Here is a 144179-nt window from a genome sequence, read left to right on the forward strand (position 1 = left end):
CAGACTGGATGGGGCCTTGGCCAACCTGATCTAGTTGGTGGCATCCCTGCCTATGGTAGAGGCGTTAGAGTTACATGATCTTTAAGGTCCCTTCCAACCCAAGCCATTATATGTTTCTATTACTTTCCTGTAATCCAACACCTGGATGCTTCAATGTAATGGCTTGAAAAAAGTTGTATGTTATACTTTAAAGAACTGCATATTGTACAAGACCTACAGGATAAATTGCTATTCAATTACATAGTAAAATATATTTAGAATATGTATGTATTACACATGAAGTGTGTACTATGCAACTTTGTTGCAAACTGATTTATCTCTTAATTTCAAACCAGCTGCTTCGAAACTCCACTCTTTTGTCTCCATGTGTGGTCCTGTATTACAAAATTCGGGCAGCGTGTTGCCCTAGTGGATGAAAAGTGAGGTAAGAAGATTGTTCTTGATGATCCTGATGATCCATTCTTCCATTCTCTCATAAACTGACTTATGGACATAATTTAAAAGTGAGTTGAAATGAGAAAAGTACTAACTGCCAGATCTCCCTAAATGTAGTTATAGGGCATGTCAGCACGTATACATTATGAAAGTTGCCTTACAAAAATACTCAATATTTGCAATTTATAAGTGAGAACTTCTATTAAACTATTTAAAAGTAATTTTCCATTTGGACTTAAAAAGCTTATACTACATGGTGGCACTGGAGATTTTCTAGTCTTTCATGGTCCTAATGAAGGCATCCATAAACCCAAAACACATGTAAATTGTGTCAGATTACATAAATTTTTCATGCATCTGTTAGTATTAATGATGCAACACACTATTTATTTCATTTTTAAATGAATTTTCAGAAAGCCAAGATAAAGAAGGCCACTAATATGAGGGTTTTGTTTCCTCTAATAAATCATAGCGTTTGATTTGTCATGGTGCTGTGCAATGATTTTCATGTTGGGAAGTATACCATCAAGTCATAGACTGGAAGAAAAATGCAGTGGGTGAAATCTGTCCCTCACTGGTAGCGTAGTGCTGTGCAAAAAAATTGTCTGTAAAACACAGCAGGGCTGGCCATGCACCAGTGACAACAGATACTATCAGACAGTATGCCTGAAATCTTTCAGCCCTGGCACAGAGGAAAGGACACTGCCATTGCTTTGGAAAAGATCAAACTTCACCATTGGTCAGAAAGTTGAAGATGGCAGCATATGTGTTAGCAAGTGGGGAAGATCTTAACTCCATTTGGCTCTTGATCCAGATTCTTTGTATGGTGCTGTGCTGCCTGGTGTCCATTCTGTATCCTAATTTGAGCATTAGCTGAAGCAGACAGAGCCCTTCACTTGCACAGGGGATTGTGCTGAAGAGCCGTTTCACGCCTTGCTTTCTCTCTGCATCACTGCTGAGTGTTGGACAGGTTTTTTCCTAAAGATTTGTCATTAAATTACCAACCTGACACTTCTGGGGGAAAAGCAATTTTTTTATTTTAATTTTTTAGCAATCAAAATATAACTTCTCATCAACAGATCAAATGGAAAGGCATGGATGGAGTCCTTTATAACAAACAAAAAAAAAACTCTGAAGGAGTGGCAGCCAGCTGATGTTGGGTACTACAACCTCATATTTTTCCACTATCTGCCCCTTCTGTCCTACTGTCATCTGTTTTAAATTAAAGATTAACTTTTGGGTTAAAACTACTTCTTTGCCAAATCTGGATATGTTGCTGTAGTTTTTAGGGAATGTCTCCTTTTCCCTTTGTACCTGGAATTAATGGCCTCTTTAATTCTCCTTCCTTCAATAAACAATCTCTTAAAAGCACCTCAACTGCTCTTACAGCTAGCTTGGACATCACTCAGAAACACATGCTTGTCCAAAGCACAACCTTAATTTAGAAAGAATGCACAACTCTAAGTATCCCATGGAACACCATCTTCTTTTAAGATGTCTGAAGTTCTTGGAGCAGTAAAATCTCTATTAAAAGCAAAATTTCTCATCAGTTTAAGCAGTGAGAGAACATAAACTAAAGCCTCCTAAATGGCAACCTATTCTTCTCAAGGCAGTGTGGCATGTGAAGAGAAGAGCAGGCTTCTGCTCCTGTCTCCACTACTGTCCTGCTGGGTGTCCTTGGGGAAACTGGTGCACAAATAAGTGCTTTTCCTACTTGTAAAATGGTGATAATGATACTGACCTTCTTTGTAAAAAGCTTTAAAAACTAGGGATGAAAAGCATTATATAAGAAGTAAGTATTATTATCGTTGCTCCTAGCAACTAACAGCCTGCTTCCTGACAACCATAAGAGCAATTCTCAAGTGCCAATAATGCCAGCCCTAATTCCCTTCTCCCTGTTTTTACTCATGAAACTCTAGCTTTCACCTCTTCTTCCAGTAGTAAGTGCCAGATATATACTTATGTGGTACAGTGTCTGGGATGGTCCTTCTACCTCTTGATGCTGGAAGGGAGGGAGGGCTGCAAGGACCGTGGACTGTGTTTTTAAAATAATTTGTTTGCTTGTTTTGATTCTGTACTGCTCCAAAAATATCTTTGCACTACTCTAAAAGATAATAAACTGTTGCTAATGTGGTCTAAATGTCTGTCAGTAACTCAAAAAGTAAATTGAAGGACAGAACTACAAACAGTAAATAGTGTTACAATCAAATTACTTCCACCAAAAAAAAAAAAAAATCAAAATCTGTTTGTGCAGGCTTCCTTTGTATAGCTTGTCATTCCCCTGTGAGAAGTGAAGGAAGAAATGCTTGGCACACTGACTGTAAAAGGAAATGCTTTTTAAAATTATAGAGTTCATTCCAAACTTGATGAAGGTATATTAATATGTGTTGTGACAGAAGCTGTGTCAAGTTCCATAGTAAAATGAGCAAAATCAGGAATATGCTCATATTTTAAATCACGGAACTGCAATGAACATATATTTCTTGCTAAACACTGCACACTAGCAAGAGGAGTAAAACCACTGAAGTTGTGACAAGACACTATCACTTCTTGGGCTTTTAGCGGTGATCTGAAATTTTTTAAAAGGTATTCTAATGAATTTTTCTGGAGTGGGTGAAGGTGTTGCAGAGTGCTTTGCTTTGAATGGGGATGGCAGGGGGCGGGGGATAAAAGCAAAGAATGTTCCTGGATCTCCTCTCTTTCAGGGTGCCCTGTGACAGCCAGTGGGCTGATTACACATTCACTTTCTTTGCAGAAATAACATCAACATGATTTCTTTGGAAGGCAAGAGGAATGATATTCACAGCCCTCTTTCTGCATTTCTCTTTATGTGAGGTCTTAACAAAAATGCAAAATCACAAATTTGGAAGTGTTTTTTGAGTAAAGTTCAGGCCAGATCCCTTCAAGTTTGAATTATGATTCATGACCTGGAGTTGAACTGAAGTGTAAAATACACCTTCTAAGAGCAGGCTACTCTAAAATCAGATTATTTTATGTATTTTGGTGTGAAAATAGATTAATGTGTCTTGTATTCTGCCATGAGTTTATTCTCTCTGATGAGCACAGTTTGAGTAGAAATGGCATTTACTGTCTATTGGCTAACCCTACAAATAATAGATTCACTTTTATACATGTGTATATATTATACACCTACACATATAGATATACACAGACAGTCATGTATACGAAGAAACATCCATGTTACATTCTCTGAATCCATTTCTTCTCCATACATCTTCCAACAGCAGAGGCAAAAATGTTTGACTTCCCCATTCTTCTTTCTCTCTCTCTTTCTCTCTCTTTCTTTCTTTCTCTCTTTCTCTCTTTCTTTCTCTCTTTTCTTCCTTCCTTCCTTCCTTCCTTCCTTCCTTCCTTCCTTCCTTCCTTCCTTCCTTCCTTCCTTCCTTCCTTCCTTCCTTCCTTCCTTCCTTCCTTCCTTCCTTCCTTCCTTCCTTCCTTCCTTCCTTCCTTCCTTCCTTCCCTTTTCTTCCTTCTTTTCTGTCTTTCTTCCTTGAACTACTTGAGTTCATCAACAAATTACATTCTAAAGCTTTAATAATGTAATAATTCTCCAATATGGAATGACCCAAATGCTTGCCTGTTCTTTCTGTCTGCTTAGGACAAGTGAGGAGTAAACTGTTCAATGTGACTTTAAAATACAAGTTTAATTGTGAATTACACCATTAGCTTTTGAAACAACTTCAGTAGAATAGATTGTGTTAATGCCTTATGCACCAATGCATAAGAAAACTACTGAATATAGTACTAAAGACAGGTTTTAAATATATTTTATATGTGACTATTCTATTCTGAAAACAGCCATAGCATGTAACAATTAGAAATTTTAAGCATGTTTATGTATGGTGATAGTTACTGTTAGGTTGCTTAACCTGACATAATGAGGAGTTTGTCTATATATTTTGCTGGAAGGTGTAACCCTCTGTGGAAAATCATCAAATCATCTCCACCATCTCCACCATTTTTTTTTTTTTTTAATACATTTCACTGATAAGGGAGTTTATCAGGATATTTTCAGAACTTGAAGAGGATGTTACAAAATTCAAAGTGAAAAGAAAACATCTACAAAACAAGACCTTCATTGCATGTTCATCTTTTTACATCTTTCAAGATGAAAAAAATAGTTTTGTTTTTTTTTTCTTGAAACATTCTTTCAATTGGACTCATACTGTTGAATATGGCTGTCACTCTGGTTCTGCTTTACATCATGTAATCAAGAAGGCCAATAAATAAAATAAAATAAAATAAAATAAAATAAAATAAAATAAAATAAAATAAAATAAAATAAAATAAAATAAAATACTCAGTGGATGTAAACAGATAAAAATGGTACATAGCAAAATGGAAATATTACAGTACTTTCCACTGTGAATTCAAATGCCTCTTTTGTGACATGCTGAGTATTTACTATGTTGTTTCAGATGTAAGAGGAAGAGAAGATCCATTTAAAAAAAAAAAAAAAAAAAACATAGAAGAAAAAATAGTTTTTGCAGCACATTTGAATAAGCCAAGACCACATAACGACCAGTTAGGCACATCAAGTGATAAACTAGCCAGTTAGTCTTAGTCATTTTAAGAATGCTTTAAATTTTTAGTAATTTTGAGAAATGGCTTGTTTTGCTACATCAACTATGAAATTTTGTCATCTGTAGATCTATGTAAGTCATACTTTAAACATATAATGCTTTAAGTGGTACAGGGTTCTTGTGCTCACTCCTGAAATAATGGGAAAACATTGGAAAGTACAAGTATTATTCCATTGCTGAAAACAAAGGCTAAAAAATCTCTCTCTTTGCAAGGAAATTCAGGAATGAGAGAAGGAGGTGCTAGGTTTTATTGTTGTTGTTGTTTGTTTGTTTGTTTGTTTTTTAATAGATGTTTAATAGAATCATAGAATCATAGAAACACAAGGTTGGAAAGGATCTAAAGGACCTACAAGATCATCTAGTCCAACCATCCATGATCTTAGGTAATTTGTGCTTTTCTCAAAGTACCACAGTAGAACAACAAAATAATGACATTGTGGACATGCCTCTACAAGTGGCATTTTTAATTCTCAATCATAGAATTATAGAATATTCTGAGTTGGAAGGAATCCACAGGAATCATTGTGTTCAACTCTTTGCTTCACATATCATCACCCAAAAAAACAAACCATATGTCTGAGAGCTTCTTTATATATGTCCAAATGCTTCTTTAACTCTGGTAGGCTTGGTTCCTTGACTACTTCCCACTTCCCTAGGCAACCTGTTCCAGAGCTCAACCACCTTCTCAGTGAAGAACCTTTTCCTAACATCCAGCCTGAACCTCCCCCGTCATAGCTCCATACCATTTCTTGAGGTCCTTTTGCTGTCACCAGCAAACAAAGCTCAGAGCCTGCCCCTCTGCTCCCCTCGTGAGGAAGCTGTAAGTCACCATAAGGTCTACCCTCAGCCTCCTCTTTAGGCTGAACAAACCAAGCAACTTCAGCCACTTCATATATCTTGCCCTCTAGACCCTTCATCATTTTAATAGACCTCCTTTGGGTACTCCCTAATTTTATGTCCTTTTTATACTGTGGTTCCCAGAACTGCACACAGTTCTCAAGGTGACGCTGCACCGACGCAGAGCTGGTGCATCTGGGCAGAGATTCATTTTTGTTTTCCTCTCTCCTGACATTCTACCTCACTATGTAATATTCACATTTCTGATGAAAACTTACAAAATTACTACTAGATTTCTGTTTAATCCAATCTACTGTATCACTGTAATCACTGGAGTTGAAGTTTGAGTTTACAACTTCTTTAAATCAAGGAAGTATTTCCTAAATTCTTGTTTTGATTTGATTTTTTTTCTAGTCATTTCTCTTCAGGGAAATCGTTGCTTTATTATACACCACCATCCTTCAATCCTATGTTAAGGCAGTGCTTTAAATTTATTTAAACAACACTGATAGACTAACGCATTTCTGTGTACCTCTTTGCCAGCAACATTAAACATATATTCTAAAGTCTTTTTTTTTTCATCTCCAAAAGACACAAAAAAGACAAAAGACACACACAAAAAAAAAATAAAATGCATTATTATATCATCAAGCTTTAAACTGTCTTGTTACTACATCACATCCATGTACATGGCTGCCACACAGCTTAAGGTTATTTTGACTTTTTTTTTTTTTTGTCATTAACATTATGTGCATTCAACTTAGCACTGCAGACTTGACATGCAGCTCACAATGAGCCATCCAAGTGCTAGCTTGGATCCCCTTGTCCCTATGATCTTAGCCACCATAATGTGCTATGCACATTATGCATCCTGTATTCTTAATTTCTTTGATTATTTTTCATATTTTTTTAACATAAACTTCACAACTCTCAGTTTGATCACAGGTGATCCAGATAAATTCCTCCTATCCTCCTAAAGAAAAATGTAAAGAAAATTCCTCCTATTCTCCTAAAGAAAAATGTTCATAACATGAAAGCTGAGACAGGAAATAGATTTGAAACATAAATGCCTACTAGATTACTGTAATTAACATTTTAAAATATATGCAAATGCAAATACTTCATTAAAGGAAAAGAACACTATTAAATTTAATAAAATATTAGATTTTGTTTTTATTGCATGGCTTGCTTTGATTTAGAAAGAAGCTATTAATGACAGAAGTCTGATTTGCCTAATTGCCTCAAAACCCCCAAATAATTTTGGAATACAATAGACTTCCTCTGAGTATTGATGTTTGGTTAATTATTCAAAAATTTTAAAAGATTTCTTTTAAAATGGTTTTCATTTCTACCAGAATAAACCTTCATGGTTCCTTAAATCCTCAAGTCTATATCAGCTAAATCCAGTCATGGATCACCCATTCAAACAAGGTAGGTGTGGAGCAGTTTAACAACAACACCATATTCTTATGCCATATAGTAATACACATTACAAGTCAGATGGCATTTATTTATAATCACATTTTCAAAATCATTTCTCTTTTTTTTTTCTTTTTTTTTTCTTTTTTTTTTTTTTCTACACTGCATTCCCATTACAGAGCACTCTCTCCATATTGTTCTTTCATGGTACATTTCAAGCACTAATCCATTATAAGAAGATTCATCCAAAAATCAAATATTACACAAAAATTTCCTATTGTTCAGAAAGATTGGACAACTTGTGATTAACAAAGTACATAAGTAAATAGTATTTTTATAAATACTAATTTATTTAATAAAAATACAAAAATATAAATATACATATATAAAAATATGATGAGTCAACGCACAGACATTCTTTAACTCAATAAATATGGCAGTAATATTAATCTTTTCTGAAGTATAATTTTGAGATTATATTACAATGTGAGTGCACAATGTCCCAGATAGTCAGAAAGGTAAAGCAAAGCACTTAAAATAATAATTAAAAAAAAAAAATCTATCTTATTATTAAAGGCACAAAAAGCCTTTTATTGTGTTTTCATTGTAAATGAAAACCTTTCCTCAGAGGTTTCTAGGCAGAAAGGGTGAATTATAGATTTTTTTAAAAATCTAAATCACTCATATTCGTGTATGTTGACTTACTAATTAAGCAAACCCTTACTAAGACAACACCTATTTTTTGTAAAAAAAAAAAAAAAAAAAAAAAAAATCCAAGTAAGAGAGAGTAGGCCACTTTATCTAGTAACATAGACATGAATTTCACTAACACTTAGGTCACAGATTACTTTCTCAGTCTCAGTCACTGTCCTCTCCACCATACATGTCTGCTAGTTTTTTAAACCGAGGTCCCCAGTCACTGAGGTAATCATAGTCTTGGTTGCCATCTGTGGTAAGTGATTCCAGGCTGCTGAGTGAATTTGCTATAGAATCATTTCCTTCATAAGCGTATGTTGCTAGTGAATCATAAGGAGGAGCAGCTGGATCTGAATCATTTTCCTTTAACCTTCGATGAATAAAATCTTGCACATCAATGTTTTCCCAAAGAGGCGTAGTCCGTCTTATCTGAAATATAGTTTCTGGGATGACATCTCTTCTCATCTTACTTTCCTCCCTTGCTTCTGGATTTCTGAGTGTGCCAATGTCAAAAGCTTGGGTGTCTTCTTCCCCACCCCCTTCATCATTGTAGGTCACAATGTTGTCCCGAACATCATCCTTTGAGATGATCAAAGGTTCTTTCTTCCTCTGTCTCTTGAGGGCTGCAAACAAGACAACTAACACTGAAAAGAAACAAAGGAGGATAGAAGAAATACAGAGTTAGAAATGAAATAAATGAGCTATATTTTGCATTGTCTGTTGTTCTTAGAATGCTTCAAGACTGGTATTTTTAGTAAATAGGTACAAAAGACATCTATCTCTAAGTTGAAATTAATAAGAAAAACTATTAATGTTTTATAGCAGCCAAAACTATTTGCTTTTTTAAACTTACGGAAGCAATGACTAAAATATTCTATGTTTGATAAAGATATAAATGTTATTACTACGCTGAAATTGAGAAGCAGAGAATGTCTTAAAATGTGTCATCCTACAAGTATTTGACTTCAATTTTACTTTTGTGAAGTATTGCCTTCCTGGCAGTCACTAAGGGTAATTTTATCAAAAGTAGCTGAGTCTCCTAAGCAAAAGTAATTCACCCTCTTGAAAGCTGGTGATTTAGGTATTCCTAAGAGTCTAATTCACTATTGAAAATGGAATCTACAGGTTCTTCTGAAAATAAGAACCTGAAAACCTTCAGCTATCAATATTATTGACAAAACCGTTTTTGGCTTCAGTGACTGCAGGAATTGAAATCCAGTCTCTGTTACTAACTGTTTCTTCTTAAAAGCATGATCCCCCTAGTTTAAGAAATGATAGTTGAATAACTCTTCCTTTTGGAGAGGTAAAGATTGACACTAAGCTGGACCTTTACAGAAGGAGATGAAAAACTAAAGTTAAGCTTTGCAAATACATTCTGCTGCTTAAATGCTATTGATTTCAGTAGGAATTCAATGCTTAAATGCATTTAAAAATTTGACCCTTGCTCCAGTATCTGGAGTAAATAGGAGAGGCCAACAAGATCATCTGTCAATGAGGCATAACGCTGGATGCCAAGCCACACTTAAAGGCATTAGAGCAGTGTTGAGCACTTGTGTTGAGCCTTAGGAGCAGTTTTTTATTCCAAATGATTTGAGTTCTGGTGAATAAAAAGAATGGACATAGTGAGGGTAGAGAGGGGAACAAAGATCTTCTACGTGTCCTGATACAATGCTGTGAAGGTAAAGGCTGTTCTGTTTGTGATTTTGTATGTGTACAAGAGCCATTCTTTTCAAGTTTTTCTAGTGCTAGACAAATAATAGTCCACTTGTAAATTTAGTAACTTCATATGAAAGAGAAGGGCAGCTGTGAGGGCAGATCACTAAAATGTTATTATGAAGAAATGTCTTTCACAGCTGGGTACTTAATGTCTCTCTGCTGTTCTGGACATGGTGACGCTGGTATACTCTCCTCGAATATATCTTGCTGAACAGCAATTAAAGAAAACACCAAGAACCACACAAATTTTAAACTAAAAATTTCGTTTAGCCACATTTCACTTACGTTACTCTGGCTTCAGCTATATGTTTAAGTAGAGCAGGATCTTTGACCCTGGGGCCAAAGTATGGGGCCAAAGACACAAAGTATTCACACTTGTTCTTCACAGCACTGCTCCATGAGGCTGTTCTGAGTCTCATGTGGTATTCGTATGGTCCTAAGGAAAAACTACGATTTTTTTGTTTGTTTTTAGTTGAATGTTACTTTACTAAAGCACTGCAGCCCATCAGACTGATGTTTTCATAGTGAGAGAGCAAGAGTATGTGTTTCATTGTACATATTTCATACTCTGTGTTTTGGCATGGGAAGAGGCTTTGAAGATTCAGAGCCCACTGACAAGAGCTGTGCAAAGTGGACAGCCAGATCTGGCAGAGTTCAAATCATACTGCCTCCTGGGAGTGGTGGCCTGCAAGTTGTCCTGTTCACACTATGCTTGGGCAATGTCCTGGGGAACCAAAGCTGGCTTAGGCTGAAACCAGGACAGCCGTGGTGCTCGAACCTCAGCAGTATGGACAATCAGCTTGTCAGGTACTCTCCCTTCCATATAGCCACAGCCCCTGTGGCTCTCTGAATATTTGCTGGAGGTAGCCTGAATCCAGTTGATCTTGTTAGCAATCTATCTGATAGAAAATATATGTTCCTTAGAGTTATATAAACTGTCAGCTGTACAAGTGTCACTTTCCCCTTAGCGAGCTGTGTTGGCCAAGATGGGTGGGAAGAAAAAGAGGTTTATCACAGTTTGACTGGAAAGTGGAGAAGATAGCCCTTTTAAGGAGGAACTTCTCTGGTAAGCAAAACATACAAGTTGCAGATGTTATGGTTATGAGCTAGCATTTATTCTAGTTCCTTCATATTCATTTTCCTAATGTTTCAGCTCTGCAACCACCCATCTAACTTATGTGCTTGAACTTTATTTAATCATCTGTACTCATTACCACTTGCAAGCAATAGAATGGTTCTCTTCTATTATTTTGAGTATAAAAGTTACAAATCATTCATGATATAATAGTTTTTGTTTGTTTGTTTGTTTGTTTGTTTTTAAATCATGGAGAAAAATATCACTCAGTTTCAGGAATATGACTTTAAAAGTCCTGGGTTTAAATGAAGATGTGTTTAAAATGTAAAACATTAGTATCTAAAATTAAACCTAAATTTTCAAGTTTATTTCACCATTTCACCTAAATAACACTGATAGCCTCCCCCCTCCCCCTTTTTTGCACACTCTTATGAATAGAAATGATAACAGCCCACAGTAATCTCTTTCCACTCTCCCACCTCCTCACCCATCTTAGAAAACTGTTCTTACAAAAGAAAAAAAAATATTGTATTAGGTATGAAATATTACTCTACAGGGTCATGTGAATAAGAGGTGAAGAATGCAGAGGTCTAGAATCAACAACCCCTTTGCCTCATCAGTCAAACAGCTCATGACAGTTACATACCCAGCAGGATGATGATGCAGAGGAGAATGGCAACCAGTGCCCCTGTGCTGAGGCCAGCAGGGAGGAGCAGGGCCTCTGCATTACAGGACTGCATGTTTCCTCGACTGTCACAGGCACATACACGTATGGTCAGCGTGCCAGTGCTGCTCTGGATTGGGTAGTCATTGTCAAATATTATGACTGGCAAGAGATAGGTACTTGTCTTACTACGGCTATATCCATTTCTTCTAGTCATAATTCCTGCTGTGTTATCTAGAATGGAAATGCAGAATAAATGTTACAGGATGAATCTTTATGTGGTATTGGGGTGGGGGACTGGCACTGGTTAACAGTTACCTTTGTTGTCTACAATGGAGAAGTTTGGATGAACAGCGAATTCTGGCACCAACTCGAAAAAAAATTTGTGTCCTCGAGGAGGCTCATCTTTGTCAACTGCACTTACAGTCTGTATCAGCTATAAAGAAAACAGCATTTCATGGTATGTTTTGTTGTTGTTGTTGTTGTTTGTTTGCTTGTTTTAGAGATCTTGCTTATTTTACATAAACTCTCTGCTTTACACGTCCAGTGAAAATCTGACAAATCTCTATAAGAAGACAAAAAGTGATGTCCTAAGCCAAACGTTCCCCACATAAACACAGGAGATGTTCCAGTAAACAAATTGTAGTTTTTTTGTTTAAACACATAACAGAAAATGAAAAAAGGGACAGTCTTCACTGCAAGACAGCCGTCTGCTTTGATTTTTACTCGGTACCTTGCAGTGATACAGAAACAATTGCCCTTCAGAATAAGCCATAAACCTCCTGTGGCCTCATATAGCAATGACACAGAGTAGTGCGTAAACCAGTTGTTAAGTGGGTCTAATTCCCAGTCCACCTCATCTGCTCCTGGCGATAAATTGGAGTACTGCACTGGCAGGATGCTCAGTTCTCCTGAGGTAATAAAGAGAGATGTTTTACTCCCTCCTAAATTGAAACCTGTCTGTGGAGCTTTACAGCTGTAAACAAGAGCACTCAAGCCCTGTTGGGAGGGAGTGGAAATAGCCTAAGCACAGGATCAGAGTAAAAAGGACTTAAAAATAGGTCCTCAGCTGTTACTTCTGATAGCATATGCTTTTCTGTTGTATAAAATTATGTATACGTATGTACATATGCATGTATATGTGTATATACACTAGCAATTTGACTTTTTTTTTTTTTTTTTTTTCCTATCTAGCTGCTGCTGGAGGCTAGGGAACACAGCTGCAGAACCGGAGAAGGAAAAGCTACCTGGGAAAGTGACTGGTTGTGAAATAACTTGCAGCATTTAGAACTATGTGGGGCTGTGTGAGCAGTAGTAATCCAGTGAGCCATAAGAGTGGCTGCTGTACCCCTGGTACTCACCAGTGGGTATGGCATTGGTGAGGGACCCATACTCCACCTTGGCTTTTGAGGATATGTTTCATTTCAGAAGATGTCATCAGAAGATGACGAAGCTTGGTGGTGTGAAAATGATAATATGCTTCATCTATGTTGCAACTCAGTATGGCTGAGTTTCTACAGGACCTAAATTTAGAGACAGAAGGAGCTTAGCAGTCAGACTTGTTTCTTTTAAAACTGTGAGGGAGCCAATGCCTGCCTCGAGGTTTTCAAGTGTTTCAAGCGTGTAGAGTGTCCTAAAATCCCACAGACATCAAAGCCACTTGTTATCAAAGACTTACTTCATGGCTTGTTTTCCTGATATTTCTAGGAAGAATACAGCATGAGCTCTTCAAGAAATACAGTAATTGACAAATAACACTGATACAATTTTTAAGTCTTGTGGCAATCAAGTAAGGAATAGCTTTTTCTCACGTACAGCTCTGAACATCAGCTTGAGTGGGACTTAAGGATACAATGAAATTTTGGGGAGTATTTAACATCTCTCAGGATGGAACACTATTAGACTAATAATTACAGGGCTACTAAAAATACTAATGTGACATTCAGAAACCAGAAATCTGCTGCTGTTAATGCTGTACCATGCAATGATTATTTATCCTATTTTTCTAGATAACCTTGGGGTACTTTTATTTTTTTACATGTAATAGCGTTAAGCTGTTATTTAAAATTAACAATAGTTGAGAAGACCGGTTTGGCTCATTCTCTTTCAAGGTTGTTCTAAAACAATCACAATGGGTGTTTTTTGTTTCTTTGTTTGTTTGCCTTGTGATTTTTTTTGGGTTGGTTGGTTGGTTGGTTTGTTCACTTGATTATTTTGGGGGGGGGGGGGGGGGGGGGGAGGGTATTATTTTATTTTTATGGTATATTCCTGAATATCCTATCATCAGAAAAGAACTGGAAAGGGAATTTGCAAACATCAGCCTTGTATAAGAAGAGCCTATGCTGAAGGCAGAATTATGCAGTTTCTCTATGCATGATTAAAATAATTATTACATATTCAGGTCTCTTCACTTTTAAAATATTTGAAGACCATTACACTTTACTTTAGTTTTTTGGTTTAGTTTTTAATTTTCACTGTTTCTCAAGATTAGCCAAACCCCAGTTTATGGCAATTCTCTGATTTTTTTAACTTTTCAAAATCCTGTTTTTCTTCTCTTTGTCACAATCTACTTCTGAGAGTGACCATATAGTGTAAGACCAAGATGGTACTTAATTTTAGTTATGGTTTGCTTTAGTGTAAATGTAGCATTAGCACAACAAAACATCCTTCTGATAGAAGTAAAATACCGAATTGAAATGAGAATTTTTCTCTCACATTTTTGCAAGTTTTAAAAGACAGAAGTAAAAGTGCCAGAGAGTAGAGTGAGAATTAGAATATGTGGCTATATTTGTGCAATTACTTGCACAGCCACTTGGAGCCACTTGCCAAGGCAATTGTCTCCGGGGCAAACATGTTCTGCAGTGGAGCGGGAGATCAGAAGGCAGGGCTATTTTTCCGGCATCGAGCCCACTTGAGGGAGCCGCCAGGACCTGGCAGCCCTCACGAGAGAGGTGAATGAGGTGTAGGCAGAGCCAGCAGCGCTCTCTCACTGGCTGTTCAGAAGTTGCCCCTAAGGAGCGCGAGTGACCAGGAGCATGGTGAACAGGGTGGGCAAACAGGGTGTGGCGTGTCAGTAGGGGGTGGTGCGGCAGTTCGCACAGGCACTAGGCAAGCAGGAAGGGCAGAGCATTCCCCCCCACCCATAGGAACATCTCCTCTAATGGCGGTCTACCGCTAGCTCAGCTGCAATGGTGTACACCAGGCACAGTGCGCTCTCTAGGAAGTCTGTACACACACAGACTGCGTGCCTGCCCGCTCAAAAATGCGGCAGTTCCCGTCTCTGGATGCAGGGAGTGCCTGAGCCTGTTGCTACCACCTGCGGGGGGCAGAGAGACTGTGTGCGTGAGGTGCAAGCAGGTGGATGACCTGGTCCGCCTCGTGGCAGAACTCAAGGAGGAGGTCGAGAGGTTGAGGGATATCAGGGAGTGTGAGTGGGAGATAGACTGGTGGAACAACTCCCTAGCTTAGGAGAAAAAAGAGGGTTTATAATCTTTGGAAAAGAGGGCGGGCCACTCAGGAGGACTATAAGGTTGTTGCGAGGCACTGCACGGACAAAATTAAAAAGGCCAAAGCTCATCTGGAGCTCTATCTGGCTACTGCCATTAAAGACAACAAAAAATCTTTTTACAAATATATCAATGCAAAACGGAGGACTAAGGAGAATCTCCATCCTTTACTGGATGCAGGGGGGGGAACCTGGTTACAAAAGATGAGGAAAAGGCAGAGGTGTTTAATGCCTTCTTTGCCTCAGTCTTTAGCAGCAAAACCAGTTGCTGTCTAGATACCCAGTACCCTGAGCTGGTGGAAGGGGATAGGGAACAGAATGTGGCCCTCACTATCCATGAGGAAACGGTTGGCAACCTGCTATGGCACTTGGGTGAACACAAGTCAATGGGGCCGGATGGGATCCACCTGAGGGTACTGAGAGAATTGGTGGAGGAGCTGGCCAAACCGCTTACCATCATTTATCAACAGTCCTGGCTTTCGGGGGAGGTCCCAGTCAACTGGCGGCTAGCAAATGTGTCACCCACCTGAAAGAAGGGCCAGAGGGCAGACCCAGGGAACTATAGGCCTGTCAGTTTGACCTCAGTGCCAGGGAAGCTCATGGAGCAGATTACCTTGAGTGTCATCATGCGGCACTTACAGGGCAACCAGGCAATCAGGCCCAGTCAGCATGGGTTTATGAAAGGCAGGTCCTGCTTGATGAACCTGATCTCCTTTTATGACAAAGTGACGCGCTTGGTGGATGAGGGAAAGGCTGTGAATGTGGTCTACCTTGACTTCAGTAAGGCTTTTGACACCGTTTCCCACAGCAATCTCCTCAAGAAACTGGCTGCTTATGGCTTGGACTGGCGCACGCTTTGTTGGGTTAGAAACTGGCTGGATAGCCGGGCCCAAAGAGTTGCGGTGAATGGAGTCAAATCCAGTTGGAGGCCGGTCACTAGTGGCGTTCCCCAGGGCTCGGTGCTGGGGCCAGTCCTCTTTAATATCCCTCTTTAATATCTTCATCAGTGATCTGGACGAGGGGATTGAGTGCACCCTCAGTAAGTTTGCAGATGACACCAAGTTAGGTGCGTGTGTTGATCTGCTCGAGGGTAGGAAGGCTCTGCAGGAGGATCTGGATAGGCTGCACCGATGGGCTGAGGCCAACTGTATGAAGTTCAACAAGGCCATGTGCCAGGTCCTGCATCTGGGGTGCAATAACCCCAAGCAGAGCTACAGACTGGGAGATGAGTGGTTGGGAAGTTGCCAGGCAGAGAAGGACCTGGGAGTATTGGTTGATAGTCGGCTGAATAGGAGCCAGCAGTGTGCTCAGGTGGCCAAGAAGGCCAACAGCATCCTGGCTTGTATAAGAAGCAGTGTGACCAGCAGGTCTAAGGAAGTGATTGTCCCCTTGTACTCGGCTCTGGTGAGGCCGCACCTCGAGTACTGTGTTCAGTTTTGGGCCCCTCGCTACAAGAAGGACATCGAGGTGCTTGAGCGGGTCCAGAGAAGGGCGACAAAGCTGGTGAGGGGTTTGGAGAACAAGTCCTGTGAGGAGTGGCTGAGGGAGCTGGGTTTGTTCAGCCTGGAGAAAAGGAGGCTCAGGGGCGACCTTATCACTCTTTATAAGTACATTAAAGGAGGCTGTAGCAAGGTGGGGGTTGGTCTATTCTCCCACATGCCTGGCGACAGGACGAGGGGGAATGGGCTAAAATTGCACCAGGGGAGGTTTAGGTTTGGTATTAGGAAGAACTTCTTCACTGAGAAGGTTGTGAGGCATTAGAATGGGCTGCCCAGGAAGTAGTGAAGTCACCATCCCTGGAGGTCTTTTAAAACACGTTTAGATGTTGAACTTAGTGACATGGTTTAGTGGAGGACTTGTTAGTGTTAGGTCAGAGGTTGGACTCGATGATCCTGAGGTCTCTTCCAACCTAGACAATTCTGTGATTCTGTGATACTTGCTGAAAAACTCAAGGAGAAAATATCCTGATATTACAGCAAACAGAAATTGCAGTTGAGTATCTTGGGGTTTTTTGAGCTGTAATCAGTGCAATGTTTGTAGGATCTGGATTTGATTCCCTTCATGTGCAAATTACATGGAGGAGGACAATTGTGCCAGGCATAGAGGATGATTGCAGGTGAATTTGTGATTTTTTCCAAATGATTAATAGGTGAAAGGATATTAGAAATGTTATCTAATTAAGTTTTTGCTTTTTTTTTTTTTCAGCTATACAACTGTAAATAAAATAGATTGATGTTAATGATAATCACTGCAGAAATGAATGAGATATGACTATTACTATTTTGCATTAAAACAATTTTTTTGGGGAAAAAAGTACTGTTTTGTGTGCATTTTGCAATTTCATATTGGAAATGTATTCTTCTTCCATTTTGAAGCATTTGTGGACATTGAACTATACTACTCTTCTCCAAGAGTTCAGGGAAAGATCTCTGACATAGTAAGATTTATAAGGAAAGTGTTATTTCAAGAAAATCATTTTAATTCAAATATGAATTAAGCACATCAGGCTTAGGGGATAAAAAAGCATTCCCATTTCCTTTTTTCTTCCATAGTTTCCCTTGAGAATGATTACAATTCAGAAAATATAACATTACTGCTATTTAGAGGCTGTGTGTGCATGTGCACTTTTATGCACTTAAAGAAGCAGTATTATACTCAATGAATCCTTGTGGGTAAATTTGTTAGTGGTCACTTGTCTTTGAGCGTACTGAAATTTTAAACTTAGTTATTGACACAAAGTATTCTCTGAACAAAGTGGTTTTGGTAGCTCAGCAACATACATGTATAATGAGTTGTGAGGTATTCCAACTGGAAGAAATTTTTGGGAATTTCTTTCATCATGAGGCCAGAGATTTTTAGAGGATATGGGTCTATCTCCCATTAAAAATGTTTTTTCAAATGTGGAAATTGTTTGGTTACACTACTGCATTTATTTATTTATTTATTTTTTCCTCCAGAATACTGTTTCTAAGGCCATGACTTACACAACAGTCAAAACTGTTATTGCAGTTTATGTTCAGGCTATTTTATCTCTAATCATATTAATCTCTGGAAAAAAAAAAAAAAAAGTTCAGAAATAAATAGACTCCCTTATAACACTATATAATATAGTTACTACATCCATAGAAATAGCTTACTCTATCATTTTTCGTGTTTTTTAAAAACACAGTGGGTAAAACCTAGGTGGGGGCATTCTATAAGAGTTCAGGTGTTCCTGATGCTGCATTATTGGACACAGAGAGCTGCACAAGTAGGAGTTCTGGGTCATGGATTCAGCCTTGGGACTGTCTCTAAAAGGAATGCAGGAACCATTAAAGCAAACGTTAAGCTAGCAGTGCATCTTTAATGATATAGAGCACCAGCTAGTCACCTTTTAGGTGAGGTTCTCAGCATTTGCTGGCTTGGCATGTCATCCATATGAAACGCAGTCACATCTTGGCTCCAGGGTGCACCTTTTAACAATGCATCATCAGTCTTCAGACATTATTAAAAGGTTCATTGAAGAATGTTGAACAAGGTGAGGTGGACAGGAAAATACTTTCAGGTTAAAAATTTCTACCTGTATAAGAATATTTGAAACAATTTGAATGTCTACAATATAATCTGCTACTTCTTTTCAAAACAGCAACATATTGGTGATAGCTGTTTAATTTTTAAACTTTTTTTTTTCAAAATTCCTTCTTCTAAAATTCAGTTTAAATAAAACAGTGAAAAATAATATCCCTTTCAGAGGATTTTAAATATGCTCTCCTTTTTAAAAAGTGCTTTTCTGAAGTTTAAAACAATCCAATTTTCAAATAGCATGGAATTCATACCTCCAGTGTCAGAGAAGCAAGACCACTGGAGACTGACAGTGAGAGAGAGACTTCACAGCAGTGGCTGCAGATAATTTTTTTTTTCTATTTTTTGTATGGGATTACAGACCTGCAGATGAACAGGCCTTGAATGTTTGGGCATTTGCTCATTACATTATGTTCTTAGTTAAAACTGCATATTGAACAATACAGAGAAATTCTTCAAGTGCCATTTCAAATGCCATTTTTCTACTTTCAGCTGTTTCTAAAATATGACTTGAAAATATCACTAGACACTTGAAGCAGGAATGTTTGAGACATTTTGCTTTTTTTTTTTTTTTTTTTTTTTTTTTTTTTTTGTGAAGTGGTTTAGGAGAGAACAGAACAAATCCTGGATCTTGGAGCACTGTCTTTGTCATTTCTTGAAATGTATTAAAATTATTTTGTGCAACAAATATTTCTCTATGTTTGATCTGACCACATTATCTTCAATAAACTGTGAAAAAAGCATATGGTAAAAGACACTGATTTTGATAGTAATCAGAAAGTAATAGTTCACACTGCAGGGAAATGAGGGTTGAACAACTCGGTGTTTCTCTTGTCCTTTCCTTCTCTTGCCCCTTTTCCTGCCAGTGCAATCTAGTAGGGCCAATCAAACTAGCTAACTAACTAGCACAACACAGTGATGAGTGGGTGGGATAAAGATTTTGTAGAAGATTTGGAAGCAGCTACTTTTCTCTAGGAGTGAAGTAATAATTGTGCTGTTCAAGTATCCCCAAAGGAAGTGTTTCAAAATCAGTGCAGTTGTAAATGGATGTCCATCTTTTCATTGTTGTGTTTGAGCAATCTCATGTGTTCAGGCAGGGTTCAGGCCTGTGCATGCCTGGGTGTTGGCTACAGAGAGAAGCCTCAGGAACATGTGGGTAAGCTTGAATAGACTTTTGATCCTGATCCTTTATGTCTTCAGAAATTTTTTAAAATACCTGCTACTTGACAAAGCTTTGTGTTTGGTAATGTAAAAGATTTTGGTTTTCAGGCCTTGGCTCTGGGCCACAAACGTGTTGACAGTTTTAAAGCGGGACTGAATTCTTGTCAGAAATCAGAAAATTCTCCCTTGAACTAGAATTCTTATTTTAAAGCAAGACAGACTGTTGGGTCTCACTAGATCAAGCCAATAAGTGCTTACCTGGAGAAGTCAGGTAGAATGTACAAACTAGTGACCACTAATTAGCAGCAGCATCCACATTAAAAATGTTATTTCTGTCTGCCCTGTCTGAAAAAGGGAGGATGGCATAGAGGGTAATGAAATGAAAAATCTGCCACCTTTCCTAAAGAGAAAACAAACTCTGTGTTCTGATGCTTGAGAGCCCCTGTATGGTAGGAAAGAATATAACATCAATGCAAAATAGCAACCCAGGTTGTTTTCTTAAATATTATTGGTGGATGTTGAATTGTTGTTACTAAAATGTTCAGCTGAATCAGTCTCCTTTTCAAGTAAATCTTCCTGGTTTCCATGGAGAGGATTCATCCTCTAATCCAGCTAAAAAGACCCAATTAATTCCTGTGACAAGGGCATGAGAGAACTTGTACCAGAGCCTTTCTCACAGCAGTCCCTGGGGCTCTAGCACACCATCAGAGGATTAGGGATTTCTAAATTTTTCAAGGGAAAAGCTGCATCATACTCTTCTTCACCCTGTGCATCAGCCATTGGGACTCAGTAGCAAATCTGTTACAGACTAATGGATGCAATTGTTTATGCATCTCTAGTGACAAAGTTTCTCTCTATTTGTTGTTTGGAGACAAAACAGTGTCAGGAAAGGAGGAAAGACTCTGTAGGATTTTCTTTCCTCTGACCCTCCTCAGGCTATCTGAAAACACAACAAATGGAGCCTATAATATCTGCTGATGTAGAGAATGAGTAATACCAATAGATGGTAGTGAGCAATATTTGATTGTTGTCCTTGCTTTGTGATGCAAATGGGATTTAAAGACCACTGTAATTAATAGTTGGGCTAGATTAAAAAAAAAAATCTTTTAAAAATGAACTAAATATATTTGTCTTCTCAATCTGTCTCTTCTGTTACTGACATCAGATGAAATACTGCTGTGATGTGTCAAGAAGCAATAATGTTTCTAATAAGACAGCTGCTTTAGATGATCTTTTAAATACAGTGGAGTAGTACTAAATGAATACAACAAACTTCAATATTTTTATTGTATTATAGAGGGGGCTGTTAAACATGAGCAATTTAGGCTACCTCAAACAGCATCCATAGCTAAAATGTTCAAGTTTGCATCTCTGTATTCATTGTTATTTTAGGCACCAAAATAAAAGTAGTGTTATTTAATTTTCCTTTTTTTTTTTTCTTTTTTTTTCTTTTTTTTTTTTTCCTGAAACACTGTCAGCTACATCCAAATGTCCAAATATGAACTCAGATGCTTGTCTTGAGGAATCTAATTGTTAAGAAATAGAAGAAAGATCTAGATAGAATCACAGAATATCCCAGGTTGGAAGGGACCCATAAGGATCATCGAGTCCAACTCCTGGCTCTCTCATTCTAGATTTCTCATTCCTCTGTGGCTACACCTCATGTCTTTCTAGCATATGCAGATTTTTCCAGTTAAGGAAAATAACTTATGTAATTGTATTAATACTCTAGATGGAAGGGAAAGCTAAACAATAAAATAAACAAAGTTTACCTAAAGCTTTGTCATTTATGTCTTTAGAAAGGCATGGAATTCACCAGAAAGGTAAATGAAGCTTTATACATAAAAGGGTATTTCATCAAGTATGCTGGACTCTTTGGGGTAAGAAAACTGACAAGAGATATGCCTGGATTGAGCTTGGTTCAAATATGACTAAATCTGTGTTTATTGAATGAAAATATTAATTATTAATTTCATTGAAATATTAATTTTTAAACTCTGTAAGATTTCTTTGTATTGTGCAATTAAAGAACAACTCTCACTTTTCTATTAGTCATTATACAGAGATGGTAAGTTTCAATTTCATCTTGTGCAAAGAGATTTTGTTGCACACAAAATTTAGGTCATGTGCCAGCTATTCAAAACCAATGGCTTGACTTATGTGAGGCTTGAGCTGTATTCTTATATGACAATTTATGTCATTGGTTAAGACACCGTGTTCTGATCATAAGCCTCAGTTGTTTTTGAAAGATGCACCTTGTTCATTTTTCTGATATTATAATTCCCTCCACTGTTTTAATTCATCACTGCCTTTGATATGGATATTTTTCCATATACATAATTTGCATCAAAAATAGTAGGACTTTCCTGAAAAAGAATTAAATAATGGTCAGTTACTTCAAAATCTATTGATTAACGATTCTATTACACTCAAACTATCCTCTGTCTTTATAACCCACTTACCTAACTTACAGTATTAGGTGCAATGAATGGAAAACTAGTACATTGAATGCACATTCCAGTAATTCACACTGGTAATTCACACTGTCCCCTCTCTCTCTCTTTTTTTTTTTCTATTTTTTTTTTCTTCCCCATATGTTAAACCTGTAGTAAAACATCATTTGCATTGCAACAGGTAAACTGCATATGCTTGCCTCTCCTAGAGTTCTGCAAGACCCAAGATTCCAGACCAATGCTAGGTACCTTTATGCTACTTTCATGTAGCCATTGTGGCTATGTTAAATGCAACACTGAAGAGAGACCAAAGTCTCTGCATCAGCATGTTTTGTGATATATATCTATATCTCTGGGCCCTATAAAGCCTTTGAGTGGTCACTGTGCTCTAAAAACACAAGGACAGACCTAGGCTGAGCTTAGAGTTCTGTCCTGGCCTCTCTGATACATCAGGAACAGACTCAGGTGTGTGCTAGGGAAAGTAATGCTATCAAATGTTTTCCTCCTTTCAAAAATGAAGAAGAGTTAAACTTAGGCCCATGCTAGAAAAGCAATTTTGTGGTATACAATCAACTCTTAAATCCAGTTCCTTGGTAAGTACTTTCAGAATTAAAAATAAGCCAAACACATGTCCTTCTTCACAGATAAACTGAAAAGATGACAGGCATTAACATAAGTATATGTTGGTTTTAGTGGCAGCAATAATAAAAGATTCCTGTTTCTGTTAATTCTGCTAGTCAGTCTCCTAATAATAAAAAATAATAACCTTTCCCAGTTATTATTTAATTTTTTTCTTAAGTCTCATTATCGTTTTAGATTATTACAGGATTGCTGAGATAGTTTAGAAAATGATATACATGATTTTTGCTCAAATTCAATTCAATTCCAAACTTACAATGGAAACAGATGAATTATCCTTTATTTTTGTGAATAACTTTTTCTTCTACATGTCCTTTACTGGAACATAATAAAACATTTTCCTGTGTTTTTGTACTTGAAGGTGTGGCTACATCAACTAAGGCTTTGAAAAAAAAATCCAGAAGGAAATGAAATTATCAGACAGTATAAAGTTTTTTGGTGCATTATGCATAAGGGGGTCTGAAAAGTTCTCTAAATGGTCTCTAGTATTAGAGATGAAAACACACGCTAAATAAATTTATTTTATGTTGGATTATATTTATTATCATATTATTTTTGGCTAAAATTCTGCACCTTTTATCTTCTAAAACCTTTTCTGAATCAATTAGTATTTTCTGTGGAATCAGGGAATAAAGATGGTGAGTTGTTTTGCAATTATTGAAATAAAGAAACTCTGAAGTCTTCATGATGGTATTCCAGGACAGTTTGATTAAAATTCTCAGTTAACATATATATGTATTTACCTGTCCTGCTTTTGCATTTTCACAGACGAATGTTTCATAGTATTTGGCAAATTCTGGTGCATGATCATTTATGTCTAAAATCCGGATGAAGACAGGTATCTGGCTACTTTGTTTAGGATTATCTGAAACAAGAAAATGATTTATAGTACAATGCAAAGTTTTCCACAACACACATTTTATGAAAAGACCTGAAAATATCATATATTTTTCAAATAGACATTAGAAATAATTTATCTCGATAATATTAAAACAATTACGTTTAACTTTCTAATGATGTATATTTTGTATGTTTAAAAGTCATATCTATATTTGAAACACTTTGTTTTAGTATAGTACATTAATTTGAGATAATACAAACTCTCCTTAAATTGATTTGCACTAAAAACAGACCACAAGGTTATTACTGGTGTTTGACTTGTACTCCATACATAGTAGAGTAAATGATTCCTTTAAAGAGCTTTTTCCTGAGGCAGAGCTGTCAAGAGCATTTACTTGGTTGAACCAGTAAAGCGGTTTAAATAAATAAATAAATAAATAAATAAATAAATAAATAAATAAATAAATAAAAGTGGTGGTGTCATTCCTTCTTAAAATGTGGAGACAAAATTTGGATCTATCAGTTAGTATTTTCAAACTTTACCTCTGAGGTCAGTCTATAGCTGTAGATGACTCATGCATTACATATATTGAAAATGGAGACCATATTTGACCAAACAATTAAAGAGCCCTGTATGAGCAAAAGGTCTTTCTGATGGAATATGATTTATTACCCTACTATATTACCCTACTATATATTACCCTACTCCCAGACTGTTAAGCATGTAGGCTCCTAAGAAGACTCCTGTAGGGAGACTGAACAGAGTAGGAGAGAAATTGTCTCCTAAATTTGTTGTTTCTTCTCTGATGCCCATTTTTAGTTAACTGGAAGAAGGCGACAGACAAGACATCCAGATCTGACAGGGTCCAAGAGAACAGTAAAGAATCCCAGTGAAAAACGTTGGGCCAGGGTTTGCTTCAGACCCAGAGTAGAAAGAATTTTATTCTAGTCATCTTCAAATCAAACTATCTCCTCTGATAAAGAAGTTGAGATAAAACATACTTTCTTCCCCTGATTACAGTGGTTATTCTAAAAGTGTGTTATTTGTCCACCATGGACATTTTTTTTCCCCCCCAAGGATTTTTCTTGCTCTAATGACTGAGGTGAAATCTTTGGCACATTGCTCCTGCACCAAATTATTTGTTGGGAATTATCAGGGAACAAGGTAATTCTTCTAATATCTACTGTTCATGATTGAGTCCGAGAATTCCAAATTATCTTTTCACAAATGAGCAAAGATAATTCTAAAGTAGTAAGCTGTACTTTTAAAAGTGCATTTAAGGATAACCTGTCTGTTGAAAATATTTGACAAAGGACAAATCTAAATCAAAGATACTGTAAAATTCCAGTCTTATATCAGTTCTAATGTTCTATATAGATAAATGATCTCCAACTTACTGATTTCGGTTGCTATGACAGTGATGTTGTGCCAGGGAGTTTCTTCACGGTCAAGTGGCTTTGAGATGAATAAGGATCCATTTCCTGAATAGATGTTGAATATTCTATCGAGGTCAGTATGTCGATCCACAGAATATCTGTCAAGACACAATACAACTAAGCATCTCTATCTATTGCTACAGTCTCCAGTTTAGCTTACAGCCAACTATAAACATTTTCTAAGTCTAACTGTGGTTAATCAACAATATTTTCTTAACAAGTAAACTTAAGCTTTCCTGTCACTGAGGAGTGCAGTATGTTACAGAGAAACTGTTTTTTAAGTCTAGTGGGCAAGAAGAAGGGCAAACTAATTACTACATTGGTAAATTGTTAGGTTGGTATTCAAAATTATGTTTGAGCTTAGGATGTGAATGTTGAAATAACAATTGAAAATGAACATTCATAGATATGAATTTTGCAAATTAACTCTTGGAGAACTCAACTATCAAAGGACACACATTTCAGATATAACTATCACTTTATGATGAGATACTTTTAATATGGCACAGGGACGATCAGAATGATCAGAAAAATCTTTGGATTTTCTTGTTAAGATTGAATTTCTTTAAAATCATATTTTGTAACACTTTCTTTTGCTCAATTCTTTCCTATCAATGAAAAAGCTGTCTATAGATGTTTTTAAATTAGACTAATATTGGTCAACCACAATCAGGTTAAAATAAGATTTTATACTTAAATAATTTATAAATATTTCCTTTTATTTTTTCTTCTCTCACACCTCTTATTCCAAACTCTATTGCTGCATGTAATACCAAGCTTGTTCAGAAATGCAGAAATCATGTTTACCTAACACTTGCATGTTGAACACACAAATTTCAGTCTTATGCTTGTAACTGCAGATAATAATAGCAGATGGTTAACAGTTACAACAATTTCACAGCACTGAACAGTTACCTCTATTTGTTATGAGTTTCTCAGCATTATTTCTTATTTAATATAATATGTACATTAAGTAGTAAGCTATGAAACACAGCAGAGAGTGTTATGTCTACAGGGCTAATAGGGTACAGGAAGAGTAGAAATACACCATTTTGAGTATCTTAAATAAGTTTGCCATTGGAAACTTAATATAAAAGCATAATACTGTGAATCCATTTTGGTGAAAGTATGTGAGAGACAAATAAAGTTCTACCAATGAAGCAGAGTCAGTAGAGGTGTGTAAAGACAATGTGCCTATGAAGCTCAGGAATTGATACAGAGAGGAGAGTGACTGAACACAGTCATTGTAAAAAAGCTGACTTTATCTCAACACAAAGTGGACTTGAGAGTTGCATCTGTTTTAGATGTCAGCTGTGTCATCTGAGTGGATCAACTGACTCTATAAAGAACTGAGTGGATCAGCTGGAGTAATAAATGTCTCACACTGAGTTCATTAAGAGTGCAAATTTCTCCCCAGGTTAGCCAGACCATCAAGGGTGGTGATGGGTGGTGGTAGGAATATACGTCTCAGCCCAACGCTGGGAAGGAACTAGGAAAATAATTTTGAAAAGAGCACTGGTTTCAAGGTGGCTTCAGTCCACATATTTCTTTCCAGTAACAGGGAAGCTCAGCATTGTGACAGTGAACACATTACCAAGACTTGTGTTTTCAGTATGTTTTATGGCAGTCCGATAAATCAGAAATCCTGTGTAGCATCAAATGTCTTCAAATAAGTAAATCTGATATTAAATATTACACTCTCCATTATTGGTGTGGAATAATTAAAAGAGCCTGGTAAGAAAATGTTGGACTCTGACAAAGTACTGGAACATGATGACTGACATTTCTTTTAACATGGCACCTATAAGCTGTAGAAGCATACCTTGTACTGTTAACTTTTTGACATCACAAGCTTCCATAGATATTTCTCTGATATTTTTCAGTGGCCCCTATAAGCCTAATTACACAAATGCCTCCCTATTATATTGCAGTCTCATCACACTTTGTGTAAGATTGAATCCACATTTAAAGCATTTTATAATGTTTAATAGCTTACTTTATTGTATTCTTTGTTATATCTGGATCTTGGGCTACCACCTGCCCAATAATGCTTCCTTCCTTTGCATCTTCATCTACTTCTATTAAATATGAGGGTCTGCTGAATACTGGTGGTTCATCTATGTCTTCTACAGAAATTTTGACTAGAGCTGTATCTTTGAATGGCCCCAGCTGAAGAAAATGAGGATCCAGATGAGTGTTGGTTGCTTCCACTCTTAAGGTATATAACATTTTGTTTTCAAAATCCAGCTGCTGGGGAGCAAATAATAATAATAATAAAGAAAATTGTGTCAATTTACAGGAAAGGTGTCAGCCTTATTATGCTAAATTAAAAGAGTAAGAATTTTTCCGATAAAGCTCTAAAATGTAATGCATCTTGAAGAAGATGGAGTATATCATGTTTTGTACTATGTATAAGTAAAACTGTGAGTTTTATAGGACAGCAAGACAACTATGATTCCTTTGCCTACCAATTCTTCAGCTTCTTAGAAAACCAGGAGGAATCTATATATAGAAAAAAAAATAATAAAAAAAAATATATATATATAAAGAAACAAAGAGGATGGATTGCGTCCATGAGTAGGAGTTGCTAATGACCTTATTTTTCTCATACTTACAGCAGGAACAAAAACAGTTATCTTACTTAACACTTAAAGGCTCTCTGTTCTATTTCCACTTTCATCTCTCCTCCCATCCCCCATTACCATCTATCTTTGCGTATTCTGAATCAGAAGTAACCCAGATGCTTTTCGGTATTCCAGAATGAAAAGAAAAACTGTGATGTCTGATTTCCAATCTATGTGACCTTTATGTTATACAGAACCATATATGAATGTGTATATGTATAGATATATATACATTGATATACGCACACATACACACGTACACACAGAAATACACATGTATATAGATCTGTATTATATTTGCATATATCAATTTATTGTTACTGCTAAATTCAGTAAGAACAGAACTGAAAATGGTGTTCATAGTTTAACTGTCTGAACCATAAAAGTAACTAATAAATCTGTCAGTGTATTTTTCCCCATTTCATTGCTCTTTAGACCTCATTGTCATAACATGTAACAACTTAAGTTTCACCAAGGTTGGACTTAAACCAAGACAGATTTAAGGTACTGGATGTACCTGACTGTCAGACAGATTACGGAGTGACAGTTTGGAGGTGTAAGTTCATCAAATTTCAGGTGAGCACCCAACCCTTGTGAGCATTACTGCAACACTCAGCTGACAAACCCCACAGTGAAATGAACCCCTCCAGCTTCTCACAGCCCTAATTCAAAAGCACTGTGTGTGAGAGTATATGTATTGAACAGACAGCCACCACTGAAATATTGCTTTATGTGAAGTGACATGCCAGTAAATTTCCCTTGAGACTTGAAAATAACAGATATCTGCTGAAGAAAGAGAAGAACAAAACTAATGCAACAACTCTTTGGCAGACTTGACCCCTTGTGGGATCAACCCTCCCTTCCCCTGGAAAAAGAAAAATAACCATAACACCTGGAGAGCTAAATGTATATAACAGAGAGGGAGAAAAAATAAACCTTTTTGACAGTTATAATCCCTTCCTGAGTGTCCTTGTCAGTGATGATATCAAACATGTCTGATCCCTCCCCATTGGAGATGCTATACTCAGTCTCTGCATTTTCACCCAGATCAGGGTCATTGGCTTTAATTCTGCCAAGAGGAGTCCCAGGTGGTGCAGACTCAGGAGAGTTGAACTGGTAGGTGCCTGGAAGAATGAAATCAACTTTTATTATTTTGAGAAACTTTGTTCTACTGAATAATAAACATTTAAATTTCACCAGGATTTTTTTAAGCAACTTGAAGTTTGAAGTACTTGAAGAAAAATTCTATTAGTCATCATACGCAACTTCAAAACAGGGTTTGGAGTTGATTGATAAACTGTCAGATTCAAGTGATTTTTCAAAGCTATTTAGTACTGTCTGTTAATGCTTTCAACATTTTTTTTCCCAACTATAAAGAACAGAGAAGCTCAGTAATATGACAGCAATTTGAACATTGATTATCTAACATTATATATAATTTTTTTTTTCTCTCGATCCTCCATAAATGTTCCCAGATGTTATAATTACAAGCAGTAGAAGTTTTTTTTTTATGTTTTTTTTTTTTTTTTTCTTTCCCCCCTCGGGTTATAAGAGTTGTAAAAAACATCATGGATTGTGGCAGGAGACTAAAATAGAATAGTTTTTTGTTGTTGTTTGTTTTTAATATATTCATTTTGGGTGTACTATCTAAAAGTAATTAATTCAGCCATTATTGATAATACATACTAAAGAGTCATGGAAAAGAGCATTTGGATACATGTTCATGTTAATTGTTATAGTTAATTGAAGTGCAGATACTTTCAGATTTTCTTTAATTTACTCTGCAGATAGTTTTTGTACACTTTCTATGGTTGACTTCATTTAATGTTTTTATAATCAGGTTTTGCTAGAAAGAATTCTGATTACTTAGATATTTTAATTTTGTCTGTGTGTATGAAAAGTGAATTTATATGTATTTTCTGACAATATTTGCAATAAAATCTAATTATAAAGAAAAAAATATTAATCAGATGATTTGCTTGACCAGTTAGACAAATAGACAATGAAGACCTTTCACCACTGGTAAGATACAGATGTTTCTAAATCACTATTTTCAGTAATTTGTTGGCAAGTATGTGAACAACAAAAATCTGATATTTTCAGCATTTTACATGCAACATTCCAGAACATAATGTTGGGCGGGGAGGAGAGGGGGAGGGAGGAATTGAGCTATGTTCTTATATAAACAAAAAGTAGTAGCTTTAGAAAAATAGCATAAAAGTCTTGATATAACAAAATTAGCTGTGGTCAAAACACACAATTTGTATTTGAAGTTCGCAGTAAGAACCTGCATAAGTTGTATTGACCTATAAGACAGTACAGGCAAGCATATTTCCTGCAGTTAGCCTATTTCCTATATTAACATGTGCTTTAAAATGGTCCTGAATGTTTATTTTAAGCACAAAGACTACAGAAGACATCTGAGTGTTGAATGACTCTCCATCTCCAAATGCACAGACTAGGTACAAAAGAGTGTCACTGGAAATATACTATATTTATATAGATGTGTAACAAAATGGAAGCTAATGCTTGATGCTAAATTATATTTGTTGTTACAAATTTGATGCTGTAAGTGAAAGCTCAGCAGTAGACGCTTTGGCTGCGATCCATACAAAATAAAATGCATGTTATTCCCTTAAAACAAACAGAAAAAGGGATGAAAATTAACATTCCTGGCAGCTAACCATAAGTTTGAAGGCTAACTCGAATTTGAGGTTTGGCTGGTGAGCCAAGAATACTGTAAGAACAGATTTAATCATGTTACTTATGTATTCTTCCAGAATAAATAACTCCCTTGAGTGTTTTTGCTTCTGAAAACATTCCTTATTTTTGTGATGCTGTGTGAGTGCTACACATTTTTGGCATGTGAGATGGCTAGTTTAGTATAGAGTATAACTGAATTCCAAATATGTAAGATTTTTATTATGGTGATGTTTGATTTTGAAACATACAGGATCTGTGCACCTCTCGGGAAACTAAACAAAACAGATCAGTTCCTTCTTACTGCAGTCCAAACAACCTGTATTTCACAGTGCACTCTGCCATTTTTCATTATTCTATCTACTATAAGAAATCAGTCTTTAGTTCTTCAGTGCCTTCTCATTATCTCCTGTTGCCTCCACTTGCCATTCATCCTCTGCTTTGGGCCACATTTTTGCTTATTGGTGCCTTATGTAAGAAAAAAAAGAAAATAATTGGTTTTGAAAGAAGCAAATTTCAGAACTATATAATCATTTGAAGGTATGACCCTGTTCATAACTATCTGAGATGATATCAAAACCTCTAGATGTATATTAAATATATATATATATATTAGATTTCACTGGAAATGCTGAAACCACCCTTCTGAGAAGAAAGAAAATGAGTGGGAAGGGTAATCAGCAAAATGAAAATTACACCACTGAATAGATAATACAGCAAGACATCTATTGCCAACCTATGTCTTTCAGTGATATTCTATGTAGAAAATACACTGAATATTCTATGAAGCATCAAATTGTGTGAATTTCTCTATAATTATGTTCCAGAACCAAATTATCAGAATTCCCATAGACTTCAAGTTTCAACCAATCTTGGAAGAAGAATCTCATAAGGAATAAAAGCTAAAGAGACTGAGAACTTATTTTGTAGCTCTGTACATAATTTTATTTTTTAATTTAATTTTATTTTATTTAATTCAGCAACAAAACTTACAATATGCTACACTGCATTCTAGTTTAGGTTCAAGAATTCCTATTTGCCAAAATATTGTGGGCTGTATGATGCTAGAGGATACAGGAGTATCCTCTCCTGAAGTAAGCAGAAATTTAAGTTAAAAATCATGGTGTGAATTTCCCATGTGAAGGTGATTTTCTGAAAGTAAACTCTGAATATGAATTCAAATTCCTTATGAAGCCCATACTTTTCTTCCCCTCTCTTCTTAAAAGATGAATATGTTATGACAAATAGAGGTAAAAAAGTGATATGTAGCTTCAAGAATCCTCTCTAACCCATCTGTCATAGTTTTCTAACATTTAAAAAAATCTGTTCTAGGTTGATGTTGACCTTTTTATACTACTTTAACTGTACTTATTGCTATGGCACTGAAGTGCTTTTCAAGTTCCTGCAAGTCAAGGAAAGTGTTTTTTAAATCAGCTTTGTTTGTTCAGTCTTTGGTGAAACGGTAAAGAGAGCCAGTCAGATCTCTCTTCAGTGCCAACAAGCAATTCAAATTTTATATATACAGACATTTTTCCAACAGTCTCTGAACTGAGGCTGTAAATTTCTTATATCTGCCGCCTGTCAAGCAGTTATCAGACACTGATTATAACAACATGGGATTGTATTTAAACCAGTGGCCCAGGATGAAAGGATATGTAGTACATCATGAAGCTTTCTATATCATGCTGCTTTCTTTTGTTTGCCAAATTTATTCTACAGAGATATTTTTAAAAATCTTAATTTTGTCAAATACAGACTAGATTATCAAAAGCAGTCATCAACAAGAACTGAATGTAGATTACAAATACCTGAGCATGCCACCTGAACAACTCTGCCTGTGCAAGGTGGTACATTAGAAAATGTGGTGACATATTTGCCTAAATATGTGGAACTACAAGTGTCTCCAAAAACTGAACCCTAGATTTTGTGATTAATTTTCTCTGATGGCTTTAAAACCCTCTAGGTAGCCTAAGGTATTATTACAGTTAATGTACCTGTGAACAGAGTAAAAAGGGGAAGAAAATTTTTCTTTGCAAGAAATACTTCAACATTAAAAAAAAATGTAGGCAAAGATTCCTATTTGCCTTACCAGTGCTGCAGCATAAACAGACACAACAGTGGGCCAGTATTTGTACAAAAGTAAATAAATAAATAAACAAAGAGAGAGAGAGAGAGAAAGAAGAAAAAAAGAAAAAGAGAGAGAGGAAAAAGATCCCAGATGGCAATGGTGAAACAGCTGATTGTAGAGAGTTTCTTTGGAGAGCAACAGAACTCTTAGATGCTCCATACTCTGAGGGAATCGAGGTGGGTTGTCATTGACATCAGTCAGTGTGATGTTCACAGTGGTGGTCCCTGATAGTCCTCCCATCTGGCCTCCCATGTCTTTGGCCTGGATGACCACTTGATACTGTTCCCTGTTTTCTCTGCTCATATCCGGTAGAGCAGTCTTGATTATGCCTTGGAGAAATAAGAAAAAGGAGGTACAGGGTAAGGAGAAAAAACATGACATGAGTTAGTCTCTCCGTTTTTAAATAGATTTATGTAAGATCCTGTGCAGATGATAATCCATAAGAAGCAAAACAAAGTATACTGCAGTACACTTTTCAATCTCTGACTGATTTAAGGTGATTTTAAGAAAAATAGAAATATAACAGAGATACTATTCACTGTTTTTAATGTGCTAAATCAAGGTAATTAGGTCCAATGACAAAAATATTAATGTTTGTTGAATTAACAATTTTTTTTCAACTACTATCTCAGCTATTATTTTAATGCAATGTGAAATCTCCATCCCTGGTGAGGTTTTGATACTACACTATGAAGTTGAACTCTGTTATGTCCTGGATTCGTTATTTCAGACTGTAATAGATCCACAGATTTTAACGCCCAGTGGGGGTGATGATAGTCATTGAGGGCTATAGCTAATAAAGAATTGGACAAGATGGTAAAGCTACTGCTGGAAAGTCTTTTCTGTGTGTCTGATCTCAAGAATTTCATAAAATATATTTTAGTTGTCTCAGACTCATTCAGCACACAAAAAGCATAGGGACTCCCAAGAACATGTGTTTTAGGGATACAAAGCACAAAAGATCTTTCCATTAAAGTAGACACGTGCATGTTTTCTTTTCAAAAATAAATGAGGATTTTCTGTATTTAAAAGGGAAGTGGTTTTGCAAGGTTGAAGTGATGAGAACTTTATCTGATGAAGCAAGAGAATTTAAATACAAAGGACACTTTTACAAACTTGGCTTGATATGAAGATTGTCCTATGTTTATGACTATGTTAAAATAAATAAGTAAATAATCTGCAAAACTCCTACTCTTAGAGAAAGAGAGAAACAAACACAAACACACACACAAAACTTCTCTAGTCTAGTATCATAGTATTTATCTCTGATCTAGGAATACTGGGTTGTGATTACTATAACTTGGCCTGGTAATGTAACATGAAAAAGCAAATTGGATAAAAATTAAAGATAATTCCAGAATCAAAGATGAGCTCCCAAGTACCCCCTGCCTTGCCACCCACTGCCCTTGGTTAGTGACCTATACTTGTCCTGTTTCCCTGCTTGTGCCTGGTAAAGTTAAAAAAAAAGGCGGAGAAAAATAAATAAAGTTTAATTCAAGGCAAAAGCATTATGTTTCTTTTAAAACTCTAGCCATATGACTCTTACTATCCTGTAGGTATTATGCCCTTACTGTATTACAAAAAGAAATCTCAATGTATATCAAAAGAAATTCCAATGTACCTCAAAAGTAAATTAACTATCATCTGAGCATGCTCATTGGATTAGGAACTTCAGGGACTCTCGACATAATTGCACTTAAATTCTGTATTTTCAAACTAAATAGCTTTGATAACATGCAGAAACACTCTAATGCAATGCCTTGTAAGTGTTATGTGCACTAGGATTAGGTAACTTGTTTTTGTTGTTTTGGTGGATTTTGTTTGTTTGTTTGTTGATTTGGAGTTTTATTGGGCCATAATTTTGGATTCACAATGTTCACACAAGTTTTTCTTCTTTATGTCTGACTCTTATATGATTTTCTGTATAACAGTAAAAAGGGATTATATCCATGCTCTAAAGCTTTAATACATTATTATTATTATCATTATTATTATTAAATTCTAATAATTGTTGGGGTCAGAGTATAGTGATCTGTAACAAACATTTACAGATAATTCATTTACTTTTGGGGATTATTATTCTTTTCCTTCTTTCTTGTCTGGAATTGTCGATTTTTATCTTATTTATTTATTTAACAGACTAAACTCCCAGAAACTAGTGCACAATTAACTTTTACTACATGACTCTTTAGATCCTTTCCAATATTCTACAAACTTTCTAAACCCTTATAATGCACAGCTGTCTTACAGAAGTCTTTTTCATACCAAGCAAAGCAGTTCTGCAATAATATTCTTTTAACAGAAAAGGTATATTTTTATTGATTACAATTTCCATTTGCAAAAAACTTTATCTGCTTCATGCCAAGTTATGCAATGCCATATGCCTGTTGCAATATTTGAATATAAGTGAAAAATGTCTTAGTCCTTGCATCCTCTCTTTGTCATTGCAGAAAGCAGAACAGACACATTGCTCACCTGTTTCTGGATCCACTGAAAAATATGGCTGTCCCTGGAGGATACTGTACACCACTTTGGCACTGTTTCCATAGTTGGCATCGTCTGCATCTGTGGCTGTCACTTGAATAACAGATGTACCTAAATGGGTACCAAACAAGGAATCAGAGAATTCTAAGACACGTTTCTTAGAAATCATTCACAGTGGTTTCTGTACTGGATTCAATAAAGAAACAAACAGTATCCACTGGACAAATCCAGTGTTATATTACCCAGGCAAACAATCAAATAAAGTCACATCTTCCTTATGACTAAAACTAAAATTGTTATCACTTAAGCTCTATGCTTCATTTAAACATCATTAAATGCACAGGAAAGGGCACATGTCTTTGAAACCCATCACAGTATTCATTTCCTTTCTGCAACCAAACAGTTTTAAAGATTGTTTTTCAGTAATAACTTGACCTCAGCTGAAACAGTGTGAAAAGTACTACTATGATTTTTAAATTTGGCTTAATAAATTAGCCTCATTTTCTGATTAGAAGACAACCTCCAAATATCTGACATCAGACTGAAACAATTTTTTTTTCTCATGCTATTTTTAAAGATTTTTTTTTTAATAGTTAATTTTTTCAATAATACATGCTGTTTTATTTTTTTCTCCCTTGATCAAAATTATCCTATTACTTGGCAAATCATTTTCATTAAACCATGACTACTTTTTTTCAGCAAACTTTTATTTTGCATGAAAATGTATTACCCAGATCCTGTGATTACAATCAGGAGAACATAAGCTATATGAGATCAAGAGCACTGTGAGCAAATACACTGTTTATGGATTAGGAAAAAAAATAAAAAAATAAAAAATAAAACCCTTTTGTAAAGCTCTATATAACAATAGGTAAAAATAATAGTTAAATAATTATGGTGTTTTAACCTGAAAGGCAGCTAAGTGCTACACAGTTGCTCACTCACTCTTCCCATGTGGGATGGCAAGAGAATCAAAAAGGTAAAATTGTGAGAACTCATGGGATGAGATAAAGACAACTTACTAGGTAAAGCAAAAGCTGCACACAAACAAAGCAAAACAAGGAATTCATTCACTACTTCCCATCAGCAGGCAGGTGTTCAGCCATGTTCTGTCCAAGGAAGCAGGGCTCATCATGAATAATGGTTACTTGGGAACACAAATGCCATCATCCCAAAATTCCGCTGCTCCCCACCTCTGCTCCCCCTTTTATTTTTTAACCCAGCTTTTATTGCTCATCATGACATCACATGGTGTGGGACATCCATTTGGCCAGACTGGGGCAGCTGTCCTGGCTGTGTCCCTTCCTAGCTCCTTGTGCACCCTCAGCCTCCTTGCTGGCAGGGCAGCATGAGAAGCTGAAAAATCCTTGGCTCTGTGCAAATGCTGATCTGCAACAGCTAAAATATCAGTGTGTTATCGCCATTATTTTCATCAGAAATCCAAAATGCAACATTGTGTGAGCCTATACAAATAAAATTAACTCTTTCCCAGCCAAAATCATAACAATAATATATAAGATATACATAAAAACTGTTCTAAATATTTGTAAGCAATTTTCAAGGTGTCAGGATACATTTTGCTAACACAATCTAGATCTGAAAAATGTTTGTGTAATTTCAGGCAGTCCAACAGCTAGAATTGTTGATGGCTGACTGCTCTTTACCATATTTTGTGATGTATATTTTTGGTATATCTCACTTTCCTTATGAGAAAAATGTATAATGTAGAGTGATATCACCTTTTTTTTTTTTTTTTTTTCAATCAGGTAGTCTTCTTGACTATAAACTTGGAAGATGCTCAGTCACTTATGACTAATGGAACTGAAGTGCATTATCTCTACTGTGGCCATACCATGAATAAGAGTTACTGGGAAAAGCAGAAATACAGAGCAGCCATGTCTTGTTAGATCTATATGTTTTATTAGAATACATAAGAGTTTATATATAATTTTACCTATATATCAGTAACAGTTCCCTCTATTTTAGTTTTTCTGAACAACATGAGAAGAGGGGAGGAATACGTCTTCATAACAAATCAGCAGAATAAAGTTGTTAAAAGGCTTTGTCACAATTCATCAAACTTTGAAATTGATTTTTGCCATCAGCAATCTAGATTATTTTTGGTTAAAGAGAAGTTATCTGTGCACCAAGGTGAGCTGTAAAGATAATCCTGAAGCAGTGAATATTTAGGAACAAACTTATCACTAAAGGTCCAGCAGAACTGTTGATCTGGATGCAAAATGAAGACTATTTGAGGAATGTAAAATTCCATAAGTTCTATCTGCTTTCTTCTGACAGCTCCCCACCCCTCTCCACACACACACCCTGAAAAAAGAAAAAAAAAAAAAAAAGTTTATGCCTACTCATGTTTAACAGGGAGAAAGAGAGCCACTATCTTTGCTGGCTTCCTAAAAATGCACGGCTTATCAGTAGGATCTTATATTGTGTGTCACTGTAGTAACTAGAAGTTAAAATTATTGCTCTCACCTGGTTTTAGGCACTGTCTCAGGGCTGACACAGAAATTTTAGTAAGGTTATAAAAACTGAGTGAACATTAACTTTTTTTTCCCAGCTTCCTGTTTTGCTGAAAGACAGAATGCTGAATCCTGTTTAGAAAGTGATGTTTTCTTTCAAGGAAGGCATTCCAGAAGTCAGGGAAGTCTTTGGGAAATTTCTGTCTTTGCCTCATTATAATATATATCTGTGTTTCCAGAGGCTCAAATGCCATATAATACGGTTGCTGAGGAGAATTGATAAGCTGCAACGCTATAGAAAACTTGGAGGTCATTACAAATAGTTCAAGTAGATCTGATATAGAATATCTCATTACAGTTTGCAAAATATTGATGTTTTGCTTTATTTGTCTAATTCTGTAGAGTGGTGAAAATATAGTGTTATAACAGCTGCTGCTTCCTAGTAAACTAATAGTGCAACTGGGAGAAATGAATAACAGAAGCATATCCACAGAAAATTTAGTGTCAGCATGCAGTTTGCTCTCTTCTCTGCCAACAATATGCTGTGTCATAAAGGTGCCCAGAGACAGAAGGAGAAGCAATGGGCACAAACTAAAGCACAGGAAGTTCTGGCTGAATATAAGGGAGAATTTCTTTACTGTGAGGGTGACAGAGCACTGGAGCAGGTTGCCCAGAGAGGTTGTGGAGTCTCCTTCTCTGGAGATACTCAAAACCCTCCTGCATGCCATCCTGTTCAGTGTGCTCTAGGTGATCCTGCTTGGCAGCGGTGTTCGACTAGATGATCTCCAGAGGTCCCTTCCAACCTCGACCATTCTGTGACTGTGAAATTGATCCTAGGTGGTGGGGGAAGGTGTTTTAGCTTTTTTTTTTTTTTTTTTTTTTTTTTCCTCACCATTCCACTATATTTTAATTGTTAATAAATTAAATTACTCTTCCCCAAGTAGAGTCTGTTTTGCAAATGATGGTAATTGGTAAATGATTTCTTCATTTTGACCCCAAAATTTTCCATTTTACTTTTCCCCTATCCCATTGAAGAAGAGTGAAAGAGTAGCTGGGTAGGGTTTTGGCAGACAGGCAATGTCAGACCGACCACACTAGCAAACTAGAGTGAAAGATGCTGGAGAAAATGTGAGAATGACCAGAACAACAGTCTAAGGAATAATACAAACACTTGTCTACAAAACAAAGTGAAATTCAATCCAGTCATACCCAGTATGCCTATACTTTCTCAGGGTGGGAGATAACTCTGAGAGTTCTCAAAAGGCATGTCTTACTTTCTTTATTTTTCCTTTTTGTTTGGTTTTGTTTAGATGAATTCTCAATATTATTTTTTCCCCACACAGCTTCTATATAATTTTGCTGTCCTTGTATCTCAAAGATTCTCTGTATATTTGTGTGCAATGAACAAAGAATAACAATGTGTTGAAAGCCTTGAATTTTCCAAGCTTTATGAGCAATCTAGCATCAGTATAGGTTTGTTGTTGTTGTTGTTGTTTCTTTTATTCTTTGCTTAGATGGATGTTTTTGAGTCTAGAGGCTTAAGCACTTTGTGAAGGATGGAATCCTAATGTGAGGGTGGAAAAAAGCAGAAAGGTAATTTTGAGGGTAAGAGACAAGACAAATCTAGATTAAATCTGTGTGAGTAGTGTCATTTTGTGAGTGTGTTCTTTTGTGCATGTTTTTTTTTTTTTTTTTTTTTTTGTATGTGCATGTAAGAATACAGAGTCCGAAAAGGAAATCTGAATTAGAGAGAGCATCACTCCTTATCTAGGAATGTGTGATTCAGTGTCAGAATAGAGTTCCACTAACATAGATTTCCAGAACTCATGAGGAGTGGGACATAATGTTGAAAAAAACATTTGAAATTAAAATGATTTTCTGAATTGCACTTAAAATGCGTTGGCTCTATGTGTTCTTCAGCCCTTGAAAGAGTCCTTGGACTCTTTCAAGAGAGTCTAAGCAGGTCTCCTAACATGACACCAGAGTGTTTTGCATAGCAGATGTAAATATCCTGCAGAGTATTTCCATAGTGCAAAAGAAGTCTTCTAGTAAATGAGATGGGTACACATTTTGCTATTTTTTCATATAAAGTCTTATTTTTTCAGTACGTAGCTCATGCATGTCCCAGCTTTCAATTTTGAGGAAAAAAATATGTTTGTTTTAGACTTTGGTTTTCTAATATAAATTTTTCAAAAAGCCATTTAACATGAAAAAAAAAAAAAAAGGAAAATCTGAAACAGAATGTTTTTGACGTTATCAGACAATTTCCTTTCTATTTTTTGTCAAGTCAACTTTTATGAAAATGACAATTACTAAAAAGTTCTGACTTTTTACAGTGAATATGTATTTTTTTCCCCCCTAGCTCTGTTTAAAAGAAAGCTCTACTCAAAGCAGAAAGGCTGCTTCATTTACAGAAATAGAAGACCAGCTGGAGTAAGTAGAGAGGAAGGAAGGACTTTGTCTCCCTAAAGGAGAAGCTCTTGTGCTTGCTTCCTGTTTTCAAGCACAATGACAATCTGCTGTTCATCAAGTTTATTCATGGAGAGAAGACTTTAGAAGAGGATTATTTTCACAAGCTGAAAAGATATGGGAGAAGTCTGGGAAACCTCTGGAGGCAAAACTAGAAATTTTGTTCTGTTAAAATCTTCAAGAAAATAAGCGAATGGACAGCTTACTTAGATATCATGGATCCAGGGATTCTTTTTATCTAGACATACTGCTGAAGACATGAGTGAAATATTTAGTGAGCTACAGAAATACTGAAACATATTAAACCACTTTTATTTTGAGAGCAGGTTATTCTCTCTGAATAGATTGAGTCCGTGCATTGGCAAGGAACTGGAGAAATTATGAAATGCAAGTAGTCATCTAGGCCTACAAATTCTAGGAACCTATAAAATTCACCAACAGGATCTCCTTAGCTCTCCAGTTGGAGTACATCACATCAGACTACTTTCTATAAAAAGGGAAGGGCTAAACATCAAGACCTAAAGCTAATGTTTGGCTGGAAGACAGTTCCTATCTAGACAGTGGAAGAAGTAATGAACTGCAAGGTGGACTTCGCTTTTTTGTACATGACCCCGATTTAGGAGAGATTTTTCTAGACTGCCTTTTCTAGATTTTCTAGACTGCTTTTTCTAGATTTTACCAATCTTTCTGCCAAAAGATTGGTAGAAAAAAAGGTTTGTATGGCCAAGAGAAAAAGAGGAGTATAAACAGAAGAGGAGCAAGTGTCAACAAATAAATAGATAAATGATCTCAATTTGGAAGAGTAATAAATAGACATGACTGAGAAAAACAAACAACAACAAAAACCAGCTTAGAACAAAAAAGGTACATGTTGCACAGGTCTCAAAGGAACAGTAACATTGCATGGGAAAAAATAAGAAATAACTTAAAATGTTGTTCACCTGTATATATTGAGCAGAAATAAAGAACAGCAATGAATAATAGAGCAGGTGGAAGGGTGGCATGAAAGAGGAGATACAGTATTACATAGATTTCATTTTACCCAGTTGATGATTTTTAATCATCAATATATGTAAGTATATGTAATCAACAGTATATGTAAGGTGAAATTTCATTACACTTGAAAATATGTGGTCTCATATTTTTCTGTACAATCTCTCATAATGGTTGATTTAGAAGTCAGCTGATGTGCTAGCTCCTATAGCTGGGTACTGTATGTTTGTTTTAGCTTGATCTCCCATTCAGAAATTATAAAATTTGCACCACTGTGGTGAACACAAATGGGCACTATAATCCCTGCTAGCAAGACTAAAAGTAATTTATGAGAGATACAAAAAAGAGCAGACTATGCTGAGGAGTATACCTTTATTTCTCATAACTCTTTTCCTTTCCATTTTACTCCATTACAGTAAAAACTCATGGGCCTTACCATGCATTCCAGAAATATGAGATTCTATTTTTATGAAGCTTCCCTCTGGAAACAGTCCCTTACGTTATATAAACATAACAGGGAAATAATTCTCATCATTTCTTGTGTGTATTCTCTTCTGATGTTTCAGGGTTTTGTTCTATCTTTCATTTTTTATGATAAAATGAATTCACATTTTAGATTGTGTTATCAGGACTTGCATTAAAAAGAAGTACATGTTAATGACTGCCTCGCCACATAGGAAGAAGTAATGTGACTAAACTACTCTGTCTAATCTATTTGAAATGCTGTGTGGGGTAGATGCTTTTGACAGTGAATACAATACATACACCATTGCAAAATAATATCTGATATTGAACTGGAAAAGAATGTCTAAAGCTGAACAAAGCCTCTAGCCCTTGCCCTCCTGCTGTTCAATACCTTGGTACAGTAACTTTAGTTTCCCTTTGGTAGTAATTGTGACTGTGAAATACATCAGATGCCCTGCATGAGAATTTGAAAAGCATCATGGACACAATAAGAAATGGAAAATAGTAAAAAGAATGAGAAGTAATTTGTAGTATTGGTGGGTGAACAAGACTGTGTCTGTTTACTCTTTGAGGTATCTACTTTTTTACCTGTTACCATAAAAAAGTCACTTCTGAAACAAGAATACTGGTGCCATCAAATGGCAGACTCTTTCAAGTGTTAATGTTGACTACCTTTTACATTGTATTTCTTAGACTAATGAGGTATAGTATAAAGTGATCTCTCATCCATAATAAATGAACTGCAGCTTAGAAGTCTTTTCCATTTTGTTCAACATGCTGTACATACTTACATTTAGAAAACACTTTTCTTTTAGGCAGAACAAGTATTTGCAGTCTATGTTTAAATAATAAAAACAACAAAAAATAACCAAAGCAACAGCAACAACAACAAAATCCTATTGTTAAAATTTCTATTCAAAATAATGATGAAACTCACCAATTGCATACTCCTGGGTTCGGAGCTGCTATGCATATGGTAAGGTATAAAACTAGAATTAACTGCTAATAAAAGAAATATATTTAAAGTGCAACAAGTAATGCTATAATATGTCTTACTTACTTTCTGTCTGCGCAGAATTCTCTTACAGAGTGTGTGGAAATAGGCCAGCTTTACTGACTAACATCTTCTAGTCATGGTAATTCAAGAATAGGAACTCTACCACTTAAACAATTCTTGAAGGTCTGGTTCCTCTTTAGGGTTAAGAACTGGAGATCTTGGCCCTTTTCTCCAACCTTAATTTTATTTACTTTTTCGGCTGTTCTTATAATAAACTCAGGAAAAGTTTGCTTCTCCTTGATCCTGCTAGGAGAAGTAGTAGCTCCTAAAGGCTAAAATGTGTTATTTATTGATTAAAAATCCTGATTTCTACACAGAAGCTTCAAGAAAGTTTTCAGGTATATTCATATTTTTTAATTTACAAAATAATGAAGTAATTGGAAGGCTTCTGACTCAGAAGTAATCAGAAGAAAGTCAAAAAAATGAATTTAAAAGAAAAATGTTTCAATAATTGGCATTTTTTGGACTAAATTTTGAGTTTCTGTTTTATATTCCTGTACAGTTCTGTATTTTACCCTGTAGCATAAAGATGTTTGTGATGTTTTGGGAAAGAACAATTAAGCTTCCTGTACCTATGTTTCTTTTGTTCTTTTATATTGAGCTTGGCTTTTGTATCTCTTTAGATCTTTTTGTATCTCACTTTGGATTTCTAAGTAGGGGGCTAGACTCTCATGTGCAATGTCAAAACTCTTCTGTGATAGAAGTACATGTAAATAGCAATCCTAACAGAGTTTCTAGCTTTTGCCAGCTGCACAGACAAGTGTGATCAGAAACCAGGTGTTAATCTCTCTTATGACCATGAGAATGTGGAAAATAACAATTATAAATGTGGAAAATAACAAAATAACAATTTCCTGTGAAAATGTAGTAAATGAAGATGTTATTAAGAAACACAAATTTACATCAGTTTAATATGTGCTTCATATGGTTTTTAGATACTGTGAATGTTGTCTGTGGAAATCATAAAAAAGAATAATTTGAAAATGAAATAGAAGCTAAAGCAGAGACAATAAAATAAATTTCAAGGTTATTTTAGTCATGATATATATATATATACACACATACATATGTATATATATATGTGTGTATTTACACATATATGTGTGTATGTACACATATACATATATGTACACATATACGTATATGTATACATATGTACGTATATGTGTACATACATGTGTACATATATGTATATATATACTTTTTAAACTACATGTCAGAGTACTATTTTTAGACAAAAAAATGGAAAACAATTCTAGAACCTACATGTGTATATTTTTAGTAAATGTGTGTAAGCATGTACATATTTGTGTATGTGTGTATCAAGAAAAAAAAAAACAAACTTGAATTTTAAGTAAGGTTTTAACTTTAAGAGATTTTAACTCTCAAGACTGTTATGTTATTATGTCTATATATTTTGTTTATCTTCAAAAGAGTTCAGTTGTCTGCCAAGTGACTGACATGCACAAGTGTTCAGCTAAAGACCGCTGAGTTGTCAATTGATCATAATTGTACATTGGTCATTGATTGCAGGGATATGATCACAGTGGGTGGTTTAAAACCTCATTGATTTGAAAAAATCTTGTTGAAAAAGATTAAAGGTACTGATTCTGAACTAGTTGTTTTGGAAAGATTCATAGCCTGAGCTGGGCCTGAGCCTGAGCTCATTTCCAAACTTTTAGACTCCAGAGTGTTTAGGTCTCAGTGAAAATTATCTGGATATATGCTCTTAAATAGATGATTTATCTTCCTCAGTTACACGTGTTCCACACACATTATATCTTTTAAAATTGTATTCATGAACTCAGTAATTCATGAATTAGTTTTCTGGACCATGAAATATAAGACTTTTTTACCAGACCTCTCTCTTACTACCTTACTGCACTAAAGAGGTGGTTAATATTTAGATTTATTTTTTTTTGTACATAATTGTAATTTATTTGACTTTATGATAAAATAAGCCTTTTTTTAATTTATTTATTTCACACCTCCAATATACTGTGTACATAGTCTTACCAATTTATCAATCATTTATCATTTAACATTTGCCTTGGGGTAGAATGAAGTCACTGTTACTGCTACTGAGTTGGCTTGCTGACAGGAATCTGATAGGAAACATTCTGTTACATACAGGATATTCACACACATCTATACATACTTCTGTGGACAGCACATTAGATCTGTTGTGTTTAAAAAATAATAATAAAAAATAACAGTTGTGAGCAATATCTATTTTAAATATGAAAACACAGCTTTCATAACAAGTAAAATTGATACTTTCAGAGAGCTTACTAATGCTCATTCTCAATTTCAGTGTCAAATATATATGAGATTGTGGAAAAAAAAAAAAAAAAGTAATTCTGGAAAGTCTTTTGAGGCATGTGGTAAGATAACAGATAATTAAGTTTGAGCAGCAGGATTGCTGTCATTGTGAAAACTTGTAGATGTGTTTTTCTAGATATTAAGAAAAATATAGTAATTGAATGAGAAATGCTGCAAGCTATCTTGTTCCATGTACTCAATAAATGATAAGCATCAGTGGGAATAATACAGAGTAATTTTCAGGTAAGATTGTCCAGGATAATCTTTTTCTTACTTTCAATGTCTTAACTCTGTGAAGATTGACAGGAGATTTCCAAAATAACTACGTGATTGACAAGAAGGGAAAATGATGACATAGAATTCACGCTGAATTGTTAATTAAATGAAGAAAATCACTCACATAGTATCTGCCATTTTTATGATTTATCTTGTGTCACTAGAACCTTCTTTTCATCAACTTTCATGCCTATTTTTACAATTTATTTGAAAAAAAATTATCATATTTTATTTCTGCAATTAATATAAGCACATACATTATATGTGTGTATATATATATACATGGGCAGGTTTTAAGTGAGAAAGTACTGATTTAACAATATTTTAAATACCATGGGCAGATATTCTGAGTCCTTACATCTCTGTAGGAAACCATTTTCTGTCTTCTTTTAAGGTGAACAGTGGACTTCTTGAGGAGTTTTATTTCATTCTTGAGATTACTACAGTTAGGCTGGTGTAATGCTATAGCAAAACCATTTGTAGTAAAACTAGCCCTAATAATTCTGATTCATATTATATAAAATCTTCAATTCCTAGTTGCTCTTCTAAAATTGAGGGTCAGAGGTAGAGAGGGATATATTATGAAATGAGGTACACAAGATAAATAAAGGGAATCTGGACCTTTGCTTTGTAATGGACCAATCTGTTTGATAAGACTGTTACATCTTTGGAAGACTGAAAATCATGTTAAAACATCTTTATGTATATTGAGGATTGTGCGATGCTTTGTTACTTGGATTAATATTATAATACAAACTATTGTAATTTATCTTAGAACCAAATGCAATCCTTTGCATCTTATTTATACTTTCTGGAAACACTTAATAGTTATAGAGAAATCTGGTGGGGAAGAAAAGCCACCTGTCATTGTGTTTTACTTTCAAAATAAACATTTTACACTCAGCTGCATAACATTAGCAACTAAAAATGTATATTTAAGCATCCAAAAAGCTTCTTTTGCTTTTAAAAAGGACTTAAAGCTTCTGTGTTCAGGAGATTAGATTAAGTGAGCATCCTAGACATTTGCTCTTATGCTTTAACAGGACAAAAAATAATTAGCTACTTCTAAATCCATTTTGTAAATTCGTTTTATTGCTACATATAACTAATTCTCAGGTAGATTTAACTTAGATCTAGTCATCTTCAATTAATGACTTAGATTTGTGTCCAGCCTACTATAGATCTAACACCTGAGAAACTCCACTCTCAAAAATTTAAATGAAGATATTTCTTTTTTCAGACACCTAAGATTTCATAAGTAGCTTAATTATATGGTACTAGGAAATAAGAAAGAACCCTGTGCATTGGTGTGATATAAATGGAGACTTTCATGTTTTCACTTTAAACAGGAAAAAACCTACAGTTATACAACATATTACCTCCTCCATACTATTAAATTGTTTATATTAATATTTGCCATGTTTTCTTTTCAATAAAGGATATAGCACACCTATGTCTCTATTTGACATATTCCTTCTGATAGAGGCACAGGTGTTCCTGATATTAATCATGTCAATTAGTCTCAGCAATTCCTGTCCTTAGCACCAGTGGTTCAGTTGCTGCAGGTTCCAATATGGATATATAAATGTAAGAAAGGGCTCACTGCACCTGTTATACTGAAGCTTGTCTTGAAAGAAGCAAAATTATCTATACTTGCAACAGCCTGTATGGGAGTAGATTAGGTGCATGAAAGCTGACTTTATGCATAGAAACACAGTATTTACTGTCACTCTGTAAACAGGTTGTGCATGGTTGTGAATAGTAATCCATATTTTTATCAAAAGATTCATAAAGGGTGCATGATTGTATCAAAAGGTATGTAAACTGTCTGAAGAAACATTGTTGTTCCTTAATATTTTCAGAATATCATTGAGATTTCTATTTTTTAGATGTGAAGCCATGAAAGATGAAAGGGCCTTGGTTTAACATCCTGTCTGAAGGACAGCATCTCTAGCAATGCAGAACATATACCATTGTACTGCGCTGCAGTGTGAGCAAAAGTGCTGATGTAAGGAATTCAGAACAATTATGCTTTTCTTCAGAGATTAAAGTGTTATAGCTGAAAAACTACTGAAATAAAATGAAGTAAAAAGGAAACATCAAATTACTTTTAGTTTAAGAATGATGAGTTCTTTCAGTGCTAATTTCAAGTTCTAATCTAGGGAGGTCCAGACCCTTTTTTAAAATTATTTTTTAGGTACAAAGAAAATGGGAAATAATACAATGCTTTCAATAAGGTAGCCAGCTGAACAATATTGCACTGAATCCTTTTGGAGAGAAGTAAAGGGGAGCAACATTTAACCTATCCCAGGCATGAAAATTCCTTCACAAGAAGGCTGTCACTCCAAGGGTGCTGCAATGTAGTATAATGGGTCTGGCTGGGATGGAGTTAACTTTCCCTGCAGCAACCTATACAGTGCTGTGCTAGAACTTGTAGCCAGAAGTAGACACCAGCGTTGTGTCTACTGCTGAGCAATACTGGCACTGCATCAGGACTCCATCTACCCCAATCCCAGAGCCAGCAGGCTGAGGCAAGAGGCGAGAACGGGACATCACCAGGGCAGCTGACCTAAACCAACCAAAGGGGTATTCCATACCATATGATGCCACACTCAGCCATAAAAGGTGGAAAAACAAAGAAGAGGGGAGGGCTTTCATGAAAATGTCTGTCTTCCCGAACAACAGCTACATGTGTTGAGGCCCTGCTTCAAGGTCAAGCATCACTCGGTGGTGGGAAGTATAGGAAGTAGAGAGCAATTTCTTTCCTCTGTACTTCCACACATCCTTTGCTTGTTTTCCTTCCTTCCTTCCTACCTTCCTACCTTCCTTCTTTTTTTTTTTCCCTTTTCCTCTTTCCATTTTCCCTTTAGTTATATTATTTAATTAATAATAATTTTCCCTTAATAATTATTTTTCCTTTAATTAAATTATCCTTATCTCAACCCATGTATTGTTTCTTTCCTTTTCTTCTTCCCCTCTTCTTCAGAGGAGAGGGAGTGAGAAAGTAATTGTGGTGGAGTTCAGCTGCCTAGCAAGGTAAAACCACAGCAAATAGATGAACACAAAATCTTCCTCTGATTGGTGGGAAACTGAGACATAGAGAAATTAAAGTTTGTGCTCACTTCAAAACTACGTCTTCTAAGTTTAGGCCAGACAGTTCACAAAGCCTAAAGCCCTATACAGTGCTTTAAAATCCATCTATCCAGCTAATTGCTGTATCTGAACTGCTGTCATATTATCTCTTCCTATGAGAAAAAGCGTAGACCATGAAGGGCTAGCGGCTGCACGTTTATGGGAGTACAGAGGAGGTCACAAAATTGTCAATGAGTTTGGCAGTAGCTCAGTTCCCACAAGACAGAACTATGAAAAGTATTTACACCTTACTGCGTTTACAGCAACCACTCGGTACCTTTCTTTGCTGAAAGCAGTTCTACAAAAGCCCCACTTCTTCTAACACCAAGAGTGAGTGATTACTCACATGGAGTTAATAGATGGCTCTGGTTTTTCAGTTGAATTTGCTCAGACTTGTGGTATCATAAGGAACAAAATAAAAATAAATAAATAAATAAAAGCCTGTATGGAAGATCTAAGGATTTTGTAACTGAAGAATAATGAATAGATAAAGCAATTTTTTATCCACAGCTAGCTATGAAACTCTCCTGCCTTTTACAGCTGTACATTTCTTGCATGCTCCTGTCACTTTCTGAGCACCAGTTCTGACCTCATGTGATCTGATCCAGGGAACAAAACAAACAAAACTAGTACTGAAATTGAATAATCCTTTATTTTTTTTCCTGATGATTTAGCTCTTTACATTTTTTTTTTATTATTATTTTTTTTGACAGGTAAGGCATAAGACAACACAACTAGGAGCAGAGATAGAGTAAAAGAACTGCTCCTTTTGGCTGTAGCTCAAGATCTATCTGTTATATGAAAATATACATCTTAAGACTGTAAAATATTAGAATTCTTCAGAGGCCATAATTTGAATTTTATTTACGCTGATTTTTGTTCCTAATTTTTCTGAATGTGCAGTGCTTCTCAGTTCTGCTTCTCAGTTCTTTCAAGTGCAACTTTTCTGTATAGACTTTAAAGGAACTATGACATTTCTGATAACTTATGAGGAATTTCCTGAATTGTATAGACATAAATTATTTATTTCAGTGTCCTCTTACCTCCGTATGTTTATGCATATGTACATAATATACTGTGCTTTTCATCCTGATAGTTTATTGTAAGAAACTCTTATTTCATATTTTCATATTTATTTTGTTGAAAGGGATAATTTTTTTCTTATAAAGACATGTATGAGAAATAATAAAGAAGATAAATTTTAAATGGATAAAAATAGTGTCTTTGAAGAGAACCCTAGATAGATTCTGATGATTACAGAGGTTTTGAAATTCATTAGTTTTAGTGTTAAATGCAAACAAACATATAGAAGGTATTCTAGCTACAAGATTTCTACCATTGTGCTTAGTTTGTGTAAAGGAATTCTAATGCCATATTTTGTAAATGTAAAATGTGGACTTGTGGATAAAACATTTATTTGAAATATATCTTGTTTCTGAAGCTAACACAATGATTTGTTTTTAAATGGAGTGTATGTTAAAAATTACCATTCTGAAATCTTGCAGATTAGCAAAATAGTACCAGTAGGCTTGTGACAAAGTCAAGACAGTCATTCATAAATTTGTTTATATGCATCTAAAACCAGGGAAAATATGCAGATGAGAAAATATAATTATATCCTGCTGAAAAATGAAAGATGAGAACTGGCTCTATTTAGTTATCTATATACATCTGAAGATTAATACGTACTTCATTCAATTGTTGTTTTGTTGTTGTGTTTTGTTTTGTTTTGTTTTGTTTTTGATATACCATAAAGTCTGCTTGTTCCTGTAAGAGCTTCCAGTATGAAATGACAAACTTTTCTTTAGAAATGCATGTTTATGATTACATGATACTGAAAAAATAATGTAACAAAAGTAAATATCAGATTGTAGTCCTTTTGAAACCCATTAGTAGTTCTGGTATGTAATATTCTCAAGAGATACTACAGAAATAGTGAACAACTATTAGTGAACAACAACAGTGAACAGCAAACTTCTAACACATCATTGTGTAATTGATGTTGTAGTATGCATACCACTGTAATAAAAATGGAAGTAGGAATGCATGTGTGTTTTACTTCAATTTTATCTTGCTTTCTTTCTCTTTGCATGTATATATTATACATGTATCTTTTATTTAGTATTTCTGTTAAATACCTGGTATCTGTAATGTATATGTATGTGGTAATCCTGTAAGCCTGAGTCTAAAAAGGCCATATCTATATTTCATATATATGAATATATATACTTATATATTCCATATATATGATATATATATATATATATATCATATATATATATACATGAAAAATATGTCCCTCTGTCAAACTTAGCTATCCACCAATATACCAAAAGTTATTTCATGGGAAAATTATGAATTTTAATTTTAATCATTTAAAATCATAGGATCATAGAATGGTTTGGTTTGGAATGGACCTTTAGAGAGAGATTATTTCATTCCATGGGCAGGGAGACCTCCCAGTAGACCAAGTTGACCAAAGCTGCATCCAATCTGGCCTTGAATACTTCCAGGGATGGGTCACCCGTAGCTTCTCCATGCAACTTGTTTCAGTGCCTCACCACTCTCATTGTGAAGAATTTCTTCCTAATATCTAGACTAAACCTACCCTCTTTTAGTTCAAAACCATTATTCCTTACCCTATATACCAATACACTCCCTGATAAAGAGTACTTCTCTACCTATACATTATAAAAATCTTCTCCTGTAGAAATTCTGAATGATGAGGTGCCTTTTCTTAGATTAATAATACTCAGAAAACAGCAGTGGAGTTAACTATGAAGAAGTGAATATTAAACTAAATTAGGTATTATCCCTTGTCTTAATAGGATCAATTTAGAGATTAAAAATGTGTTATGAAATACTTATCAGGCACATTAAGGATGTTTAATAAGAAAAAAATTGTAAGCCTTACCTATTAAAATTAGCAAGGCATGTGCAGGAGGGTGTAATAATATTGACCCAGGAGCCAAAAGAAATTTAACTCCATCACATTGCTATCTTACCTCTTTAAAATTTCTTAAGAACTTCTTTATATCCTGAGAAAAGTGTGTTTCACAGTGAGGTGTGGGGTTTTTGTTTTATTTGTTTGTTTGTTTGTTTCTCTTTTGTTAGTGCTTGGATGGTTGTTTTTTTTTTTAAATAATCTCACTTCACTTTGACAAATACATGAATCAAAGCTTGCACTGTTGTAACAAATATTTGACCCTATATACATGTATATTGCCCCTGAAGAAAGCCTCAAGGTTAAAATCAGTATATTTTAAGCATGATTAGAGTACTTTTCCTTTTGCATAATAAGGGAAATAAAATATTATTCTTACAACACAGAACATGTATTTAGCTTTTCAGAAATTTTCTCCTATGGTATTTCTTAAATACAGGCAGATCAGAATAGGTCATGATTCAAATCCACCCACCCTTCCTTGTGACCAAGATTTCATCACACAGTTTTGGTATTCCATTAATTTAAAATGCTGAACATCTTGTGATCCCTTACTTATCTTATTTTGTTTTTATTACCTTTTATTGTTCTAAAATATTTATCCTAATTGTTGGGACTGTTTTTTCATTAAACCAGTTTGCCTCATCTGACACAAATCTCAGCACTCTGTAATTCTTCCAGTCAACTCTAGAACTATATAACAAATATAGTTACAGCAGTTATTATTTAGCAGTTCTTCAGCATAATAACCATTTTTAATGAGAAATACCATGTTATTGAGTTTTAGAATCTACTAAACTTTCTCATTTAATTTTTTAAGTTAATATCACTGTGAATATTTAGTGTGATCATTTCCATAAAAGCCATTGCATTCAGCTCACTTCACTATTTTTGATTGCTTCTGTAATTAAGTTTGCTACACAGCATTTTAGGTATAACCATAATGCTGCTGGGGATATGATTGGATTGCATATAGATATAGCCAGACTAATTTTTTCCATACATGTACAGCTTGACGGCTGCAGTGTAGATGCTGCAGCATAGTATTAACACAAACTAATGCACAAATAAGAATTCATGTTCCCTTCTGGGCTTGGATAGGCCATGGTGAAAATCCATGTTACACTTTCACTCTTCTTACTATCAAATGAGATAAACATGAGTGAGTTTTGCTTATTGGTACTGAAAATCACACATTTTATCAGAGGTGTTGACTTATCTTTTTCTCTTGTGTGCTCTAGATCTAGTTATTTGAAGAAACAGTCACTAACACAGCAAGAAATATGTAGTATGACATAGTATTTGAATAACAGATACACAAGAAGCTGGAAACACTGTTAGTGATGATTTCATTTAAATTTCTCAATCATAATGACATTTACATTGGCTTTCATAAATATCCTCAGTAAAATTCGTTAACTTCAGTGAAAAAGATAATAAATATAAAATATGTATCTTTAGATTTAAGTCACTAAATTGGAATTGGAAGAAAGAAGTCAACAATAGGAAGAAACTTATTTTTCCAGAAAGTTTTGGCTTGATCACTGTGAATGTATTTGTTAAATGCATTTAAAAACATTATAGTGTGCTTTTATGGTTCTTTCCAGTCAAAAAAGTTATTTGGTTAAGCATGCAAGGATCTGTGTATACATAGTTATGACAAGAAACTTTCATCATCCTAAGTATTTGTAGCATGCAATGTAGTACTACACTAACTTTTTTTATTCTATATAGACTTAGTAAAGATGATTGCCCTGTGCTAGGGGTTCTTCCTTTTATTTTGCAATTCTTATTCCCTTCCATTTGTTATAGAGGGACTTATAGAATCAAGATGCAGTTTATTCTTTTTCTAAACTCTTCAGTTCTGGACTGTATTTTTGCCAGCCCAGTCTCTCTCTCTCCCTATTTTTTTTTTTCTTTTTTTTTTTTTTCCCTTCCATTTTCACGATATTTTCTGTCCTTTTCCTTTCAGTCATACTTACCTTCACAACAGCAATAACCCTATTGATCTCTCAATAATTTCTCAGGATAGCTTTTTCTTCCTTCAGCATTTATTTTTCACAGACCTCCAACATTAAGAACCATTTTAAGTTCTACAGTCCAGAACATACTTCCTTACTAAACTCAGCTATCTGACATCCATCTAATCTACTAACAGCTGCATATGCCAAAAAAAAAACACTGAAAAGATTAAGTGCTGAAGTCTAAAGAACCTTCCTGCATAACTGACGATTGACAATTTTGTAAATTTGTGATGTTCTGCAACACTACAGAAAAAATAATTTGGGTTGCATATCTAGACAAAAAAAAAAAAAAAGTTGTTAATATATATCAAATTAATTGTAATTGCTTAAATATCATTTCCATAATGTGTTGTAGAATTTCTTAAGAAATATACTACAGTCTGTGAAAACTTTGACCCAGGAGCCATTTATGTAGCCACTGCTCCACTGTATCAGTTTTGAATCTAATTTTTGCCTCTTTCTCTTTTTCGTTCTTTTCCTTCTGTTCTATATACCACTTAGTTCTAATTTGCTGACCTACACTAATCTGCCTTTCTTTTATGTAGGTATTTCAAGAAATACACTACATATTCTGTATTTTATGTGTTCTGTTTTGTACTTCATGGGAAGGTTTACTTGAGCACCACTTATATACAATTTGTAAATTGTATTACATTTAGGGGATGAATTTCACCTTTTTACTCCCAAGTCATTTTTCTACAGTCATGGCATCTGCTTCCTCATCTGGAGGAGTGGGGCATAGGGATTCCAAGGAGGAATACCTTGTTGTATTTTTTATCTACTTATATGTACATCCAGATTATTTAATTAACATACTTATGATTGACTGGACAAATACAGAATTTTTGCTACTTAAATGGACTGATCGGAACTTGGCTTCTTCTTCACTGCTACTTTGAGTAATTAAAAAACTGCTTTCACTCATACCTATTCAAATGCTAAAAAATTACATTCTAGTGTAATTTTTATAGTCACTAATGCAAATGTATACAAAGCATAGCAGCATAGCAAAAAGTAACTAATGTCTGGTTTTTTGCCTCCACATTGCGAGGCCTTTTTTTATTTATTTTTTTTTTTTTACTGTATAAATCCTTTATCTGTGATGTTATCTTCCCAGTAAAACTCTTCTTTGCTGGAGTACATAATGTTATTTGCACTCATTTTCATTATCATTTATGGACATTTCATAGACTTAAAATTTCACAGACAATGCCAAGGCATTAGGCTTTGCATTCTATTTTTAGCATTCTATTCTCTTTTATTCATGCTTCTCCACTGATTCTAAGGAGACTGGACTAAGCAATAAGGTTAAATATGAACATCATGCTTTTTACCTTATCTATTTCAACATAGTTCCTTTCTTACAAAAAAACAAACAAACAACAACAACAACAACAACAAAGTATATATATATATAAATAAAACTAAATATGACCAGTAAAATGACAATATTTTTCCTTCATAGATTATTGGGAAAGTAAATGCTGAATTGAAAAGATTTTTCCATTTCCATGTATCTTTAAAAGAACCATTCTTTGACTTTTCACATCATACATAGTATTGTAGGAATTCCGTTTTCATGATTAAAAAATATACAGTAAGGTTCCATTATGCTTCTACTAGTCTCAGCGGTAACTATTAGCTTATTTAAAGTATTTTGCATGTATATTGGTCACAAACCTTGATTGTTATTTTCTTGTCTCTCTTTCTTGTCTCTCTCAGACATGTCATCATCCAGGGCTGATTTTGGAAGCCATTGCACTAATTCATTATAAGTAAATAACTTGAGAATTTCTCTCTCATTTTTTCACCATAGCCCAATGTATTTTATGTTTACTCATCTCATCAGAGAAACTGTCTGTACTGTAAACAAGTAAAGCACTTAGGTGATCGTGATTAGTTCTAGTGAATGCATGCTGGTGAATATTATCGATCACATCACAAAAACCCAAAGAATTATTTTACTATGGAGCTATAATTCTCACCCAAATTCTAATGGCTTTCCACATTTTTACTTTTCAATCCAGCAGTTGTGAATAGGTTTAAGCCTGTTATTTATTATGAAAAAAAATAATCTTAAAACAGTTCTTCAGGAAAGAGGTTCAGATGTTTGGTATCTTAAAAAATAATAACAATAATGTTGATAACAAAGAAAAAAACAGCAACCACATAAAAAGTAATTCTTTGGTATTTGTAGGAATATATTTTGCATCATTTTGATATATGGATTGATTTGCATACTTACATGCTTAAAGTAGTTTATATCTAAAGGTACAAAAAGGTTTGGTAAATTATACTTTGTAAATACAAAGAAGATATATTTTATGGAAGTGACATTCTCAGCTGTGGCAAAACTATATAGTAACTTTTAAGACAACTTTATGTTACATTTCATGCTGGTACCTGCTGGTAAAGAGTGAAGAGTAGCCTATAGTGTGGAAAAGGGATTGAAAAGTGGATGAAGATTAAACAAATAAATAAAAGCAGAAAACAATCATTTCTGATACATTACTGGCAACTAGTAGATACTATTCAGTGAATATTCTCAGAAGCTTGTACTAAGTGAATTTAAAAAGAAAAAAAATGAACAATAAATTACTTAAAAGTTCCAAATCAACCCAAACTTACTTGGATTTTACATAATGATAAGTTTTTACCTACCAACTCCAGACATCTCCGGAATGCTGGCGGTGTACATGTCCTTGGTGAATTTTGGTTCATTGTCATTAATATCATGGATTTTAATGATAAATTCAGACTCTGGCTCCACTTGTCTTCCAGTCTTTCTGTCTATAGCCTTGGCACGTAGCACATACAGGGACTTTTCTTCTCTGTCCAATTTCTTTGCAGCATGAATATCTCCTGTATTTTCATCTATAATGAACAGACTGCCAGCCCCATCTCCTGTTAATATGTATTTTAAATTTCCATCTCCTTTATCTTGGTCAGTGTGTAGCTTCAGGGAGGTAGAAAAGAAGAATTCTATAAATATATGTATTGTTATTACAGACCAAATCATTCAGCATATATGAATAAGTCTGTACAATCTTGACTGTAATTGGGGTCAGCAGTGGTTATCTTCTGTTTCACTGTTGAAAAAATTACAAATTTGAGACTCAATCATACACAAAAAATAGCTCTAAACAAATTTGTAAAGACATGAGGGGATATAGAAGATATAGAGTAGAAGATATGATACATATCTTCTACTATTTGAATTAGTAATCAAAAATAACTGTAAACCAAAAAATATTTCTTTCAATAACCTATCCAGAAACTGATAGAAGTCTCATGCTTGAAGATGACAAGGGGTGTAAAAAAATCCCAAGTTTCTATTTGCAAAACATAGCCTGTTTTCCCTTTTATTGACTGTTGATAATGCACCCAGATGACCTGTAACAAGGGACAAGGATTTGGATCTTAAGAATTACAGCTTTTGAACTTATATAAGTTATAAAATCACTTATAAATCATGTATAAATGTTCTGATTTAAACATCTTGCATTTTAACTTCCCCCCTCCTTTTTTTTTTTTAAATATCTCACCTCAGTTAATTACTTTCCTTCCTTATAGTCCTCTCCACATGGGAGGAATAATTCTCAAGAACACTAGGAGGTAAATTTTCAAAGCATTGAGTGGGGTTTAACAGCCTTTTTCCTAATACACTTCTCCATAAGAGTTCAAAACTATTTCTGTGAACTTACAGGCACTGATTCATTGCCATATAATGCCATTATGAAAAAGTGCTTAAAAACAGCCAAAGCAAGGCATTGAAGCTGACCCAGACAGTAGAAGTTCTTATAGAATGCTCTTTTCTTGAACTCTACTTCTATACTTTCATTTACAGGGGCACGTTTCCATTTTATCTGTGGTGTGTTTTCCTCAGATATATGTTTACTGTCACATTTGGCCACAGCTCAGTGACCTGTGTGTTTTTCAAATACCGACAGAAAGAATCTCAACTCAGCACTTCTTTTTTTTTTCTCTGAATAGAACAATATGGTATATCAACCACCTGAAAAAATATTGTTGAGTGTCAATGAAGGTTTTACTCTAGTTTGTCACAAAAGCCAGAATAGTTACTTTATGCCACTTTTTTCCTTGTTTCTCTATTTCTGTAAGTGCTTATCCCCATGTTTCATAACTGAGCCACTGCATCTTTCTATTACTCCACCTGTATGAAGGGTGATTGTGGTGGATTTTGTTAAATTCCTTCACTTTGATTTTTTTCCTCTGATTTTACACTGAAGCCTTAAAACTATTTACTATATGTGAACTGATTATTCTTATGTTAGAAATAAGACTATCAAATGACTATCTGAACAATTTTAGCACTTACTGTATTCAGTGTACGTCTATATTAAAATTCTATGAAGATTCTTAAGGATTAAATAAAGTGGGTTGAAAGAATTGAATAAAATGTGCGCACAGCACTCAAACAAACAAACAAACAAAAAAAAACAAGACCTCACTGGCAACTTGCCAACTCTACAGATAATACAGAGAAAGCAAATTTAACAACTGTACCTTGACAGAACGTGGAGCATTAAGTAATTAATTTGCAGAGTTCAACAAAAGCATTTGATTATGATACATACTTGCATTTTCAAGAACAAACAAACAAACAAAACAAAACAAAACAAAACAAAAGATTTATTTGCATATCAAGTATATGCAATACAAGTATATATAGTATATTTCTTTGGGTCAGATGACTTTGTCTTGTGCCACACAGCACACTTTTCTGTTCAATACGAAAGAGTGCACTTTCATTCTTGTTGAGATAGTCCTCACCATGTAGCATAAATATAGCTTTCACATTGAGATAGAATCTTCTTGAGGTAGAATCTTCTTAAAATATTCCAACTAAGTATCAGATCTTAGGACTGAAAAGCAACACTTGAATGTAGTTTTTCATGAAGATAAGTCACCTTCCTTCTGAGTCTTAAAAACATTCAAGTGCTTGCTACAAAGTCTTGTGTTGTTACGTGGCTCCTTAACACACTCAGCCAACTAGGGGAGCAGCCAGAAGAGCTGGGGTTGGAGTCTCAGAGAGAAATCCTATGGATCAGGAGAAGGAAAATCTCCTAGCAGTAGCATCGGATGGAGAAGGCAGCATGAGGGAGTGAGAGGAAGGATGGGAGTTGCATTAACGATGTTGAGGCCTCAGTGAAGCTAACATCCTTTCTTAATGCTACTTAGACGTTGTTAATTTCTCGTGTTAACATCAGTCAGACATGTAAGTTCTTAAAAGTTGAGTACACATTCCATTTTCATGCATTTACAAAGCTATTTTCCTTGTATTTTTGAAATAATTTCTGTCATTCTCTCCAGGGTTGTTTATTTTATTTTATTTTATTTTTTTTCCCCTATACATGTATATATTCCAACATACAGCTATTAATTTAAATTTCTATGACAAGTTTGTTGTTATGTGGATTAAACTAGACTCTGGTCCACAAGTATTATCTCCATAGTAGCCTTTGAGGCAGACTGTAAGGGCAGAGACTTAACTGTCAGGAGTCCTGGTCTTTAATTGCAAGTAGTGCTGTGCAGAGGAGGAATGTAATTTTTTCAGGAACTAGAAGTTTCCCACTTTTGAAGATGAGCAACCATTACTGAAACAAATATGGTTTAGAACTAAGAAATGAAAGAAAAAAGGAGACAGGGAGTGGAATGAGAATTTTGTATTGCTTGTTTTGATTTAGAACAGAAAACAAAATTATCCATTTAAAAAGGAATGTTTTGTTTGTGTGGAATTATATCCGAAATAATAAGTACATAATATACATTTTATTTTTATTAGAAATTATATCTGGAATATTATTTTAATATAATTTTATTTGAAATTGTAGTAATAACATAGTTCATATTTGAAGACCTGTTAAATGCTTCCCCCAGGCAGCTCTGGTACCTAAAGAATTTTTCAGGGAGTATAAAGTGTCCTTAAAGGCAGCATTTTCCTTAGCAAGTTTCCAGATTTTGCTATTTGCATGTTTTGTTTTTTTTTTTTCCTATTCCTACAGGCTCTTTCTAGACTTGGAGAGCTGGTCATCTGCTGAAAACAGATCATATATACTGAAAGACATGTGCAGATGGGTAGCAGAGATCCAGACTGTGAATATAAATGGTATTAGCTTGCAATCTCATTTTGATTGCTCAAATGAACAACTCTGCTGGTGATCTAAGATCAATGACCTCTTGCAATGGGGCAATGATGTGAGGTCAAAGTAGTGAGGTCACTGATCTTTTCTACACTAACAAGTGGTTCTGGAAAAATATCACATCTGCCCACTGCCATTCCCTTATCCTGCCTCTCAACTATGCATAGGTCCTCAGAGAATAGGTTAATTTCTTTTATCTGTCTTTTCAGACTACCTACAAAGATGGCAGGTTGCTCAAACTGTGACAGCTATTTTAACCTTCCTCTTTATGTTTCTACCAAATGATAAATAGGATTTTTAGACATGGTAAATTTGGGAATAGAATATTCCTCACAACAAAGCATTCCATATCCTACTGCCCACTTAGTAAGATCACTTCAAGTACAGTTGCAAACTATGACTTCTTCCACATGTAAAGATGTCTAATTCCTATGAATGTTATGGTTTGTATTTAGCATTTAAGGAACCTTCATTGGTCTATGATTTAAGTTTGCAACATTACAGTTTGTGGGAAAAAAAATGGATTATTTCCGTATTGGGAAAAAAAAAAAAAAAAGTGACACATTATCCAGAATCTTATAGAAATAAAATACTAGTTGTGTAAAACATAATAATCACACTACTCTCTCACTATAATAAATTTATGAAACTGCAAAATACTACTTTTTAATTTATGAAACGAAGTAGCTTCACATAAGACTGTAGAAGTTCATGCAAAATAAGAGAAGCAATACAGTAATAAAAAGATGCTGCAACTTAATTTTGACTAGTTTATATTGTGTTTCTTTGCGGCTGTGAATTTTTTAAATTATATTTATTTGTAATATAAGATAAGTTCTCAGCTTTTCAAAGTTTATTTTCCTATAGTAAGCCTACAGAAAATCACCTACAGAAAATCAAAATAAAAAATATGTTATAATGTTTACAAAATACTGAGCCTTTTATTCATTAAAATGAAGGAACAAACCAGGATACTTTTCTAAATCCTTTTGCCAGATTTAGTAAATAGCATTAAATGCAAAATACTTCTTCTTTGTGTTATTATTATTATTAAACCATTTATGTGTGTAAAGGAAGATCATTTGTCCAAACCAAATAAACAGTCTGCATGTTTTTAATTTGAAGTAATTTTTTACTGCTATGGTTTCCCTATGTTTTTCAGAGCCAGCAGGTCTGGGGAGGTCCATCAGTTACTAGGAGCAGAAAGGCATACCTGTTGAAATATTTAATGTTGTTGTTGTTGTTTTACTCTGCAAGTTTCTATTTCTCTATTTGGGGTGAGGTTCTGAAGCAAGTTCTATGTAGGCAGAAAATAAAGCTGTCAAATGTGTCCTTTCCCATATCTTAAACTGTCTACATTCTACAAAATTCTACATTCAACATTCAACATCCTTCATCAAACTGATGAAGGATGAATATTGCATGAATACTACAATCTCTGCAAGAAGCTAGCAGGTCAGAGGAGAACCATGAAATACTTTGATAAAGGAAAAAAATAATAATAACAATAACAATAAAATCCAGCAAAAACAACAACAAAACAGATATTAGATTACTCGGTATATAGTGACCACACTGATAACAATAACATATCCTTTCCATTTAATATACAGCATGGAATCGCCTGAAATATTTTGGAATGAAGATGTAAATTAGAAGATGCACTGCTGAATATCTTTATTTCTTGTTATTCTTCTGCACATATTTGTTTTTCTGTAGTGTGGCTGGCTAAATACATTATCAACACAACTTCTCCTGAGAATCATTAGAGAAAAAAACATAGGTAATGGTTATGACAATTACCTATTTCTGTAACAATGTATGTGTTATGAGTATGAGTATATTTATAAATGTTGTCTTATTTTTTTTCATTTTTATTTTTTAATAGCAAAAGTTGGTATCTCAACTGTCTATCCAGTTCTGCAAAACTGATTTTTTGTGTTATGTGATGATTAAGACCATGATGTTCCCAAAATAAATCTTGACATAAATTTACATGGGTCTATGTTACTGGGATTTGCAATAAGTAAATGAGTAAAAGAACAACAAATTATATTTAGAGGTGTGTAGCATAATTTTATTTTCCTGAATTTAAGTACCTTGCTTATGAAGGCTTACATTTCACTTTCATGCAGCATTCAGCATATGGTAGTTTTAGGCATATCAGCAAAAGGTAGTTATAACACATACCTTCCTGCTTTCAGGAAGTATTTTGTTTGATTATGCCAAACTTTTTTAATTTCAAAACAAACTTCTTTCAAATCAATGTCATTACACATAGTACAAAAGATATTGGTATGTTTTGGAGGGTAAAGCAATTTTATAACTGATCAAGTTAATTGGTATGGAATGGTAAAAGGGAAAGTACAGAGAAAAAAAAAGGATATTTGTCTTAGAAAAGAGACCAACATTTAAAAGCTCTTGCCTGTTTCTTGTTAATTCAATTTTAGTTCACTAAATTTTGTGTACTGTGTGGATGTTCTCATTTCCTTGTAATAGAAAGTAACTCTTCTCAAGCTAGGCAGACATAATCAATGTAAGACAACGGAAGAAGGGAGAATCAATAGGGACAGTTAACAAATTATATAGTGTTATGAATAAATTTACCCCATTCAGGGGAAAAACAAACAAACAAACAAACAAAACTTCTTATAACTGTTGTTGTGATAAAAAGGAGAAAAAAGAGCAAGACAAGCTACTTATGACTAGCAAGATTTTTATTAACAGAGTGCAGACATTTATTTAGTTACCTAAATTCAGAAAGAAGTTGTGATCTCTCCTGTGGAGAGGAATGAGGGGAAAGTCAAAATCGCCTCCAGAAGGAAGGCAGATCCATGCTTACATTGTGGCAGGACTGTACTAATGCTTACAATGTAGATGGTCTGCAGTGTACCTCTGTATCCTAGAACCTTAGAATCCTAGAATGTTTTTGTGGGGAATGTTTTAACAATTCCAATTCGTGTCCATAAATTCGTGTCCATAAAAAATAAGTCTGTAATAATGTAATAATTCTGTTTGAATCCTGTCTGCCTCTGGGCCCTGCACTGGCAATTTAATTCTTGAACCACAGATGCAGTGTGCCCCAGTCTCCCCCTCATTCCAGTCAGTTTATCACGTCTTCAGAAAACACTCCTTAAATTTATGAACCTGTTTGCTTTTGTTATTCCTGACTTCTAGTTCTAACAGTTACAGTTTTTCTTTTCTGTCTTCTTCGAGATTGATTTAACACTGCTATAGATGTTATGTAGATGACTGTGAATAGCTGGGAAAGAATGTTTTAATTGCTCGTGAGTCGCCAACCTGTTTGGGAGTTTCAGAACAACTGATAATAACCGGTGACTGCTGGTGACTGTTATGGGATCCTTGGTATCTGGCCAGGGGGGCCAAGAGATTAAGAGGAAGAGAAAAGAAGCTGAAGGACGGTTGGGAGACAAGACCTGCGGAGAGTGTACAGAGAGTGTTCCATAAACTTGGAATAGTGCCAAGTAAGTACAAAGGGTGAGAGGAAGACTACGAGCCTTCAGCATGAAAGACCCCTAGAGACCCCCAGAGGAGACTGATGCGCATGCTCCAGTAGGAGGAACCGGACCCCGGAAGCTAATTTTAATAATCTCTTTTTTTAGAAGGAGTAATGAATATGTATTAGTCTAGGTGCATAAAAATCAGCTGCTTGATGTAACTGGTGTGCGTCCTGGTGGAGCGGAGACTCCCGGTGCACCCAGCGCTGTTTGCTTACCTCTATTCCTTTATATTCTTTTAATAAATCCTATTTTTTTATTTAATCCTAATTTGAATCCTGAGCCATTTATAACATTTTGGACTGGAAGAGATCTTAAAGTTGGCCATCCAGTTCCAAGTCCCCTAACATGAGTGGGGCCAAATTCCACCAGATGAAGTTGCTCAAAGCCACATCCAACCTGACCTTGATCTCTTCCAGGTTTGGGGCATCCACAGCTTCTCTTTGCAACCTGTGGCCTCACTACCTTCACAGTAAAGAACTTATTCTAATATATCTAATCTAAATAGATATATTTAGTAGAGTTTAGCCTTCTAACCTCTTTTATATTAAAGCCATTACTCCTTGTCCTATCACTACACTCCCTGACAAAGTGTCCCTCTTCTTCTTTCTTATAGGCTCCCTTTAGGGGGGGAACTGGAAAGCTGCAGTGAGGTCTCCCTGGAACCTTCTCTTCTCCAGGCTGAACAACCCCAACTTCCTCAGCCTGTCTTCAAAGGAGAAGTGCTCCAGCCCTTTGATCATCCTTGTGGCCCTGCTCTGAACTCACTCTATCAGGTCCATGTCCTATTCTTGTGCTGTGTGCCCCAGAGCTGAATGCAGTACTCCAGGTAGCATCTCAGGAGAGCAAAGTAGAGAGGCAGAATCACATCCCTTGTCCTGCTGGCCATATTTCTTTTGATACATCCCAGGATACAGTTGGCTTTCTAGGCTGAAAACAAATATTGCCAGTTCATGTTGAGCTTTTCATCAACCAACATCCCCAGGTCCTTCCCCTCAAAGCTGCTCTCAATAATCCAAATCAAAATCCAAAAATGGTATACTGCAGGTTTTTTGTCTCCACTGCCTTCATCCATGCAGTTTTCTCCAGTAGAGGAACCTGATATTCCACAATATCATTATTTGTTTAGTAGAAAGTATGTTAATATATGTTACTTCCTTTCTGAAGTGAAGATACATGTTGGGTGATTACTGTCAACAATTAACACTTTTTCGTATCACTAATTTGGTAAATTTTTGTATTAGTGGGAGAAGGCCACACTGAATTCCACATTGTTGTGGAGAAACTATTACCTGAACACAAGCAAGCCTCTTCAAGGATATGTCCAACATGCAGGAATGTATGGGGATGCAATCACAAATAGAATGCAGATGTACTTGCAAGGAATGCAGGGTGAAAATACAGAATTTATGTCAGAAATCTTTTTTTTTTTTCTTTTTTTTTTTTTCTCAGATGTGTGATAAGCTGAATGCATAGTCAAGTGATTGATACCTGACCTGGAAGAAAAGTAAGACATGCCCAGGCCCAGATGATTGAATCTTCAAACTCTAATTTTCTGATTGCAGGATAGAAAGAGCTGTTTTTACTTGCTCTCTACAGACCAGGACAGGGAGGAATTGGAGGAATATGCAAACCCAAGCCTTTTCTTTGTGTGCAGAAGCAGTGTTGACTCCCACAGGTTAGATACAGTTATGGCACATTACTTTTCTTCCTGTGTTCAGTGCCAGTATCATTGCCTTGTATTTTTTTTTCTTCAATATTTTGTATATTTTATGTTCCTTCTTATTTGCTATTCACTGTTTTCTAAGTAGAAGAGGTTCTTTGAACAAAAATTCTGCAAATTTCATTAGAAAATTTTAATATCCTTACAGTATTTTTAGATTCATCCTGTAGAACTGTGAAGCCATTTTTATTAATTCTGTAAAAGTGCTACGATAATCAAAAAGACTTAACTCCATTTCACATACAATAATTGTATGAAATCATTTCAAAGGAGCTTACTCTACTGCAGTCTTTGTTACATCATTGTACCTTCACTAATAAAGTTAAATCGTATTTCAGCACAAAGTGTTAAAATTGCTTATGGTAAGTTTGTGTATGTCCAGATATGTATTTTTGATGGTTGAAGCAGTAGCATACTGCATTCTATTTGTTAATCTTGGCTGGAACTGAGTTTTGTTAAAATGTTTATTATTCAAAGGTGTTTCTTAAAGGAGGACATTAGGTGTTCTTGCTGTTTTGTTTTCTTCCAACTGCTGGAGGCATAAAAATAAAAATGTGAAGTGTAAATGTTGCTGGTTAGTTTGGTTTGAGGCTATCACAAGTCAGCAGGGGAAACTTGGAACCTATAAAAGACAAAGATTTTTTTCCCTGTGAAACTGAAAGCTGATCCAAGAGTTTTATTGATATTGTGTTTTCATAACAAATAGATTTCTGTTTAAGGTTTTGCTGAACCATAGCAGAGCTTTCTGAACACATCTCTTGTTTGTTTTATATTTCATGTACAATTTATGCCTTAGATGGAAACATTTCTTCCCCCCAAAGCATTGTATATTCAGCCTCTTACTTCCTAGTGCAAAGTTCTTTCCGCATGCCAGTCACAACTTTGTCTTTGCTACCGAGTCTTCTCCTTGAGTTTACATTTCATAACATTCTTTTCTTTATGCAAGACTCATTCCATTTATAACTTCAGTCTGAAAAAAACTTTTCCATAAAGTTAACATAATGTAGCAGTTTGTCAGCTAGGAAATACAGCATTTTGTCTGTAATATATCCAGACTGACTCTAGAAAATAAATAAGGAAACCACATTAGTCTACATATTGAATAAACGAACAAGTGGCAAAGTGTTGTATTTAATATGATTCTTTCAAATATTCTTATGTCTTCTTAAATGCAATAACCGTAAGCAATAGGGAAGGACAGGGAAGAATAAACTGTTAAGATATGTTCAAAGTGGGAAGTCTCACAATGACCCTTTCATAAAGGAAAGAAAACAAAGTTTCTGTACTTGTAAGGTTCTTCAGGCATCTTGTAAGACAATCTCTAGCCAAAGCCTCTGGGCTGAGGGAAGTAACACAAGAAAATACAGCCTCATATGTATTTAAATTTAACAGAATGTCCTGGTTTCAGTTAGCACAGAATTAATTTTCTTCCTAGTAGCTGGTGGAATGCTGTGTTTTGGCTTAGGATGAGAAGAGTGCTGATAACACCCCGATGCTTTAATTGTTGCAGAGCAGTGCTTATACTAAGCCAAGGACATCTTAGCCTTTTGCTCTGTCCTGCCAACGGGCAGGCTGGGGGTGCAGTAAGAGCTGGGAGGGGACAGACCCAGGACAGGTGACCCAAACTAGCCAAAGGGGTATTCCATACCATCTGACGTCATGCTAAACAATATATAGGGGTGGCTAGCTGGGGGGAGGGGGCCGGACTGCTCGGGGTTAGGCTGGGCATCGGTCAGCGAGTGGTGAGCAATTGCATTGTGCATCACTTGTTTGTACATATTATTATTATTGTTATTATTATTATTATTATTTTGTTATTATTATTTTCCTGTCTTATTAAACTGTCTTTATCTCAACTCACGGGCTTCACTTTCCATTTCTCTCCCCCGTCCCAGAGAGGGAGGGGGGAGGGTGAGCGAACGGCTGCGTGGTGTTTAGCTGCCGGCCGGGTTAAACCACGACAGTCCTTTTGGCGCCCAACGTGGGGCCCGAAAGGTTGAGATAACGGCAGATCTGACCAGAGTGTGTTAAACTAAAATTGGTGTAAGGATTAGACCTGCTTAATAGTCACTTGTCATAATGCTAATTGCTTTAATCTCAACTCTGCTGCGCCTGTTTTCCAAATTGAGTATTATAGTACATTATTTTCCGTATTTGCTCTCTGTCGTGTTGTTTATCCTCTCCGGGCCCTGGTTTCAGATCATTATGGTGCTGTGTGTTGTAGCAATGGCTTATGAGACGATGAAATACGTGGTCATGACTCTAACTTGTTATTTGTATTCAGTAACATCGTCGACTCTGTACTTTGGAAACTGTATCTTGGAAACTATTAGCAATTATACCTATTGTTTTTTTTCATTAGGGAGTCAATCTGTGGAGGGGAAAGGGGAGGATATTTTTCCTTACTTGCTTACTCTCCCTTTCTCCTTCACCCCCCCTGTATCCTCCTGGGTCACTCTGCCTTCCTCCTTCACCACTCTCTTATCCCCTGAGCTTGTCACAATAGCTCTCCAAGATATTGAATATTTCTGGAATACTCAGAGTACCATAGTCTTGTTGTTCTGCCTCATGAATGCACTTCAGATTCTGCTTATGGTTAAACAACTACTTATGAAGCTCATCCGGATATCTGCCCGGAGGCAGGATAGTTGTGGGTGGCAGGGAGTATGGGCGGATATGGGCAGGCATCTAGAGCAGTTGGCACCCCCAGTGTGTTGGAAATTCACCCCTGAACAATGGCAAAATCCTCAAAAACTGGCAGAATGCTTGAAAAAAAGGTGTCATGATTCTGGCAGTTCCAAAGTAACACAAATCATTGTAACGTGCTGGGGCCTGGCTCATGCCTATCGAGCTGCCATTGATACTGCTATCAACTTAGTGACAGACCCTGTGGCCACTCCAAGCCCTGTGACAGATCCAACGGCCACTGTGACCCCTACGGTGGATTCTGCTCCAGCTCCAGCCCCAGCTCCTGCAGCCACTCCAGATCCGGTTCCTGCAGCCGCTCCAGCTCCTGCAGCCGCTCCAGTCCCAGCTCCTGCAGCCGCTCCAGTCCCAGCTCCTGCAGCCGCTCCAGTCCCAGCTCCTGCAGCCGCTCCAGCTCCTGCAGCCGCTCCAGTCCCAGCTCCTGCAGCCGCTCCAGCTCCTGCAGCCGCTCCAGCTCCAGCTCCTGCAGCCGCTCCAGCCCCAGCTCCTGCAGCCGCTCCAGCTCCAGCTCCTGCAGCCGCTCCAGTCCCAGCTCCTGCAGCCGCTCCAGTCCCAGCTCCTGCAGTCGCTCCAGCTCCTGCAGCCGCTCCAGTCCCAGCTCCTGCAGCCGCTCCAGCTCCTGCAGCCGCTCCAGCTCCAGCTCCTGCAGCCGCTCCAGCCCCAGCTCCTGCAGCCGCTCCAGCTCCAGCTCCTGCAGCCGCTCCAGCTCCAGCTCCTGCAGCCGCTCCAGCTCCAGCTCCTACTGCTGCTCCAGTCCCAGCTCCTGCAACTGCTCCAGCTCCAGCTCCAGCTCCAGCTCCTGCAGCCGCTCCAGCTCCTGTGGCCGTGTCAGAGAAACGAGCTGTAGCAGTGCAAGTTGACCCTGCAGAGGGTATTCCAACCCCTGTAGCAGACTCTGTAACAAAGTCAGAGAAACGAGCAGTAGCAGTGCAAGCTGCCCCTGTAGAGAAGGTGAAAAAATGGTATAGAGATTCAGGTCGTTTAGAACGCAGAGAGTCTTCTGCCAATCCAGGCAAGGCTTCTGCCAAAACTAAGTATAGAGATGATGAAGATGATGACGACGATGCTGGGCCATCAAGGATTCAGGAGGAGGAAGACGAGGATGCCGAAAAAGCAACAGTAACTACCCGAAGCCTAAACGAACGTGAGCTACGAGATGTGCGAAAAGATTTTGGTCGCTGTATAGGTGAGCAGCTTGTCACCTGGCTGCTCCGGTGCTGGGACTCTGGAGCCAATTGTGTGGAATTAGACGGCAGGGAAGCCAAGCGGCTGGGATCCCTTGCTCGAGACGCCGGCATTGACAAAGCAATTGCAGATGGAGCACAATCCACCAGCCTCTGGAGGCGTCTCCTCTCAGCTGTGAGGGAAAGGTATCCCTTCAAGGAAGAACTTTTATGTCTACCAGGCAAGTGGACCACTATGGAGAAGGGAATCCAGTACCTGAGGGAATTAGCCGTACGGGAAGTGATTTATGAGGATCCAGACCAGAGACAAACATCCAAAGATCCAGATGAAGTCAAGTGTACACGACCCATGTGGCGGAAGTTTGTACGGAGTGCACCATCATCATATGCCAGCTCATTGGCAATAATGGCCTGGAAAGAGGATGAAGAACCCACAGTGGATGAAGCGGCTAAACAACTCCGGCAGTACGAAGAAAGTCTCTCCTCTTCCTTACAGGCCTGCGTCTCAGCTGTGGAGAAACTTTCTGAAAAGGTTCACCAACTTGAAGAGAATCTATTGTCCTCCCCACCTGAACCAACCAGTGTCCACCGACCAAAAGAGAACACCTGGGAGAAAACACTTTCTGAAAAGTTTCACCAACTTGAAGAGAGATTATTCTCCTCCGCACCTGTACAAAGCAGTGTCTCAGCTGTCAGGGGTAGGCGTTCACCCACACAAGGAAGACGATATGGTGGGTACTCACCCCGTGCCACCCTGTGGTTTTACTTACGAGACCATGGAGAGGACATGAGAAAATGGGATGGAAAATCTACCGCGACCCTAGAGGCACGGGTACGTGAGTTGCAAAAGAAAACAATCAGGAAAAAGGGATTCTCCGAAAAGTTTGCTGCTCCAACTTCCAGCAGACAGTCCTTCAAACACAGAAACGAAGAAGATTCTGACCAGGATTAGGGGGGCCCTGCCTCCAGCCAGGGGGAGGAAAGGGACAATCGAGTTTATTGGACTGTGTGGATTCGATGGCCTGGCACATCACGCGCACAGAAGTATAAGGCTTTAGTAGACACCGGTGCACAATGTACTATAATGCCATCGAGCTATAAAGGACCAGAGCCCATCTATATTTGTGGAGTGACAGGAGGATCTCAGCAGTTGACTGTATTGGAGGCTGAGGTGAGTCTGACTGGGAATGAGTGGGAAAAGCACCGCATTGTGACTGGCCCGGATGCTCCATGTATCCTTGGCATAGACTATCTTAGAAGAGGATATTGCAAGGACCCAAAAGGGTTCCGGTGGGCTTTTGGTATAGCTGCCTTAGAGACAGAGGGCATTAAACAATTATCTACCTTGCCTGGTCTCTCAGAGGACCCCTCTGTTGTGGGGTTGCTGAGGGTCGAAGAACAGCAAGTGCCAATCGCTACCACAACTGTGCACCGGCGGCAATATCGCACTAACCGAGACTCCCTGATCCCCATCCATAAGCTAATTCGTCAATTGGAGAGCCAAGGAGTGATCAGCAAGACCCATTCACCTTTCAATAGTCCCATATGGCCAGTGAGAAAGTCTAATGGCGAGTGGAGACTAACAGTGGACTATCGCGGCCTGAACGAAGTCACGCCACCACTGAGTGCTGCAGTGCCAGACATGCTGGAACTTCAGTATGAACTTGAATCGAAGGCAGCCAAGTGGTACGCCACAATTGATATCGCTAATGCATTTTTCTCCATCCCTCTAGCAGCAGAGTGCAGGCCACAATTTGCCTTCACTTGGAGGGGAGTCCAATATACTTGGAATCGGCTGCCCCAGGGGTGGAAACACAGCCCTACCATTTGCCATGGGCTGATCCAGTCTGCACTAGAGCAGGGGGAAGCTCCTGAACACCTGCAGTACATCGATGACATTATTGTGTGGGGTGACACAGCAGAGGAAGTTTTCGAGAAAGGGAAGAAAATAGTCCAAATCCTTCTGAAAGCCGGTTTTGCCATAAAACAAAATAAAGTCAAAGGACCTGCACGAGAGATCCAGTTTTTAGGAATAAAATGGCAAGATGGACGTCGTCAAATCCCAATGGATGTGATCAACAAAATAACAGCTATGTCTCCACCAACTAACAAAAAAGAAACACAGACTTTCCTAGGTGTTGTGGGGTTTTGGAGAATGCACATCCCAAATTACAGTCTGATTGTAAACCCACTCTACCAAGTAACCCGTAAGAAGAATGAGTTTGAGTGGGGCCCTGAACAACGACAAGCCTTTGAACAAATCAAGCAGGAAATAGTCCATGCAGTAGCCCTTGGGCCAGTTCGAACAGGACCAGATGTAAAGAATGTGCTCTACACTGCAGCCGGGGAGAACGGCCCCACCTGGAGCCTCTGGCAGAAAGAACCTGGGGAAACTCGAGGTCGGCCCCTGGGGTTTTGGAGTCGGGGATACAGAGGATCTGAGGCCCGCTATACTCCAACTGAAAAGGAGATATTGGCAGCATATGAAGGAGTTCGATCTGCTTCGGAGGTGGTCGGTACTGAAGCGCAGCTCCTCCTAGCACCCCGATTGCCGGTACTAGGCTGGATGTTCAAGGGAAGGGTCCCCTCTACGCATCATGCAACTGATGCTACATGGAGCAAGTGGGTTGCACTGATTACTCAGCGGGCTCGAATAGGAAACCCCAGTCGCCCAGGAATATTGGAAGTGATCATGGACTGGCCAGAAGGCAAATACTTTGGGATATCATCAGAGGAGGAGGTGGGTCGTGCTGAAGAAGCCCCACTGTACAACCAGTTGCCAGAGAATGAAAAGAAATATGCCCTGTTCACTGATGGGTCCTGTCGTATTGTGGGGAAGCATCGGAGATGGAAGGCTGCTGTATGGAGTCCTACGCGACGAGTTGCAGAAGCTGCTGAGGGAGAAGGTGAATCGAGTCAGTTTGCAGAAGTGAAAGCCATTCAGCTGGCTTTAGACATTGCTGAACGAGAAAAATGGCCAGTTCTCTATCTCTACACCGATTCATGGATGGTAGCAAATGCCCTGTGGGGATGGTTACAGCAATGGAAGCAAAACAACTGGCAGCGTAGGGGCAAACCCATCTGGGCTGCTGCATTGTGGCAAGATATTGCTGCTCGGGTAGAGAACCTGGCTGTGAAAGTACGCCACGTAGATGCTCATGTGCCCAAGAATCGGGCTACTGAAGAACATCAAAACAACCAGCAGGTGGATCAGGCTGCTAAGATTGAAGTAGCTCAGGTGGACTTGGATTGGCAGCATAAAGGTGAATTATTTATAGCCCGATGGGCCCATGACACCTCAGGCCATCAAGGTAGAGACGCAACATACAGATGGGCTCGTGATCGAGGGGTGGACCTGACCATGGACGCTATAGCACAGGTTATTCATGACTGTGAAACATGTGCTGCAATCAAGCAAGCCAAACGGTCAAAGCCTCTTTGGTATGGAGGACGATGGCTGAAATATAAATATGGAGAGGCCTGGCAGATTGATTACATCACACTCCCTCAAACTCGCAATGGCAAGCGCCACGTACTTACAATGGTGGAAGCAACCACCGGATGGCTGGAAACATATCCTGTGCCTCATGCCACCGCCCGGAACACCATCCTGGGCCTTGAAAAGCAAGTCCTATGGCGACATGGCACCCCAGAAAGAATAGAATCAGACAATGGGACTCACTTCCGAAACAACCTTATAGACACTTGGGCCAAAGAACATGGTATTGAATGGGTGTATCACATCCCCTATCATGCACCAGCCTCCGGGAAAGTTGAACGATACAATGGCCTGTTAAAGACTACCTTGAAAGCAATGGGCGCTGGGACGTTCAAAAACTGGGATACGCATTTGGCAAAGGCCACCTGGTTAGTCAATACTAGGGGATCTACCAACCGAGCTGGACCTGCCCAATCAAACCTGTTACGTACTGTAGATGGGGATAAAGTTCCTGTAGTGCATGTAAAAAATATGCTGGGTAAAACAGTCTGGGCTACTCCTGCCTCAGGAAAAGGCAAACCTATTCGTGGAATTGTTTTCGCTCAGGGACCTGGATACACTTGGTGGGTGATGCAAAAGAACGGAGAGGTCCGGTGTGTACCTCAAGGAGATTTAATACTGGGTGAGAATAGCCCATGAACTGAATTGTACCATGTTAAATAGTATATTATACTGTATGTTATCACTACCATGATTACTATAGGTGACTAATTAGAATGTATGGAAAAGAGTGTAACCTGAGCATGACATAAATGGTATGGAATAAGGGGTGGATAGATGTCCTGGTTTCAGTTAGCACAGAATTAATTTTCTTCCTAGTAGCTGGTGGAATGCTGTGTTTTGGCTTAGGATGAGAAGAGTGCTGATAACACCCCGATGCTTTAATTGTTGCAGAGCAGTGCTTATACTAAGCCAAGGACATCTCAGCCTTTTGCTCTGTCCTGCCAACGGGCAGGCTGGGGGTGCAGTAAGAGCTGGGAGGGGACAGACCCAGGACAGGTGACCCAAACTAGCCAAAGGGGTATTCCATACCATCTGACGTCATGCTAAACAATATATAGGGGTGGCTAGCTGGGGGGAGGGGGCCGGACTGCTCGGGGTTAGGCTGGGCATCGGTCAGCGAGTGGTGAGCAATTGCATTGTGCATCACTTGTTTGTACATATTATTATTATTGTTATTATTATTATTATTATTTTGTTATTATTATTTTCCTGTCTTATTAAACTGTCTTTATCTCAACTCACGGGCTTCACTTTCCATTTCTCTCCCCCGTCCCAGAGAGGGAGGGGGGAGGGTGAGCGAACGGCTGCGTGGTGTTTAGCTGCCGGCCGGGTTAAACCACGACACAGAAACACGTGCCTATATTCATCAGACTTCTATTCATATTTGTATGTATGTGTATATATGTATGATGCTATTTATTCTGAAGCTATGGCATAGAAAATATTGAGTTTTCCAGGGCAGCCCAATATGTATTGAAGCACATACTGGTTTGACCCCAGTAGTCTTGACTGTAATCACTCTAACATTTCTCCAAGTCAAGAAGTTTATGTATATGGAGGTGGTAAAGAACACAGCAGTTAAGGAGGAGGATAGATTAGTATTAAAAATAAAATAGAACAAAATAAAACAAAATGAAATTCATACCAAAAGTGCAAGAAGTGTACTTGAAATAAAAATTTGTACCATCTCTGCCAATGCCAAAATCTTCCCTAAAGTATATTGAGTGCTAGTGACAGGTAGGATATTACCCAGTAATTATATGATTTCAGATCACCTTGTGAGATATACAGCAGCTGGGATACAGCACCAACAGCAATATTCTCCTTCACGCTTCCAATATTCTCCTTCATTAACATTTTAACTAATTAAAAACTCTAAAGACATCTTAATAACTGCAGTTGTTCTTCAGTTTGGATTGCAGTAGCAGTATCTGCATCAGCTTAATTTTCTATTCATGTGTGTTTAATCAAAAGTTTTACGTATGTGCTAAATGGCAATGTATTTACCTGACATGAATTTGTGACATCCGCACAAACTTCTTAATTAAACAACCTAACTCTGTGTGTGATGGTAACCTAAGTGACTGTATATTAAACAAGGCAAATGACATTTACTTTTCTTATCTTCTGTTTTCCAGCATCTGGTTCTTGTGTTCAGCTGTCTATTGTTACAAATTCTCTAGAGAATCATTTTGTGAAAAATATTGCCAACACCAGCTGCAGGTGCCGATTTTAGCTTAGTGAGTAGGGGTAAATCTGGTTTTCATTTAGGAAGGGTTGAGTAGAATTCTTAGTAGCCTTTTGGTGCTGATGATACAAACAAAATACAGGGAAATTAATTCCCTCCACCCCTACCTCCTCCCCACACCAACTCCCCACTCCAACCAAGGGTTGGAGTACTGAAAATCAGAACTGCTTTCTCAAGTGTTTTCTTCTCCTGCATAAGTCCTACATTTCCTGCACCCTAAGTGGTAAGTTGGTATGTTGTAAGCAAATCTGAAAAAGTGAACATATTATTATTTCTGTATAATGAATTGGATTTCAGAGCACGTATAATTTGCATTTTTGTTCAATTCTCCAAATCAACAGATGACCTGTAAGTTTTCAGTCTGATTAAAAAAAGCCTTTTTTTTTTTTTTATAAAAAAAACCTTTTTTTTAAAAAAAAAAAAAAAAACGGTTTGCCACATATTGTCATTTGGCTGTTCCAAAAGATGAGATACAGGTTTACAGTAAATCGCTATAGCCATCAATTACGTCCACAGATCAGAAATTATCACATCACAACTCAACATCAAGCGCTGTCACTTTAATCAATCCCTGGAGCTGTTGGTAAATCCATCATTATTTTAAAGACTTCACAATAAGACAGGATATTTTTCTCATATATTTTTTTTTCTAACCAGAAACTTCTGGGTGAAATGTTTCAGTATATGTGACGTCTTGCAGTTCCAGAGGCACAAAAAACGCTTGCTACTTCTAAAAGATGGGCACAGAGGCACACAGAAATAGAAGCTCCAGCACTGAAAGCAGTATGAATTTCATATAAATGAATTGTCCTTTGCCCTCAAAAGATCTAATTGATCCAAACTCATCTCTTCAATAATAAGCATATAGGAAATACTGTACTAGGTGAGACCTACAGTCCCTCTATGCAAGTACTCTATCTCAGTGGCAATTGGAGATGCTGGTTTGGGAAAGCGTGCAAACCTGTCCAGTGCAATTTTTTCTTCTTTCACATCCACAGCTGCTACAACTGTCTGATTAGTGAGGTTAGAGGGACAAGGAGTAGTTGGGGGATGCACATAGCTGTGAAATGTCTTTTTGGTTGGGTTTTATGAATCCAATGTCCCCGAACTTGTATAGTTACCCTTTGCCCTAATTGCACATGTACTGTGATGATTTATATTGTTTCCAGTTGTGGATCATCCACAATGACCTGGAGACAGAATCAATAACAGGTTTATTTACTGTTTTTAATCACAAATTTGTGTTTCAATGTGTATTTGTATATACAGGTAGATGTCTATATGTAGATAGATGTCAATAGAACAAGACTGAATATTTTTCAGAAAGTCATACAGTGTATGCATGTATGAAGAATAATGGAATAAGATGTTGAGATGTGAGGCTGTGTGATCAAAGAGCATTTTTTGGTCTAAAATCTGTAAACAGTCTTCCAGGCTGGCAGCCCCAAACAAACAGAACCAGACTGTAGGCCAGCTGATTCAAAGCAGATCCAAAAATGTGCATTCTTCCTAAACTGTTCAACTATTTGTTGTTTCCAGAGATATTCAAAATATTTGAAGTTATTTACTATCCTTAAAATATATTCACTCTTACATAAATGCTCTTCAAACCTGAAAGAATGATGGTTCTGTGTTCCATGCTTACTGATTAACAGTCAGTTCTCTACCACAAAGCTTCAAATTGCAATAAAAAATAATAATAAAAAAAAAAATTCCTAAGTTCCTGCTCTGCAATTTTTTGTTAATGCTCAATTGTTGGCAAAGTTAACCAAACAAAAACAACAACAATAGGCTGAAATTAATTTAAGGTGCTACGTTGTTTCTCTAATCTGCAGGCTGTGTTGGAAATGCGATTTGTCACACTCACCAAAGGATACTCAGTGAAAGTATATTATACAATTATCATCCGTCTTTTGCATTTCTCAGTCTGAATGTAGTTCCCCTAACCCTTCCCTGCTCCAAGACACACATGTGTTTACCTAGCAATAGGTAAAATCTGAGGTACAGATTCTCAAAGGTGGGCGTGTCAGGGAGTAAGATCTGAAATCAGCAGGGGACATATTAAGCACCAAGCCTTGACTCTGTCGTGAGATGTAGCTTCCAAAGTGAAGCTACTGTTTCAGGAACAGTATCCTGAAAAAAACAGTAGTTAGGAAAGGAAAATTAGTAGTTAGGAAAGAATATAGGGTAATTTTTTTGCTAATTCTTAGTTGTAACTGACTTAGTATTTACTGCAATTTGCATTACCTGATTTTACAGTTCATTTTAATCTTGTTTCAAAGTACCATTTTTGGAAGGTTATTCCTATAACAATGGCAAGGACAGGGTGGTGGCAGAAATGGTTACCAAACCAACTTCATTATTTTTCTAGCATGAGTGAGCCTGGTAAGCACCATGTCTTTTAAAGGCCTGAGACAAGCTTTCAGGTTCAGCCTAAACCACAGGCTGATTGTACCTGTCTGATTAAGCATGAAGACTGTGGCTTAGCGGAAAGCCAGAGTAAGGCTGCCTGGGGCTTCTAATGAAAACTCTACAAAAGACAAGCAGGGCATAGAGCAGCCAAAGCATAAGGCTGAAACCATGCATAAAGCCCTGCAGACCAACAGTGCCACTTCACAAAGGGTATGTTTAATTTAATAGCTGAATCTGCAATCTGGAACAGATGAGATGAGATAAATATCGAGACATTAGACAATGCAGCAGATGTTGGACTTTTGGTGATTTTCTTTTTTTAATTTTTATTTTGTTTTTGGTTTGGTTTGGTTTGGTTTGGTTTGGTTTTCTTTATATTTTTTTTTAAGTCTCAGAGCAAATATTAATGAAAAGGAAACCCACCAGGGTGTGCACAAAACATGAGATTAGTATCAGTTTAACAGCATGGCTTACCAAAGTGTTTACATCTGGTTAAAGCAGATACAATTCTTAAAGTAACAATGCAAATTTCATATTAACTTTATAGGGATTTTTTTGACACTGGATACGTGCAGTTATTTCTTCCTTGATTTTCTCTTCAAATAAGTAAGCCCTGCCAATGTGCTGATTTTTTTCCTGTGCAATGACTTTTCAGTTAATTCTCTAACAGTTCTCATTGACTGGTTCTGTGACCTCAAATAACTGTTTCAACTCTGATGCAGTTTATTATTCAGATAAATGTATATGATATCATTTTCTACTTCACCATAGGTGTGTTTAATAAACATAAAATACTTTGAGATATTTTGTTGAAAGGTACTTACACAAATGTAAAATATTAACAATAATAGTTAATAGTAATCATATTTTTCCTCTTTCATCCTTGTCTAAAATATCTAAATCAATTTTTTTGAAAACATATCATGTATATATAAATATTCTCCAAAAAAAAATAAAAAATAAAAACAAAACATAAAATTAATTTAGAGTGTGGGGTTTTGCTTTGTTTTTCACATTGAAGTTAGAAAAGATTTAGCCACCTCTACAAAGAAAGTTAGGCACAGTAGCTCTAATAGAATGAAAACAGAGTAGGTCCTTCTTGTTCCTTTCCATTAGTAGTATTTACAAAGGGCTTAAGAATTTCTTCTGGAATAGACTCAGACTTTGTCTTTCACTTCCATGCCTTTTTGCATGTGATTCTAAATCTTTCATATGAAATGGGAATCAGACTGTGACCTCTTCTACTTCATGATTACTAGCCTGTACAGGGACAAATATACTTTCATGTTCTGTGAAACTCAGAGTGACAGTGAAAAAACTTTAGTGATTTATTCTTCTTTCTTACATCCCCACTTCCATTTACTTCAGTGACTGTATATAAACACTAGTTTGTGTGCCAAAAGCCTTTTTATATGACCGTTATTGTCCGCAGTCTTTGTTCATATCTGATTAACATCTGTTTAAAATATCTAACTGTGTATATTTTTATTTAATTTTAAATATCTGTGTTACAGAGAACATACACCCCCAGGTTTTTTGTTTGTTTGTTTGTTTGTTTGTTTGTTTTCAATTTTTGATTTAAAGGTTCTTTAGTTTCAGCATTTCAAAGTCAGATGCTGCAGTCGTAGAATGACAAGGTAAGCAAATACTTTCTATATTTTACTTTTTATTTGTTAATTCAGTCCTATCAGTCAAGTACCTGATCTAATTATATTTGAAGGTTTAATGCTCTTTTACGTCTTGGTATGTGACAGTGTTTATCCATCACAAATGCTTATTAAAAAGAAAAATATGCTTACTTCCATAATCCCTTTAAGAACTCTCAGAAAAGCACCATTTTTAAAGCTCATGTCAATACAAGCAACATTTTAAACAGTTTGTTATAGTGTTAATGATACCTAAGCTGCATAGAAGTTGTAAACCAGAACTTTCTTATAAGAATTAAATTAATTCATAAATAAATTTCAGCACTTAATAATAAATATGTAGCAATAACTAAAAGTTCCCATAGCAAAAATGGCTACAGAAAATGCCAATGATCAGAAATCTTAAGTTAGATAAATGCATTTTATGACTGTTTGTATAGAAATGTATCAATATCCCACTTAACACTTCCATGGTTGTCATTTTTTGGAATTAGGAAAAGTAAAAGCAATCATTTATATCACAAATTCAAGCACTGAATCACTGTTCACCAGGTAGGTATCTGTATTTGGTTTTGTTGTGTTCTGCCTTTTCATAATGTGCCTTCATATTTTATTCAACCCAATAATCCCAAGCCCTATTTTTAATCAAATGATTTTTTGATTCATCACCTTTTCCTTGAATTTCCAGACCTTTTTTTGTTATATTATATGTGACTACTCAGATGTATACATGTTCTAAGAAAAAGCTTCATGAGGTAAGTGTAACTGACAATTACATTTTAAAAACAGAAAACATAAATGGTACATAAGGTAAACATCGAATCAAATTTTATTACATCACAAATTACTTTTACGGCACGGTTTAGCTAAAATTTTACTCTTGTAACTGAACCAACTCTTCCAAAGAACTCTTTGAGAGTTCTAATACGTTAAGTTCTAATACTTAAACAGAGGGGAATTGACGTAATTACTCTTAAGGATCCTGCTGTAGAAGTGGAGAATGTAGAGTAACAATTTATTTTCAATTAAAGCTAAAATTCATTTAATTATGTCAGCCTGATATTCCTTGTCTTATACTCCCAGTCTGACAAAAATGGCATCATGGTTCCACCTGAAAGTGGCATGCCTGAGATGTGAAGCAAGATAGAGAGGAATTTGTAACTTCTGCAAGGTTCACAGAGGCCAGAATGCTTTCTCAATCTTTTTATTACACTCTGCTGTATTAAAAAAAAAAAAAAAAAAAAAAGGAAAAAGAAAAAGGCCAAACAAACAAAACAACATAAGAACAACAACAACAACCAAACAGAAAACAGAATTTCAGCTGAATTAACTGACCATAGACTGATGGAGAGAACAGACTACCTTAGTGTGCTTATGTTGTTTCGGTGATACATAAGGGATTTGACCACAGTTACGCAACAGGTTCCTCTTCTGATTGATACCCAGCATAGTGTTAAACTGACTGATTACTTTAGCTACACTAACGTATTTTTCAGTTTCTAGAAGGCTGAAATGTGTGATGATTCCTGCAATGGACAGGAATAGATGTATCAGATGCACACAAGAAGAAAAGCCTTGCTGTTCTGACAGTTGCTTGTTGACAGCTCCTCTGTTTGTCTTCAAGGTGAATATCCATAGACCTTTTTCTGACAGACAAGACGTTGCACAATACCACCACCTGATGGAGTCAAATTGCCCTTTCTAAGTAGTCACATATTGATTTGCTCTGGTCGGTTTTACACTCTTTTTATAATTAGACTGGCAGATAGCAGTAAACCACAACTTACACAAAACACTTCCCCTTTTCAGAATCAGTCCTGTAATGTAATCCATGCAATAAATAAAGAGAATCATGAAAAGTATCTTGTGGAATACATTTTCCTCACCCTCCCACTTTTTTTTTTTTTTTTTTTTTCACAGTAAATGATTGCCTGATAACAGGTAATGATAGGTCTGCAGATTACTGCTAGTCTAAACTTCTCTTCCTACTGGCTTAAAGCTGCAAAGCTAGGAAATGCCAGCCTGTGAAGGTGTCATAAAACGCTAAGGCTATTATACAAATAACAGTTACCTATTTTGGCAGGTCCATGAGCCAGCTGACGCTTTGAAACAGAACTGTGTAGCAGGTCTTTTAACATAAGAATCTTGCCAGGACCAAGAGGCTTAGAAAAGCCAGTTTTTATGAAAATGAAAAAATCGCAACTGAAAGTTACTACTGGAGACGAAAGAGAACTCAATTCTCCATGTCCACAAATCTTTTAATCTTTTAACTTCCAGCCTTGGTTTTTGTTAGCTTGACAACACCCTCAACCCAGCAAAGTCTATGGAGGGGGGAGATTCTACCCTGTGAGCACCAGACCTCCTGTTTCTGTTTTCCTGGCCCACCTTGAAAGTGCTCTGAGTGCACCAGGATGCATGCTGTGGTTGAGCAAAGAGCATTGTAAAATGAGACTCCACAGAGCAGTCTTTGTTGCAATACTCTGCACAAGGTGAGTGCAATTTTTAAGGGAGAAATTTTAGAGGGAGGAAGGAAGGAAAAAGAGGAATTATTGTTTTGTCTTGATTGTCCCATCTTGTTTTGGCTTTAAAAGTAACTGGGTAGTTTGCTGGAAAATTGTGTTTCTGCTAGGGGTGAAGCGTTAATTAGCCTTGTTAAATCTGAGGGAAAAGGAGAAGAGGGAACGGGAGAGGAGAGGAGTGGGGGAAAACAGTGATTTCCTAATTTTTTCATGTCTTTTTTATGTATTCCTAGTTTTTTGTTGTTTTTGTTGTTGTTTGTTTGTTTGTTTGTTTTTTAACGAGATGTTGAGCTGGTTTAGCATTTAAGCTTGGAAAACACACTGAATCATTGAATACAGAACAGATAGGGACCTAAAGAGGTAATCTATAGCATTCTCCTTTCTCCAGGCAGGATCAGTGTGGAGTTTCTGGCATGCATTTATTAATCTGCTCTGAAAACCTCCAGTATAGAGATACTCCCATCCTGTTGGCTGATATTTCCCCAGTGTTTCACTATATTTACTGTATTTACCATCAAAAAAACCTTCCTGATGTTGAATATAATACCTTCATAACATGAACCCATTTTTTTTTCCTTGAACACAACAATATATATTTTTTTTCAGCAGTCCTTTATGTGTTTGAAAAAATGGAGGTGAGATTTCATGACAGTTGCTCTATCTGTGCAAACAATGCCAGCTCACTATTATTATTCATGTGTTTGAAGACTTTGATCATTCTATTTGGTTTCAGAAATGAATCTTGATTTTGTGGAATATAATGTCCAAATTTGATTGAAGAATTCTAGTTTAGGCTTATCATTGTAATGTAACATTGCTGATATTTCTACTTCATTTGTCTATGCTTGGATTGTGCATTATGGGGTTAGATCTCTTTTAATGTTTTTGAAACTTCAATTAAAAATATAATTAGGTTTTCAGAAATGAGCAGCTATCATTCATCCAGAATAAAAGCCTTATTGTTTTTGGAAAATGTGTAATAGGTCTCTTACCACTTTCTTCCCTGCCATTCTAGCCTTCTTTTTAAAAGCAGTCATGAGATTTATTGAAAATTTAAGTACTTTTTGAAAAAAAAAATCATAGCAGTTTTATGTTGGAATCCTCTGGAATTTTTGTTATTTTTAAATGAGGAAAGCTATGACTTTTCCTTTGTATTTGTAGTTAAGTTGTGTATGTATCTGGAGACAGGGATTTCTTGCATGTTTGTGTTTTGTTTGTTTGTTTCCTTTGACTTTTCCTTTCTTGGTTTTCCTATTTCCATTTTACTCTTATTTTGGGGATTCAGCTACCTAGAGATATGGCTGCTTGTATCTAGATCAAATGTTTATTGAAAAAAGAGGAGATAAGATAATACCAATGCCATTTTTATTTAGACTTTTTTCTTTTTTCTTTTTCCTTTTTTTTTTTTTTAACTTATTCTCCCCCCCCTTTTTTTTTCTCCTTATTGTTCAGACTTTTTTTTTTCCTTCCCCTACTACTTTTTTCCTTCCTGTTTTGTTACATTTTTATTTCTTCAGTATTCATTCGAAGATCAGGAGAAAACTGGGATCTGAGAGAGGAAAGTGAATTCAAAAGAAAAAGATTCCACTAAATCTGCTTCTTTTATTTAATATTAAAATATTTTTTTTTCTTTTACATTAAAAGCAGAGATTTCAATTATTTATTAAATGTTTCTAATTAAATGTTCTTCAGATACCTATTTTAAATGATGACTTTGTGACTGACCACATCTATTGCAAAGAAGCTGAATTTATGTTTACACAAAGGGTGACATTTATTTTAGATAAACAGATATTAACGGCTGAATGGATCAGCTGGTGGAATAAATGTTTCTCCCTGAGCTCATTAAAAGAGTGTGAATGTTTCCCTGAGTTAGCCAGACCAGCATGGGGGTGTGAATATGTAGCTTGGGCCAACACAGAGTACAAAAACTAAATAACTGGCAAGAGTTTTGAAGAGAGCAATGGACTTGTGCTGGCTTCATCGTACCTATTCCTTTCTGGAGACTGGGCATGCCAGCATTGTGATGGTGAACAATACTAGAGACTGCTAATGGGAATCCCATTTGTACTGTGACCCAATTGTGTATTGCAATAATCACTATATCGTGCTTGTATACTGATTTCAGTACACTTCTGTATCACTTCTGTAGAAAAAATACTGTGTATCATTGAATACTTTCCAATAAATCTGATTTTGATCTTTAACATTGCACCTTTGTCTGGAATATCTGAAAGAACCTGGCCAGACAGTATTGGACACTTACAGGGTTATAGCACATGCTAGATCAAGCATTTTAAGAATGTTCATGATGAAGTCTTCTCTCATTTGAATTATACTTCCGAATGATTATATGTCACCAATATATGATTATTTATGATTCTGTTGTTTTCTTTGAAACTTATACTGTTAAATCAAAGGATGGCAAAGAAACATGTTGTTTTTAGCATCATCTAGGTGCTGTACTGAATGCAACATTTTCTCAGACTTAAGATCCATCTATAATGAACTGGAGGCTTCAGGCTTGTGACCCCTTCAGGCACAAGCTCCTCCCTCCCCAACTTCCCAGGGCAGAGGTTGAGCATGGCCTTGGCAACATGGTTGAGAGGGCATGGATGAACTGGGGTAAGACTGATGGAGACTTCACTAATTCCATTTTCATGGGATTACAATTCTATGAAATAAGAAAAACAAACAAGAAAAAAACGAAACAAGCCAAACAAAACTAAATAAAACCACAACTAACTAACCAACCAACCACCAACAACAACAACAAAATCAACAAAAAAACGTAACAGTATAATGTGTCAATTGAGCAAAATTCTAAATTCTGCTAAGTGTGGTAACTCAACAAGATGTCCTATATTGGTACATGAAGTTCTTTCAGTCTTGTCTCTCACTTTTCCTGTAAGTCAGACAACTCAACCTGTAGATGTCCGAACACTTGTAAGTGAAGTTTACAAGAAATATTTGGTTACATTTGAATATATGTTGCAACCCACCCACCAAAAAAAAACACCTTCTTTATATTTTTCTTTATACTTTTTTATAAGATGGGGGCAGATGTCATGCTTCAAGCTAACTGAAGTTAAAAAGTTAACTGAACGTAGAACTGAGATTTTTCATCAGTTTGTATCCAAGTTAAATGGTGCCCATGACATGCAAACACCAGTTCATGTATTTTTACAAAATTATTAAATAGGAGGTTATTCATGGAACAGTTACTTTTGAGCACTGTGAGTTCTTTTGGATTTTTATTTCCTCCCCAGTATGAAAAAATCTATTTCTTCTGGGTGATATACAATAATTTTATTTGTTATTGTTTGTTTGTTTTTAGGTACTGGGATATGATAGATATTTGAGATGTTTTATAGTTTACAGTGTGTTGTTGATTTACCAGACATTGCATGAAACTTCACACATTATTTGCCTATCAACTGTCTTTGATTTGCAAAATGCCTTTTTGATACAGGAAAAAACTAGTTTTTATATAAAAAGATAATAGAGTGACTTAATAAAAGGAAGAAGAATCTCACCTCTTAAAATCATTTGCATATACTGTTGTTCTAAAGAGCTGTATTTTCCAAAATGGTTGATTTTGGTTAGGCCTATTTCTTCCTAGGGACTGCAGTAAAGAGGTGAGATATCTGGCATTTTGCACAACTGATGCACATTCAGTGGGTATCAGGTAAGCTAATTAGAGATAGAGGCTAATAAATTCAGTGCCAGCTTTGGAAAATAAAACTAATTATCCCTAAAGGACTATCTGTTTTGAGCCTCCTGTGCATTTTATTAGCTTTTTCTTTAATTGATGAACATGATCCTCATCAACACTAATATTTCTAAATTGAGAGTCCTTTTCCTTTCTAAGTTTTCTCCTTGACATGTTTGTTTAGGAAGTGACCAAATTTTGATAGACTTTTCTCTCACAGAAAGTCAGTGTTTGAGATTCCATTCCTTGGGTTCTGAGTCTAGCTTCAGCTTGTGCTTTTTTGCTTCTTTAAAGTTAGTAGCAGCTGAAAAATAGGACCTGTGACCTCCATAGTGAAATCAAAGAATATCACATTACAGTCTTTTTATTTTTTCCCACAACCTCTTTAATCTTCATAAAATAATGTCACCTATTTTTTCTGTCGCCTTTTCTGTTTAAAAATAAACTTTTCTCAGACATTTAAATCTGAATGTTATATTGTAACCCACTTTATTTTTTTTTCCTTTTTGTGAATTCTCAGTAGGCAGAATGGGTTTTATAATTCATCTTACATCCTGTGAAAATTCCTCATATTGATGATTCCTCTAAGATACTTAACGTTCACATTCAGCAACAGACATCTTGAAATAACATTTTGTGTTTTAATAATAATAAAAAAAAAATCTTGGACACGGTTTTAATCAAGACTGTGATACTGCTTAACCCTACCTCTCTCTGTTAATTTTCAACAGGGAGAAATTGATAGCTTTTGTATTGTTGCAGGTATGAGTAACAGGACCTACAAAATTTACGGGATTCTTAAGCATTTATTTTTTATGCTGGGAAGCAGTCTTCAGGATGGATGTAACCTCTGAGTTGGGAGAAGGAAACAAAGATGCATTACAGATATACTGCAGGTTCTCTGGATTTAACTTACCTTCCACGACATTCACAAGGTAATTGTTCTGCATCTATATGTGGTGAAACCACCACAGCCTTGTCTCTGAAATGTATTTAATGATTTAGGTCTTTAGTACAATTGTTCTGGCCATCCAGCCTTGTGGCAACTGTTGAATGCTAACTTCCTTTGTTCACCAAGCAGTATTTTCTATTTCTGCTAAGTGCATTGGATGCATTTATTGGTCTCCATTTTATGCCATCTATACCCATTACCACTGCCTTTGTTCAAAAGCTGTCTAGCAATAATTGGGAGCATATGCACTCTTCTATCTCTTCAGAGTTAGGTTCAATAGCACCGTTACCCACTTTAACAGCCTGGGAGCCATACTCCAGCTTTGCGTGGAGCTGGGTTTACCATCTGTCTTCTTAGTACACCCAAATACACTCAACTTCCATTCAAGTTAATTAAAAGCTCTAAGTGTTTAGACTACCCTACAGGAAAGTGGGAAAGAAAAAAAAAAAAAAAAAAAGTGATGAAAGTGATGAGGTGATGGAGCCTTAGATATAAGGGAAGATTGTTCCAGGCCTACTTCTCTTGTGAGGCCATTGCCTGCAGACAATCTAATTTTAAAAAGCAGTACTTAAGAAAATAACCCCTCAGATTTACAGGAGGGACTCCCTCCCTCCAGCAACCTCTGAAAGCAAGTCAGGGCTGACCCCAAGGCAAGTCCCCACATAGACACCAGAACACAATCAGGATATGGACAGTGCAGTGGCTGGAGAGTGTGCATTTCCCTTGGGTCTCTGATACTGGCCTAAACTGGGCTGAGAGTCTGAGCAGTGGGAGTGAGAATTGTACAGACACCACAGAATAGCTCTCCATCACATGTACCCATGCTGCTTTGTAAATAAATTGTATAATAACATGTTGTACTGAGGGATGCACTATCCCACCCCACTGCCAGTAACAGAACAAACAAGAGAATAAAACGTCAGCAAAGTAACCTCACTAACAAAACACAAATTACTTAATTGAGTAAAATTGTTTGAAAATCAAACTCTGGAAGGAAAACTAATTTATTATTTTGATAGCTATAATCTCTTCAAAGTTAAATTTGAAAAATTTGGAATTATCAGGATTTTTTTTGAATATTATTTGGAATATCAGGAAAAATCCTGATAAATTTTCTTAATTCACTTAATTTTTACTTCTATTAATCTATTCTGTTATCATCTATTATTCTACCCCGGTAATCTACCTGTCTGTGCATATCTATGTTAAAGAAGGACTGGATAAGAACTCTTTCTGTTAAATAGTCCCCAAGGCTGGGAATAAAAGTGATTTTTCTTAGCACTTTTTTTGCTAATTTCTGTCACTTTGAGCAGAATACTAAACCTGAGATTTTAAGTCTTTCTCAAAGGTAGTATTCTTCAAAAAAATTTTGCTTTTTATAAAAAAAAATAAAAAATCTTTAGTTTCTTGTTTTAGCAGTTGTCTTTTGGAGCTGCTCTTTAACCATGTGTATTATGGATAATATGAACTAACTCATTTGGAATTACTGTGCTTTTATGCCACTGAGGACAGTCACATTCATTCTGTCATGTCATGAACTGTACTAAAGTTAATGCGACCATATGAAGTGCTTCACGTCAGTCCAATGTCATATTTTTGGAACACAGAGTAATATTTGTGGTGATTTCTATCTGTGCAGACAATCACTAATACTGCCCCCTCACTCAGCATCTCCGTACAAGATTTGGCAGAGAAATGTGAAAAAAAAAATAATAAGTATTTGCATTCTCTGAATCATAAAAAATGTATCATCTCAGATCCAACTGCCATATAGGTATTTGTTTTCCATCCTGGACTCAGCTCTATACTAATAAGGTCCAGCAGCTTTTAGTTGTTTTAGAATAAATGTGGAGTAAACTTTCACCTGTTACAAAATACCATTTAGACATTCTCAGTGATTAATTTTCCTTTTGTGAAACAGAGATGTTGAAAAGCATCTTGATGTAAGGTTAATTTATTTGAGATTTAGAATGGCATAGATGAATCCAACCATCTGTAATAATGTGATTGAAACTGCAATCAACTCTTATATTACTACTTACTTATCTTTTATGACAAGCTTTCTATTTTAACAAAAAAATATTTCTATGACTCTAGGTAGAACTTCTGTGGAGGTCTATATTATGTACCTTATTGTGTGTTTTCTTTGCAAATTTAGTATTGAAAGGTACTTCCAACCAAATTTTGTTTAGAAATTTCTGCATGCAATTAGTTTACTCTTTATTGAAAATCCCTTCACTAACTAGAAATCTTCCTATTTTATATACAAATAAATAATTTAGCAATAGGATTATTATCTCATCTTATTTCTGCCACTACAAGTAGAAATTAATTTAACTGAAAACAGAATTTTATGAGTGTAGTGTTGTTATAGATGAGGTCAATGACAGAATGACAGAAGTTGGAATGAACATTTTTTAATAACATAAAAAATAAATATTTCATTAATTTGCAAGTCATTCTGGATGGTGCTGCATGTATTCTAGGTTTTTACCAGGACCGTACAGTAATACCACAATGCAAAGTAGATCTGTGTATTGTGAGGCACAACAGAGGGTGAGAAATGTGGAAACCCTTGAATCGTGTGTTATCAATAAAAGTAGGACTGTGGAGATTCTGAAATTCAGAAGTGCTTTTGTTGGCAATAGCTGATGTAGGCAGGTAATGAAGAATGGAAAGTCTTTCAAGGTGTTAAGTAAAAATCCTAGTTAGTTTATTGGAGAAGTGATGAAAACCATGGTGTTTTGTTGTTTGTTTGTTTGTTTTCTTCTTCTATTCATGCTTAGAATTGTGCACAGGCAGCAATTTCATTGATGATAAATAGAATTTTTTATATCATTTGAGGAAACATACATTGCAGTATACTGGCAAATGCCACAAGGTAGATGAATGAAGGCATGACTTCTCTATTCCCTTATCTAATATTTATGTTTAATAGTTGAAAACAAAATGATTCAGTGTTAAAACTAGCTTGGGCATATGTAGTAAGAAATTGTAAAATTTTTGCCTGAACAGATTCTTTTTTTATTCACTAAACTACTTCATTGCTCCCATAGCTTTGAAAAATTAAGGAAGCTTCAGGTGTTCCATGATGTGTTTTCTTTGACTTAAATGAGAAATTGGGACCATTACAACACAGAAGGCAACACTACTCTGGACAGGTAGGGAAAATACTAAGGTTGTCAGATTCATCACCTCTGAAGAATCCTTTAAATACAAGACTTACCTTGCCCACATATTGAGTATCTGGACCTGTGTATTCCTCCAGCAAGAAGAATTGATTCCACATCCAACCACGCTTGGTGCGATGCAGTGTTTCTCCATCATTCTCTGACAATCCTGTTATCCTTTCACTTGGTGAGTGCTTGTTAGTCCTTTTTTGTGATGGCATCATATGAACAGCATGAAGCATACAGCTCCAAAGCAAAACTGTCAAGGAGTAAGTCCTCATCATTTACAGAGATGCTGCTAGACTCCACTTCTCTAATAATTCAGCAGAACAAAATTTTCAAAAATTATATTCCTCGTGTAAATAGGACCTAGGGGATGGAAAAAATATATATATTTGAGTAAATTGTAGTAATCTTGTTTCCCTAAGGCTGTAGCCTTAAGGAAACAAATAAATCAACTGCCTAATGATCATGACAATGATCCATACAAATTACATAAAACCATATGAATGAAGACCAGTTCTAGGTTCAAACATTTTTTGAGACAGTTACATGCAAGAATTACCCATTTTAAAGCCAAGTCCTTTAATGTATCCTTTATCTTTATTATTATTATTTCACCCTCTCACATTGTATATGGACATTAATTTAAGACATAAGTTGAATAAAATACTTCTTGATCAGAAACCTTTAGCTATCAGCTACATCCTGAGATAAAGAAATGGTCAGAAATCTTCCCACCTAATCTCTGCCAGCTCAGTCTGAGCTATCTTGCTATCTTGCTAACTTTCTATCTGTTCAGAAGTTTCTGCAAATATTTATTTCATGATTAATAAGAAATATGAATGCATCTTATTTTCTGCACAAAGGAGCTCATGACAGAAAATTAAATTTAAAGCATTATTGATGCCTTCAACAGATACAACAGATTATTTAGATAAGTTTCTTTTCATAGGAATACTGCTGGGGTTTACAAAAGTCTGCTTTGGGGACACTATAGTGCATTTGAAGTGTATTTTATTTTTCCCTCTCTGGAATGAATGAGAAAATTCATGACATGCATTATTATTATTATTATTATTTCTGAAACTGACACTGATTTATATTTTTTTTTCTGTAGAAGTTTGTAAATAACATTTAATCCAAACCAAAGTGTGTTTTCTTTTTGTTTTGTTTTGTTTTGTTTTGTTTTTGGAAAAGCCATACTCTTGATTTGGCAGTGCAAGTGAGATGCCTGATGTCTCAGTTTTTTCCATAACCTAGGTTACCTGTGAAGCCTGCTTTTGTTTTAGGATATTAGCTGTCCTGCTGTGTATTACAGAAAACCTAAGAAAACAGTTCAGCTGCAAAAGTATAGCTTACTTTGGGAAGCTGGTCCGTGAAAAGTGATAGTAGCAAATAGGAGCATAACACCAAGAAATGTTAGCATATTGAATATATGAATTTTAAAAATAAAATAAATAAATAATAAACAATCACTGTAGTGGTTTTACGTGGCAAGGTTTTGGTAGCAGGGAGAAGGATCTAGGAGCTGCCCCATGTTTGTTAAGGACCCCACTGCTGACCAGAGATAAGCCAATAAGCGATGTTGTTTTGTGCCTCTGTGAGAGCATATTTAAGACAGGGAAAAAAACCGCTGCGCCACACAGAAGCCGGGAGAGTGAGAGGAGTGAGGAACAGCCTTGCAGGTGCCAAGGTCAGCGAAGAAGGAGGGGGAGAGGTGCTCCAGGCGCCGGAGCAGAAGTCCCCTGCGGCCTGTGGTGAGGACCACGGTGAAGCAGGATGTCCCCCTGCAGCCCATGGAGGAGACCACGGTGGAGCAGGTGGCCCTGCACCGACGGAGGCTGCTGCCTGTGGAAGACCCCTGCCGGAGCAGATTCCGGGCCGGACCTGTAGCCCGTGGAGAGGAGCCCACGCAGGAGCAGGTGACCTGGCAGGAGCTGCTGCCCGTGGGGGAGCCAGGTTGGAGCAGTTTTCTCCTGAGGGATGGACCCCGTGGTACGGATCCATATCTGGAGCAGTTCTGGAAGAGCTGCTGCCTGTGGGAAGCCCACGCCGGATCAGTTCGTCAAGGACTGCATCCCGTGGGTGGGACCCCACAGCACAGGGGACGAGAGTGACCGAGAAGGAGCAGCAGAGAAGAAGCGCTGTAGACTGACCATAACCCCCATTCCCCGTTCCCCTGCGCCGCTCGGGGGGGAGGAGGTGGAAGAGGGTGGATGGGGGGGGAAGGTGCTTTTGGTTTCTTTCCTTTGTTTCTCACTTCTCTAGCTTGTTCGTAATAAGCAATAAATCTTATTGTCTCCCTATGTTGAGTCTGTTTTGCCCGTCACGATAATTGCCGCTCGATCTCCTCTTCCTTCTTAACCCTTGATCCCTTTTCAATGTATTTTCTCCCCATTCTTCTTTGAGGAAGGGGAGTGAGAGAGTGGTTGTGGCTCAGGTGCCCACCCAAGTAAAACTACCACAATCCGTATCCTGCTTTCTCCCAAAACCCAACCTTGCCAGAAGCTACTTTTACTTTGTGTGTGTGTGTTTCTATATAAAAAGGTGGAAATTTATGGAAATAAGATGCTATTGGTGAAAATCATTGTTCAGTTGAGAAAGTAAAGTGTTTAATGGAAAACATTTTGTGAATTGTTAAATACCTCTAAATACCTTAATAATTACATAGATTGAATTGTGCCCCTGTGTGGAGTTCTCCTTAAAATTATGATATTCTGTATGGTCTTAGGATCTTAACTAGCAGTCCTAAGGAAGGATCAAAGTCTTAGCATTTAGCAACTTCAAACAGGGTTTCATCTAAGCATGAAGTGAGGGCTTGGAATATTTATCTCTTTCTAACATTGTGTTCAAAACCAATAAATCTACAATTTAATAGGTGACAAATTTATGTAGAAGATCATAGATATAATGCAGAAGAAATGTCTATTACTTCACTTTAATCGAGGAATCAAAGCACAAAGTAAATTAACTCTATTTGCATAAAGTAATGCATTATGTAGATATTGACATACATTAGTGGATGTGTATCCTTTGAATTCTGTAGGTATAATAAAAATTTGTTTTTTCCTTTTTAAAGCTCAGTATGTTCCTGTTGTGTACATGGGACCAAAGGAGAACCCTCCTGTGGCTAATTCAATGTCAGTAATGTTTGTTGTTGTTCAATGCTAAACACGTCATATACATGATGACATTACCTTGTGTTTCAAGCTTACTAGATAAAAATCAGAAGAGATTTATGTGTATATACATAAAAGCTAAAAAACAAAACCATCAGAACAAAAATAACAAGTCCAATCTTTTATCCTGATTTTAACCTAAATTTGGTTATTATAATATCCCAAATGATTGAGTATAGGCTGAAGTAGCACTTAATAAACCTATTTATCTATGTAGCACATAAAAAATGGTAATCTCATCAGAAGCAGATTCCTGGGCCTCTTCAGACTTTGTGAATACCTGGTTGAGATATAGAATAGAAGTAAAGTAAATAGAAACAGGAGCAACATTTGAAAATACTGCACTCAAAAGGCAGATCTTCTATTTTGCAAAATGGCTCTAGTCTCCTGTCTTCTGAAAAATCTTGCTTGATGTGTACTCAAGCTGTGCTTGCTCTATCAGGGTTGCATTATATTACTTGCTTGTTGGCCTGTAGTCCAAGAATTCATCTTGTATACATTCTGAAGTAAAAAACATGCAAATATTCATATTGATATAATTTTGAATTTGATTGCTTTTGCTTTAGATATGACTAATGTTGCAACTTAGCTAAACTATGGTTTTATGTATTTAAATCACTCCTGATTAATTTCTCCGATTTCTTGGAATACATCAGCTCTTCTGCATAGAAAGAGATCTGTGACAGCTACATATATATTTTACTACATAGTGAATCTACGTAACTACTGAAAACCTAAAATATATATTTTATAAAACCAGTAAGGCTTAAAAGACTACTAAGTTATCAAAAAACAACAAACAGTTTTCTCTACCAAAGTTGTCATTTAAAAAATTAGAAAAATCTAAAAGATGATTTAGTTTGTTTTATTTTTATTATTTTTTAAATACAATACTAGTGGAAGGGAACACCAGTTTAATTTCATGGGGTCATTTAGAGATGTGTGATTGCATATTTGGTTTTGTTGGAAATTTTATTTTGATGGAAATAGAAATGAAAATTTCAAATGTTTCCTTTCACTATTTCAAAATTAAACATTTGTCATCTCCCCAAATTCTCCCCATTCCTTTCTTTCCAAAACCTATTTGTTGTACTTATTCAAATGCATGAGATGCTTATACTACTCCTTTCTCTTTAGCCAAAGAAATACTTAAAAGTACTCGTTGGCTTACATATCTCACCTGGTAATCAGCTGTTCAAGTGGATCAGGAGATGTGTTCAGAAGACTTGGCAAGCGTAGTTTAATGCTGAAACTAAGGATTCTGACGTTGTCTGGAAAAGTAAAAGCACCTGTCCAAAGGACCACAATGTGCTGTGTACAGATGCTTTGAGCCCACTATAAGCAATTATTTCTTTGCAAATACCAATCTTTTAACAGAGTTTTCTCCTAGGATAGTATCTAGGTTCTGGTATTTTGTCCCAGCCTGTTGAGACTGTTCAAAATGTATGTTTTTCTGTGTAGTGCTGCCCTCTACTGATTGCCTTTCTAATTAGCAGAAGGACTTCATGTCAAGGAGGAAAAAAGCCTGCTTTTGGAATGACTGAAAAAAAAAAATAATAATAATATTTCTCATTATTTCCTGTTTTTGATTTTTACAGTAGTAGGATGTTCTAGCTGTAAAGAGAGATTTACTAGGCTGAACGAGTCTGGACCTGCTAAACATTATGGCAAAAATTTCAGTTGATTTCTTCTAACAAAGATGTTAGGTCTGAAAATAGAGAACAGAATTTTAATGTTTTTTGTTCTCGGTAACTGATTTAAATTATATATGCTATATCTCTTAATTCACCTCTGCTTCCACTATTTACACTGTTCAACAGTCAATTTATTGTTCTTGTTAAACAATGGAAAAATGTTTTTCTTCATAGGTGCATTGAAAACTTCTTTAAGATGGTCTAATTTTATATTAAACATTTTAATGCTCCAGATTGTGGAGAACTTTCATTCTTTCACCACTTTAAAAATCAGAAAATCTGAATGGATTTGATTTTTACATTTTGAGGGATCCATGGTGGCTGCCTGAAATCATTACAGTCTCTCCTTGCAGTAAGGACTCTGATATCAGAATCATACAAGTGTTCCAGATAAATGAATTATGTCTGTATGAAAGACATGATTCTCCTGAGCACATTAGCAACTGAAAAAAAAATGTATCTTTTAAAAGTCCTAAAGTTAAATATTCTATTTAGATTCTTCAGGTGTACTGTGAAATAAGCCCTGCTGGGATCAATAGCAAGGATTCGTTAGCAATGATGCCAATTTAAATGTTTCTATAGCAATTGCCATGGCAATGTTTTTAATTAGTGCAGCACAGTCACTCACAAGCATGACATGAAGAAATGCTAACCTTCAGCAACTTGATGATGTATCCCACACTCGTTTGTATCATTTGTTAATAGTGAAGTAAAATTCTGTTTTTAAAGACAGAAGCTGCAGTGCTCGTTTATATCTAAAAATAGCAGAGTTAACTGCAGCAGTATTTCATATTGCTCTCTCCAGTCTTTAAATAGAAAGGATGCAACTGATGTTCATGGTGAGCCATACAATTTGTAAAACTAAAATATGTATTTAAGTGTAAATCTTCTGTAACCTGCGCGCATGGGGGTGGTTTCCTTGACTTTGGCTGTGTTTCTTCTGCAAACAAAATATCTGAATATAGCTTTAATCTACCGAGCCTGAATACTAAGAGCAGTGAAGCTGTAGTAATGCAGGCTATACAAGAAACTGCACCAATAGTATCAAGACTTAGCTAGAGGCTAGATCCATGCCACTTTAGGTTCACTTCTATTGCTCTTCTGACTAATTAAAAAAAGCACAGATACATGCCCTTCCTCCAACTGCAGCGCTCAAATGTTCTCTGAGTGCACTGAACCTACAGAAATGAATACAGAGTGTAGATGTATCATTGACAGCTGACTTTTAAAAAAGCTCTTTTTGTTTTAATCTTCCTAATTTTTCCTTTCCTCTTCCCTCTTCATAAGTAAAGATGGGTTTTCTTCATAGGTAAAGATGGGGTTGAGGGCAACATTAGAAGGATGAAAAGAAAACAGCCAATGTGCATGTTGACTATGAACTCCTGGCACTCTATCCATGAGAATCAAGTGTTTTCATTTATTTCTCAGAAAACTGAAGTATCTTATGAGGGATACCCAGTACATAAGGGACAGCTCCTCAACTGATGAACACCCGTTTCTTGAATACTCAGATCACACACAGATGCAGAAATTAGAGTCTTACTAAAAAAAAAAAAGAAAAAATCCCCACGCAGCAACTGCCACTGCAAACCTTTTGGAGCTGAGTTTTGGAATTGCTTTTTTGCCCAGCCTTTTTTTTGGGGGGGTTGTTGATCCATTCAGCTGTTTACATGATGGAGACAAACTCAGCTAAAAATTTCACAAGGGAACAGCTGAAGACACTTTTTTACGCCTGGGACACCGGTGTGGGTTCTCTTAGCTACGCAAATCAAGGACTCGCACAAATATAAATAAAGTTGTAGGGAACGTGAACTAGTAGCAATTTATATTGGAATGGCTGTTGAATTAATGTCTTTAGGCAAATGAATCTATGGATTGTAGGTGCATTATAATAAACATTTATATTCGTGTGATGAGAGAGAGAGCATTTATTTTAAAGTTTTGCCAGCCTCTTGGGCATATACATTGGAGACTCTGGTCCGAGTTCAACCCAGGCTTGAGCCACCCTCTCTACAGCACAGTGTGTAATGCCAGTCCTACAAGTGGGTGGATCTGGCAGGAGAACATGTTGATTCGTGTCTGGACAATTCCCACTGGCAAAGATTCATGCAGAGACACAGCTGCGAGTTAAAGCAACTCTCCCTGGGCGGTGAAAATACCATCTGCCCTTCTCTGGAGCAAGTCCCTTCTGAGGTGCATATGAAACAGTTTCTGGCCTATTTCTCCCCACCCATCCTCCTGTCAGTTAGTGAATTAAGCCTGCAGCATTTCTGACCCATCCTGTATCATGTGTCTTACTTCTGAGCAATGGTATTCAATCAGGCTGAAAAAAGACTTAAAAAATATCTACTCCTGAGGCAGCAGCTCACTGGATTACAAAAGCAAAATGTGTATTTTCACATTAAAAAAAAAAAAAGAGAGAGAGAGAGAGAGAGAAGAAGACCCTTTTTCTCCAATAATGATCCTTTTTACAGGATCTGCTTTTCATCAACATGAGGGGAACTAAGAAATATAACACTTGTAAACCCTTTATGCTAGGCCTTTTGAAGATCTTCCTTTGATCTTTAGTATCGATTTTTCTCCACAGGGAACACATTTCACTCTTATCATATAATGAAGCTGCATTATATGTTTTTATACCACACCTTATTTACAAATGCAACATATTCATGATTTTTAAAGAGTAGCCTTCAGAGACAGAAGGAAAAATAAATGCTGTCATCAAAGCAAAATTCTTATCTCTGCTTTCCTTTTGGAATTGTCTATTTATTCAACACAAGTTCTGTCATTCATAGACCATTTATCTTCACTTTGGTATTGACATCCTGCACTATTTAAGGCATTTTTTTCCATAAGCAACGTAACCTTCTATCTGCCAGACACAGAACAAAGCAGTATCTGGAGGTTTGGGCCCCTGTTTTCCAGACACATCAATTCTAATCAGTCTCTCTGCATGATGCAGATGAGATTCACCTATGGCAGCACTGTTAATAATGGGAAGTACTTACCAGTTCTCCAGATAACTGGGACTGCATGTTTTGCCAAATGCCTCTTTCTTGATGCTCAGCAGTCTACTCCAGTCACATAGTTAGGTCCTAATGAAGCAGTCTGAGATTCCATGTCCTACCTCTGCATATCTCCACAGCATAGCACATAGCTGCATTTTCTGAAACTAAAACCTGTATAATGGCCCAAGAGGCTGTAACAAGCTAGAATTTCTTGGAATAAAGAATAAATACCTTCAAGATAGCATTTCCCATATATATAATTTTTATTTATTTATTTATTTTTAAACACTAATCTCTCCCATTCTCCTTTTTTACTCATGTATATTTGAGTCATTAGAAACCTTGTTCCTATACAGAAGGATAGTGAAGATCAGATGTAATTACTTCTTGCAAGGGAATATATGTTCACTTCTCTGAACTAGAAAAAATTAAGTTGCTGACCAATTAGAGGTAGTTAACAGATTTGGACTGGTAATAGCAGCCTGTTGTTGTTTCTTTCTGAGCAAACTGAGCAGCTGCTGAATGCTGTCATTTTATCAGAGGTCAACCCCCTTTATACCCTTCTGCTATCTCCAAGGAGAGTATGAAATCAAGAAAAATGTCATCCTCTTAGCTGAGCAGGCCTCTTGCAATCACAGGAATTTGTGGACAGAAATAATGCATAGGTTTAATATCACTTTGTCCATTTGTTATATCAATTTATCTGAAAGGAGTCTGACACAGCTTCAGCCTGGATTTCCATAATAAACACACTCCAGTACCTTTGAGTATAATTCCACAACTTAGAGGAGTAATAGAGATCTCAGAAATGTTACATATGATAACTTTACTTTTTCTTTTTTTCTAGGTTTGAATCTCATTCTTACAAAAAATCACCTCTTTTAAAATAAAGAAAAAAAAAATAAGCAAATAAACCTTTTTCATTTGCTTCTCATTCAACTTTGTTAATGAAAGGTAAACGCAAAACATGAGAAAATTCTCAGCAACGCTTAAAAAAAAAAAAAAAAAAAAGTGTTGTTTATTCTCTTAGCACCCTGTTAGTCCAAGATTTCTTCTTCAACAACCATGATGAACATCCATGGTAGTATGAAAGCATGGAGAAGAATAGAAAGCATATAAGGATTTTTCTCTGTGTGTTTTCCTAGTCTCTAAATATTAGGTATTTAGTAATCCTCAATAAATTCTCTTTGTCATAGATTTCTCCACCTCTGCTTTGAAACCACCTAGATTTGAGGAGATGCAACATCCCACAGAAAACAGACTCATAGTTTAACAATCTGTTGTGAGAAGAACTAACTCCTTATCATACCTGACAGCTTCATTAGAGAACTAGTCCTGTCATTGGAAGCCACAGTAAGTAATCATTTTCTCCTCATTCTCTTTGCCATTGATGAATGCATTGACCTGTATCAAATTATTCTTCAGTTGTCTCTTTTCAAAGATGAACAGTTCTGGAACTGCCAGCTTACTCATTCCTTGTTTGGAAGCCAAGCCATACTTTTGCTTGCACCTGTAGCCCTCCTCTGAATCTCTTTCAGTTTTATGATGCATCTTTTGAGGTCAAAGGGTACCCTTTTTTACAGTATTCAAGCTGCAGGAGGTTCATGAATGTATAGACAATCACTCAGTCACATTCTTTATTTAGTTTCATCATGACACATAACATTGTTTGCTTCTTTTGATTGCTGCAGAGCTCTGGGCTAATATCATGGTGCTATCTAATGTTACATTCAGGTGTTATTCTCAGCAGTAGCTAGACAGTTATTTTAAGAGTAAGTTCTGGGTTTTACCATTTACAGGGCTTTACATAACTTTGTAATTTCATTGTAAATTCATCATCCATCATTTTGATGTCCAGTCATTGTATTGCATAGGCTAACAACTTTACCAGCAAACTACTACAGTTATTAAACTCCTGCAAGGTAGAGACTGGTTGGCATGGCAAGGCTGGAATGTCTATTTTGTCCTTATCATCTATAAGAAATAAGACTTGGTCTTATTGGTCTCTTGGTCTTATTTGGTCTCAAACACAGCTAAGAATCTTGTGGGAGACTACCAGTTGGTACAGTGATGTTAGGGACTGTGCTAACAATGAGAAGGTATGGACAATTACATGATAAAAGACAATTTTCTTGCCATGTGAATTATGTTATTATAGTCATAGCTATAAGATCCTTTCACAAGCCTTTGCAAAGGTCCTTCAGCTTTATTATGCTGAATGTCTCTTGCAGAATTTTTCACCTTGATATTCAGAACTGTTTTATTTATATGTTGAACAGTGCTGGCCCCACTATGGAACCCTGTGTAACACTGCAACAGACCTGATTTCAGTGTTAAAATCTATAATTTACTTCTTCCTGCTGATTCCTGTCATTTAATCTATTACTGATATACATGTATGACCTTCACTTCCAGTTCATGGTTGTTTAAGAGCCTTTGGTGACTGACTGTGTCAAAAACCTTCTAGAAGCACTAGATAAGATCAAAGAGGTCACGATTATTCATATGCTTGGCAACTCTTTCAGAGAACTCCAATGAATCTGTGAAGCTGGACTTCCCTTTCCAAAAAATCTATACTGACTTTCCAGCACTATGTCATGTATCCACCAATCATATCCTTTATAAGAGTTGTTAATAATCAACTGATATGTCTTTGTCCCTATTAGAATGGATTTATATATATTTTTTTTAAGTTGGCATTATATTTGACACTTTGAAACCCTCAAGTATCAAGGAAGTTGAGGTACAAGGTTACAAAAAGTAATGAATATTTCAGTAGTCTCAACATAGATCTTTTGAAATTCTTGATGGTAGCCATGAAGTTTCTGCCATTCAATACCATTTGAAATCCCACTGTACTGAAATTAGATTTTCCGATGAGTCCCTAGTTAAATAGACAAACAAGAAAGAAAGAAAGAGGGAAAGAGGGAAAGAAAGAAGGAAGGGAAAAAGGAAGGGAAGAAGGGAAAAAGGAAGGGAAGAAGGGAAAAAGGAAGGGAAGAAGGGAAAAAGGAAGGAAGGAAGGAAGGAAGGAAGGAAGGAAGGAAGGAAGGAAGGAAGGAAGGAAGGAAGGAAGGAAGGAAGGAAGGAAGGAAGGAAGGAAGGAAGGAAGGAAGGAAGGAAGGAAGGAAGGAAGGAAGGAAGGAAGGAAGAGGAAAAAGAGAGAAAGTGAAAACAATCTGATATTTCCTTCTTACATGTAAGACATTATAACACTTTCAGTTTTCTCCTGAGAGAGCGGCTAACTGTGAAAAAGGAACCACAGAACAGTGGATAGTCACAAGCATGGAACTTTTGATAAAGTTTTTCAGGGAACTTCCCAAACACACATTTTTAAGCTTTTAATTAGAGCAGTTTTTAAAAAAAATATTATCTGATGAAACAATAGAAATGGCATTCCACAGATACATGGCAATGGATGCTGGGTGTCTATTTTATTATTGTAGGGGAGACCCTTTCTGCTATTTGTTTCCTAAGGGGTTGTGGTTTTTTTACTCAGGTGGGCAGCAGAGCTCCACCACAACCACTCTCTCACTCCCCCTCTCCTCAGAGAGGAAGGTGGAGAAAATACAACACAAAGAACTCGAGGTTTGAGATGAGAAAGGTTTAATTAAAGGGAAAGGGAATGGGGAGAAAAAGAAACCACAGAAACAGTGAGTCCGCACAGAAGCACAGAGAGAGGGAAAAAATTATTCTCTACTTCCCATCAACGACCGATGTTTGGCCACATTTGGAAGCAGGGCCTCAAAATGCATAGTGGTTGTTCAGGAGGAACAGCCCCCTCCCCCATGAGAGCCCCCCTTTTTATTGCTGAGTGTGACATCAGGTGTTATGGAATATCCCTTTGGTTGGTTTAGGTCAGCTGCCCTGGTGATGTCCCCTCCCCATCACTTGCCCACCCCCAGCCTGCTGGCTCTTGGGGGCTTGGAAGGAGTCCTGATGCTGTGCCAGCACTACGCAGCAATAGACACAACACTGGAGTGATTTCAGTGCTGTTCCAGCTACAAGTGCAGAGCACAGCACTGTGTGGGCTGCTGCAGGGAAAAGGTGACTCCAGCTCAGACAGACCCAACATAGCTTTCCAAAGAGATAGCACTCTAGATGTGGTCAGTTAAGCTTATCCTGATGCCTACAGAGAATACCTAACAGAGCAACAAGAACTTTGATCAGTAACTCAGATTTTGGCTTTCATTCTCAAGTTCATAGTAAAATTTATGTTACTTAAAGTTTTAAAGCCCTTTGGGGAAACAAATCCTCTAAAAAATAATCTATTGGTCTTTTTTTTTTTCTATCATTTTTTTCTGTTAAGTTTGTTGCTAGTTTTATTATTTTTCCCTTTAGAAAATATTTCTAAAGTAGTCTTTACTTTTCATTCCAAAATAAAACTTTTTTTTTTCAGAATTTTAAGACTTTCTATAGTATTTTTTGAATTTGACCTCTTCAAATTTGTACCATTAGTGCAAAGTTTGTGTATAGTTTATTGTTGCTATTGTAATAGGCAATTTCAAAAGACTACAGATCCATCTGGGATTGAGTCTAAAGATGGGAAAATATGTCATATGCATATGCGTTTAATCTTTTAATCTTTTAATCTGATCAGATGGCAGTTGTTATTGCTGATAACGAACTGTTTGACTGTTTGGTTACTTTGTTTCTGGAAACCAGAGACAGAAACTAGTTTATACCTGCTATCTTTCAAATTATGTGATATGTTTCCTGGTAACTCTTGAACCATACTTGAGTGTTAAACATATCTTATTATTAATTCCCAGAACTTGCAGATTTTCATGTGATTTATTTGAATTAATTGAAAACATATATAGTAATTTTAGATAACATTCTAGAATTACTCACACTTTTTGCCCTTTTCATCGTAAAACTCAGTATTATATGAAAGATATAACTGCATGAAATCATGTGTATGATTCTAGTTACAGAGTGAAAAACAAAAACAAAAACAAACAAAAAAAAAAAAAACAAGAACCACAACAGTTGAAATATGTCTGAAAACAGTTGATATAGCAAAGCATTTGGAAGGCATAAGGTAATGTCATCTGCTCTTGTACAGGTGCTTTGCCTCAAATAGCTGGGTATAATTAATCTTCAAATCTTATTTTTCCCATAAACTTCAATACCCATGACTTTCTCCCTTCCTTCTTACATTTCTAGAAGACAAAGGAAGAAATATATGAGGAACCCAATATGCTGTGCTTGAATCCCATACTGGTAAGAAAGTTCTGGCTTCATAGAAAACAAATTATCACAATTACATATTATGAAAAAAGAAAGTGCATAGGTGACCTTCAGGGATGCCTATGTCAGGCAATTTTTTTTGGAAAATTTTTCTTTATCTGCGAGTAGATACAGTAGAAACAAGGTTATGCTGCCTACAAATGCATTTCTACCCATTCTTTTTACATTTGTGATTCTGCAATCGTTATAGCAGCAAATTTTGATGTCACTTTGTAGTAGCATGGCTTCTGGTTTCATTGCTACTCTCAATAAAGAAAGCTAAATTGCCTTTTTTTTTTTTTCATGGAGACTGGTCACTTTATGACCAGTCTTTATGATCTAAATCTGGTTACTACAGTGATGATTTTATAATAAACAGTAAATGCTACTAATATATAGAATGAACAATAATGATCCTGCATGGTCAAATGCAATTGCTGTATTAGCACAGCTCTTTCGTCAGGATAATTCTGGATACTGTGAAGGGAAAATATGCTGCAATGGCATATTTAAGAGGGACAACATAATGTAACAATTTGAAATTACTAATTCATTTTTAATTGTTTAGCCCAACATCTTAATGAATGTTGAGGAATGACTAATTTTAGTAATAGAAAAAGCTAAACAAACTCTGTAGAATAATTCATTGACATACCCCTGACTCGATGTCCATATTTTTATATAAGGGTAATAAGAAAGCAATAGGAAGGAGTATGAATCTCTCTTCTAGCTGACAGAGAAGTCATTGAATAATGCTATTGAATTTTTCATAAACACTTTTTGCCAGAAATTCTATTTCTAGATGACTCAGTGTGGCATACATGGAGACATGGAGAAAATTGAATGGAATTATGCCCAGATATTAAAGTAGAAGAGTAACACCAATACTTTGACAAGTAAAATCCAAATTCAGAATGAAATATAACTATGCCTACATTGCTAGATTACTAGTCTTACAGCAGGAAAAAATCTTAAATCATAAAAGGATTTATTATATTGCATTCATTGATACCTTTTAACAGCTTTACTTTTTCCCCACCTTTCCCCTCTAATAAATCACCCTTATTTTACAAGAATTACTATTATTTATTTATTTACTATATTTATTTATTTATTTATTTATATTCTTCTGGAACAGTTACATGCCTTTTAATTTTTCAAGGATATGTTTCAAAATTTCCTGAAGCCAATGCATATAATCCAGTGGACTTTCAACTAAGTCACGGTATTGATGAAATTTTAAAAAAAGCAAATCAATGATATTTCATTTTATTTTTGACTCAAAGTTCTTAATGAAATAATAATAACATAGGAACAAAATTTGTTCCCTTCTGATCACTTATGTAGAGTGTTAGCTATCTGAAGTGCTTTCTTTTGTTTACCGTTCTCCCTCATTTTCTATTAATAGCACCACTAAAATAAGGAATAAACCATGTAAGAATTTTATGTTTCATTTTTATAGGTACTTAATGGACTAATGTTTAACATATTTCAAAAATATTTTAGTTACAGTTTTCCCTAGCTGGGAAATGCATATCTATTTTTATGGAATGCATAGATTCCATATATGTAATATATATTGCATATATTACATATATAAATATATGCAATATAATGGTGTTTTACAATAAACTTACAAAAAGTTGTTTTATTGTGTGCATTTGCCACTGTTAAGAAGGATTGGGGTGGGCTGAATAGGGAGATAAGGTGTTTTTTTTTCTTTTTTTTTGACATGATTTTCCTTATGAAGATATGTGCTATCCAAAAGAGGGAGCCATAGCATTGTACTATATCTTTTCACTTTATGAGATGATGAAACTGCTTACATTCTTTTAGTTCTTTTTCGTAATTGTTCTTGAAGATGATGCTAGCTCTGAGGTTTTCGTTATTGTTATTGTTTTAAAATGAATAAGCAATATTCAGGAGTAGATAATGCATCCTAATATTTTTTTTTGAGTTGATTGAAAAGATTATAATAAGATAAATATGTTTAAACAACAGAAAAATATCTTGTCATAAAGTTGGAGTCATGCATCTTGTTCTTGATTCCACCAGGTGCTTATGTTCAAATTTACAGACAAGTTTAATCTCTCTGTACTAATTTCCCACCTTACAAAACTGAATAAATAAATAAATAGGTAAAAATAAATTAAACTAACAAAGAACAGAGATTGATGTAAGTATTTGCAAAACACACTTAATTTCTTTGTCTATGAAGTAAGTGGGATGAGCATAAAATATTACTCTTAAGAACTGATGAGGCACCTACTTCTATGAAATCTTTGTTTGGAGGAATACTGCTTATAAAAGCACGACATGTGCTTTGGAAAGCATGGACTAGATTGCTTGCATACCTGAAGAGCCAGTGGACAGGGATGTATCTGAAGGAGTGGAATATAAAAGCAAATAGAGCATTAAATAAAACCTGCTTTACTTTTGTAATTTCTTTAGTGTTCTCCTTGCCTCTTCCCCATAGTTGTGTGTACTGCATGTGGACCTAAGGAGAGCCTTCCTGCTATTTTTGGCAACAGTGATGACAGAAAATAATGTTGGTACTATAGGCCTGTTTAGTAAATGAGAAATGAAAGGGCAAGTTAAAACCCTCAAGATACAAGTTCAAATACAAATGCTTCATTTAAGGCCACATATGTTCTAATGTTTTCACAGTGAAGGTGGTAAGGCACCAGAACATGTTGCCCAGAGAGGTTGTGGATGTCCCATCCCTGGAGTTGTTCAAGGCCAGCTTGGTTTTGGGGCTCTGAGCAGTGTTATTTGGTGATAGATTTCCCTGCCAATGGCAGTGGTGTTGGAACTGAATGATTTTTAAGGTCCCTTCGAACCAAAACCATTCTATGATTTTGGGATTCTATCTATGAAGATATATACTCAGCTTATATGCATATCCATATTGCAATTTGTATGAAATGTTTATTTTTTTCTTTAATTTCTTCTGCTATCTTCTTTCTTACTCCTAAGTAATATTAAATATAATAGCCTACATATAGGATGCAATCTAAACTATGCTTTTCTATTTTCAGTTTAATGAATGTTGAGTAAATACGGTAAAGGCAAGCGTAGATAGGAAGAGAGGCAAGGGGACAATAGAGGGTACAAACACTTGAGAATAAAAAGCTGCAGGAAAGCAGGATAAGTGTTCTTCAGAGGAAAAGTGTTAAAAGTTAAATGTGAATGTCCCATTCATAGCATATATTTGTTAAGTAAAGTTTGGCTGCCCTCTAGAATCACTGTTTTCTGTTATTCAGTTCAATAAATATATATGATTTTTTTCAGAGCTGATGAATGCCATCAGGTTCAAGTATTAAATTAGATTTATAAATGCTCATCAACTGTGCAAAAGAAAAAACAAAAAACAACAAAACAAAACTGTATATTTTCCCCTGGTTCTATTGTTTCATTTTTTTTGGAGATCCACTTACATTTTTTTGTCTCTAAGTGTTTCTTCACTACAGACATATGTGATTGTAGCACTTTATATGTTTCATAGGCCTCTGTTACTTTTTGTGGAACTTCAGATACACAAGTCTGGGAATAAGTATTATTCACAGAAATCAGAATTTACCACAGTGAAGGCACTAATTGTTTCTACTGCAATATAGATAAGTTTTAGGAAAACTCCTATGTTACTGGTATGATAAATTTTGAGTGGTTCCAGTGCAAAGTAGAGAAGGCATGCAAATTTGTTTTTGAGAAAAGCAATCAACTAAATAAAGCATAACAGAATAAACATTCCACCTTTTTCCATCTCAGCCCTTAAAATAGTTAAACCGCACAATGCATCTAAGCAATTGCTTCTTCCCTCTGAAATTCTTTAGAAGGTTTTTGGAGTTTTTGCTTATTTCCTTTAACACATAAGGTCAGTTCATCATGTGATGTGCCTTGTAGGAACAGCTTCTGACTTGCCTTCCCCAAAATTTTTTTTAACAAAACACTTGAACTCAGAACTTGAACCCTCCCAGGAATTTGCTCCAACAAAATGTTTGGACTCAAAACTCGAAAAAAAAGATAGGATTACTTGAATCAGTTTATGTTCACCAAATTATTATTTACTAAGTGTTGTTTACCATCCATAATTTGCTCTCATTACAAGTATTATTCACAAGTCCTTGTAAAAGATAACTTCTTTTGTTGGAATATTTTAAAAATTATTTTCTTCAATTTTAGCATCATTTTTTTCAGAAGCATCTATTATATAGCCTCACAATATGTAAACCATTGTCCACTTCACTTCTGTTGTGACATTGTGTGGAAGCTAAAAAACACTTTTTCTTAGTTCCCAAACTGAGCCCCTTCCCCTTCCCCCCCCCCCCCCAATAAATGTTATAATGAAAGTTTTTAATTTTCACAGAAGATAATTTCATTGCATTAAAAATTGTTATGAACTGCCATTAAGTCATTGTTAAATAAATGATGAACTAGAGGTTAAACCTATTTCTTGACCTTTAACTTTCCCTTCTGGTTTTGAGGAATAAATAGAAAAAACGCAATTATTAAAACCAGCTTGTAAGCATTGAAATAATACTATATTGAAATATAATATGTATAAATCTTAGCTTTGATGTGACTCCCTTGAAAATACAAATATAAATAAAAATACAAATGCTTACTCCAGACATGTTTTTATTTTGTTTTCCCTATTTGGTATATGAAAATATGTTTTGTTTTGTTTTGTTTTGTTTTTCATTTATGTTCACCAAAGTTCTTTTATATGCCATCAGGCTTATTCTGAATATTCTATTGCCAAATCAAAAACATGTAATATTTTCAATGTATTGTTTTGTTGTACTTATGTAAGTTCTCTGCTATACACTAAACCACTATTCACACTTAATTGTTATTTGTTTAAAAGACAGGATGTATCTACACCTATACTATAATAATAATAATAATAATAATAATAATAATAATAATAATGATAAAATGGTCAATAAGAATTTATTTAGTTACTTAGTAGATGGAATTTCCATTTTCTGGTGATTTTTCTATTACACGTACTACTATATTTTTTTTTCTTTCTGAAAGCCAATGTATTCCAGATTTTTATGATGTGTTTATTTCAGTAGCAACATTGTTTTTGCATGTATTCAAAATTTTATTTACATTCCCTCCATTTATTCCCTCCATCACTTACACAGAACATTCTTTCAATAAGCAATTAAACTTTGTAGGGGTAGAGTTTGTTGTTGTTGTTCTGTTCTGTGTTTTTTCTTTCTTGAATGCTCTAATTTTCTCTAGTGTACAAAATGTTTGTCTGTTTGTTTATCTTTTTTGCTTTTCTAGTCTTCATAGGAAATTTAAGAACTTTGAATTTTTTGGACATATTCTGTATCAATATAAAGATTCTGCTAAGCTCTGTCACATTTCTGTATTTTTCCACAATTTTTGTTAGACTCCAGCCACTTAGAGTCTCTGTCTTTTAATTAAATTTTCTTTAATGATACACACATTTTAATGCCTAGAGAAGCAATAGCATCTCTAGCAGGTGTATACGTCTGGTTTTATGTTTTTGTTTTAAAGTAAACAATTTTTAGCCCTGTGTATAATTTTAAAATCTGTATTGCACGTTTACTTATTGTTCTTTTTTTTTTTTTTTTTTTTTTTTTTGTTGCTCAGATAAAACTCTTAAGTTTATCTAATAAAGAAATGTATACCCAATATTTCACAATCTTGTATTTGTACCATTTTAAACCATACTGAAATTATATTTCAATCTCATTTTGGAGGTTGAACAAGTTGTAATTTTACTTTCTTTCCCACTCTTTGCAGAAAGAACCATTTTTAAACTGTCTGGATTCTACTCTAACTTTGTACTCTGATGTATCAGAAATCAGTACTTGGTGACATTTTGCAATACAATTTCCTCTGACATTTACATTGAAAGGAGTGTGGAGTTATTCCACTTATTTGCTTGAGTCCTGATGACTTAAATGCCGGAGATAATACATTTAAAAAAATAATTGTCCAAGTCAGATTTTTTTTTACATATTTTATATACATTGTACATGTACTTTGTCGTATATTATGTACCTACACCCATTATGTCCACATGCACATTATACACATTAATGTGATTCAGTGCACATACCAACTGTAGAGAAAGAATGTGAAGGGGCTGGAAAGAAAAACTGTTATCACTTAACATTGTTCCTAATTACAGAATGGTTGACCACTTTTCCCCTAGCTCATTTCCTATCCAGCTTGCAAACTGTGGTGTGGATCAGGTACTTCAGGTGTTCATACATGGGTGTGCAACTGTGTGGCAAATTCTGCTCTTTCTGGCCCTCCACAACTATCAGGTCCTGTGCTCTGCTCAGTAATGGCCATGACACTGTTTTGTCCCTTTATAAAGATTGGATCTAAATATTACTTATGTTCATGGTAACACTAATCTAAACTGAGTTGAGGCTTCTGTGAAGACTACGTGCACTTCTGTTTACCTGTACCTTACACTTAACAGCTTTCACAAAACACTTTGAAATACTTTGTTGTAATTGCTGACTGTTAATTGGCAATTTCCAAAGGGCACCACATGAATACCAATTTACTTGGTCACTAATATGACATTGACCTTCCAGTTCACAGTAAAATGGAACCATATCATTATAAAGATATTACATATGAGGCAGTATTACTTATTTACATATCTAATTTTCTCTATTCCTAGTATTTCTTCTTCAAGATTTAATTTCAATATTGATTCTGCATCCAATGAGAAAACCTGTTATTTGAGTTAGAAAATTGCCTTTTTTCGTGGACAGTAAGCTATAACTGTTACACTCTTTTGTACCAGTAATTAAACAGGTCTTCAAATTTAATAATAAAAGTGTTTATTCTCAGCTCAGCTGCAGTCAAAACTTAAACTTATGCAATGCAAAATTATATCCATGCAAGTTTTTTTATACATGCAAATTAAAACTATAACATTTAAAACTCATTTCTAACACTGTGCTATCCATACCTTTCTGTTTATTCTTCTCTTCTTCAGTGATATCAAAATCACAACCAAGTCTGAATTCTTCATTCTTAATCCCTTTCAGAACCATTTGTGTGCATTCAGTATATGAAGTATATAAACACAAGGTTACTTAGGCCATGTGCCATTTTTATAAACTTCTAATCTGTTGAAAATGAAGTAGGCAGATTCGTTCTAAGTTGTTTTCTTTTAATTGTTATTTTTTACAGGCCCTATACACATTTTCCATCAGAAAAGTGGGATTCCATCTGACAAATATAAACCTACTAGGCATTTATATATTTATTTATTTATTTATTTATTTATTCATTTATTTTTATGGGTTTCTGCAGAGAGAGTCTGTAGACTCAAGGGATAAAAACCACTGACTTAAAACATTGTATATCCAGTTAGTTGTTTAGTGTTGCATTCTGTGAGAACTGGGTTCAGTGTCTTTAATTTACAAATGATAAATTGACTTTCACTTAAAGAATAGGCAATATTTTCCATGTTGGAAGAATTTTGAAATATTATTAACAATTCTATTAAATAACCATTATATTTTTTGCCAGCCAGTCACTGTCAGTGGCCATAAATGTGACAGAAAAGTATGCAGATGGGCTGATAAATGACTGTCTTAATACGACGACAATCTGTGGATTCTGGGTGGTGCTGTGGGTACACGAACTTAGGCCAGGTTGGATCCTAGGTTTCAGTTCCTTTCCTGGCCCTTTTTGGAGGTCTCTTAAGGATAGAGTACAGACATTAGTGATTCTTAAGACCTTAATCTTTCATTGTTAAAATATCAATAAAGTGTTAAGACAAATGTTAAGGCATCAATTTTTTGGACAAGGGCTCAATTTGATTTGGAATGAGGGGAAGGGTCTTTACCTACTCTTGATAGAACAGTTTGGTCTCCAGAGCAAAGGGAACAGACTTTTTCACTGACATATCACCATATGGTGTAGAGTATGACCTTTTTTTCCACAGTTCCCTCAGAATGGAGCACCATTTAGAAACTTCTGCCCCCTCCACTGTCCATTCCTTTCTTCAAATTCCAAGTCTCTTTGACCCCATGAAAATCAATAACCAGCCAGCCCAAATCACAGCAAGGACACAGCAAAGCCAGGTGCTACAGAAGGCAGTGAGAGAAGGCCCTAGACGGGCACAGAGTATAAGAGATAAATGTTGGAAATGTACTGCTGTAATATTGAAAGTACTTTTGGTTATTAGCATCATGCAGATTAAGATTCTACTGGGATCCTGAGGTACTCCTGGTCACTAGTAGAAGAAATCATAATGCACCTAACTCTCACTAGTAAGTCAACTTCAACTTTTTAATTACACTTATTTGTCTCCATAAATATATACATATATATGTAAGTAGAGCACATGTATGTTCTTGCATCTAAATATTGATTTTTACACTGATTATGTTCGAATTTCTTTCACATGTAATTTCACAGAAATGCAAAAAAATAAACCAAATGAACACTGACAAATACTTTTTATTAAATTCTGAGTGAGATAAACTCCAAGTATTAACAAACACCTATTCCTAACATTAATTAATATGGCTGGCAAAGTATTAAGACTTATCAATTCTTAGACACAACAGTTTCACATACCATATGGTAATATTCCATTTCTTGTGGGGAAAAAAAAAAAAAAAAAAAAAAGCAATCTATGCTACTTCTAAAGATGAACTCCCCTATAGTTACAGGGTAAATAACTCTTCCTCATTTAAGGATAAGTACTGGTAAGTACTGGGATAGGTACTGTTTGTCACCCATGCCTGAGAAAACAATTGCTTGTAAATGAAGATGGTAGTTACATACTATGACAATCTTTTTTATTTAAAGCTTAACACCGACAGTTTTGTATTTTATCAATAGGATAAGAAATACCAGAATATTTCACTTAGTGTGCCTCAGAATTAACCAGTGTAGACTACATGGAGCGGTAATAGAGCACGTCTATATCTTCCTTGTTCTCTTCAGATACTCAACAGTGGCCACTGTTGCAGAAACTGTAGCTTAAAAGGATCATCACTTGACCTCTAAATTAGCAGGATAAAGTTAAACTTCAAGATCAAAAAAGTAAAGTAGTAATAAGAAGCCAACTTTGCATTTGCACTATAGAAAGGCATTTAAATGAAAGTTAGCAGAAATACTGTTTGGTCTACCTTGGGTTTGATCATTTAGATAAACATGAAGTAAGACTGAAAACTGCATTTTAGCAACAAGATTCCCAGTTTCCTAGATGACTATCCCTTGAGGTAAGAAACAGTGAGACAAGCTGAAAATCCCATTTTGAAATAGTCACTTAAATTTTCCGTAGGAATTTTAGAGTAAAAATCGATACCTCACTGAAGGTAACCTGTTATCACAGAATCAAAGAATCACAGAACTGTAGGGGTTGGAAGGGACCTTGAAAGATCATCAGGTCCAACCCCCCTGCCAAAGTAGGTTCCTCTGAGCATGCTGCCCAGGTAGGCGTCCAGACAGGCCTTGAATATCTCCAGAGAAGGAGACACATATGCTACATCAACGTAGGTGGATTAGTTATCACTTCCTTTTCCGGGAAATTATGGCCTTAATATAAAGTTATTGACTGAAGTAGAAATTCTTTATCCTTTCAAGCTTTTCCTTCTGGACTAATAGTATAGGTAGAGCAGCTGTTTCACTGTGATTTCCTCTGATATTCACCTGTCTAGATCTGTTGTTAAAGTACACAAATATGAAATCACCTGCTAAGCTCTCACTCTGTTGGGTTTACATGGCAAGGTTTTGGTAGTCCAGGCACTGGAGGGGTGGCCTCTGTGAGCAGAGTCCAGTAGCTGCCCCATGTGAGATCAGAGACAGCTCCAGCTGGCTCCAAAAGGGACACGCTGATGGCCAGAGATGAGATGGGTAGGCATCTGGGAGAGAAGATTGAAGGAAGAGAAGAAACAGCTGGGCAAAAGCAGCTGGGGGAGAGGAGTGATAAATAGCCCTGCAGACCCCAAGGTGAGTGCAAAAGGAGGGCAGAAGCAGAAGTTCCTCTGTGGCCTGTGGAGAGGCCCATGGTGGAGTAGGCTGAGTCCCTGCAGCCCATGTAGAGCAGATCTCTACACTGCAGCCAGTAGAGGAGCCCCTCATGGGGTAAGGAAAGAGAGTGATCATGAAGGAGCAGCAGATGATGAAGTACAAAATGCAACTCCTAGCCCCTGTTCCACTGTGCTGCTCAGGGGAGGGCATAGAAGAGAGTGAATGAGGGGGAGAAGGTGTTCTTAATTTGCGTTTAATTTCTGCTTCAGTCTGTTATTAATAGGCAATAAATTATAGCAATTGCCCTAATTTGAGTCTGTTTTGCCCATGACAGTAATTGGTGAACAATCTCCCTATCTTTATCTCAACCCTTGAGCACTTTTAATCATATTTTCTCCCCCTCTTCCTGTGAGGAGAGGGACTGAGAGTGTGATTGTGGTGAAGTTTAGCTGCCCACTAGGGTACTACTGCCATGCACACCAACCCAGAACATATGAGGATTTTACCTCACCTACTATTGGGTAAAATCTATTCCACGTTATAGTGCAAGTACATGTGAGTTTCATGACACTGATGCTATGCACATAAACAAGATATCTATGTCTAGATCTATATATCTAAGTCTATATGGATGCTAATATCATCATAGTCAGATATATAGAGACATACATATGTAGATCTTGATATCAATAGAGATATATAGATATACATACACATATATATATGTGTGTGTGTTTTCACAAGCAATAAAATTTCAGTATTTCTTTATTGCCTCCTAAATTCATGGTTTGACTAGCATGAAATTTAATTTGTGCTAATCAACTTGAAGTGAAGCAGAAAATTAATATGAATCATTTATTTTTCTTTCTACACCAATGTTCCCCTAGTTATGTTCCTTAAAAGCATGTATTTGCAGATTTCAGCTCTCCTTCTGTACAAATTAATTATTTGGATCCTGTTGGCACAGAAGGCATTTAGACAAGCTACAGTATTCAACAACAGTTCATTTTGGTCTTGTATGTGGTGTAGCAGCCCACAGTATGGCATTTAAAAAGATCTCGAATCAAGTAATCCAGAACCTTATGCTGATTTATACAAATCTTTATATAGCTCCAGGTTCATGATTTCTCCCATGTAACTTTGAAGTGGGAGCCTTTCTTCTTTCTTTCTCCAGAGAACTGATGAATCTTTATATCAAGATGGCAGGTTTCCTTTTAGTGACTGGGCATGTTCCTTAACACTCACATGTGGTTGCTACAATTACTGTCATGGTTTTTAATGTCGGAGATTCCCATCTGTAGATCCTAGGAAAGTGCCCAGTGACATAAACAAGGCATAGTTGCTGTTTCAAACTACCTGGGCTTTCATAAAAATATCACTTAGGTTGTCGTCCTGATCTCATATAATTTTCTGACTCTCAAAAGCAGTGACACTCTTTCTGAACAGAAGATCCTCTTTATATTATGAGACCTGGAATGTTAAGCCTTTTGTAGTTAGTGCTTAAGTCTCAATTTAGTCCTGCTCAAGGCTCCAAACATGAGCATCTGCTACTCCTAGTGTGCTGCACATACAGATATGTACAGAAACTGCACAAGAGATTTCTGGTTTTATCTGCAATTTCTCAGAAATCTTTAGACATATGTTTTCTTTGAAATCATCATTCATATATTCCTTGCCTTTAATGAATACATTTCTTGAATAGTCAAATGGTCTTGTGTCTGTGTATAGCAGTGCAGTTCAATATTTAAATAGTTAGTCAATATAATCCTTACAAGTAGTTTTTAAAAATCTATCTATTGGATGTGTAGTTTTTTAGTTTTGGGAAAGCATTATGAACTAAAATCTGAACATGCTGTGGACAGAAAAAACATGGAGGACTTTATATTTTTGACACATTTATCTGTGGAGCAATGTTATAGGGGACTGTTAAACAAATTTGGTCTAAAATTTAAATGAGAATTGTATGAATGTAAATTCAAATGGCAAATAAATAATTGGAGATAATACCTTTGGCAGGAGTGCTAAATCTTTTCTTCTAGCAGTGCTAATAGGTATGCATCTGGATGAGCAACAACATTAAGCACACTCCTTATCCATTACCTGTTAGATTCAACCTTTTCAGGTCTATGTCAAACAGCATGAATAAGCATCTTTTGTTTTACTTTTTTTCTTTTCCAAAAAAAACTTAATTCCGTAGTGCAGTCTAGCCACTTCCTAACTTATTCCCTTTTTGATCTCCAGAGAGTTTTTTTTCACTTTTCTGAATCCAAACTTTAAGGAAAAGTTCTCAGACAGTAATTTTTTGATGACTTGTAACTTAAAGCAGCTGTAGGTAGTTTCTGGAGAGCTTCTCTTTAATTGCTTAAAAAAAAAAAAATAAAAAAATAAATCCTGAATTACATTAAATACATGACTAATAGTTCTGTTTTGAACATTGTGTTGTTTGCTGAAGGTTTGCCTTCATGAGTAGGATTTATCACTAGGATTATGAATGGAAGAGCAGGCAGCATCAGTATGTTGGCTTATATTGAAATACAACCCATATTTGTATAACATTGCAAAACTTGCAACTTGAAGTCCTATGTAAGTTCTCAGCCTTGATACAATTGCTACTAATTCTGCTGCTATTAGTATTACTATTGCTACTACTACTACTAATAATAGAATAATATTGTCAGTATCATATGTAAAGAAGGTCCATCTCTTTGAAGGAAAATCAAAAGAGAAATTTATTTTCTTTAGAACACTTAGGGTTTTTACTTAGTGTTTACATCTTGGAAAGATACAAATGCAATCAAAAAGTATGTCTTGGTTAGGAAATAAGACGTATATCACACAGATTTAAAACCACTAGATTTTAAAGATCTAACTCATCTTCTCATAATCCATGGGATGCAGATAACAATAAAGAAAAAAGAGTCCATATTAATTTTGAGATATATTTCTATTTTTCAACAAGTCTGTATTCTCATTGGAGGTAAAATTTTCTTTTACATTTGGGAAGCAAATGTAAGGATTACTGCAAATCTTGCAGGAAATAAGAAAATATTTTCTGTAATGTAATATTCTTATTATTAGTCTGAGGAAAATATAAATTTTTATCAGCTAGAATCATTATGAAAACACAGATTCAGCACTCTGAGTAAGGGAAATACACAGAAGTAATTTCACTGGCTTTGGTGGGACTAGTCTTTTGTTACTCATTCTGAATAAGGACTCCAGAACCTGGCACAAACACAGTTCTCATGACAAATAATTTAGGCAACTACAAGAATTATTTTTAAAATGCCTATTTGTCTCTGTTTTTGTTTTCTGCTCCTACAAAGACAGAATCCTTTCCATGAGATTTCCCACAATCTGCACCCATGCTTTAAAATTCAGGATAAAAGAAAGAATGTGTTTCCAATAGTTTCTTATTGCAAACCTTGGTATCTGATTCCATTATTATAAAGAATTATGATAAAGAATAAAGTAAAAAAATGAAAGTATTCTGATAAAAAATAATGCATAGTAGGCAACAAATTTCAACCAGAAACTTGCACTGCAAGCTTAAGTAAACCCATTTTAATCTACTGATTTCTTTAATCTTTTGTAATTCTTCTTATAATTTGCCTGGGTTTATGTATATAAATGTGTCTCCGGGTATATATATGAAAAAAAACTATTAATGAGCTGGAGTTATTCTGATTTGTTAAATTTGTGTACGAGCAGTTTACTGATACCCTTAAATCACATAAAACCTATAACTTTTGTATTTAAACATGTTAATTTTAAATTGTACTGTGCCTTTTTTTTTTTTTTTTTTTCTAAATAGAAGTAGTGAGATTAACTTTCCCCTTCTCCCGAGCACACACTGTTTTTACTTTACCTCTTTGTCATCTCTTTAGGAACAAATAGTGAATGACGGAATATAGATGAAATAAAGAACAACTATGTCAGTAAGGTCTTGATCTGAAGATGTTAGATCATTATACTTTTTACATTTCCTTTACTGAACAATCTTATCCAATGTGATGTTTTATTGAATCATTTTTTGAGAGGTGTCAAAATATAAATGCCAAATTCTGCACTTATGCGTATCAATGTAACTGATCATTATTTTCTGAAATTAGTGGATAAATCTATATATTGCTGGATATAATGTGTGTATGAATTATTAATTGCCTCCAATGGAACAATTAAAGTCTAAGCAAGCTGAGATCATCTCCTTATGAAAATCAGTGTGTAGTTTGTTTGATAATGATGAAAAGGCTTGCTGTTTCCATCCCCAAACAAACAAACAAAAAAAAGCATTAGCCACAATTTTCTCTATTTCACTGAATCTTTTGTTAGATATCATTAGGCATCATTTATAAAGAACATGTTTTGATTTTGGAAAAACAATTTAGGAGCTCATTCTCAAAATATTATACACACTGGGAAAACGATTTCAGTATTTCTTGGAAAACTGGGTTCTCTGTACAACGACAAGCATGGCCCAACACTAATATTCTTTCAGGCAAAATTTTCACAAAGTTGGTGGTTATTTCCCTTTACTAGGGTTTGTGAGGCCAGAGAAGCCTGAATAAAATTTAATGTCTAGAAAACTTATACTTAGATAAACCTCCGTGATATTTGCATTTTCATGTCAGAAGATTCTAATATCAGACCTACATTTGTGTGAAACAGGGAAAACTGAATCTAATATGATGCTGTCTTCATGTTGTTTTTACTCTTACTACTAAGAGGTATGAAATTTAAATATATAAATTTACTTTTAATAGGAAAATTTTGTAAAAATTTTGTAATGTAAAAATGTAAATGTAAAAATACTGGCCATTATTTGAGGCATTCCATTTTGCAGTTGCAGAAATATATTTCCAAAGAAAAATTAAAGGCTGTTTGTAGTATTATTTAAGTACTCCAGGCACATTTATTTTCATGCATATTGGTGCACTTGTGTATGGGAAAGCAGAGGCCCAATTCCAGCCCTGGCTCTGCCATGGAGCTGCTGAGAGTGAGTCACCTGAACCCTCTGTGCAGCAGTCTCTGTTTATGGGATGAAGACAATACCACCCATCTCCTGTTTTGAGATTGCAGACTGAAGGTTAGAAATATCACTCTTCACATTTTTTCTTTTCTATAACTACACTATGCGTTCAAAAATTATTTATTTCTGAAACATCATCATTTTAGAGCTTTCTTATAAGCTGCAGTATATATGCAGTATTAGTCTTTTTGTCCCTGAAGTTAGAAAAAACATTTTCCTTCAAGTAAAGCATGCCCAGTTTTGCTAGAATTTTCTGCTGTAAACACATACTGCAATCTGGTCAAGAGTGGTCCATCCTGTTCAGTCATGGCAGGCAAGTAGGCCTCAGTGCCACTGGATGTTTTATCATAATCGGTTGCTGAAAAACAGCAGAGTAACTTGCCTTTTGCCACTCAGCGATTTACTATTTGTTTAAAACACAAAAGAAGAAAGTTATTAAAATGATGCTTGAGTGCTTTTATGAGAATTCTTTCTTTCATAGCTGAGAATCATTTCCTCTTTCTTTATTTTCCTTTTCCTCTCAAGCCCTTTTAGCAAAATTTGGGATTTATTCCCACAAATGACTTTCCATAAACTCTCTCACTTGCATACAGTACGCAGTTAGCTTTCACTCAGACATCCCTATTCATGTTCAAATATTTGCGCTTCTGCAGATAACATTTGCATGTAACACCTGCTGCAAGCCTTAGAAATTCAGAAGGCTTTCTGATATGAGTGGGAGAGGCATTTTTGTCTAGGCTTTTGCTCCAGTTGCCTTCTACAGTTAAATATCACTGACTGCATGAAAGGAAACTATAAAATTGTATGTATGATATTTTCCTATATCCAGGTCTGTGTAGTCCAGTTTTGTTGCAAACATAAGATTTGTGCAGGAATCAGGAGATGTTTTAAACAGTGTTCATTACTGAGTTTTGATTTCCGTTAAGGTCTTGCTGCATTTCCAGAAGAGTTCACAAAATTAGGAGAAGATGGGGGGGGGAAAGGATAATAGTTCAATATTTTGGTTCATCTGTAAAAATAGATAAAAGATTGTGTGTGTGATTTATTCTATAATACATCCAAACTCTTAAGTAATAATTGTTCCTTCATGCATCCTACTATTGTCAATCTTTGGACAGTGTCAGGAGATATCCATCTACCTTTCTTTATCTCCTGAACAAACTCCTCCTCGAAATAAATTGTGAGTCCTGTTCCTTTTGACCTTTACCTCTCAACACTTTTGCCAGTAGATTCTCTGCAAACCATCTTGTAGGGTTTCAGAAACAATTTCCTGGTGCCAGGATGTAAATGACTGTCAGAATTCAGTTGTGTAGTTCTTTCTACAACATTGTGGGTAATAACATTTAAACTGGTGTATTTAAACTACTGTATTTTGTTTGGTGGATAAGCTGGGTAATGAAATCATCCTCACTGGCTGATTCAGTGATCAGAGTGCTTACCTGCCAACCCAACCTTGCTGGGTGCAACAGAGCAGCAGCCAGTTGAGATCCCCCAAATGAGCTAAGTGAGCTGCTGTCTGGAGAGGAGGACACTTTTGGAATGGACTTTTGGAATGGTCACTTCTGCAAACAAGTGTGAACATGGTGAAAACCTGAAGCACTCTGAACATGGATCTGCACAAAACAGATGGCAGGGCTGTTTCAATCCACAGTTTCTCTCCAAACTTCTTTTTGTGTTTAGGTGATACACACTAGATACTTACACAACTCTATTTTTCTGTAATAATGATTGCAACAAAGAATCTGAAATGAAATACTCTACTTTGCTCACACAAATATATGAAAAACTTTGATTGTTGAAATCTCCCCATCAAGATTAAAAAGACTTGACAACTTTTGGGGGTGAAACTTTAGTGTCTACTAACAACCTAAAGTATTTCCGGATTTAAAATTAATCTTATTTATCTAACTTAAAATAATAATAATAATAATAAATATTTATTTGCTCCATATGCATTTGATTATATAACGTGATCTTGTAAAAGTGTTATATCTTTGTTAACAGAAAATGTCATTATCTGTCAGCATATTTAATGTTATCTTGAATTCATATTGTTACATAGTGAAGGTAAAATTACAGGACAATATATTTTATCTGTAAAATTGACAGATAGCAGTAAGACTGTATTACAACCTAATGTAATTCTAAAGAGTTAACAATAATCATAGAAAAGATATAACATGAGACATCTAAATATTTAATTAGTCCATTCTCACTTTTTGGAACACACATTAACATTTAAATGTGCAAAATGACTTGAAAACTGATTTTTGAAGAGCTGTCATTAACAAGTATTATCATAACCATCAATATTATTTATTAAACAACACATTTGATCCCATTAGCAAAATTATCGCAAGTATTACTCTTTTCTTTTTATCCATATTTGTCCTTATCATGAGAAACTGGTGCAACACTCAACAACGGAGCACAAACCTGCTGTGATTTAAGCAAATCATTAGTTTTGTCACCGACTGTAATCAGAACAAGACTCTTTGATTGTAAATTTGTCTCCTGCAAATGGAAAATATCCTAATCAAACTACCATTCTATTATTCTGACCTGCTACTTAAATCTGTTTGTGAGAAGGCATGTGGCTACTGTATGCACTTTGCTGTACGACTGCAAGGGATATCGATTTCTTTATAGTTCATATGCATCATTCTTTCTTTGAAGCACCTCTGCTCAGTGAAATCAAATGGATGTGACTGCCTGTTCCTTGCATGTGGAAAGAAAAAGCAAAATGGCATTCACTGTGCAATTGCTTTCTGCTTGTTACTTCAAAATCAAGTGGTCAGTTTGGCCTTTATGCTTTCTGCGCTACTCTCTGTAGCCTGGTAAGGCTACTTCTGGAAAACACCCTTATACTTTTAGCCTGTTGACTTTGACTTACTGTGCTGAATATCCAAAGGAACACCTGCCTCGGCTCTCAATCTTTCTGAACCTTGAGTTTTCCCCTTGACGTGACACATACAAAAATACTATTTTCTCTACCACTATAGGAAAAGAAACAAAACAAAAACAAACAAACAAATAACAACAACAAAAAAAGCACCAGTACTATTCTTATTAATAGTAAAAACCTCTTCATCCTTCTTAACTGGGTTTGCTTTGACTAGATGGTTTCAGTAAAAACAGAGGTAAAAGACAGAAAAGGATCATAGTTTCCATCTGGACAGGTGAACCCCCCGCCCCCCCCCCCCAAAGAAGTTAGGCTGTATTGTTACAGTTGTATTGCAGTAAAAAAAATAAATGATGAAAGTAATACTCTGTCTAACAGTATTGACAGATAGCATGCATATTAATAGATTTCTAATACGTACAAGAAGTTGTAATATATACAGCATCAGAAGTTTAGATTTCAGTAATCCAGTATGATTATTTTAATTCCTTTCTCAAAAGTGCTCTTCTGACCTCCTCCTCCCCCTCCCCACTCCAACCCCCGAAAAAGTGTCTGTAAAGGGTTATTCATCTGTTGTCCATTTTGAAGAAAAATCTGCTTTTTTTGCTGCCAGCAATTTCTCTGCTAGGGAAAGTTAATCTACTCACCGTGTCTGCCAGCGTGAGCCTGTCTCTGTCCGTCCAGTGCTGCTTCTCTACCTGCTTCTTCCCTTCTGCCTCGTACTGTATCTCCAGTGCTGTGTGTGCTTGCTAGGGCTGCCTCTCTCCCAGCATCACTTTTAACTCAGGCAGCCAGGGAGCTGAAGCCAAAGGGACTCTCTATCTGATTGGTTTCCATTCAGTGCCCCTGATTAATAAGAATCGTCCCTCACTGAGAGAGATGTTGCTGCTGATAGAGCTGCAGTGCTCAAGACGAGGAGGTTTGGGGCTGGGAGGGGGCGTGGGGGGGACCAGCTTTGCCAGCCATACAGTGATTTGCAAGTGAATGCAGTGGGAGGGTTCAGAGAGGAGGGCTTTGTTAAGGACCCTCTTATTAACTGAGACTTAAATACAGAGACTCATGCTACTAGCTCAGTTTGATCTGTTTTCTGTTTTAATAATAAGGAGAAAGTCATGCCCATAACCTGTGAATTAACTGGAGAAAAGATTTACCCTAATTATCTACAGCAGCAGTTCAGTGCCATTTGCGTGCACATATTCATTGAAGAATGCAAAATTATCTCATACCATTATAGTGAAAAACGATTTGAAGTTGAAAGAAAGCACAGTGGAGGAGATTTCCCCTTGTACTAAATAGGTTTACAACACCAGTGTCACTTACAGCTGTTGATAATGATAGGCTTGTTACTGTATCTGAAAGTGAACATAATGTAAAGTTGCAAAGGATGTTTCAGGAATTATGGTTAATAATGTTCATGTCATTCACAGACATATATGGTTTTGCCAGTCACACAAATGAAATTTCCTGCTTCCTGGTACAGTCTGTTTGGATATGAGTAACCACTGCTCCCCACAATGTTACCACTGTGCAATATTGCAAAATATTGCAATTTGCTTGAACCACTTCAAGCATGGTCACCCAAACCCTAAGATGAAACCATCAAAATGAAATAAAAATAAAAATAAAAATGAAGTATTGTAAGTCCTGTGAATTTCTGTGGGCTTCTGGGTACTACTAATAATTATTTCAGCCACGGATATAAGTTAAACATTTACAATAGGACTTCTAGGAACAGATACTTTGCCACCACTTTCTGTACCAACAACTCCTGAAGATAACCTTTAGTAGATGTCTGTTGTGGGCACCAGTAGAATAGCATGAAATGCTACAAAGTTTGGTTTTCTGGGACTGTAGCACAATTAATTTAGTACCAACATTTCATTCTAAGAAAGATGGACCATGCTGTGAGTTTCTAATTACGAAATGTCATTAGGTTTAAGGGTTCAATAACTGGGGTGATAGGAGGAATCTGTTTATTTTGTTGGAGAAACCTTACTATAACAGAATGTTTACATCAAATAGCCAACTGAGAAAAACTAAGTAAATTATTCCCTTTTTTTATGCCCTTATTATTGTTTTGATACTACCATTGACGAGCTCAGCACAGTCATATTCACAGCACACTGTTTCTAATGAGAACCATTTCACTATTAGATCCCATTTGAAATGATTAAGGGATTGATACAATTCATATAGACATCAGTCAGAGCCTTTCCATTGATTTCAGTGGCAGTTAAATTGGTCCCGGAATGAACTAAGTCTTCTCTGAGAATGCTGCACATCCATTAAAACAGTATTTGCATATGTGTAACTGAGTGCAGAATTCAGCCTAACACTCTGAAAATCAAAAATCAAAATCCAGAGCCAGAATAAAATAAGGCAGTTTACCTCAGCTAAAATATATATTAAAACAGTTTAAAACACCATGTTCATTTCATGGTCAGTCCACTTTAGCAGATATACTGGATAAAAATGTTTAGTAAAATTTTTTGTTTCAGTAAATACATAAGAAAATTAAAAAAAAAAAAAAAAAAAAGACACAGGCAGACAACAGTATATCTCTGGTGTCCTGTGGTCCCAGCACAACCTTAAATCTTGGGGATTCCAGACGATATTTACTTAACAGGAAAATAGATGGATGGTAAAAATGCATGAGTAATGTCTACTTTTTTTTCAAATTTTTGGTGTTTTTTTTACTATTTTGGATGTTTGGGAACACTGTTTTTACTCTAGCCAGTATTAGGGGATCATACAGGTACAGAGGAATCCCACAAACTGGAGAGATATAAAAGGCATCTTTGCACAACTCTTCCTTGAGTTTTAGAAGGCATTATTCCCTGGCAGCTGTAGGTCTGGCTTCTTTAAAGGCAGCCATAGATCAGTTCAATACTAGGCACTGAGAACACATAAACGAGAAAGGCTCTGTTCCTGTTGATGGCATCTAAAAGTTTGTATTAAAACAAGCATTATTTATATTAGACGGCATAATGCTTGCTTTCTCAGATATGTATTTCATGGTGTTGTAAATACAGCACAGTGACTACTACAGGGGAAAAAGCTGAAATAAAGTGCTATACATTCACAAACTAGTGGTACTTCTAATGCAAACAGTATTGCATGATGGGGGAAAAGAGTTTTGCAATATACACTGTAAATGGAATATACATAAAAGTAGGCCAAAAAGGAAAAAACATAGGTGTGACAGTAACTAGGCAGAGATGGGTGGAAATCTGAGGCTGTGCTCTAACTCACAGAAGGCAACTTCATATAAAAGAGGAAAAATAAAATGCTCCTTCTGAAAATGAGTGGACAGAAGGAAAGAGATACAGAAAAGCAGAAAGTGCACCAAAAGGGTAAGCAGGATTGCTTTTATTGCAAGTCAGGCTGTACTTCAGTTTTATGTTTTATGAAGTCTTTCTGGAATTGGGTCTCTTCTCTTCTGACCCTTCTTCATCTTCCTTTCTTTTTCTTCCTAAAGATATTTCTGCTGGCATCCATGGGAGGCAGTGATTACACACCCAATCTTCGTTGAAATTCTGAACATTTCCATATTTCACAGAGGCTAAAATCACTCAGCATTGCATGGAGTTGGGCTTGTTGCCATGTTAAATCATTCTGAGTTCAATCACAGTTTGCCATCATTTTTTCTTTTCCTGACAGGTTTACACTTAACTTGGTTAGGCAAAACTAAATTCAAATAAAACTTCAGAAGATGAAAGGAGTCATCTGTCTCTATCCACATGTTTCTCCACCTATATCCAGTCAGTGGACAATATCTAGAAATCTACTGGTGGCACTGTGAAATGTTATATAACATCTTCCTAGGTTTCTCCTGATAAGCTGAGACAGGCCTGAATTGTCACTAATCTGCATTCCTGATGAAGTCCTAGGGTCTGTAAGGAAAAATTGGCCCAGGGTTTGGTAGTAACACTTTCCCTTCAGTCTGGTACTTATATGACATTTTCCATTGTCAGAATTGTTGAACAGGTATTTAATCTTTCTCAGATAAGAGACTTTATGTGATTTAATTTTTCTCACATAAGAGACTTTATGTGATGCCAAAAAAGAACAGAGATGAACAGAATGAAGGAAAAAAAAAAAAAAAAAAAAAAGCATGTATGTAAGGAAAGCTCTGTGAGATTCAAAAGAACAAAGCAAACAGCTGTGCAACATGAGTTCTGGTCATGTTCATGATCATGTTCACCTGAACCTTTAAGAGTCTGAAACAAAAAGAAAATGATGAAATAATTATCAACTAGTTCTAATCACAACTGTATTTTCAATTAGTCAATCATTGAAAAGATAATAAAAAGATGAAAATAAAACACCATTAACTTCTCTAGTTTTTCTCCAAGATTTCTTCTCTCTTTCTGTGAAAGACTTTAAATGATTCAATTGCTAACGAATATGACAAAGTGTATGACTTTGAAAGATTGACAGAACATTACTAAATCAGAGCTGACAAGGTCTGGCAGGGTTTTGTCTGCCCCCCTTTGATATACATAAGATAGGGCATAAGAGAGAATAAGAATTCTCCTTTCCCCCTTTCAAACCTCTTCTTTTAGTACAGTTACTCAGGCAGCTGCCACACTGCCTTGTCTGAGGGAGAATTACAATACTTTATCTGGATCTAAGTTCCCAAAACAGACGAGAGGAGGGAAGATTCGTGTGTGGGTGGGAGAAGAATATAACAAGGCCAAAACATGCTGAGAACAATTAGATATTGCTAAACTTTGAGATGTTTTTAAATAAGGCAAAGCTGAAACAAACACATATGCCAGACTTAATTGTATATGTGTTTTCAGAAAGACAACAGTAAAAGCTTTAGTTAAGAATATATTCAACAGTCAGTTCTACAGCTTAATCTGTGTGCTCCAATCAAAGTTTGTTAAAGTCAATTAAATCCCTCAAATTGAATTTTTGGCAGCTTGGTAAAACCAAATGATTTTTCTTTTTAGGTAGATGACACAAGATGGTTGGAGCTATTTGAATACACATACACACACACACACGCATATGCATATTTACATACACCATATTTTATTCTTTCTTTCTTTATATGAGAAAGGTTTCTTACTACCAAAAAAAAATAAAAAAAAAGATTAAATTGTAGCATAAAATTAATATGATTTTGTGGGTTAAATAGATTTTAAAATAAGTAAATAACTAAGTAAATAAATAAAAATCCTTAACGTCTTCAAATTTCTGAATTTGTTTTTAATTACTTATTTATCATGCATGAATCTATGGAATTGATCAATTCTACCTTGCTTTCTTCTTCAATCTCCAGATACAATAGTTTGAAATTTTAAAACAAGATAAATACAGGTTACATTTTGCCAAGAGGGAATTGAAGCTTTAAAATATTAGGAAAGGCCTAAAAGGCAGCAGAAAGGCCTTTATGTTTTCTCAACATTTAATCTGTTCAAAACTGGCAAATTTTTAAAAGTACATAATAAATGTAACTTCATATAATAAAATTGAAATGTTATAATTTTAATCAATTAAAAAAACCTGTAGAAGCAGTCTTTATTATATACACATACAGTTAAGTGGCTAAGTATACACAACAGATATTAAATGGAAGATATTAATACATGAATAGATGATAAAGTATTTTAAAATATACTGTGGGTGCCAGGCTGAGATTCAAGTCATAACTCTTTTGTAGGACTTATTTAATGCTTTATTTCTCAATCTGATATATATACATATTTTTTTACATGTATGTTTAAAGCTTGTCAAGACCTTTAACAGAGATTTTTGCTTGGATATACTGGCTTACTGAAACTATTAACAGATACCACTTACTTCTTGTATATTTCCTTCATGAATTTTTTGTAGAGAAAATTATGAGCACACGATTCCTGCATGAAAAGAAACTTTTCAAAATGATTTAAATTCAGTGTTTTTCTTGACCTAGTCTGATTTGATTTGGGACTTTGTTTTAATTATTATTTTTTTTGTATCATAGTACAAAATATTTTGAAATTCATTTATTTAGGGACAAGACTTTTTATTTTTTCCCCACAAACATGAAAAATCACAATGAGTGAGGAATTTCTTGACCTCCCTACAGTAATTATCAATTTAATTGCAACATTCCTTGTTCTAATACACTCCCAAAAAATGTAGTTGTGAAAATATTTGCTTCAGGTTCACAGGTGAAATAATCAAGTCAAATGTTCTTTTAGTACAGGAAATAAAGTTAGTGGTTTGATATGGGTATTCTGAATCCACTCTCTACTAAACACAACATAATGTGTACCTCCAAATATTAAGAAAATGTTGCTTTTTAAATGTTAATAAAAATATTCTAAATTGCTGGTGAGCCCAATAGACTATACATTCCAGCACAGCCTGGACCACGTATACTACTTACAGTACAGATTTATGATTGTATTTAATACCTCTTAGAGCAAATAAGGAAGTATACAAGCAAAATATTGAACTCATTTTAGAATCTGAGCCGCTCACGTGGAAATAACCCACCCTCAGTTTCATGGTATAGAAACATCGCTCAGGCCACAGCAAAGCCTTCATCTTGGGTTAGACACAAGGACCTGGATCTGCTCCCACTTACGTGCATGCATGTACACAAATATGCTAATGAACTGTTTCAGTGTAACAAGGGGCAGCCCTTTGGGCTCAGAAAAAGGCACTATGAACTGTGAAAGAATTACCCCCTAAACAGTGCAAGTGCAATGCTGATCTATCGTGGGTTTTTTTGTTTGTTTGTTTTGTTTTGTGTGTGTGTATAATTGGTGTTTATTTGTACATGTTTATCTCAAGTTATTGAAATTAATCTGCAATTCTGTCTCACAGAAACTGTAATATTGAGAAAACCAAAATTATTTTTTTTTTTTAAAAAAAAGAGTAGCATTTTATAGTATCTGTAAAATCACTGAATTTTCAATAAAGATTTATTTTCTTCAAAAACAAAATAAATTATTGCAGTATTTCTGACTTGTTGAGGTGCAGCCGGACAGTACATGGAAATCTTTAGCTTCACATGAGATGTCCAACCTTAATTCCATAGCTAGAGTCTATGTTTGTATATGTAGTCACATATTTATCAAGGTGTGCTGCTAACCCTTCATAAGCTTGATCCTTAAGTTTTTATTTTATTTTGTAGTACATAACGTATGACAGTGGAGGAAGGTTACTAAAAGAAATGTGGGAGGAAAGTTTTTTTCCTCTAGCATAGATTTAGAATAAAGAAAATAGCAGAGGAAACTTTTTTTTTTTTTTTTTTTTTTTTTTTTTTTTTTTTTTTGGCCTCTTGACATAACAAAAGTAAAGAATGATCCAAAAACTGAATTAATAATTTTTCATCCTTTCTACATTGGGATAAATATACATGCATGAATGTGTGTTAGCAGGCATTTTTGCTGTTAAAACATTCTCACATCTCTCCCATGTTGCTCTCTGCTTATGTGTGTAAGAAAACAATGAATAAATGTTTCAGTCTTTGGCACGTGCCAAAAGTGTCCTCCACCTGTTTGGCAAATGTCAATTCTATTTACATCAAGCGATTTAGATGAACTAAAGATGATCATCTTCTGGGTGGTAATATTCAAGTTCCCTGCCACTATAGTTCTTGGAGCATCACCAGAATCTGTAATTGGATTGTAATTGGATCTTGAGATGGAATTCATTTCACTTATGTTACTGGTCCAGAAGTTAGGCAGCCACTTAAATCTATTTCATCTATAATCTTTGAAAGGAGAAAAAGGTCTCCAGATGAAGATTCATCCCATTTTAAGATAGATGTCTAAGATATTTGAAAAAAAAAAATAAAAAAAAGAAATGGAGTTGCTAAGCAACTCCATCTGGATTTTTATTTCTTTCTTTCTGATGACTATGGAAAGAACCCTGCTGAGATGCTCAACTGTTTGACTAACTTTCAACCTCTGTCAATAGGTGAGATTAATTGTCTCCTCAACTTCCAGCTCCTGGAGTTCTGAAATGTCTATGATTCATGATGCCAATTATTCAAGAATCATCTTTTCCCCTTAACTTGTTGGTAAAGTATGTTTCTATGTAAAGTATGTCTCATACTGAGAGGAAAAAAAAAAATAACAATGAAAGTGCAACCGAAAAAGAGGGCAAGAAATTTTAGCATGTTATTTGTTCAAAAATAAAATGTCCTCTTATTGTTTTTTTCAGAGCTTGGTTTTGCCATGCTGTTTACTTACAAAAGGGTAGCCATAAAGATCATTGAAAATGTCACAATATGGGGAGAATAAGCAGTGCTAATGATCAGTTTGACCTGGTCAAACTAATTTAATTTAACACATCCATAGATAGATTATAATAGTCAAGTGTGCATAGAAAGTATATACATGTTTAGTTTACTTTCTTTATAGAAAGATACTTAAGATATTTCTTATAAAAAATATTTTAGAAGAAAAAAAAAAAAACAAGCAAACAAAAATATTGATTCAGATTCAAGGCAATAGTTTTGGAAATAGCAAAGCCTCAGAGACCAAGACTCTGTAAGGCATTTTAAATTATGTGGACAAACTGCTTGGCACATGTCATTTTTGTCATTCGTTTTTGTCATTCATGTCATGTCATCGCCATTTTGATATTCTGAAGATTTTTGTTTTGTTTTGTTTTTTCCTTTTAAAGCATATTTCACCCACTTAAGAGTTTTTTTTTTTTTCAGTTATTTTTATTATTTCTGCCTCTAGTTTTGATTTGGAAAAAAAAACAAAGCACCACCCTAAACTACTCAAAAGTACTGTTACAGTCAACTCTAACAGCATGGCTCTCTAAATGAGGAAAGGAAGAGAGTGAACTAATACTATGCTCATAATTCTCTGTGCCTCTTCTTTTATCATGATCAACACTATGTCCTATTTTATAGGGCTGCGAGAGAGTTTTCTGGGCTTTATTTTCATAAAGCCATGATTGATTTAAAGTGAATTTATCTTAAGTAAATAAATAAATATATATATATACTGGATCTGCTCCCACATCTGCTCCCATAAGTTCAAGTTCCAAGTAATATTTTTTTTCTCAAAAACATGCATTTTTTTTGGTAAATGTTATTTTAAGTGCAGCAGGATAATATATATAATAGGAGATAGAATAGGAGAGTACCTTATGGGGGTTTCCATGTAATATCTTCCATTTTTTTTAATATATCAGAAATAGCATTGTCTAGATGATATTGAATTCCTAGATATTACTAGGAGGTTAATGGAAAACCTGGAACCATATTTTGTAAGTGTGCACACTGGAACATTTGAATTTATAGAGGTTAAAATAAAAGTGCTATACTTTTTATTCATTTATGTTTTTTGGCATCCAAAATTTATTCAGAAACTGAATTTATTTGAAATCCAAAGTATATTTGCATGTTAGTGAAAAACAATATACAGTGTGCTAAAAATGCATTATCCTATGAGGTACAGAACAGCTCAAGCTTCAAAGTATTATCCTGGAGTGAATAGGTCTCCTCTTAGGATAAGGGCCAGATGGAGCAGTGTAGTACTTTGCTACCGTGTTCCCCCAAACAGCAAAATAATCATGTTATTTTATCAGACAGACAACACAGTGGTTTAGATGCTGCCAGCTTTATACACACACTCATGTTTGAATGAGTTTCCAACACTATGTTGTAACAGTTGGTCTTTATTATTATAATGTATTTCTATTTCTGTAATGAATAGAGGGCTTTTTTTGGAACTCAAGATCATACTATATAAGGTGTTTAAAAATCTGAACAATGCTGAAAAATTGCTGAACAATGGGGTTTTCATATTAATGAATGTACAGTTTAAATGTCCAAAGACCTCTTAATGTGCATGGAAAAGTTACAAAGTAACAGCACATAAAAAATTATTCTGAAAGGACTTGTCCCAGTCATGTAGCAGTCTGGGGAAGGGAGGGGAGGCAGACTCTCCATGTTCTCCATATTCCTATTCAAGTGCTGTATCTACCCGAGACAATAATGCTAATCTCAGACTACTTCTCAGAAAGTTGTTCAAAGCTTAGTTGTAATCACATTGCCTTGGTTAGGGGGAATGGACTACACTTTCTGCTCTCTTACACATCTGCCAACATTTCAGCAGTGTGCTGCCTATCAGATGAGCAGCAACATTTTCTACAATGAACAGCTTTTGGATTTTTCTGACTTTTCATCCCCTGGGTCCACCCTCCCTCCTCCCCGCCTCCCCCGTACAATCCAATAGACCACCTGCGTGGGGTGGTCCCACAAAGGGGTTGTCCTCAAACTATCATAGATGATTGGATCACCATCTGTTGTAATGTAGCATACCTTTTACAATGTTGAGCTATCTTCCATCTTGTCAGGAGATGCGCATTATTTCTCAGCTCTAGCCATTGCATTCAGTGGCCAAATGACTATGACATACATTATCCAGGAAACTAAAGTAGTGGTAACACAGCTCCATCTGCTTGCACATTTTGTCCAGTTGAAAATCACAACAGTACCCATAGGAATATATTTAGATTCTGTCATTTTCCCATTTCTTTCCCTTCATAGCCCTTTTCCCTTAAACACAATTATTTATTATTAAAATGCAAGACTGTTCAGAAGTATTCCAATGCCCCAAGATCAAAACCCATGAGGCCAGATACTGGAATTAGAATAAACCACTTCCAAAAACATCACTCAGGAACAATGATCCAGACAAACTGAGGGGTGTTATTGCTAATCTTAAGTGTTGTGCACATGACTTGTAAAAGTCCTTTGGAAAAAATAAAGAAGAAAACTTAAAATTATAGCTGTGTCAGCTGTAAGAGTAGGGTAAATTAAAACAAAAAAGCATCTTTCTCAAAAGCCTGAGGTAAAGTATGAGAATAAGCAATGCAAATCCAAAATGATGTGTTGCAATAATGAAGCTGTCAGCAACAATTTTTCCTCATTTTTCCACATTTTGCTGGCAATTAAGTTACATATCCTACAAGTAGCAAGACATTATTTTCCAATATCCTTAGTTATTTCTGATAACTGAATTTGTAATTTTGATTGTAGAAATATATTGTGGTCAATTCAAGTATTAAGACTAAGGGTTGCTACCAAAAAATCATCTTTATTATATGCATAAAACTTATTGTATTGCCTTAGGCATAAACTTAGCCATTTACTGTGCATTGTTTATACAGTGAATTCTCTTCTAGTCTCCCAAACCAAGTCAAACAGAGAGTTTAGGCTACTGTGGTAAAGAAGACTTCAGGTTAGAGGCCCTTGTAGCTCATAGTAGATAAGTACATAACGAAGAATAAGTATCTTTACTATAGCAGTGTCATTTTACTGTTTTAACTTAGGATTTGCTGACTTTTTGATTGCAAAAAGTAATTTTGTGAGTTCAGTTTATTTTTCTGTTGCTTAGAAAAATTACTCTGAGTAATGATTAGTTTCAGTGCAAGAACTCAACAGAATACAATAAATGCCTGTATTTCAGTCTCAGTGCAACCAGGTTCAGCCACAGGGTCCTGTTAACAACTGTCTTGGTATGAAATATGCAGATTCAGTCACTGACCTGCTCTTGCCGTACTGCTTGCTGTAATCCTTCTCTTCAGGGACTGATATAGATCCTGCTGGGAAGACCAAAAAAGAGCAACCACCTTTTTGTTGGCACCTTCAAACCAGAGTCCTGGGTACTATACTGCCTCTACACTTTCTTTCCATTTACCAGTCTGCTCTGTCCCTTCTTCATGTGAGAAATAATGACAGGACTTCCATGTTTCTCCCCAGTGTCCAAGGCTCAAGGACCAATTTGCCATCCTTTATCTGGAAAATGGATGTTTTACAGCACAAAGCCACAAATAGTTGGAGGACTTTAAAAAGGGGGCTCTGAATTAAAAGAATTTCCTCTGAAATATGACTCTGAAGAGCTTGTATTGTAAAATAAATTCTCTCCTGCTAAGCTACAGAGCAAGTACAGGCAAAGGGTCTTTTACTTCAGGGAGGATGCACTGTTCCTTTATCCCTCGGACCTGTGGTCACAATCAATGCACTGATGGGGACAAACTTACCAGTGGGTGCTGGATTTCCTCGAGTGTAGACTGCATTCTCTTAAGACTGCCCTCCAGGACTTTTTAAAGACTCCCTTCTCTTTTATGGGTTCTAAATTGTTTTTCTTGCTGCCTATCAGTTTATATACCTTTTGCCAAGCCTCTTATAAGATTAAACTGAATTTGCTTCCCTTTCAAGTGAGGAATATAGCAAGAGTGAGAAAAGAATTTGATGATGTGTCACTGATTGGCTTCAAACTATGGATTTTCATTGTCTCTATGCACAGTGCCATTCCTAATCTTAATGAAAACAAAAATCCATCTATGTGCAACTTTTCCCAAGGATGAACACTGCTGTTTTTATTAAGTGGAATGAAAATCCCAGAGAAATTAGACCACTGCTGAAATTCAGCCTGTGTCAAGTCATCTAAAACTGTTGCAGTGTTGTGGTCCAAATCGAGGTCTACAGGGTCTCCACTCGATGTGTCAGAAGAGCATGTGGTCTGTGCACACTACTGTTCCAGAGACATTAAAGACCTCCGTGATAGATTAATTCAGCCCAGACACTAAGGCAGCCTGGCTGTGATAATTCTGACACATTTCCCTTTATCCCAAAGGAGAGCCATATTCATTTACTCAAATGTAATTTCTCCTCTGACTGACAGTTGTAGCATTTAGAGATTAAAAATATCCAAAACCTACGGCACTTTAGTTGTTGACATCTTAGCACAAGCAGCAGGCAATCATAAAGCCTTGGATTAATAGGGTTTCAGGGCAAATTTTCTTTATTCTGACAGTCTCTCTTTCATTCTGGTGTGTTCTGTTGCCATAAAGCTTACTTTCATTAATTCATTTTTAATAATAATAAAAAAATAATGTAAAAAATGTAAATAATAAACATGGAGTCATCATAGAAATAACTATCAACAGATGTCCACTTAAAAAAAAAAAAAGAAAAAAGTTTTATTTGTGTAAAATGCCCATAAGCAACTCTTTGTTTAGGATTTATTATTACGGTAATTAGTGCTTGCTAGTCATGTGCTGAATATATATTATTCCTTCTTCTGTCTTAGAATCTACTTATTTTTTAGAATTAGAAATGCAAGGATGCAAACATGAGTTGTGCTCCAAATACATGCAGAATCAAACCAGATTATTAATAATCACGCAATAATTCACTAATCTTCTGATTTTCTTTTTTATTCTGTTTTCTGGGAAAGCCTTGTATCTTTTTTTCTATAGGATTTTTCTAAATTTCAAAAATTACCTTCAAGAACATTAACAGATGCAGGCTTCTCATCTTTTTTGCTGAAGAGAAATCAGTTTGCCATGGCTGTCCTCTGTGTGATTTGGAGACCTAGTAAATTTGAGCTGACTCTAATACTTTTATCTTTCTTTTCTACATTAAATATTGTAATTAAAAAAAATAACTAATAGTTTAAAAGACAATTACTGAAGTAAAACACCTGTTCACCTGTTTTTCTTTTTCTTTCTTTCTTTTTCTTTCTTTCTTTCTTTCTTTCTTTCTTTCTTTCTTTCTTTCTTTCTTTCTTTCTTTCTTTCTTTCTTTCTTTCTTTCTCTCTTTCTCTCTTTCTCTCTTTCTCTCTTTCTCTCTTTCTCTCTTTCTCTCTTTCTCTCTTTCTTTCTCTCTCTCTCTCTCTCTCTTTTTTTTTTTTTCTTTTAATGCTGTACAAAACACTGAATATTTGAAAATAAGCTGGATATGGACTGAAGAACTAATTAGCTCTCACTACTTTATTTTGGGGATTTTGACTTTTTGACTTCAGTTTAGATGGGAAAATTTTTGATATGTCAAAAATTCTCAAAGGACAGGGAATTTGTTTCCTGACAGTTGTACTGGTGAGATCAATTTTATATAGCTTCAGGCTATAAATAAGGATATATTTCCCACACTTTGAAAATCATACATGACTGAATACAATATTTTACAAAGTAAGATGGAAATATAGTAACTAGACTCTAGCAGATATTTTAAGTACAATACATATTTAAAATTGAGCATGTGACAGTGTTATTATTTAAGCATATATAGCATATATATGCATAAGCATATATCAGGCAATATAATACATTTTTTTTTTGTGCTACTGAAAAATCAGCTCATTCTCCATTTTATACATAACAGTGTTTCATTATCATTGCTTTCCATACAATTACTTTTTCAAGACAATAATAAAACTGTTCTTCTCACATAGGAATATGTTATGAATTATTGCTTTTTTTACGCACAAAGCAGCCTACACAAGCTTGAAAAGAGGAAATAATGCATACTACTGAAGATAGACTGAACAATGCTCTGTGTGGTGAGAGAGCACTTCATGCTTCAGATCTCTTACTAACAAAATTTGGAGGCTTGGGAATATGTGTATACTTTATCAACCTTCCAGTAGTTCAGCAAATCAAGTGGCATGCTTCAATCAGCATCTGTGGAGGGGTCTGAAGATATGTTGTGCTTCATGATTTGGCTTTCTGGATCTACAACTACTTGAAAGGAAGATGTGGGGAGATGGGGGTCAACTTCTACTCACAGGTAGCTAGCAATAGGACAAGAGGTAACCAGGTTGTACCAGGAGAGATTCAGGTTGGAAATCAGGAGAAATTTCTTTTCAGAAAGAGTAGTCAGACATTGGAACAGGTTGCTTAGGGAGGTGATGGTATCACTGTCCCTGGGGGTGTTTAAGGAAAGGTTGGGTGTGGTGCTTATGGACATAATTTAGTGGGTGATATTGGTGGTCGGGGAACAGTTAGAACGGATGATCTTGGAGGTCTTTTCCAACCTTAATGATTCTATGATTCTGTGATTCTATGACTGGAACACCCCTCAAGGATGACAAACCTGTGATTAAAAAAGAAAAAAGAGAGAAAAAAAGAAAAAGAAACAACTCAGCAAGATCCCACTGCATTCTATTTTATATAAAACAGAATGAGCAGAGAGGTACAAGAAACAGAGATCTCTCATACTGGACAAAGGGAATAGTCTCTGGACTTCAAGAATCATTTACTTATTTATGAATTAATGAAAACTCAATATTTATTCACTAAACTTAAGAGGCAACTTCACAGCCAATTCTTTCTTGAATACTGAATGGTTAATTCTTTATCACATAAGCAAGTTTGCACACTGCAGATTTACAGAGGATAGGGTGATACAAGAAGTATAAAAAAAGTTCAGAATCTTCTCAAACTCTTTGATGTGTGGTCTGACTACAATGTGCAGATTAGTTCCAGATTCCTGGAGATGCCAGTCTTTCAGCCTGTTCCTTTCCATCATTTTAATCACATTCCTGGACTAAATCTTTATCCAAACCACCCCTTCTTTTTACCAAACACTGAAACAACTCAGCTATAATATTCCTAATGTTAGGAATTTACAGCCTGATAAACTATGATGATAGTAGTTAAAGTGTCAATGAGTGAACTGGAGTGCATGATATTTATGGTAATGGGAAATTTTATACCTTTTTGTGGAAAGAGCAAGATATCTGTTTCTCTTGTTTAACATTGCATTTTCTCACTGTTGCTTTCTGAAACAAACTATGCATATAACACCTTTAACAGCTTCAGAACAAAATATATGCATGTGATCCTTTGTAAATGATTAGATTTCACATCTTACAATTCTTTTTTGAAATAAAATGATTCATATTTCCCCTTAGTTTAAGAATACATTGGAACAATTGCATACAGGCCAACTGTGTATCAGGATATTTCAGTGTCTGCCTTTAGCACATTTTGTGGGTTTAATCACTAGCTCATGCTTTCTTGATGTCCTGAAGACAGGTGGGGCAGGCATGCCTGCTGTAGCTTTGTTAGACATTTCAGTCTTATTCCACAAATAGATCAATATGTGTACTGGTTCCAAGGCTCTCCAGATGCATCCGACCTGTATGGTGAACTGAACGTGTGAATATGGACTGTAATGTCTTGTGCATCGGTTACATTACTTGTTCAAGAGCTGGGTGTACAGAACATGCGTTAGCAGGATTTCCTAATCACAAACAGAAATACAGGACTTTTGATCATGTAGGTGGGAGAACTCATGTTACTCCTTTCTGCAAAAAAAAAAAAAAAAGGTAGATAAGTGAGTCTTTTTTGAGCATCTGAAAAAAAGCATCCTCAAAAAGAAGTATGAAAATTGCTTATTTTTGATTGAAGATTTAAGTGACAAGCCAAAAGAGAACATGTATTTAATTATGTATTTATTTATTTAAAATTTGAAATAAATTTAACAAAGTAACTTTTATATTTTTCTGAAGACTCTGTTCATTTCTTAAGTTTTTAATTTCTTTAAATTAAAACTAAAATAAGATTCCAGAAGGACAAAACTCTCCATGGGAACTAGTTCTGATTCAAAACAAAGTTTTTATGCCAAGTAAAACTAATAGAAAATTTCAGTTGTCCATTACAAGAAGATACCACGATCTCAATTAACACAGAATGTTGTCATGATTCTATGAACCATTTAACTTCACAAATTTGTAAGTTTTGGTTAGACTAGAAAAACAAATCATTAGTTAATCTCTTAAAAAAAAAATGCAAACATCTTGTTTACAGAGATGTCAGGGAGGAGTTATGTTGACCCAAACATGCAATCAATGATGCCTGTGCTGCCCTGCTTGCTAGTGTGACATCCGTATGGGCCATAGTTTATCAGTGTCTTTGACAGATGAATCAAGAAACAGGGATATAAGGTTTTGTTGGCAAGGGAGCTCTGATTAAACCAATCATGTGTGATATAAGAAGCATGTACTCACTAGAAAAATGTTTTTTCTACTCTGCTTCTCTCACAACATCTGTGACACCCCCTTCAGCAACCATTTCATTAGCCCAGCTTTCCTATAATCAGTCTGGAAATCAACTGATGCGCTATGGAAAACTCCATCTATTTCACTATACTATTGTTCGTAATTTGGAAGGCATTGCTGAAGTCACCAAACTGAATGTCTCTGTAGAAGAGACCCTGTCTGGCTAAATTACATCTAATATCCCAGATTTTAGGCAGCGTGACGTGTTCCCTGCACGTCACACTGGGTTGCAGGGTTGTAATATTATAAAGGACATATAGTGCAATCTCCATTACTTGAATAAGTACAACTTTGTGAGTTTTTCTTGTGCGGTATATTAAATTCTTCAGCCTTATTCTGACATTTGGAAATCTAAACCAGCTGTACATTTGGTTAGCATGCTTTCATTGGTTTCCATTATTCTGAGTTCAAAAAGGTGTTCAGATAATACAAGAAAACCAGAAGCCAAAAACAGTATGGCCTTTTTTTTGTTGTTCAGTTTAGCTTAAAGTTTTAAAATACAAAATCTCAAACTGTAATAAATATTGCGTAGTAACATTTTGTTCTAGAAAGGCTTTAGTCTGTGTTTGTCCATGATTAATATATTTTTACAGAAGGCTGTCAGTGAAAAGTAAGAAAAGTTAAAGATGGATAGAATAGAATAGAATAGAATAGAATAGAATAGAATAGAATAGAATAGAATAGAATAGAATAGAATAGAATAGAATAGAATAGAATAGAATAGAATAGAATAGAATAGAATAGAATAATAGATTCATGGAAAATCCCAAGTTGAAAGGGACCTAGAAGGATCATCAAGTCAAACTCCTGGCACGACACAGGTCTACCCAAAAATTCAGCCCATGTGACTAAGAACATAGTTTAAACACTTCTTTAACTCCGATAGGCTTGGTGCAGTGACTACATCCCTGGGGACCCTGTTCCAGTGCACAACCACCCTCTCGGTGAAGAACCTCTTCCTGATCCAGCCTGAACCTCCCCTCACAGAATCACAGAATTGTCTAGGTTGGAAGAGACCTCAGGATCATCGAGTCCAACCTCTGACCTAACACTAACAAGTCCTCCACTAAACCACATCACTAAGCTCTACATATAAACATCTTTTAAAGACCACCAGGGATGGTGACTCCACCACTTCCCTGGGCAGCCTGTTCCCATGCCTAACAATCGTTTTGGTAAAGTTTGGTGAAGTTTTTCCTAATATCCAATCTAAACCTCCCCTGGCGCAACCTTAGCTCGTTCCCCCTCATTCTGTCACCAGGAACATGGGAGAATAGTCCAATCCCCATCTCGCTACAGCCTCCTTTAATGTACCTATAGAGAGCAATAAGGTCGCCTCTGAGCCTCCTTTTCTCCAGGCTGAACAAACCTCAGCTGTTCCTTGTAAGACCTGTTCTCCAGACCCCTCACCAGCATCGTCGCCCTTTTCTGGACTCTATTGAGCATCTCCATGTCCTTCTTGTAGTGAGGGGCCCAAAACTGAACACAGTACTTGAGGTGCAGCCTAACCAGACCCGAGTACAGGGGGACAATCACTTCCCTGGACCTGCTGGCCACACTGCTTCTTATAAAAACCAAGATGCTGTTGGCCTTCTTGGCCACCTGAGCACACTGCTGGCTCCTATTCAGCCAACTATCAACCAATACTCCCAAGTCCTTCTCTGCCAGGAAGCTTTCCAACCACTCATCTCCCAGCCTGCAGCTCTGCTTGGGGTTGTTGTGCTCCAGCTGCCGGACCCAGCACTTGGCCTTATTGAACTTCACACAGTAGGCCTCAGCCCATCGGTCCAGCCTATCCAGACCCTCTATCACATCTTGACTCCATTCCCTCAGGTCTTATCACTGGTTGCTAAATAGAATAGATCAGCGGCTGCCCCTCCACTCCCCCTCTTGAGGAAGCCATAGACCATGATGAGGTTTCCACTCATCATTCTCTTTTCCAGGGTAAACAGGCCAAGTAACCTCAGCTGTTCCTGGTACATCGTCCCCTCTAGGCCCTTCACCATCTTTGTAGCCCTTAATAGCCCTTAATAGCCTAATTGCAAGGAACCTTCAATGATCATCTAGTCCAAAATATTAGTATTTCCAAAGCAGAAAGTATTATATAATTATCATAAAATCAAGCACTACACGTTCATAATATCTAGTGCTAAGATTTACTTTAAAAGAAATAAAAACTGGTATTAAGAATGCAAGCTAAGACTCTAAAACTGTCAAAATTCTCTTTCATAATGATCCTAGATGGGGAAAATGCAGTTAATGTCACACATGAAACGCCACCAACAATTTTATTCATTACTCCTAGTTACATATAATAATAATAAAAAAGTTAATGTTGGTTAGTGGCCTTGACTATACATAATAACATTTCAGGGTTTTCAAGGTCATGCTTAAGTCTGAAAATCTTCTGAGAGGCATTCAAACACCTTGACTGAAATCCTGCATCCATTGAAGCTAGTGACAAATAATATATTGACTATTGCAGATCTAAGCTGTGACCTCTTTCTGCTGTATTAACCCACAATTACTTTTTTTTTTTTTTAATTTAAATCCAGATGAGTTTTCAGAGTTTTCAGCTCCTTTTGACACAGTTGAAACACGTGAACTGTATGCCACCACAGGATGTGTTCTCTGGGCTTGGAAATAGTTTATATATAGCCACCTGATGAGAACTTCTCTTTAGTTTTTGTTTGTTTGTTTTTTAGTTTGCTTGTTTGTTTTGTTGTTGATTTTGTTCCAAATAATTCTGTTTGTTTTGTTTTGTTTTTCTCTGGAGTTGATCTTGTGTAGCCAATGTATTTCACTTGAAGAAGATGGATTTTATAGTAAAGCTCCACCAAAAAAGGATTCTGAAATAAATATTAGGATGAGGAACTATAAGGTGGCTGAATTGCATAATTGCATATGGCTTTTTTTTTCTTTAATCTCAAACTTTAGACTACTAAGAGTAGTTGTTCCTTTCATTCTGTTAGATAACTTGGCTGTATAAAGTTACTTGTGTACTCTTCACAAATTGATATCTTTGTAGGTTTTTACTCTACCTCATTCTTCTATACAAATTTGGTGGGAGAAGTCATTATCTTTACATATTTAAGTAACCAGACCAAACTCAACCCACTCAAGGACATTTTCTATTATTGTAATTGAGGTGCATTGTCTATAAATATGTGAGTTTTGCATATTTCTCACCTATATCATAACTGGCTGTAAAGAACTGTTGCATATTAACATATTATGGTCCTTGTGTTTTCTGCTGACTTTAACTATTACTACTCCAGTAACATTAGGATTTATGACTGAGCATGTTATTTGACTGGAACATCTCTTGTATGAAGAAAGACTGAGAAACTTGGGACTATTCAGACTCGGGCAGGATCTTATCAATGTAAATGAATGTTTAAAAGAAGGGTGCAAAAGAGATGGAGCCAGTCTCTTCTCATTGGTGTCAGTGACAGGACAAGAGGCAATGGACACAAACTGAAAGACAGGGAGTTCTGTCTGAACATCAAGAAACATTTTTCTACTGTAAGGGTGACTAAGCACTGGAATAGGTTGTCCAGAGAGGTCACAGAGTCTCCCTCCTTGGAGATCTTCAAAAACCGCCTGGACATAGTTCAGGGCAAGTGGCTCCAGGTGGCCCTCCTTGATCACTTGGAGAGGATGACCTCCAGAAGTCCCTTCCAGCTTCATCCAAGCTGTGATTCTGTTGTGTGATTGAGCTGAGACAATCCCTGCAGTTACTTTTTGATTTTTCACATAAAATTTGACTCTAAAGATAGAAAATTTTGAGACAACGTTTGCATGTCAGATGGATGAATTTGATGCAAGTCTAAATAGCTTCTGCATTATTCTGTTTCTTAAAAATTGCAAAAGTTGACATGTTTTTTTGCCTTACCTTCCTCATTGAAAGTTAAATGCTGGGTTTTGTTGTGTTTTCTCTGGGGCTTGGGATATCTATTTAAACACCTGCCTTAGTGTTTTGAATGAAATTCACAATATGCTTCTGCCAGACACTGGGACATTAGAAATGCAGCATTGAACATAACGCATCCTGTTATACTGTAAAAAGGAATTGAAAATGCCAGTTTACTCAGTCAGGTGAAAGTAATCCTATTCTAGGAAGTAATTAAAAGGGTTTACAGCTATTAGTTGTCTCAGGTCAGGATGATTAGAGAAAGAATCCTATTTATTTAAATAAGTATGGGGCATTATTATTATCTGTATTGCCAGGGTTTAAGACTTTGCTGTCACTTGACAAAAGGGTTTAAGAAAACTGCTCTCCTACACTAAATTATTTTTTATATATTAGGAATAAAATCTTTACGTGTACAGAAATTACTTGGTCATAAATAAGGCTAGCTCACATTCTCTTTCTCCCTCTATTTTTTTTCCCCTTATCTTAACATATTTTTCCCTTGTCTTTCTTATTTTTTTTCTGCTTTGGTTCTCTTCAAATTCAAACGTGGCTAAGAGGCATAGCTGAAGACTGGCCCTTTGTAAAGAACTATCTCACGAGTGAATATGTTTTATGGTAATATTTTCTGCTTGGTTCAGCTATTATTTGAGCAAAGGTATAGTGCTTAACCTAGAGTTATGGCTGTTTGGGTGGCAGTAACTGACACTTTTTTTTTTTGGTTTAGAAACTGTGATGCAGCCAAAAAAAGCCTGATGGAGGAAAGTGGTGGATTTTTTAGGTTGTCAGTGTTTCACATTTTGAGGTGCTTATTTTTCTTTAATCATACTCAGTTTATCCTGATCCTGAGAGTGTCTCCAGATTTTATATCTTTTTTTGTTTGTTTGTTTGTTTTTCCTTTCTTGTTCTAGAAGAAGTTACTCTAGCAAAATGACTGCTTGGTCTTCCAACTAACTTTCTGTATAATGTTTGGCTTTCAATGAGAATCAAACATTAGGCCCTTCAGGCATCTTCAGTATGGATATCTAAAGTTTTTGTTTGTTTGTTTGTTTGTTTGTTTGTTTTTTCTTTTAAATAAACTTCCCTGAAGTCTGAATGATTTCAATGCACTTGTACAGATGTGCATGCAAAGCAAACATATATATGTGTAAATTATGTAAGAATGTAGATACATTGTTATGATAAAATGCAATAGCAAGTGTTATATTTGTTTGTTTCTTTGTTGGCTTGTTATTCCTTTATATGTATATTTCTGCATCATATTTCAGTTGGATTAATGCTAGCTTCCAAAAGATTGAGATTTTGCCTATATGCCCTGAAAATATGGATTTTGTCTTTTCTTTAGCCTGTTACTTTTGTTTGTTTGTTTGTTTTTGACTTTTTGGTGGTTGCTGTTTAATCCATGAAGCTACATGTTTTCATGATAGATGATCCAACTTAAATGTTTCATATCTGAAGATAAATGATGAGGTATGACTTTGGAGAAAATTTTTCTTTGTATGGAACATCTTCTTCCTATGGAATAACATGGGGTGCGGTCAGGAACAAGTTTCTACCTCCATACACACAAAGGCAGCCTAAGGAGCATGATGAACAGGGCAGGCAAACAGAGCATGGTGCAGCAGTTTGCATGGGAGGGCGCACTGTCCCTATTTCCAGCACTGGTTGTAACCTGCTCACAAGGAGTTCTACCGTGGTATCCAGCAGAAAGCCAAGTCCTCTGCAACCCCTGTGAACTCTCCAGCCACAGGAAGCAAAGTGGCTACCCAGACAGAACTCCAAAGGGAACAGGCAGCCATTCAGGTCTCAGGCTGGATGTGCCTGAGTCTGACAGAAGCAATGAGTACTTCTCTCTCACTCACTCCTCACACACTGTGGGAGGTGCGCCCAGGTTGAAGAACTGCTCAGCCTGGTGACAGAGCTTTGGGAGCAGGTGGGCATGCTGAGGAGCATCAGGGAGTCACAGAAGGAGATTGACAGGCAGAATCATATCCTACCATCCCTGAGACAGGTGCATTGGTCAGCCAAAACACAAGAAATGAAGGATACGCTACCTCCTCTCCTCACCACCAAGCTGTAGGAGGGGACCTAAAAGACGGGGGAATGGAAACAGGTTTCTGTTTGGGGCATCAAGTGAACCCCCTCCACACCTACCTCACCTTTCCTGGTGCCCTTATACAACAGGTATGAAGCTCTGGAACACGATGAACAGGCAAATGACATTTTGGATGAAGGCCCATCCAAGTTGGAGGGGATGCCTGAGACAGATCAGCCTACCACCCATACCACAACAACCTCCATCACAAAAAAAAAAAAAAAAAAAAAAAAAGCGACTCCCTCCTGAGGGGAACAGAGGGACCAATATGCCATCCAGACCTAACCCATAGGGAACTCTGTTGCCTCTTTGGCAACAGACAGCTAAGAGACATCACTAGAAAAGTAACTCACTTGGTAATGAAAAAACACTGTTTTTTCGTGTTGATAGTGATGAAGTAGCAAAGAGAAATCCAAGACCAATCAAAAAGGTTTTTAGGGATATAAGGTGATTGGTCACAGGTAGTGTTTTCCTCTATCCCTCCAGTAACAGGGAACAATATTGAAAGGAATAGGCAGACTCAGCTGATCAACACATGGCTCCCATGCTGGTGCCTTTGGCAGATTTTTTAAAATTTTTATTTATTTGTTGTTGTTGTTGTTGTAGTTGGGAAGGTCTACATGACAGCAGGCCTACTGGCACCTGATCAGATGCACCTTTCTCAGAGGGCAGAAAGGATTTTTTGTGCAGGAGTTAGCAAGACTGATTGATAGGGCTTTAAATCAGATTTGAATGGGGAAAGGGATAAAAACAGGTCTGCCAGTGATAAGCGATGGGATGGCATGCTAAAAGCTGAGGGACTGTGTGCTAGTGAGATCCTGAAGCCTGATGCACAAGCTGCTGAGTACAATGAAGCCCTTTAAAATGTTTCTACACCAATGCACACAGCATGAGGAACAAGCAAGAGGAGCTAGAAGCCTTGACTCAGTCCCAGAGCTATGCCATTGTTGGCATAAATGAAACCTGGTGGGAAGAGTCCTGTTACTGGTGTGTTACAATGGTAATAGGCCCTTCACAAGGGATAGGCAGGGAGGACAAGGTATGGGAGGGTTGGTGCTGTATGTGCTTGGGGGGGATGGGCTGTACGCAGGTTGCAGCTGGGGATGACAGGGTTGAGAGCCTCTGGGTAAGGATTAAAGAACACGAAAATAAAGCAGAAGTGGTAGTCTACTATAGGTCACTCAGATAGGATGATGACACTGATGACACTTTAAGAAACTCAGAGATACTTCTAGAAGCCCTTGTCCTTATAGGAGACTTCAACTTGCTGGACATTAATTGGAAATATCACAGCTGATACAAACAGGCCCAGCAGATTCCTAAAACAAACACCTTGATGATAAATTCTTGGTAGAGGTACTAAGGGACCCGACTAGAAAAGGTGCACTCCTAGATCTGTTGCTTGTGAACAGAGATGGTTTTGTGGGTGAAGTGGCAATTAGTGGCTATCTTGGCCATAGTAACCAAGAAGTAGCTGAGTTTAAAATCTTTGGTGATAGAAGGAAAACTGCCACCAAAACTTCAACCTTGGATATGGGAAGAGCAGACTTCAGGCTGCTCAGGGAACTAGTTAGTAAAGCCCCTGGGAAACTGCTTTTGAAGGCATTGGGGTCCATCAGTGCTCGTCACTTTTCAAGTACCACCTTCTAAAAGCACAGGAACAGACAATGCCAAAATGTCAGAAGTCAAGCAGGTGGGTCAGACAGTCAGCTTGCTG

The 144179-nt window shown here is 36.1% G+C and overlaps 1 protein-coding gene and 1 long non-coding RNA gene across 5 annotated transcripts; one reads left to right on the forward strand and one right to left on the reverse strand.

Annotated features, from left to right (window-relative positions):
• Positions 1-5331: 5331 nt before the first annotated feature.
• Positions 5332-120562, reverse strand: CDH9 (cadherin 9). Of its 4 annotated transcripts, XM_068670865.1 has the most exons (13): positions 120284-120562; positions 118174-118347; positions 88647-88959; positions 55796-56090; positions 34970-35089; positions 32656-32823; positions 28603-28790; positions 27039-27292; positions 25004-25140; positions 23509-23630; positions 11765-11882; positions 11429-11680; positions 5332-8635 (listed from the first exon to the last, which is right to left on the reverse strand). In XM_068670865.1, the coding sequence occupies exons 3-13, from the start codon at positions 88872-88874 to the stop codon at positions 8154-8156; spliced, it is 2364 nt and encodes a 787-aa protein (XP_068526966.1). In that variant the 5' UTR covers positions 88875-88959; positions 118174-118347; positions 120284-120562; the 3' UTR covers positions 5332-8153. The 4 variants fall into 4 exon arrangements, with proteins under 4 accessions (XP_068526966.1, XP_068526967.1, XP_068526965.1 ...); XM_068670866.1 differs by lacking the exon at positions 118174-118347 and having other exon boundaries at positions 27039-27289; XM_068670864.1 differs by lacking the exon at positions 118174-118347.
• Positions 74633-88650, forward strand: LOC137850623 (uncharacterized). Its single transcript, XR_011092683.1, has 3 exons — positions 74633-80726; positions 85231-85403; positions 88477-88650. It is a non-coding gene; the product is annotated as an uncharacterized lncRNA (long non-coding RNA).
• Positions 120563-144179: the final 23617 nt, after the last annotated feature.

This window comes from Anas acuta, chromosome 2, assembly GCF_963932015.1.
Source record: "Anas acuta chromosome 2, bAnaAcu1.1, whole genome shotgun sequence".
In the NCBI taxonomy this organism is placed as follows: domain Eukaryota; kingdom Metazoa; phylum Chordata; class Aves; order Anseriformes; family Anatidae; genus Anas; species Anas acuta.

What these genes read in the sequence shown, in the direction of transcription:
- CDH9 (XM_068670864.1), bottom strand. Translation starts at nt 88,874, where the DNA reads ATGATGAGGACTTACTCCTTGACAGTTTTGCTTTGGAGCTGTATGCTT. An exon ending in GGATTATAACTGTCAAAAAG is followed by an intron (nt 27,293 to 28,602) that starts GTTTATTTTTTC and finishes TTTGCTCCCCAG; the next exon opens with CAGCTGGATTTTGAAAACAA. An exon ending in AAAATGCAAAAGCAGGACAG is followed by an intron (nt 11,883 to 23,508) that starts GTAAATACATAT and finishes TTTTCTTTATAG; the next exon opens with CTGATACAGACTGTAAGTGC.